Source organism: Salvelinus alpinus, chromosome 10, assembly GCF_045679555.1.
Source record: "Salvelinus alpinus chromosome 10, SLU_Salpinus.1, whole genome shotgun sequence".
Taxonomy (NCBI): domain Eukaryota; kingdom Metazoa; phylum Chordata; class Actinopteri; order Salmoniformes; family Salmonidae; genus Salvelinus; species Salvelinus alpinus.
In genome coordinates this window covers 46816424-46960602 of record NC_092095.1, presented here as the reverse complement: position 1 = coordinate 46960602, position 144179 = coordinate 46816424, and the positions used below count along the sequence as shown (strand labels likewise).

At 42.2% G+C, this 144179-nt stretch overlaps 5 protein-coding genes, 1 long non-coding RNA gene and 1 pseudogene across 12 annotated transcripts in view; 3 read left to right on the top strand and 4 right to left on the bottom strand.

Annotated features, from left to right (window-relative positions):
- Positions 1-48831, bottom strand: part of LOC139532104 (putative nuclease HARBI1) — a 203731-nt gene extending 154900 nt beyond the window's left edge. The window contains exons 1-11 of one of the 3 annotated variants that reach the window (XM_071329260.1): positions 48373-48831; positions 48003-48073; positions 47739-47915; positions 47587-47648; positions 47418-47504; positions 47289-47330; positions 47047-47220; positions 46932-46967; positions 46279-46833; positions 45886-45997; positions 45019-45791 (exon numbers count right to left, since the gene is read on the bottom strand). In XM_071329260.1, coding sequence (XP_071185361.1) covers positions 46932-46967; positions 47047-47220; positions 47289-47330; positions 47418-47504; positions 47587-47648; positions 47739-47915; positions 48003-48073; positions 48373-48530 — 807 coding nt within the window. In that variant the 5' untranslated portion in view covers positions 48531-48831 and the 3' untranslated portion in view covers positions 45019-45791; positions 45886-45997; positions 46279-46833. Of the gene's footprint in view, positions 1-45018; positions 45792-45885; positions 45998-46093; positions 46210-46278; positions 46834-46931; positions 46968-47046; positions 47221-47288; positions 47331-47417; positions 47505-47586; positions 47649-47738; positions 47916-48002; positions 48074-48372 lie in introns of those variants that run through there. The other 2 variants (XM_071329261.1, XM_071329259.1) reach the window with 2 other exon arrangements.
- Positions 31022-49735, bottom strand: LOC139532102 (MAP7 domain-containing protein 2-like). Its single transcript, XM_071329246.1, has 4 exons — positions 49605-49735; positions 36371-36581; positions 32118-33407; positions 31022-31844 (listed from the first exon to the last, which is right to left on the bottom strand). Exons 2-4 carry the CDS (start codon positions 36554-36556, stop codon positions 31131-31133), a joined length of 2190 nt encoding a protein of 729 aa, XP_071185347.1. The 5' UTR covers positions 36557-36581; positions 49605-49735; the 3' UTR covers positions 31022-31130.
- Positions 41156-43181, top strand: LOC139532107 (uncharacterized). The gene is made up of 2 exons (XR_011666497.1): positions 41156-41754; positions 42736-43181. It is a non-coding gene; the product is annotated as an uncharacterized lncRNA (long non-coding RNA).
- On the top strand, positions 49676-60034 carry LOC139532106 (large ribosomal subunit protein mL39-like; annotated as a pseudogene).
- A 3023-nt stretch (positions 60035-63057) lies between these two features.
- On the top strand, positions 63058-76831 carry LOC139532099 (junctional adhesion molecule 2A-like). The gene is made up of 10 exons (XM_071329241.1): positions 63058-63494; positions 70205-70381; positions 70665-70814; positions 70924-71111; positions 72763-72865; positions 74157-74264; positions 74408-74420; positions 74931-75002; positions 75231-75264; positions 75481-76831. Exons 1-10 carry the CDS (start codon positions 63446-63448, stop codon positions 75517-75519), a joined length of 933 nt encoding a protein of 310 aa, XP_071185342.1. The 5' UTR covers positions 63058-63445; the 3' UTR covers positions 75520-76831.
- A 161-nt stretch (positions 76832-76992) lies between these two features.
- Positions 76993-82981, bottom strand: LOC139532100 (ATP synthase-coupling factor 6, mitochondrial-like). Of its 4 annotated transcripts, none has more exons than XM_071329244.1 (4): positions 82838-82981; positions 82217-82387; positions 77772-77899; positions 76993-77408 (listed from the first exon to the last, which is right to left on the bottom strand). In XM_071329244.1, the coding sequence occupies exons 2-4, from the start codon at positions 82384-82386 to the stop codon at positions 77380-77382; spliced, it is 327 nt and encodes a 108-aa protein (XP_071185345.1). In that variant the 5' UTR covers position 82387; positions 82838-82981; the 3' UTR covers positions 76993-77379. The 4 variants fall into 4 exon arrangements, with proteins under 4 accessions (XP_071185345.1, XP_071185343.1, XP_071185344.1 ...); XM_071329242.1 differs by having other exon boundaries at positions 76993-77101; positions 82838-82972; XM_071329243.1 differs by having other exon boundaries at positions 76993-77101; positions 82664-82849.
- Positions 82982-92634: 9653 nt separating this feature from the next.
- LOC139532098 (amyloid-beta A4 protein-like) lies at positions 92635-135646 on the bottom strand. Of its 2 annotated transcripts, XM_071329239.1 has the most exons (16): positions 135457-135646; positions 110662-110829; positions 108087-108216; positions 107675-107787; positions 105866-106050; positions 104989-105278; positions 104444-104611; positions 101544-101677; positions 101203-101277; positions 100881-101039; positions 100452-100580; positions 99929-100028; positions 96617-96841; positions 96198-96343; positions 95360-95506; positions 92635-94670 (listed from the first exon to the last, which is right to left on the bottom strand). In XM_071329239.1, exons 1-16 carry the CDS (start codon positions 135514-135516, stop codon positions 94569-94571), a joined length of 2331 nt encoding a protein of 776 aa, XP_071185340.1. In that variant the 5' UTR covers positions 135517-135646; the 3' UTR covers positions 92635-94568. The 2 variants fall into 2 exon arrangements, with proteins under 2 accessions (XP_071185340.1, XP_071185341.1); XM_071329240.1 differs by lacking the exon at positions 104444-104611.
- Positions 135647-144179: the final 8533 nt, after the last annotated feature.

Genomic DNA, 144179 nt, shown 5'->3' with positions numbered 1-144179 from the left:
TCTAGAGAGGTTAATTTTTAAAATTAGAAGTTCAATCTTTTTGGGTATAAACCTGGAAAGTATGACAGAACTTTGCAGTCTATCTATGCAGTAGATTGCAACTCCTCCCCCTTTGGCAGTTCTATCTTGATGGAAAATGTTATAGTTGGGTATGGAAATCTCAGAATTGTTGGTGGCCTTCCTAAGACAGGATTCAGACATGGCAAGGACATCGGGGTTGGCGGAGTGTGCTAAAGCAGTGAGTAAAACAAACTTAGGGAGGAGGCTTCTGATGTTGACATGCATGAAACCAAGGCTTTTTCGATCCCAGAAGTCAACAAATGAGGGTGCCTGGGGACACGCAGGGCCTGGGTTTACCTCCACATCACCCGAGGAACAGAAGGGGAGTAGGATGAGGGTACGGCTAAAGGCTATAAGAACTGGTCGCCTAGAGCGTTGGGGGACAAAGAATAAAAGGAGCAGATTTCTGGGCGTGGTAGAATAGATTCAGGGCATAATGTGCAGACAGGGGTATGGTGGGGTGCGGGTACAGCGGAGGTAAGCCCAGGCACTGAGTGATGATAAGAGAGGTTATATCTCTGGATATGCTAGTTATAATGGGTGAGGTCACCGCATGTGTGGGAGTGGGACAAAGGAGATATTAGAGGTATAATGAGTGGAACGTGGGGCTCCACTGTAAACTAAAACAATGATAACTAACCTAAACAACAGTATACAAGGCATATTGACATATGAGAGAGACATACAGCGAGGCATAAAGTAATCACAGGTGTTGATTTGGAGAGCTAGCTAAGACAACAACGGGTGAGACAACAGCTAATCAGCTAAAATAACAACAGGTAAAATGGCGATGAATGGGCAGAGAGGGTCAGTTAGGGCTGGGGCCGACTGGGGCCGACAGATAAACAAAAAAATAAACAGAATGGAGTACCGTGATTAATGGACAGTCCAGCAGGCATCAGCTATGTAGCCAAGTGATCATAGGGTCCAGGGGGCAGCAATAGATGGAACAGGGAAGCCGCGGAGTAGGCTAGCACGCTGGCGACACGGCGTTTAAAGTTAGTAGCCCGGGGCTAGTAGAAGCGTCTGCTCCGACGTCCGACGGAGGCCGGTTGAAGGCACAGCGGATGGAGTATTCTTCGGCAGACCAGTCGGGTGAACAACTGAGTAGGCCGGGAGGTGGGCCTCAGGGATAGCTTCGGTACTGGGTAACTCGGTGGGTGCTAGCTAGCTGTGAAGATCAGGAGTAATGGTCCAGGGATTACGGCAGAAATCCGGCGTTGTAGTGGAGAGACAGTCCGTTACTGGTAGGCTGGCGAGTATTATCCAGGCTAAATAAAATAAAATAAAATGTTTTAAAGGGCTGGTACCTGTGCAGAAGGTAAAGGCCGCTAGCAGTGGCTAACAATGACTAAATAGCTTGTAGCTAATTAGCTGGTTAGCTTCTGATGGCTAGGTGGTTCTTGCTATCAGTTCAAAAATTTAAAATAATAGCGGTTCCGTATCACATTGGGTGAGGCAGGTTACCGGAAGGTATAATTGAACTAAAATGGAGAAGAGATTGAAAATAAAATTGAAATATATACAAAAAAGACGAAAAATACAAAAGTACACGAGAGGACGAACAAAACACGTCTGCACTGCTACGCCATCTTGGAAATGGCGACAGCAGACACCCTTGTTTAACTCCACTTGACAGTTCAAAACTCTGAGATGTAGCCGCTATTTAGCATTTTACACCTGGGGTTGCTATACATTACTTTTACACATTGAATAAGAGACTCACCTAAATTGAAAAAAATCCAGACATTTATATAAAAAATCCAGTATTACTTTACCAAAGGCCTTTTCAAAATCTGCTATGAACCGGGTTTGGCCGGGGTAGGCCGTCATTGTAAATATAAATTTGTTCTTAACTGACTTGCCTAGTTAAATAAAGGTTAAATAAAAAATAAATAAAAAATACCAGGCCTGGCTTCATTGATGTTTCATGTTGTTCTATTATTTCTAGTAGTTGTCGTATATTGTCTCAAACGTATCGTCCATGTAAAAAACCTGTCTGATCAGGATGAACAATACCTGGTTAAACCTTTTTAATTCTGAGTGATATTCATTTCACTAGTATTTCTGCATCACAACTTTGAGGATATAAAATATTTAGCTTTCTCTTTTAAAATATTATTTGGAGAATCATGGATGACTCAGTCTTAAGAATTAATCATTCCTGTGTTGAAGATTCAGTAAGAATTTGGTGAATTTTTCTCCATATTCAATCCAGTTTGCGTTATTTTTTGCAATATATTACATTTTTTAATAAGTTCATCCAGTTCTTTTTGTTTTTTCTCTAAATTGTTTTGTACCACTGTAGTACCGTTTTTATTGCTATCTACCTGTATTGTTAATTCCTGTATTTCCCTTGTTAGTCTTGTCTCTTTAGATAGAAACTGCTTTCTTTAACGATGAATATTGAATTGAATGACCTCTGAAGGTACATTTAAAGGTATCCCAAACAATAAGGGGATTTGCTGAACCTGCAGTATATTGTTGTCACTCCCTGATCTGTTTCACCTGTCCTTGTGCTTGTCTCTACCCCCCTCCAGGTGTCGCCCATCTTCCCCATTATCCCCTGGGTACTTATACCTGTATTTTCTGTCTGTCTGTGTGAGTTCATTTTGTTCGTTCAAACCTACCAGCAGTTTCCCTTGCTCCTGTCTTTGCTATAGTCCCTGTTTTCTAGTTTCCCAGTTTTGACCTTTCCTGCCTGCCCTGACCCTGCCTGCCGTCCTGTACTTTTGCCTCTACTCTGGATTAACGACCTCTGCTTGACCTGACCCTGAGCCCGCCTGCTGTTCCAGTGCCTTACTCCCTCTCTGGATTATTTACCCCTGCCTGCCTTGACCTGTCGTTTGCCTGCCCCTGTTTAAAGAATAAACTTTAGTTTCTTCAACACTGTCTGCACCTGGGTCATACCTTAAAATGTGATAATTGTACTAGAAAAATTCAGTTATCAATTATTTTGTTTAGAACAAATTGTCCTCCAGTAAACTTTGATTATATTTCCAATATCCCTGTCCAAGTGGAAATTCTGTAAGAGTTATGTGAAAGCCAATTAGATGATGGTCCGATCTCATTCTGTCCCCTATCCACACTTTTTAAAACTTTGATGCAAAAGAGAAAGAGTCAAGAAAGTAGTCATTACGACTAGCTTGATTAAGTCTCCTCCGTGTATATCTCACTAGGTCAGGATATTTAAGTCTCCACATATCCACTCTTTCTATATAATATATATACTATATAATATTTGTGATCTCCTTAAGGGCACGAGGATGATAGTTAGTACATAGAGTTCCTTTACGGTCCATTAAGGTACTTAACACTGTGTTATAGTCTCCCACCATAATGATTTGATTGGTATAAATATTTTTGAAGAAGTGTGGATCATCCTGATTTGGACTATATAGATTAATGAGCCAAATCTTTCATATTCAAAAGGGTTGTGGATCATTCCTGACTGTTTGCACATTCGGATTGAATGTGAATGCACAACTTGTCGTACCTTGACACGAATGGGGTATGGGAGCCGACGACCTTACAGTTCCACTTCTTTCAGCAAAATACAAGAAACTGCGGTTACAGTGGATTATGAACGAAAACACTGGTAACTGGAGAATTGGAAAAGCATTGTCTGGTCTGATTAATCCCAGTTCCTGCTGTTTTACGCTGATGGGAGGACTAGGGTATGAGTACATGCATCCATCATGCCACGTGTCAACATTGCAAGAACATTTGAATGCCACAGGATATCTGAACATCATTGCCAAGCAGGTGCATCCCTTCATGTCAGGAGTGTATCCAACTGTGAATGGATTTTTACAGCAGGATAATCTACCTATGCCACAAGGCTAGGATTGTCCAGTAATGGTTCAACAAAAATGACAGTGAATTCAGCTTACTGCAGTGGCTTGCCCAGTCACCAGATCTCAATCCAATTGAGCATCTGTGGGATGAGATGGAATGAGCTATTCAGAGTAGAGATCCACTACCAGCCAACTTGACACAACTGTGGGAAGCATTGGAGTCAACATAGGACAGCATCCCTGTGGAAACGCTTTTGACCACTTGTAGAGTCCATGCCCCAATGAATTGAGGCTGTTCTGAGGGTAGAAGGGTGTTCGACTCAATATTAGGAAGGTGTTCCTAATGTTTTGTACACTCTGTGTATATCCTACTACCAGTCGCTGTTTATGTATAAACCTGCATTCCCCACTGCACTTTGAATAAGGTACTGGCCCTGACCTGTATATACTTGCATTATTGTGTTTCTTTAAAGCTGCAATATGTAACTTTTTGGGTGATTCAACCAAATTCACAGACAGGAGCGGTAGAGATACTCTTAATGATCGGCTATGAAAAGCCAACTGACATTTACTCCTGAGGTGCTGACTTGCTGCACCCTCGACAACTACTGTGATTATTAGTATTTGACCATGCTGGTAATTTATGAACATTTGAACATCTTGGCCATGTTCTGTTATAATCACCACCCGGCACAGCCAGAAGAGGACGGGCCACCCCTCATAGCCTGGTTCCTCTCTAGGTTTCTTCCTAGGTTTTGGCCTTTCTAGAGAGTTTTTCCTAGTCACCGTGCTTCTACACCTGCATTGCTTGCTGTTTGGGGTTTTAGGCTGGGTTTCTGTAGAGCACTTTGAGATATCAGCTGATGTACGAAGGGCTATATAAATACATTTGATTTGATTTGATTTGAGCTGTTGAATTGGGACTCCGTCTCTATACTGATGTTTTTCTTGTTTGATTGCCTTATGGTGGGAATAACTACACTATTTGTATTCTGCCAGATTCCTAGTCACCTTGCCATGGTTAAATGAGGTGGTTCGCACTTTCAGTTTTGCGCGAACGCTGCCATCTATCCACGGTTTCTGATTAGGGTATGTTTTAATAGTCACAGTGGGTACAACATTTCCTATACACTTCCTGATAAACTCACCATATCAGTATATTCGTCAATGTTATTCTCAGAGGCTACCGGAAACATATCCCAGTCCATATCCCAGATCAAAACAATCTTGAAGCGTGTATTTCGATTGGTCAGACCAGCGTTGAATAGTCCTTAGCACGGGTACTTCCTGTTTCAGTTTCTGCCTGTAGGAAGGGAGGAGCAAAATGGAGTCGTGATCAGTTTTGCCGAAGGGAGGGCGGGGGACGGCCTTGTAGTCATCCTGGAAGTTGAAGTAGCTGTCACGTCTGCTCCCGCTTTTCCCTCTCCCTGGCGCTTGAGGGCGCCAGGTTGCCCTGCATCACGCACTCCTGCCATCCATCATGCACACCTGCCTTCCCTCGCCATGCGCATCAGCGTTATTGGACTCACCTGGACTCACTTATCACCTGTTCAATTCCTCCCCTATATTTGTCAGTTACCCAGCTCTGTTCCCCGCTGCTGCATTGTATTGTTTTTGTCTTTAATATTAGTTTGCTGACGCTGCTCCTGTCTCATTCTATGTCCGTCTTTATTACCTGCTTCGTCTCTCCAACGTCATCTCATGTGACAGTAGCAGTGGTTGAGTGTTTTAGCAGCGCGAGTACTGCAGTCAATATGTTGATAGAACTTCGGTAGCATTTTCCTCAAATTTTCTTTGTTAAAATCCCCAGCTACAATAAGTGCGGCCTCAGGATATGTGGTTTCCAGTTTGCAAAGAGTCCAGTGAAGTTCTTTGAGGGCCGTCGTGGTATCAGCTTGAAGGGGAATAACCTCTCTAGGGTATGTGGGACGGTAGCGTCCCACCTCGTCAACAGCCAGTGAAACTGCAGGGCACCAAATTCAAAACAACAGAAATCCCATAATTTAAATTCCTCAAGCATACACGTATTTTACACCATTTTTAAGCTACACTTGTTGTAAATCCAGCCAAAGTGTCCGATTTCAAAAAGGTTTTACGACGAAAGCACACCAAACGATTATGTTAGGTATGAGCCAAGTCACAGAAAAAGACAGCCATTTTTCCAGCTAAAGAGAGCATTAACAAAAAGCATAAATAGAGATAAAATGAATCACTAACCTTTGATAATCTTCATCAGATGACACTCATAGGACTTCATGTTACACAATACATGTATTTTTTGTTCGGTAAAGTTCATATTTATATCCAAAAATCTGAGTTTAGGCAAGACGCTACTGTATCACTTGGCAAAAAGCCTGAGAAAATGCAGAGCGCCAAATTAAAATGATTTACTATGAAAATTACTATAAAATCAAACTTTCATTAAATCACACATGAAAGATACCAAATTAAAGCTACACTGGTTGTGAATCCAGCCAACATGTCAGAATTCAAATAGGCTTTTCAGCGAAAGCATACAATGCTATTATCTGAGCATAGCACCATAGTAAACAAAAGAGAGAAAACATTTCAACCCTGCAGGCACGACACAAAACGCAGAAATAAAAATATAATTCATGCCTTACCTTTGACGAGCTTCTGTTGTTGGCACTCCAAAATGTCCCATAAACATCACAAATGGTCCTTTTGTTCGATTTATTCCGTCGATATATATCCAAAATGTCCATTTATTTGGCGCGTTTGATCCAGAAAAACACGGGTTCCAACTTGCTCAAACATGACGACAAAATATCTCAAAGGTTACCTGTAAACTTTGCCAAAAAATGTCAAACTACTTTTGTAATACAACTTTAGGTATTTTTTAACGTTAATAATCGATAAAATTGAAGACGGGATGATATGTGTTCAATACAGGATTAAAACGAAATGTTGCATGCCTTCTGTTTGATTGAAGCGCATGGCCAGGACACCTGGAGTGCCTCGACTTCAAGATGGCCGTATTTCTTCATTACAGAAAGGAATAACCTCAACCTATTTCTCATGACTGTTGACATCTAGTGGAAGCCGTAGGAACTGCAAGCAATTTGCTTAGAAATCTGGTTTCCCAATGAAAACTCATTGAAAAGACAGTGTGTTTTCTATCCAAATCTACTAATAATATGCATATCTTATCTTCTGGGGATGAGTAACTGGCAGTTGAATTTGGGTATGCTTTTCATCCAAATGTGAAAATGCTGCCCCCTACCCTAGAGAAGATATACATGTCTGTGACTATAATCGAACAGAATTCTCTTTGGAGGTAATACGGTCAGCATTTGATTGTGAGGTATTTTAGGTTGGGTGAACAAAAGACTTGAGTTCCTGTATGTTATCACAATCACACCATGAGTAGTTAATCATGAAACATACACCATACAACATACACCCCTGCCCGATATTTATTCCTGTCTGCGCGATGAACTGAGAACCCAACTGGCTGTACGGACTCAGACAGTATATCCCGAGAGAGCCATGTTTCCGTGAAACAGAGTACATTACAATCCCCGATGTCTCTCTGGAAGGAAATCCTTGCCCTCCGCTCGTCAACTTTATATCCAGAGATTGAACATTAGCGAGTAATACACTCCTATCATTAATGTGTTTGACTATTATTTTATCAAATCAATAAACTACATTTAATTATTATGATGATTACATTAATCATGTATCAATTAACTCATTAGTAATCTTGGGGCACCAAAGGAAACGTTTATTCAACGAGTTACTGTCTCCCGACTAAACTCTAAAGAATATCTCTTACATCAGTCACAGTCAATTCATTAATTCTTATTTCCCTCTTCCGTCTCATTCTGAAAGTCGCAAAATTCTTGAATATCTGCATGAACCCTAGCATAAATGATGAATCAGCGATATACAAATTGGCTTAATTATTTATTTACTAACTAAATAATCACACAGAAGTACATAAACACACAAACAGGATAGATTACACACTTATTACTACATAATGCAATGAAAAGTCCCTAGTGGACTAACCCGATATGACGGCATGTTACACAATGAAAAGGGAGGGCATGTAAGAAGGAGCGTGAAAGAAGAGGCAAAGGACTTCACCTATCATACATACAGTTGAAGAATATGCTCATTGTAAATATGGATATTTAACAACCCAACAACCACTCATTCGGATGTAGAAATGCAATGTACATATTTACAATTGTATGTCTTTGTCGTCTCGCTCTGTTGAAATCACTCGATCAGTCTGTGGAGAGTAGTTCATCAGAAGTCTCTGGTTGTCCCCCAGAATTCACAATGTATTTTGTAGCTGTAGCTTCTCTGTCTCTGAGTGTCTGTTGGAAGGTATCTTCCAGAGGAAGTGTTAATTATAATGGATCTTTCAAAGTACCACCCAGTGGTTCTCGGTCGAGTTTACTAGACTAAAGTACTTAAACAGCTGCAGACTGTGTTACGGGATTTTTGTGTTTAATGACTAAAATATGTATACATTTGACTTAGAATTATAACTCATAAATGTTGAATGTTATGTGTTCCTTGTTAGAAAGAATGGGTTTATCTTCAGACAGGCTAGAAGGATGTCTCTACCCAGGGAGGGGAAAGACCTTGGGTTGGTTGTAGATAGTTTAACAGGTGGCAGACAGTAATGAGAACTCGAACTGTATTGCCATTGTATCCGAGAGGAGGTTGGACATTAAAACCTATGACATCATCTTTATTATATAACCTGATGTAAATTGTACTATGATTCAGTACTCTCTAGAATAAACGCTATCGATTGATTGATTTTAAGACTGGTATCTGTCCATTTTATGCTGATAATTATCTTACAAATTCTTATTTATGGGCAGAGTGTTTTAATTGAATTGGTTAATAAACAGGAATTAAAATTCCTTTAACAATTGAATGTTCCTGTGTAGTATTTTTCGAGAGAGAGTTTCAGAGTTTCTAACCATTTCGTACCTTTCAGCTCACGCTGTCAGTCACGCTGGTCTAATGTAGAGTCTAACCATTTTACACGTCTGGCTTACCGTCCGTATACTAGTCTCTATTGTCTAACCATTCGTGACGTCCGGCTTAGCGTCCACCTACTGGTCTGATGTGAATTTCATCACGAGTCCTTTTGTACACTCTGGAAAAAGGGCGTTTCCATCACGTTTGGCATAATGTCTGTGCTCACATGGTCGTGAGTACTGACTGGATAAACTTTATTTGAAAAAAACATTTTCTCATTTAGAAGGCTAAGATCAGATTTCATCTTCTCACAAATAGTTTCATATTTAATCATATAAGTTCCACAACATTTAGATGTAAATTTAATAACTGGGAAATATATACATTCAGAGATACAGTTACGTTGTTCTACTGTCCTTAAAGAACATGATTGTTCCCCACCACCATTTCCGACATTCTTTATATTAGTATTATTGTTTCATTCTCCACTTTTGGATGATGGAGTTTTGGCGGGAAGAATGTCTTTGTTACAAAAGGGTTATTTCCCCTCAATTCTGCAGAGCCCAAAGGCAGAGTTTCTGCAAGATATTTACGACCGTCATAAAACTGTTCAACTCCATCCCTCTCCCCCTCTTCAGGAGAGAGAGGGCGCTGTAGAGCGGACCCACTGTAACCTGATCCTTCAGATCCTCACAGGTGAGTCATGACACTTGGAAGCGGTGGGTGGTCCACTCCGAGTACCTCTTCTAGTTCATTTGCATTTGGGGGTACGAACAAAGGATTAGATCCTGGAAAGTCTTATTCCTGGTCGTAATGCTGGTGAGTTACCGTCGCTCTGATATCCTAAAGTTATTCCCGGCTGTATGTAATAAACATTTTTCTGGCCTAATTATGTAAGAAATAACACATAAAAAAACTAAACTCGGATGCTTTTTCTATGATAACTGCTCTTCACCTAAGGAAACAGCAGGGATATGCTGCTTCTACCTCCTATCTTCCCCATTGATCCTTAACTAGCCTATGTGCAGGTGGTTATGACCTGAGGTTGCTTCAGAAACCTGGGATGGATCTCAATATTCAAGCAAATACTGTATGAGCACGGATTGGAGCAAATAATAAAATCAAACAATGCAGAAGATAAAATAAAACATTTATTGCAGTGAATAAAAATATCCAAGCTTATACCTGTAACAAAAAGTACATTTGGACTGCCATTTGCAATGAATTCAAAGCAAATTATATACATTTCTAATTTCAATGTCTCAATTCGGGATTAACTAAATAACCACAATAAGACTCATAGCTAAATATGTTGTTTTCATCAGGCTTCAGCAAGAGAGAACCAGCTGTGTGTTCATGAAGAGTGACTGGTCTAGGGACCCACCTCTCCAGTTCAGACAAGAAAATCTTCCTACTGAACAAAGGTACAATAAATTATTTTATGCAGAATTATTCCATCATGTATGCTAAAGGTGTAATATGTAGAAATCTCTCCACCATCAGCAGAGTTTCTATGATTTGTTTTAAATGCGGGGCGGGGGGGGGGGACAAAGGTGGCAAATGACCATGGGAAATCAGCGAATTGTATCACAAATAGCGATATTTTTTTGTTGTTGCTTAAACTATGATGCACTGTTCATTTGTATCTGCCCTAATGTATTCGAATACATCAATTTTAACAGGAACAAAGGGAACATATTCAAGTTAGATACATGTTCAGTAATAAGCATATTCCCCCCCCAATAATTTTCAATCCATTGAATGTGCTGGTTAGTTCATAGAATCACGATATCTGCTCTTAGCGGTTGTGACAAACAGCGGTTTCTGTTTTCTACCTACACATTGTGCTGTAACTTTTGAGACATCTTATCCAATTATTTTCTGATATACTGCCTCAAAAACAGCCAGATCGATCTAATCCTGGATTGCAAGAAAGTCATCCAGATCATTTTGATCGAGGTTGAACATTTTGAAAAAATGTGCGTAGGGTGACAAAATCTTAGAAAAACTGTCCAGAAAGGTAACCAATATAAGCAACACTTCTTATGTTCCATTTAACTTATCCAGTGATTTTTTGGGGCTGACATTTCGAAAGTTCACATAGAAGATACACACTGCTACAGTGAGTTCCCATTGAACTGTTTACTGTCGATAAAAACAGCTAGAGGTAATGTCACACCTAAAAAAAAAATCTAATACCTAGTGTCTCTAATAAACATTAAGTGGTTGAAGTGTTCCCATTATCCATTTAGGTATATTGCGCATTAATAAATTGGTGACAGCCTGTATGCATTACCACCTACACTACCTTCAGAAGTATTCACACCCCTTGGCTTTTCCCAAAAAATGTTGTGTTACAGCCTGAATGTAAAATTGATTATTTTTAGATTGTCACTGGCCTACACAAAATACCACATAATGTCAAAGTGGAATTAAGTTTTTAGATTTTCTTTATGGCAAGCCTCAATAAGTTCAGGAGTAAAAATGTTCTTAAGAAGTCACATAATAAGTTGCATGGACTCACTCTGTGTGCAATAATAGTGTTTAACATTATTTTTGAATGACTACCTCATCTCTGTACCCTGCACATACAATTATTTGTAAGGTCTGTCACACCCTGATCTGGTTCACCTGTCCTTGTGATTGTCTCCACCCCCTCCAGGTGTCACTTATTATCCCTGGTGTATATATCCCTGCGTTTCCTGTCTCTCTGTGCCAGTTCGTCTTGTTTGCCAAGGCAACCAGCGGTTTTCCTTGCTCCTACTTTTCCCCAGTCTCTGTTTCTAGTCCTCCTGGTTTCGACCCTTGCCTGTCCTGACTCCAAACCCGCCTGCCTGACCACTCTGCCTGTTCTGACTACCAGCCTGCCTATCCCCTTGTACTGTTTTGGACTCGGATCTGGTTTCTGACCCCTGCCTGGCTTGACCTCGAGACTGCCTATTGCCTGGTACTGTTTGGACTCTGACCTGGTTTATCAACTCTCACCTGTCCCTGACCTGCCTTTGCCTACTCCCGTTATTATAATAAATATCAGAGCTCAACCATCTGCCTCCTGTGTCTGCATTTGGGTCTCGCCTTGTGCCCTGATAGTACGAACTGGCCATGACAGACCCAGCAGACTTGGACCAGCTCCGTCACGTTGTCTCCCTGCAGGGAGCCACCATTGGGAGGCACGAGGAGCTACTTCGGGACCTTTTGGAAGGTCTTCATTCCCTGAAACTATAAAATGTTAGGTCATAGCAACTGGTGTTGAGTAGGAGTGCTGATCTACGATCAAATCCACCCCTGTCCATATAATCTTATTTCAGAGACAACTGATTCAGTATGATCTAGGCAAAGCTGATCCTAGAACAGTATTCCTCTGTACGCATTTATTAAATGTCTCAGGCTAAGAATGCTGAACTGGAATCAGTTACCCTCTTGTCAAAGTAATGTTATTCATTATACTCAAATTCTAAGCAGATCCTAGTTCAGCGCTCCTACTTCAAGCCACCAAGTGAATGTTGGGTCTGGGGTGCTAAATGACTTGAACAATGGTTGAAAAAGTACCCAATTGTCATACTTTAGTAAAAGTAAAGATACCTTCATGGAAAATGACTCAAGTAAAAGTGAAAGTCACCCAGTAAAATACTACATGAGTAAAAGTATTTGGTTTTAAATATTCTTCATTGCTAAAATATACTTAAGTATCAGTGGTGAAAGTATTAACTTATTTGACATTCCTTATATTAAACCAACCAGACAGCATGATTTTCTTGTTTTTTTATTTATTTAAGAAATAGCCATGGGAACACTCCAACACTCAGACATAATTTACAAACAAAGCATGTGTTTAGTGAGTCCGCTAGATCAGAGGCAGTAGGGATGATCAAGGATGTTCCCTTGATAAGTGTGTGAACTGGACCATTTTCCTGTCCGAGTAAGCATTCGAAATGCAAGTACTTTCTCGTGTCAGGGAAATTGTATGGAGTAAAAAATACATAATTTTCTTCAGGAATGAGGTGAAGCAAAAGTAAAAGTTGTAAACAAATAGAAATAGTAAAGTAGAGATACAAAAAAAACTACTTAAGTAGTACTTTCAATTATTTTTACACCAGGTAAATTGTATGGCGAAATAAGCACATACTTTTCTTTAGGAATGTAGTGGAGCCCAAAGGCAAGTAGTTGAGAAGCATTTCCCTCTAGCAATGTGAAAATGTTCATGTACCCATCTGAATGTATTTATATACACACTGTATGAAATTTGATATTGTAAACCATGAAATGTAGATGAAATATTTGTGAAATGAAACCGGCAGAAAAATACAGTGTGTATATATATATATATATATATATATATATATAAACGGAATGTAGTGGAGTACTTTCGATCTTTTTTTGTTAAGTAATTTACACAACTGGACTTGAAAGGAACGTTGTTACAAATGAAAACTTGTTGTGAACCTGGTTTAACAATATTGAACCTGTGCTGACACCTAGTGGACATTAAGAACTACACCACGCACACACACACACAATAACCTTAAAACAGATGGATGCTTTACATACATTGGTCTTTTTTTATTGGACACTACTATATGTCCAATAAAGACATTCAAAGGTCAGAATGTAAAGCACAAACGACTGGAAAGTTCTTCAAAAGCAGCTGTAGTGAGTCAAGCATCTTGAGGTTACCTGAAATAGGTAAAAGCATATCTTTTTTATTTTCTAATTTATTTCATATCTATTTAACTAGGCAGGTTGAACTCAACAACATCGACACAGACACAAATTACCTGCTATATTGGCCAACAGGATTAACACAGAGAGAACCTGTCAAAATACAATGCATGTTTCTGTAGTACGAGTAGGTTGGTATATACAGCATCACCGGTAACAAAAATAAGCCACCTAGCTAATAAAATAATGGAGCTAGCGGTAATTGGTTACATTTCAACCATAGCGATAGCTTAATTGAGGCGCAATAGAGTTCACCGGCGAATGTCGAAACACCGGAAATAATAACTAAACCAACGAACGAGAAATGGTGGAGGCTACCAGAATGAAGAGAGACATTTTTCAGAATAAACGTGGTGGGTGAAAAACTTAGTTACATAGCCCACTCCCTACCCGGTCTCTCATTCTACTGCTATACGACTTTGTATGCGTTGTTTGTTGGCAACCTTGTTATTTACGAAGTTTTTGGAACGTTCCACAAATTACACCCACACCGTTTAATGATTGGAGTAAGGACAGTGGATTTACCATTTATGTTTGGTTTATAATTAATACTTTTGGATTGCTGATTTAAGATGTAGCATATTTAATGCTAACGAAATGTACACTCTCTTTTTCAGAAGAGGGGTTTCATTATCTCGCTTTGGAATGTTTCCATAGACTGTGGTCTTGGGGAGGGCAGGGAGTGAGATTGAGGCCGTAAACTACCAAATGAAATAAGGCCTGACCATTTTTGTTTGTTTTTACCTTAATGTTTGCAAATACCCACACACAACACAGTTATGACTATTTGTTGGTGTTTTTAAAATACTATGTTTGATTTATTGTGAGTGTTCTTTTTCACATGGGTTTAGTGAGTTTTCCATTTGTCTTCGTGCCAAGGTATCTTAAAGGGGCACGCACACACATGGTTTTAATTGAACACACGACAGACACCCTGGTTCGAATCCAGGCTGCATCACAACCGGCTGTGAATGGGATTCCCATAGGATGGCACACAATTGACCCAGCGTCGTACGGGTTTGGCCGGTGTAGGCCGTCATTGTAAATAAGAATTTGTTCTTAACTGACTTGCCTAGTTAAATAAAATAATAATTAAAGGAAGCCTTTTACATAATAAAATATTCTAAGACATGCATCCTGTTTGCAAAAGGCACCAAAGTTAAACTACAAATAATGTGGCAAAGAAATGAACTTTATGTCCTGAATACAAAGTGTTACCTTTGGGGCAAATCCAACACCACTGAGTACCACTTTTCACATTTTCAAGCATGGTGGTGGCTGAATCATATTATGGGTATGCTTGTCATCGGCAAGGACTAGGGAGTTTGTAAGATATAAAAAGAAACTTAAAGCTAAGCACAGGCTAAATCCAAGAGGAAAACCTGGTTCAGTCTGCTTTCTAACCTACACTGGGAGACAAATTCACCCTTTGTATTTGATTTTCAATAAATTTGAAAAAATGTCTAAAATAAACATTCATTATATCGTTGAAAAAAATATATTTAGCAAGCAGTAGGCATTTAGAATTACATGTGGAGTGGAACTTTATATAGTAGACATCACATGCCACGCGTATCTTCAAAATGATCCGGCAATCCTAATTTAAAAAATATAGAAAACACTGTTTGCATCATCATTTGTCGCAATAAAGAAAGTTCAACAAAATAAAATTACACCTGTCGAAACATAAAATTTTGTTAATCTTTACTACGTCTCCTATAGCTGCCGTTTCCATTACATATGTCACAATGTTTTTTGAGACGTTGCTTTTTGTTGAATAAACCTGGGTCAATGGAAACCTGCCTACTGATATGCATAATACTTTATTGCAGTGGTTGACAGTGTCCATTATTTTCAGCATGGAGCACTAACAACTTTGGTTTACTGTTGCAACAACTTAAGATGGGCAACTCTGGCAAAACCAAAGTTCAATGTCCTTCAATGCAGTCTCGATTCAATGGCCTATCAATAATGAAAAACAATCAGCCATATTTATATCTCCCAGTTAGATATACAGAAATTAGTGAAGTTGCTGGAGCTTCATCCTGGAATGAGCGGGTTGCTAAAATGGGCTGCTCACTTAGTCCTTTATGTAACTAAATAGAGAGGTATCATCATCATATGACTCAACTCTGTGAAAGAAGGCATTCATCATCCTGCAAGTAACCCAGTAAACGATACTCAATATTAAATGTTTTCCTTTGCAAACATGATGGGAGATATACTTTAGGACGCTTATACATCCTCAAATCACAGGTGTCAAAATCCATTACTGAAGGTGCCAGTCTGCACTGCAGGTTTGTCTTATTTTCCTTTTAAAAGCTCTGCATTAGACCTGGAAAAACCATGGGTGTGGACTCATGCTTATACCAGTATTTCCCTACTCCTGGGCCCAATGCAGGCTAAAATATTGGCCCCATGTAGGCTGCCCACGTTGGGCCAATACACCTTTGCTCATTGGCTCCACATTGGCCCTAAAGCAGTTGGCCCCAAGGGCACCCCTCTCCATTTGGGCCCCAATATGAGTTTATGGTATTGGCCCTATGTGTATTGCCCACCCTATACTAATCTAACAGTTTTATCTATTATTTATCTACAATTTCTTTATCATTTATTTATTACAATTTAACTAAAATATAAAGTGTACAATTTCCAAGTGTTATAGGTATTTAGTGAACGTGTTAAATTCTATCAGGAAGACAACCAAGCTGTTACTATTGATACAGCCTGGATTTGAACCAGGGACTGGCCTCTTGAACTGGGATGCAGTGCCTTAAACCACTGCGCCACTCGGGAACCCCCAAGATTAACTGCTCCGTTTCTTATTTCACATGTCGCTTGTTTAAAACTATCTTCATTATATACCTTAGAAGTGATCTATGTTTTGTGTGTGTGTGTGTGTGTTATTGCTCAGCTGTATGCCTTGAAGCAGTAGAATTCTAAATATCAAGAGAAGGTCAACCTGTCTAAGGAGCAGCTCAGAGAACCAATAATTCATATACAGTATACACTGATTTCCTTTAAGTATATATTTTTTCGAACAGTAATGTTATCGTCCAACAACAAAATACTTAAACATGTAATTTTGTCCTTGAAACATTTCATTGAAACACTGTAGAATTCCATTCATTCATATGGTGGACTGCTCCTACCGAGGTGTACCAATTTGACCAACCAGTGGCTTCACAGCCTCTCAATGCTCAATACATAACATCAGCAATCCAGGGTTTATACTGTATACATCATTGCAGAGAACTAGGAAATCAGCAGCCTGTGCCGGGAGATGGAGAAGCATCCAGCTGCAGATTATGCTCGCTGACGCTGTGTAGTCTGCTAACCTCAAAGCGCATGTGCGTGATGCTCATATGGTATATTTGCATCTCAAATGGTAGCCTGTGTGCTCGCCTAACCTGTAGATGTTTGTTGGTCTCATGTATCGCTTGTGTCAGTAGCGTTGTTCCAAGGCGTCAGTGTGCTACGCACACACCAGTCGGCACACTAGCTGTGGGTCCGGGCGTTATGTTAACCACTGTTGCTTGTGCAGCTAGCTAGTACACATTATTTTTTACATTGTAGTATTGTGCACATTCTAGTCAGATGGTAGGGGACTTACAACTCAAACACATATTTTGTCTATGTAGAGTAAGATGATGGCAAGGATCTTCAACTAATAGGCATAAACCACCTGAATGTTGATATTCAAGAGATTTTACTTGAAGGTTGGGTGATTGAGAAATGAATAACATTTTCAAACACCCAGTACTTGGGAAACAGATCAGGGGTGACCAACACATCTGGAGAGCAAGCAAGATTTTGTTCCAGCCCTATTTTAAAGAGATGGTTCACCAAAATTACAAAATATAAAATGTTTGTGTCCTTACCTTGAAAGCAGTCTATGGACAAGGAGACTGTAATCTATGATTTGGTTGCCCTATGCCATCAAACATTAATATTAGTATTTCCTGTGCAGAGCACTGGCATAGTGGTAACACTCACCGGTATGTGTCACACACACACACAACTTTTCACCTAAGAACAGTGATCAATCCCTGCTTCCAACCTTACCCCTGTTTCTCCCATTTGCCTGTCTCCCCATTTAATGTAATTACTGTCTGAATAAAGTGTCAAACCACCCACATTTTTTAAATATTAGCATACTTTAAATTTCTTCTCCTAAAAATCTCAATGTCAAAAAGTCATCCAATTTTGAGTGTTGAGCGTTCAAAGCATTCTGAATACACATGACCTGTGATTTCCCCCCCCACCCTGGTCATAGGCCTATCCAACCAATGCTGAGCAAATTTCAGGTCTGCTGAGTGCAAACTTGAACTTTGTGAAAATTCTATGCAACTTCCAGCGCATGTTTACTGTGAACACTGAGGCTGTACCCACTTTAAGTTACCGTTTCAGACAATGGTCAAGTAGGCTGTGTCTATTTGGTCATAATGTAGGTCTGCCAGAGTGGCCTACCATCAAAAACGAAGGAAGAAAATGCATCCTATAACATTAACATAGAAATAGCTGTTCTATCATTCATTAAGCAGTGTCTATAATGCTGGTTTATTTAAATCCAAATCTAGGGCTCTATTCAATCGGTATCACTGAAGCGTTACAGATTGTGCCATAGAAATGCAAAGGTAATTTACGATTGAGCCAATTTATGCAGCGTTTACCAGGAATGCGGTCTCCGCTAATGTGGAAACATTGCCTTTAAATGTCAATCACGCTGTAATCTAGAACACGGATTGAATAGAGCCCCAAGTGTCAAGAAATTATCTCGTTTGGCTTTTCTTGTCAGGCGGCAATGGAAACTCTCCAACAGGTCTGCAATTAAGCATTGATGCTTTCTTGCATCAATTTTCCCTTCATCAACGTGGCATGGCCTGCTTGTGCTCTGTTTTACACGCTCCGTCTGTTAGCGTTCTCTTTTTTTTGCCCAATAATACCTTCAGGTACTTACATGCCTTATTGTTACATAACATTGTATTATTAAATGAATATATAAAATATTGGAAACAGAGGGTATGATGCTTATGAGTTTCTGTACATAACTTTTTGAATGACAAATATCTGTAACAAATATTGAAAATAAATGATTTAAAAACAAGACATTTATGGATGAATCTTTTTTTGTATTATTATGTGTTTCATAACATGTGCAGGAGCTCATGTGAAATTAACCTTTTAAACACATTTCATATTACAGTTGGGGCGGCAGGTAGCCAAGTGGTTAGAGCGTTGGTCCAGTAACCGAAAGGTAGCTTTCGAAACCCCGAGCTAACAAGGTAAAAATCTGTCTTTCTGCCCCTGAACAAGGCCGTTAACCCACTGTTCCCCGGTAGGCTGTCATTGTAATTAAGATTTTGTTCTTAACTGACTTGCCTAGTTAAATAAAGGTTCAATTAAATAAAACATGCTAACAGAAAGGAATGAGGTGGGTAGCTATGGCATAGCTGCTGGAAGATGTTTGGGGATGGGGTTGCTGATCTGAGAGAAAAAAAGTATCCCTGTGCTGCAGCCCTAATACAGGAGTGGTAAAGGCCCAGTGCACTACTTTTGTGAAAAAAATGACAATATAAAATGTATTTTTATTATTTTTTGTTGTCTTTTTTTCACCAAAGTAATGCACTGGGCCTTTACTACTCCTTTTTCGTTTTTTCAGGGGGCACTGCAGTACCCTCAGCACCCCTACTTCCTGTGGCTATGCCCGAAGGGTGTTTTTCATGCCCAGTGACTCTACAAGTGCATAGATAGAGGGTATACTCCACTGCTGGCCTGTGGTACCATCTCCAGGTACCATCTCATGAGGCTCATGAGGCCACAGACTCTGGCCAAACTTGTGTTTTTCTAATGTGAATTCAAAGGCATTTATTAAGGCATTTTCGTTTCATTTGTATTTCATTCTAAGTAGGTCACAGCGTATATGCACAATTTATAGACTATAATGATTTAATACAACAAAATGTTGTTTAAATGACGGGCGCTTAATGTTCCTGCCAGCCTAGTGTCTTGCACTCGCAATGCTTCACAATTTATTTATTTGTAATAATAGGCTAATACAATTGCCTAAATCATTCATTTTTGTTCCAGATCTATTTAGTGTTTATATGCTGTTTAATGCGATATGTAGCCTATTTGACATGATGAGCGGTTCTTACAGTCACCTTTTCATGTTGTTTATTCAAATACTTTTCATTCAAATCATATGGTTTGGTTTCAATACTTCCAAATGTTAGGTCCAGGTAGTTACAAAAATAGACGGGTGTTGGTTAAATTGTGATTTTAATGAATGGAGCGAATTTGGAGCTGCAGTTTTTTTTCCTGTGAGCGAGGAGCTGTTTTTAGTGGAGATGTTGGAAAGGACATGGAGTGATGGAGTGATGAGCGGGATTTTTGACCGCTCAACTCCGCTCACATACTCTGATCTTGGTACTCCTCCACCATTCTAAAAAATATTTTTGAAGCTATAGAAATGCATTATTTAATGTACCACATTTATTCTATTACATAGCCTACACCTCTGTTTTGGAAGATATTGACTATATGGCCAAAATTGACCTTTTCTTGTCAAATTTGGCACTGGAATAAAGGTTTCTGATTAATATCGATGTCACATATGTCATTTTCAACGAGAGAAATCAGTTCTCGAGTTCAGTTCTGCTATAATGTTTCCCATCAATACCTCTGTAACCCACTATACGTGTTTTTAAAGTTTCCCATCAATACCTTCTAGAATCCTAGAAACATTCTACAAACGTGTCAAATTGCACGAGATGCATCTCAGTATTCTTAAATGGATCTTACACTGTCTGTGCTGATCTGAACATACAGGATAAGGGAAGGCAAATGTCAGAATACTTTCACATGTCAAATTCAAATATAAGTATTTGTAAAGGAAAGGATGCTATTTTAGACCAATCATAAGGATAATTTATCTATGAAAGGAATTCTCAATTTACAGTAGCGATACAGAAAAGCACAGCGATATACACACACAACGCCAGATGCCTCACATCTGATCTAATAATAATAATAATAACGCGTTTCATTGGAACGTTGCAAGAACATTCCTGTGTCCATGGACGTTTAAAACACAGGACATTCTGTCATGGTCCCCTGGAGGTTTTTGTCTAGTTGCCGGCTTGTTCCGGGGATGTACCTAAAGACGTTTTTAGGACCTCCACCGATGGTCCTAAAGAATCGTCTCCAAAAACGTTTCATTACACATCACCCCTTGTTACTGTTGCCGAGCCCACCAACGCCCTGATTGGTGAACCACTAATCCATTCACAGCTCTTTGTCTGTTGGTAATGTTAGGGACACCCCCCACACAAACAGCACTTTCAACATACAGCGTTTGTATGTGGGTGGGCCTGGCTGCTAAGTGGGTGAATTTGAGAGTGGGAGATTCTGAGTGAATTTGTGTCAACTTTTTTTCTACCTAGCAAAATAAGTGAGCTAGATTTTTTGTTGTGTGCAACAATATGTCGATAACATTGCTATTGACTAGTAAATATCTAACCTCTCGTGGACAGATTCTTGTGGACAGATGAACCGGCGAGAATCTGTCAAGGCTCACATGGAAAGTATTCAGACCCCTTGACTTTTTCCACATTTTGTTAGGTTACAGCCTTATTCTAAAATGTATTAAATCGTTTTTTTTTCTTCATCAATCGACACACAATACCCCATAATTACAAAGCAAAAACTGGTTTTTAGAAATGTTTGCTAATTTATTAAACATAAAAAACTGAAATATCACATTTACATAAGCACTCAGACCCTTTACTCAGTACTTTGTTGAAGCACCTTTGGCAGCAATTACAGCCTCGAGTCTTCTTGAGTATGACGCTACAAGCCTGGCACACCTGTATTGGGGAGTTTCTCCCATTGTTCACTGAAGATCCTCTCAAGCTCTGTGAGGCCACTCAAGGACATTCAGAGACTTGTCCAAAAGCCACTCCTGTGTTGTCTTGGCTGTCTGCTTAGGGTTGTTGTCCTGTTGGATTGTGAACCTTCACCCCAGTCTGAGGCCCTGAGCGCTCTGAAGCAGGTTTTCTTTAAGGAGCTCTCTGTACTTTGCTCTGTTCATCTTTGCCTCAATCCTGACTAGTCTCCCAGTCCCTGCCACTGAAAAACACCCCCACAGCATGATGCTGCCACCACCATGCTCCACCTTAGGGATGGTGCCAGATTTCCTCCAGACGTGACATTTGGCATTCAGGCCAAAGAGTTCAATATTGGTTTCATCAGACCAGAGAATCTTGTTTCTCATGGTCTGAGATTTTAGGTGCCTTTTAGCAAACTCCAAGCGGGCTGTCATGTTCCTTTTACTGAGGAGTGGCTTCCATCTGGCCACTCTACCATAAAGGCCTGATTGGTGGAGTGCTGCAGATATTGTTGTCCTTCTGATAGGTTCTCCCATCTCCACAGAGGAACTCTGGAGCTCTGTCAGAGTGAACATCAGGTTCTTGCTCACCACCCGAACAAGGCCCTTCTCCCCCGATTGCTCAGTTTGGCTGGGCGGCCAGCTCCAGGGAGAATCTTGGTGGTTCCAAACTTCTTCCATATAAGAAGGATGGAGGCCACTGTGTTCTTGGGGACCTTCAATGATGCAGAAATGTTTTGTTACCCTTCCCCAGATCTGTACCTCGACACAATCCTGTCTCGGAGGTCTATGGACAATTCCTTCGACCTCATGGCTTGGTTTTTGGTCTAACATGCAATGTCAACTGTGGGAACTTATATAGACTGGTGTGTGCCTTTCCAAATCATGTCCAATTAATTGACTTTACCACAGGTGGATTCCAATCAAGTTGTAGAAACATCTCAGGGATGATCAATGGAAACAGGATGCACATGAGCTCAATTTTGAGTCTCATAGCAAAAGGTCTGAATACTTATGTAAATAAGGTATTTCTGTTTTTTATTTTGAATAAATTTGCACAAAAAATTGTAATTCATTTTAGAATAAGGCTGTAAAGTAACAAAATGTGGAAAAAGTCAAGAGGTCAGATTTTTTTCCGAATACACTGTCTGTGATTATGAGCAGCAGTTGTTCCTGGTTTTGGGTTTTCATCATTGATTATTTGAACTAATCAGGATTGGAGCGAATGCATTTCCTTTTGGCCATGATAAACACGCGTGAAATTAGTGGAAGGGAGGGGTTTGGCCTAAAGTTACCGTCAGGGTTGCCAGGTCTAAGCAAAAATGTCTAGCCCAATGACCACTCAAAACCTGCACAAATAGCCTGAAAAGTATCCCCCAAATTATTTTCACAACAAGAGACGAGTTGCCATATTTATACAATAAACCCTTTTTCCATGACGTTATTGAGCAAATTAAGAAGGAATATCGTAGTAACTTGTAACGACGTTAGAAGCTAAATTAGGTTTTCCTAAAAATAATAATTGTGAGCTATGACATGCGTTATCCACTACATGCACAATTCGACCATGAAGGCCTGATTCACGCAGTCTCATCTGAACAGTTGATGTTGAGATGTGTCTGTTACTTGAACTCTGTGAAGCATTTATTTGGGCTGCAATCTGAGGTGCAGTTAACTCTAATGAAATCCTCTGCAGCAGAGGTAACTCTGGGTCTTCCTTTCCTGTGGTGGTCCTCATGAGAGCCAGTTTCATCATATCGCTTGATAGTTTTATGACTGCACTTGAAGAAACTTTCAAAGTTCTTGAAATTTTCTGGATTGACTGAACTTCATGTCTTCAAGTAATGATGCACTGTCGTTTCTCTTTGCTTATTTGAGCTGTTCTTGCCATAATATGGACTTGGTCTTTTACCAAATAGGGCTATCTTCTGTATACCACCCCATAACATTTAACAAGGTACACCTGTTAATTGAAATGCATTCCAGGTGACTACCTCATGAAGCTGGTTGAGAGAATACCAAGAGTGTGCAAAGCTGTCATCAAGGCAAAGGGTAGCTACTTTGAAGAATCCCAAATATAAAATATATTTTGATTTGTTTAACACTTTTGTGGTTACTACATGATTCCATATGTGTTATTTCACAGTTTTGATGTCTTCACTGTTATTCTACAATGTAGAAAATATTTAAAATAAGGAAAAACCCTGGAATGAGTAGGTGTGTCCAAACGTTTGACTGGTACTGTATGTGGCAAGAGAAAATATAATTTGCTCTTATTAAACTCATCAGATAATTTCCATCAACAGATGTCGATTTAACTCGTTTACTGCTCTAATTAAGCAATATGGCACAAGGGGGTAAGGCATATGGTGCCGTTATACTTGGTATATTAGTGAAATGAACACGATGGGAGACAGAGTGCTGGTTTCAAGCGCAATGCGCAGCAGGACCTATATCCATCCCGCCCTGCCTTTCTAAAATCTTCGATAGCCAAGTTAACAAACAGATCAACGACCATTTCGATTCCCATCGTACCTTCTCCGCTACGCAATCTGGTTTCCGAGCTGGTCATGGGTGCACCTCAGCCACGCTCAAGGTCCTAAACGATATTATAACCTCCATCGATAAAAGACTGTGCAGCCATCTTCATCGACCTGGCCAAGGCTTTCGACTTTGTCAATCACCACATTCTTATCGGCAGACTCAATAGCCTTGGTTTCTCAAATGACTGCCTCGCCTGGTTCACCAACTACTTCTCAGATAGAGTTCAGCGTGTCAAATCGGAGGGCCTGTTGTCCGGACCTCTGGCAGTCTCTATGGGGGTGCCAAATGGTTCAACTCTCGGGCAGACTCTTTTCTCTGTACATATCAATGATGTCGCTCTTGCTGAGGGTGATTTTCTGATCCACCTCTACACAGACGACACCATTCTGTATACATCTGGCTCTTCTTTGGACACTGTGTTAACAAACCTAAACTTTCCTACCAGACCCACATTAAGGAACTCCTATCCAAACAAAATCTAGAATTGGCTTCCTATTTTGCAACAATGCCTCCTTCACTCATGCTGCCAAACATACCCTCGTAAAACTGACTATCCTACCGATCCTTGACTTCGGCGATGTCATTTACAAAATAGCCTCCAACACTCTACTCAGGAAATTGGATGTAGTCTATCACAGTGCCATCCGTTTTGTCACCAAAGCCCCATATACTACCCACCACTGCGACCTGTATGCTCTCGTTGGCTGGCCCTCTCTACATATTCATTGCCATACCCACTGGCTCCAGGTCATCTATACGTCTTTGTTAGGTAAAGCCCCGCCTTATTTCAGCTCACTGGTCACCATAGCAACACCCAGCCATAGGACACGCTCCAACCAGGTATATTTCACTGGTCAGCCCCAAAGCCAACACCTTCTTTGGCCGCCCTTCCTTCCAGTTCTCTGCTGCCAATGACTGGAACGAATTGCAAAAATCACTGAAGCTGGAGACTTATATCTCCCTCTCTAACTTTAAGCATCAGCTGTCAGAGCAGCTGACCGATCACTGTACCTATACACAGCCCATCTGTAAATCGCACACCCAACTACCTCACCCCATATTGTTATTTATTTATTTTTGCTCTTTTGCACCCCAGTATCTCTACTTGCACATCATCTTCTGCACATCTATCACTCCAGTGTTAATGCTAAATTGTAGTTATTTCGCCTCTATGGCCTATTTATTGCCTTACCTCCCTAGTCTTACTACATTTGCACACACTGTACCTATATTTTTCTATTGTGTTATTGAGTGTACGTTTCTTTATCCCATGTGTAACTCTGTGTTGTTGTTTTTGTCGCACTGCTTTGCTTTATCTTGGCCCAGCCCAGCCTCACATTCAATTCGCGCATATATGTACAAAATGTATTTCAGCAGATTTCGTGCGTTTTTGTGCATTTTTGGGGTGGTTCAATTCGTTTGAAAATACACTAATTTCTGTGCTACTTAATTCGTGCGAAAAGACACGAATTTAACCAGTAGGCGACACACAAGCCGTTGCAACAACCATAGACGCGATCGCCTGTATTTATTTATTTTACGTTATGAATATATAGATATTTTGTCTTTTTTTAACCATTTAACCATAAGAGGTTATATATATATTGTCTTTATTTAATCCCTATTAAAACATTGTGGTTTTATGCCTATATGTACTGTTTTCGATTTTTCTGAACAGACTTTTCAGGATAGAATGAATGTAAGCAATGCATGATGGTTAATGGTGTTTTATTCGGTTGTAGTTCCATGTATTTCTTAAAAAATAAACGTGTAAACCATTTTTATTGAACAGAATGTAACTGAAAATACAATGGCAGCCTTGCCATTGTCCATCAATAACAAAACATTTTTTTTTCGTATAACATTTGGGGAAATGTATGCAGTCATTGTAGTCTTACATTTTGTTGGCCAACCAAAATTACCAAAACGTTAACCCGTAATAAGGCTAGGGTGGCTGAGTGTAAATACATGGCTCTGAGTGTAAGCACCTTTTCACTAGAAACGTTCTTGTGTTCAAATTACCGTCAGTGCGAAATAGCTAGAAAGCTTTCGTATTTCCACTTGGCTGCACCTACGGTTACGATAATGATAAATCAAGTGCAATACCTGCGTCGACCTGTGTCGAGCAGCAAAACACCGGAAAGCTTCTAGCCTACCGGAAAGTTACAAGAAGAACAAGAATAGTTACCTCATCCGGTCATGTGACACTCTGGATGCCCCCTAAAAGCAATTTAAACCGTTTTGAAAAATGACGCCTGGTAACCCCAGAAAAATACCAGGTGCATGAAAAGTTTGGACTTAGAATATTTTTTGAAAACCTCCATAAATCACTCAGGCCATTGACTCGAGAAGAAAAAACATAAAATATTTTCCAGAAGAAAAAACAGAATATTTTTTGAAAACCTCCATAAATCACTCAGGCCAGCACCCATTGATTTGGGGCGGTAGTATAGCGCTCCCAGAGCGGGTATGGAAGTCTGGATCCCCCCTAAAAGCATTTAAGGCTCTGTGTGTCTTTAAGCACCATACTTTTTCACTCCATCCTTGTTGTGTGTGTGTGTGTGTGTGTGTGTGTGTGTGTGTGTGTGTGTGTGTGTGTGTGTGTGAGAGCTTTTCTTTGACATCTGTTTAGCGAAATTACTGATTTACAGTTCATGAGGGTTGACCGATTCACACATTTAAAGTTTTGGAAAGATCTGACTTTTTTAAACCTTCGAAACAGCACCTATGACCCCATTTTAAGGCACTTCCGGTTGGCACAGGAAGCTATAAGTAAATACATATCCTGATCGGGGTATGCTTTTACAGAATCCTGAGTTTTAAGTCTATACGTTAAGAACTGACTGATTTACACAGGGTTGAATGCACTATATATCACAAACTGCTGGTTGGGTATGGCAAAACACTTTTAGGATGATTTTATCACTTCCGGTTGCTCCAGGAAGCTTAGAATCAACACAGGTAGACCTCATAGTGGCTTGATGGATTGTCATTGAAGACAGGTTCATAAGACATTCATAACCCACATAGGCTTCAGGTTGAATTTAGGGGTGCAGGCAATGTGTTCCTATGGGGTGAGATGTCATTGTAAACTGTTTGATGTAAACACCTTCTTTTAACTGTTAAGGGTTAATGCCACACGGTCAATGTTAGGCTTGCACAGAGACCTTAGGAACGTTCCTGAGGTCAAATTGTGCTTCTAAACCTTAACAGTTCTCTCTCTGTCTCCCAAAAGCAAAATACTTGAAATGTAGGTCAAGGGTCATCTTCTTGTCACTGTCGCTGCGCTCAGACCGAGCAAGCTACGGTCAAGCGGGGCATCTCGTTGAACTCGGCACGGCTATGGTGATGTCATTTTTAGTGGTGATTTCAGAATGCTATTTTGGTGGTTTTTCACTGTTGAAACATATTGCAAATCCACAAAAGTCAACTAGCAAGTCAGTGTCCATCAGCCAATTAGATATTTTCAGACACCAAACTGATACCATCTGACTCCAAACTCACTTTTTCCAACTCGTTTAGAAGCCAACTATCACATATTTCAGAGCAGGCCCAAAATTCACAGCGCCTTCCATTTAAACCATAATAAAACAAATAATACGTAGTTATGTTCTAGCTGCGGGTCCAGTTTTCACATTACGTTTAGCCCTATGTGAGGCGACCTCGAATCCCAAGTTTCGGCTCGATAGGTCATTCGGTGCCCGAGCAAAACCTTAATTGGTGCTGAAATTCCACTTTTTTTCCATGCCTTGCTACGGGGTCCTTGAATGAGCTATCGGACAGAAATGTCGGGGTCCGTCTCTATGGGCCGAGCCGGTTTCAATGCACCTAGTCTTGCAACTCTGGGACTTTTCTAAATGTCACCATTTTGTAATGCTCAAAATGAATTGAAGTCAATGCAAATGCACCGAGGCTTTTTATCGGTCCGAGAACCTTCTAGAGCCACATAACTCACCGTGCTTAATCGACCTGAGCTCTAGAACAGGTTTGTAAAGTTTCAGAACTCTAGGTCTGACGGTTCTTTAAAAGTTCAAACAAAAGTAACTATTGCAGGCACTGTCTGCCTCTAAGCCCCTCAGTGTGTCACTCCATCCTTTCTGTGTGGGTGTGTAAATTTTTCCTTGAAATCTGATGGGATGAATGACTGATTTACAGTTCATGAGGGTTGTCTATTCACATATATTAAGTTTTGGAAAGATTTGACTTTTTTAACCCTTCGAAACAGCCCTTTTGACACCAATTATGGCACTTCCGGTTGGTACAGGAAGCTGAAAGTAAACACATATCCTCATTGGAGTGGGCTTTTACAGAATCCTGAGTTTTAAGTCTATACGTTAAGAACTCACTGATTTACATAGGGTTGAATGCACTATTTCTCTCAAACTGCAGGTTGGGTATGGCAAACACTTTTAGGGTGATTTAAAATCGAATCTTTAGAATCGACACAGGTAGACCTCATAGTGGCCTGATGGATTGTCATCGAAGACAGGTTCATAAGGCATTATTAACCCACATAGGCTTCAGGTTGAATTTAGGGGAGCAGGAAATGTATTCCTATGGGGAGACATGTCATTGTAAACTGTTTGATGTAAACACCTTCTTTTAACTATTAAGGGGTAATGCCACACGGTCAATGTTAGGCTTGCACAGATCGGGAGGACCTTAGGAACGTTCCTGAGGTCAAACCTTAATGGTTCTCTCTCTGTCTCCCAAAAGCAAAAAAATATGAAATTGAGGTCAAAGGGTCATTTGGGTCCTTCTTCTTGTCCCTGTCGCTGCACTCAGACCGAGCTAGCTACGGTCAAGCGGGGCATCTCGTTGAACTCGGCACGGCCTGGAGATAATGGCAATGCCATTTCAGGCTTTGTGTGTCTTTAAGCACCGTACTTTTTCACTCCATCCTTTTATCCCCTTTTCTTCGTGGTATCATATCGCTAGTAATTACTATCTTGTCTCATCGCTACAACTCCCGTATGGGCTCAGGAGAGACGAAGGTCGAAAGCCACGCATCCTCCGAAGCACAACCCAACCAAGCCGCACTGCTTCTTAACACAGCGCGCCTCCAACCCGGAAGCCAGCCGCACCAATGTGTCGGAGGAAACAACGTGCACATGGCCCCCTTGGCTAGCGCGCACTGCCCCCGGCCCGCCACAGGAGTCGCTGGAGCGCGATGAGACAAGGATATCCCTACCGGCCAAACCCTCCCTAACCCGGACGACGCTAGGCCAACGGACCTCCCGGTCGCGGCCGGCTGCGGCAGAGCCTGGGCGCGAACCCAGAGACTCTGGTGGCGCAGCTAGCACTGCGATGCAGTGGCAGAGCTTCGAGACCCACTTAAAAAATGTTCGTCTGAACACACTGCAACTGGATCTGTAACTTTTTTTTTTTTTAACTCCTTTTTGTGAACATGACCAATTTGTCAATGTACGATTTCTCTTAAATTACGATAGATAAATGGCTGGTTCTTTTTTTCCTGACACCGTATGCTTATGTACTTTGACGTGAAGCGGTCAAATTAGCACCCTACTTTACGTTTTTGACCTTTAATCCCAGAAAAATGGCCATAACTCAAAAAGCGTTGAGGCCTCGACGCCATCTTGTTCGGGGCCAACTGTCCATTACGTCTTCTAAATATTTTCCGTTTAGGAGAAAAGGCCACATGCATTTGCAATGTGCTTGTGCATTTGCAATATTATTTATTTTCCCTCTGGTGGGAATTTCCTAGACTGCGGAAAAATGACCAAAATGTGTTATTTTTATAAAACGGAAACCGAACGTCCGAGAGATTTAGTTTGATGACTTCCTGAAAGATCTCTCCCCCGCGCACGGCCCGACGCCGTCCGCGAATTTTAGAAACGTTGCAGGACGTCTAGTAAGGGACCTTACATTTGCAATGTGGCGTTTCTCACTAACCATATGGCGAGTGCTAAAATGTTCCCTTAAGGTATGGAAAGGCCTTGGAAAGGCCATAAGTGTAAGCCAACATAATTCATTATTTTACATTAACATGTAATACATGCATTATGAAGAAAATGGTGTAATTTAGGCTCCACGAAATATGAAATGGGTTATGAAGAAAATCGTGTATGGTTGCCTACATGACAAAAAGGCGTTCTAATTACAAGTGCACCAGTATCCAAAGTATTAAGCGAAATCAAGCACAGAAAACAGCATTGGCATTAATAAAACACTATTTCCCACGAATTAAGTCGCAGGTAAATGTGCGTCTTTTCTCAAAAATTCTGTTCAGCAAGTCTAAAACAGTACATATAGGCATACAACGACACATTTTAAAACATGGTTAAACAAAGACAACATTTCTGTATATTCATGACGTTGAATTAGCCATTAAGAAGAACAAAAATGAAATATAAATTATCGCGTCTATATGGTTGTTGCAAAGGCTTGTGTCGCCTACTGGTTAAATTCGTGTCTTTTCGCACGAATTAAGTAGCACAGAAATTAGTGTATTTTCAAACGAATTTAACCACCCCAAAAATGCACAAAAACGCACGAAATCTGCTGAAATACATTTTGTACATATATGCCCGAATTGAATGTGAGACTGTGTTGCTTGGCCAGGTCGCAGTTGTAAGTGAGAACTTGTTCTCAACTGGCCTACCTGGTTAAAGTGTTGTGTTATCTCTCTTGTTGTGTCTTGTCCTATATTTAAATTTTCTTTATTTTTAATCCCAGCCCCCATCCCAGCAGGAGGCCTTTTGCCGTTTGGTAGGCCATCATTGTAAATAAGAATTTGTTCTGAACTGACTTGCCGAGTTAAATAAAATAAATAAAATATGATATTCCTTCTAACATATTCACTCTATCATATTTCCTCTATCATATTCCTTCTATCATATTTCCTCTATCATATTCCCTCTATCATATTCCTCTCCACCCTCCATCCACTCCCCTCCCTTTTCATCCTCCTCATCTCAGCGCAGCCCCTCTCCAACGGGTCGATTTGGAGTTCAACATTTAAACACTCCCCAGATTTGTGAAAAGTAAACATTGTGTGTTTATACAGTGTTGCACAATATGCCTTAACAAAAATCAAACAGAGTAAACATTTTTTATTTTATTTTTAAATGCTTTGTTTTTTCATTGCATGCAAAAATACAGTATCCCTCCCTGCTCTCTCTCTATAACCCAGTCTACTCATCCATCTTCAAGCTTTCATCCCTTCCCTGCTCTTCTATCACCCTCTCAGTTCCACCTCCAGCTGGCTCCCTCTTTTTCTTCTTCTCCAGTCTCTTCCTCTCCTCATTCCTCATCTTTTCTCTATTCTTCTCCTCTTTTACTTGAATCTTTCTCTCCATCTCCAGGAACTCAGCTTGAGCTTTCTCTCTCTTTTTCAGCTCCTCAGAACACTTCTTCTCTTTCTTAATTCTGTCTTTCATCATGTCATTATGTATCTTCACCAGCCCCTCTAGCCTCTTTTTCTCTGCCTTTTCCTTCTCTTTGCTTTCCTTCTCTCTCTTTTTCTGTTCTAACTTCTCCCTCTCCTTCTCAGCCTTCATGACTTTCTTCTGCTCTTTCTCTCTCTCCTTCATCTCTTTCCTCTCCCTCTTTTTTTGCTCCTCCTCCTTGTCTTTCATCTCCTTTCTCTCTTTCTCGTCATCTTTCAACTTCTTATTCAGTTTCTTATTTTTCTCTTTTTCCTCCATTTTCAAAAACGGGATTTTCTGCATGTGGTTCCTGACCAGAAAGCCCACTCTTCCCAGGATGGTCTCTGCTCTCTCTGATGAAACCGTCCCATTGGAGCACTTGGAATGGGCACAGTCCACCTCACTCTTCAATCCCTCCCTCGGGCTCACCTCCTTGACGCTCCTCTCTTCACTCTCAATTTCAAGGCGTATCCAATAATCCTAACAGGAAGACATTGACTCTAGATGTAAAATTGTTCCAATGTGGCACATTCAATACACAACTGAGTGATCAACACACAATGACGGCCTAATAATCCTAGTGAGGGGTGATGTTTTATACTATGAGCAAAGAGCAGCAGGTTTGGGGTCAATTCCATTTAAATTCCGGTCAATTCAGGAAGTACTCTAAAATTCAATTCTCTTCAACGCATTGAATTGAAATGGAACTAACCACCATCCCTGTAAAGTAGTAAGGTGAAATATGACACCTACCTTTGCATCTTCCAGGGTCCAGGGCCTGGGTTCCTCATCCTCTGACCTGCTTATGGAGGCTCCAACTATAACAGGCGTCTTAGTGACAATGCAGATCAGAGGGGTGGGCCGCTCATCATTGCGGGTTGCCAGAGTTAAGTTAGCATCTGATGCCTCTGCAGCGACTGAGCACTCAGTGGCGCCCTCTATCATCTCCTCTGGCTGCTTATGGTCATTGTCCAAAATGTGTGACAAGATTGGAGGCAGCCTTGGAGCAGGGCTTTTATCCAGGTCCTCTCCCTGGACAATGGATGTGCCTACAGTGATCTTTGTGGCAAGGGAGGACTCGGTGGCATCCTCTTTTTCCTCCTTGGTCAGTTTGTGGTCACAGATACATGGCGAGCTTGGAGGCAGTGCTGCAGGGTCAGGAGGGCTTTGATCGGCTGCCATGTCCTCTTTGAGGTGAGTGGACACATCTTTGGTTGTTTCACTGGCAACTGGACACTTGTTGGTTCCCTCTACTGCCGCCCCTGGCAGTTTGTAGTCAATGTCAAAGACACGTGGCAGACTTGGAGGCAGCATTGGGACAGGACATTTAGCTGCTGATCTGTCCACTCCATCAACAGTAGCTGTTCCTGAAGTGGCCTCTGTAGCAAATGAGACCTCATAGGCATCCTCTACTGTGTGCTCTGGAGGCATGAAGTCATCGTCAATGACTGGTGGCAGGTATGGAGGAAGCACTGAGGGAAGAATTCTAGCTGCCCATCGGTTCTCTCTCTTGACAGTGGCTGTACCTGCAGTGGCCACTTTGGCAACTCGGCACTCCGTGGCTGAAACAGCAGGCTGGGAGGTTTCCGGGACATTGAATGAATTGCCAATGAACCGCTGAGCCAGTGGTGGGAGGGAGAAAGGATAGAATCTGTCCTCTTCCTTGATATTATATATTGCCACTGGAGCAACTGAGACCTCAGTAGTTTCCTCTACTGTCTGCTGTGGTAGAATGGAGTCATTGTTTAAGAAGTGTGGCAGGTATCGATGCAGCATTGAGGAAAGATGTGTATCTGTCGATAAGTCCTCTCTTTTACCAGCAGATACATCTGCAGTGGTCTCTGTGGCAACTGCGCACTCAGCAGGGACAAAGTAGGAAAATACAATGAATCGCTGTGCATCCTGAGTGCGTATGGCCAATGGAGAGGGGGGGTGTAACATGGTTGGTATAGGCCTCCGATTGGTGAAAGCCAGTGGTGGGAGGGAGTCAATACAGGGAGCCATGAACTCAGTGAGTGGACGGTTGGTCACATCTCTCACATTCTGCAGGAGAAAAGAAACAGACATGATGAAAGTGATCACATTCAGCGCATACATACTTTATTATGTACACTATATACTTATACATCACACATACAGCGCCTTCGGAAAGTATTCAGACCCCTTCACTTTTCCACATTTTGTTACCTTACAGCCTTATTCTAAAATGTATTAAATCGTTTTTTTCGCTCATCAATCTACACACAATACCACATATTGACAAAGCAAAAACAGAATCGTTACAAATTCAATTCAAATCAAAATAGTGGAAATTTACATAAATATTCAGTACGTTGTTGAAGCACCTTTGGCAGTGATTACAGCATAGAATCTTCTTGGGTATTACACTACAAGCTTGGCATACTTGTATTTGGGGAGTTTCTCCCATTATTCTCTGCAGATCCTCTCAAGCTCTGTTAGTTTGGATGGGGAGAGTTGCGTCACAGCTATTTTCAGGTCTCTCCAGAGATGTTCGATCCGAATCAAGTCCGGGCTCTGACTGGGCCACTCAACGGCATTCAGAGACTTGTCCCGAAGTCACTCCTGCGTTGTCTTGGCGTTGTGCTTAGGGTCGTTGTTCTGTTGTAAGGTGACCCATTGCTCCCAATCTGAGGTCCTGAGCACTCTGGAGCAGGTTTTCATCGAGGATCTTTCTGTGCTCCGTTCATCTTTGCCTCGATCCTGACTAATCTCCTAGTCCCTTCCACTGAAAAACATCCCCACAGCATGATGCTGCCACCACCGCGCTTCACCGTGCCGTAGGTGCCAGATTTCCTCCAGACGTGACGCTTGGCAATCAGGCCAAAGAGTTCAATCTTGGTTTCATCAGACCAGACCATGTTGTTTCTCATGGTCTGAGAGTCTTTAGGTGCCTTTTGGCAAACTCCAAGTGGGCTGTCATGTGCCTTTTACAGAAGAGTGGCTTCCATCTGGCCACTCTACCATAAAGGCCTGATTGGTGACTGTTACGCACGCCTCTGAGAAGAGGGAACGCAACTCCCTGCTACAACTCAACTCTCTGTGAAGTGCAAGAGGTATGAACTGTAGGTGGGAGAAAGGACGACAAAGGCAGAATTTACCGTTACTAGGATTTATTTCCTACACGGTAATATGGGGAAAAGGGGCTGGACGGAACCAAAGCAAAGAAAGTAAATATCAAAGCTTCCCCTCTCCTATCTAACCTGCCTATCCACTTAACTTACCTAACTTAACACCACCTGGTGCCCTAAACCAAAATACAGGGGGTGGTCCGCCCAGCTCTTACCTAGTGTGCCTAGACAATAAATATACTACGGGTATATGTATGCCCGCGGGCCTCTTGCCTAAGCACTCCCTAAGTGCCTTCCCCTTCCCCCCTGGGAACAAATGAAACAGAATAATTATTAACAATTTCACAAACACTTTACAACAAAACTGAGTAAACTAACTCAGGCCACTAAAGAACAACAAACACAGAACATAGCAAAGCTGCTACCAACAACAACTAACATAGTAAATTAACCCAAAGCCATCAGCCTCCTCTCTTAGCAAATATCTCTCTCACAATCAAACTCTCTGCATTCCTCAGCCTACAATGATCTCTCTCTCTCTCTCTACCACCGAACACTGGCTTTTATAGCTTCAGGTGGCAATGGTGATTAGAGTCAGCTGCTTCTTGACGAGGGGGCGGGGTCAGCTCCAATCATCAATTAGCCTGGGGTCGACCAATCATCTGGTTGGGGAGTACTTCAGGAAGCCATCTCCTGAAACACACACTCAAATACAAACTAAAACACAGAAACTGGGGAACGTAACAGTGACGTGCTGCAGAGATGGTTGTCCTTCTGGAAGGTTCTCCTATCTCCACAGAGGAACTCTAGAGCTCTGTCAGAGTCAACATCGGGTTCTTGGTCACCTCCCTGACCAAGGCCCTTCTCCGAATGCTCAGCTTGGCCGGGGCGCCAGCTCTAGGAAGAGTCTTGGTGGTTCCAAACTTCTTCCATTTAAGAATGATGGAGGCCACTGTGTTCTTGGGGACCTTCAATGCTGCAGAGATTTTTTGGTACCCTTCCTTTGATCTGTTTCTCAACGAAATCCTGTCTTGGAACTCTACGGACGATTCCTTCGATCTCATGGTTTGGTGTTTGCTCTGAAATGCACTGTCAACTGTGGGACCTTATATAGACAGGTGTGTGCCTACCAAATCATGTCCTATCAATTTAATTTACCACATGTCCAATCAAGTTGTCGAAACATCTCAAGGACGATCAATGGAAACAGGATGCACCTGAGCTCAATTTCGAGACTCATAGCAAAGGGTCTGAATACTTATGTAAATAAGGTATTTCTGTTTTTAAGTTTAATACATTTGCACAAAAAAAAGTAAAACCTTTTATTCACTTTGTCATTATAGGGTATTGTGTGTTTTATTTAATCCCTTTTAGAATGAGGATGTAACGTAACAACAGGTGGAAAAAGTAAAGGTGTCTGAATACTTTCCCAAAGGCACTGTAAATATCTAGTGTCCTCTCAGATGCTCTGCACCAGTCTGTACCAACCCTGGGTCTTCCAGCCAACAGGTAAACTAAGTGTAAAAATACATTCCCTACACCCAGCATAACATTTGACATTTTAGACATTTAGCAGAGGCTTTTATCCAGAATGACTTACAGTTAGTGCATTCAACTTAAGGTAGCTAGGTGGGACAACTACATAAAATTTATATGAAAGTCTACGAGAGATCGCTTGATCTTGTTATACATTTTTTTTTTAAAGACAAGGCAACCATAAGAACTGAGGACTATGTACATAACAATACTCAAAGAGAGACATACACGATACAACACAAGAAAAGTCATCAGACAAAATATTGGTAGCTTACATAAAATGGCATATGGCACATTTTGCCTGTATATTGACATATGTTTGCTTTAATCAATATTGTTCAATAGAACTCTAGTCGACTTTGTCAAAGTTGGTCTTGTTACCTCCTCAATCAGGCTTGGCATTTTCCTCGTCTCAAACCAAATCCTCTTTATCTCCTTCTCCTGCTCCCTATGGATCTTCCACACCAGAACCAACCTGGCTCCCAGCTCCATCATGTAATCTGTCTGGATCGTCCTTTCCTTCAACTGACACTCAGCCCTCCTCTGTGTCAGCGTTGAACCCTCCATGTCTTCCTCCTAGCTAACAATAACTCTGGAAAATAAATAACGTTGTAGTAAGTGGCGTGTTGCTAACCAAAGAATAATGCATCTCTTTACTGAGGACTATGTACATAACAATACTCAAAGAGAGACATACACGATACAACACAAGAAAAGTTACTTCCCATTTACTTTCTTCCCATTTACTTACAATTAAGCAAGTGACAATCCCAATCCATGGATGATTACGCAATAGGCCTATCTGAATTACTAGTAGAACATTGGCTACTGTAAAAGTTCAAATGAATCGATTTTGGCTGTTCCTATCATTTTGTGCACAATATCTGTTATGACATCATCATTGTGATGCAAGGCGTTGCCATTGGAGATGACACAAAGCACAACACAGACTATAAAAAGCAAACTTCAGGCTCTCTCTGTACCTTAGTATTGAGCCTTATTCAACCCCCTCATGTAACGCCACTCCATATTGGGCCTGGTTCTCACAAACCACACTAATCACTTATATAATATCATTCAAAAAAGTTTTGGGGGAAGAAAGTGACTCTATATCCATCATGGACCTAACTTGTACAGTTTCATCTATTTTAATCACTCCAGTCTTCTCTTTGAGTGCCTCTGGGTGCAACTCAATTTAAAGAGGTCCATCAATTCAACTATTTGAAATGGATGACCATTCAATCAAGAAAATCAGATTATTTTTTAAGTTAGCAACGACAAGTTAGGTAGGCCTACTTGTTTTTTACACAACCTACCCTTTTGTTACATATTTATAGAGATAATTGATTACAATGTATGTTGGGGATTAACACAGAGATGGGGGTTTCTTTCATCAATAGAATGCATTTGCCATTAGGCTGGCTGACTACAACAACTGTAACATGCCATCTCAGGTGTCAGGATGAACATTTTTCTCACAAAAAAATGGATTCAAGCAAACTGTCTCTCGTCAATAGTTTCACTTGTCACCATGATTGCATGTTAGGCCTACTTAAAAGGTCATGTTAGTACACAAGTCATTTGAAAAGTAGTTATTCTTCAGAAACATAGTTAAACAGTAAGTTATATTACAACCTACCTCTCAAGTAAGCAGCGTGTTCTCTTGCTAATGAAATAGGACATGAAAAATCTGTCAGTGGTTAGTTGAATCAGTCTCTTTGCACTGTTCTGTTTGTCTGTGCAACAGCTAACCTCCCAGAATCAGAATCTTGTGATGTCACAATGAAGGCCCCATTGCCATGATTACCCACAGAAGCTCTCATGTGTAATCAAATGCTGGAACAATTCACTTTTTTTTAAGCTATTGAGCACAGTCATACCTAATATTTACATTGAATCCATGTAACCACATATTTTAGTAAAATAAAATGCTCTACCGCTTATCAAATGATTGACCATTCATAATACAGGTGTTTTGCCTAATTCAAAGTCAATATGTTTCAGATTTCACAACGATCATCCAGGTTTACTTAGGTTACTTGTTTGATCTCAGCCTACCACTAATGTCAGTGTTTCTCATCATACTCTTCATCATTAATAAAATATATAGGCTACCTTACTACAGTAAAACAAGCTGAACCTCGGCAAGACGGAGCTGCTCTTCCTCCCGGGGAAGGACTGCCCGTTCCATGATCTCGCCATCACGGTTGACAACTCCATTGTGTCCTCCTCCCAGAGTGCTAAGAACCTTGGCGTGATCCTGGACAACACCCTGTCGTTCTCAACTAACATCAAGGCGGTGACCCGTTCCTGTAGGTTCATGCTCTACAACATTCGCAGAGTACGACCCTGCCTCACGCAGGAAGCGGCGCAGGTCCTAATCCAGGCACTTGTCATCTCCCGTCTGGATTACTGCAACTCGCTGTTGGCTGGGCTCCCTGCCTGTGCCATTAAACCCCTACAACTCATCCAGAACGCCGCAGCCCGTCTGGTGTTCAACTTTCCCAAGTTCTCTCACGTCACCCCGCTCCTCCGCTCTCTCCACTGGCTTCCAGTTGAAGCTCGCATCCGCTACAAGACCATGGTGCTTGCCTACGGAGCTGTGAGGGGAACGGCACCTCCGTACCTTCAGGCTCTGATCAGGCCCTACACCCAAACAAGGGCACTGCGTTCATCCACCTCTGGCCTGCTCGCCTCCCTACTTCTGAGGAAGTACAGTTCCCGCTCAGCCCAGTCAAAACTGTTCGCTGCTCTGGCACCCCAATGGTGGAACAAACTCCCTCACGACGCCAGGTCAGCGGAGTCAATCACCACCTTCCGGAGACACCTGAAACCCCACCTCTTTAAGGAATACCTAGGATAGGATAAAGTAATCCTTCTAGCCCCCCCCCCCCCCTTAAAAGAGTTAGATGCACTATTGTAAAGTGGTTGTTCCACTGGATATCATAAGGTGAATGCACCAATTTGTAAGTCGCTCTGGATAAGAGCGTCTGCTAAATGACTTAAATGTAAAATGTAAATGTAAAAACAGGTCTTCCATAGACTATGACACCTCAGTAACAAAGTTCCAACAAAGAAATGAGGGCTCAAGAAAACATCTCTCTTCAATGGCCTCAGCTATTAGCCATATAATCAACAAGGTCAAATGCAGCACTAAAACCAAGAATCAGCTCAACCATAAGTTATTTTGGTCAAGTGACCTGAGCCATTGATCGGTTAAATCAACTAGAGCTGTTGCAGTTGTGAACGCTGCGTGTAACACATCCGGTATCAGGATAAATAAAAAGCAAGGTCTGCTAACTTTCTTTAATTATGTTTAATTACCGCAAGCAATGAATGGCAAATGCAATTTTCGTATATACGGGTTCACTGTATCACCACGCAGGGTAAAGCAGGGAACTGTGGAATGTACTCAAATAGCAGTTCTTATACTATGACAGTTTTAGTTCCAACTCGTCCAGTTGGCCTATCATAGTAGAGGCTGAGCACGGTTTAAACTCTTGCTCCGCCTTTGGGGGCACCCGGACTTGTCCAAGCCCCTTGGCGCTTTCCTTTGTCCACATCTGGTTGCTGGGTAGATTAGCTCCGTCTTGTGTCTCCCCCTTGATTCTTCACTCAAACAATTCCTAATATGGTACTGATCAGTCTCCTAACCTCCCTGGTTGGCCTAGAGTGATGCACCCCTCCCCTCTCCAGACTGACCACAGCTTTTATGGCCTGTGTTGGTCAGTCCTTACACACCTACACACACACCCATCTGTATTGTTTGTGTGTGTGTGTAACAAAACAATATTCATCTTCAAACAATATGCTAACAGGCTATAGTGCATAAACATAAATCCTAACACAGTCGAGGGATCTTCACGGTATGCACGCTGGTAGAGAAATAAGATGTGCTGGATGTGCTGGATGTGTAATTATCGTCAGACCCACTGGCTCCAGGTCATCTACAAGGCTATGCTAGGTAAAGTGCCGCCTTATCTCAGTTCACTGGTCACGATGGCTACACCCACCCGCAGCACGCGCTCCAGCAGGTGTATCTCACTGATCATCCCTAAAGCCAAAACCTCATTTGGACGCCTTTCCTTCCAGTTCTCTGCTGCCTGCGACTGGAACGAATTGCAAAAATCTCTGAAGTTGGAGACTTTTATCTCCCTCAACAACTTTAAAAATCTGCTATCCGAGCAGCTAACCGATCGCTGCAGCTGTACATAGTCCATCTGTAAACTACCCACCCAATTTACCTACCTCACCCCCCATACTGCTTTTATTTATTTACTTTTCTGCTCTTTTGCACACCAGTATCTCTTCTTGCACATGATCATCTGATGATTTATCACTCCAGTGTTAATCTGCTAAATTGTAATTATTCGATTTATTGCCTACCTCATGCCTTTTGCACACATTGTATATAGATTCTCTTTTTTTTCTACCATGTTATTGACTTGTTTATTGTTTACTCCATGTGTAACTCTGTGTTGTCTGTTCACACTGCTATGCTTTATCTTGGCCAGGTCGCAGTTGCAAATGAGAACTTGTTCTCAACTAGCCTACCTGGTTAAATAAAGGTGATATAAAAAAATAAAAAAATAAAAAATCTATGCCTAAAACATTTGATTGAAGAGTAGGTGTCCCTGAATGCTTGCATTGTAGTTCAATTTATTATTAAGGAAATCAATATCAGCTGACTATAGAACAGTAGTTTTAGACCTGCCAACAGGGCCAATTGTTTAAAAACCTTTTTGAAATATTTCTTATCCATGTCTATACAGTTGATCTAACCAATCAGACTCAAGAGTATCACACATTCCTCCATTCATTCCCCTCTATCATATTCCTCTATCATATTCTGTGGTGACTCGACATTCAGGGCAGGTGGGGCTTAGCCCCACATTTTTAGCAAAACACTGGCTTTCCTGTTTTGCATGTTATTTTGACATGAATACATTGTAAAAATATATATACAGTACCAGTCAAAAGTTTGGACACACCTACTCATTCAAAGAACAGCTCAAATAAGCAAAGAGAAATGACAGTCCATCATTACCTTAAGACATGAAGGAACATTTCAAGAACTTTGAAAGTTTCTTCAAGTGCAGTCGCTGTAAAGGACTGCACTTGAGGAGAACTCAGCATTGAAATAGATCGGTTTAGTTGCTAGGCTGAAGTAGCAAGGACATGCACATTAAGAGAAGATGACACCCAGGCCATATGACACCCAGGCTATACTCTATTTTTGAAAGAGTACATTAACCAAGACCACACGTACATTTATGACAGCTGGACACTATGGTCAGCAGGATACAGAAAGAAAGATGGAAGCAAGATAACTGATGACTAACACGTAAAACATAAGCATGCAATGCATAGATTATTTTAGGACATGAAGAGGGTTCTGTCATCAATATAACCTAACCAAAAGCAGATATAAGCGTTAGTGGGTGTGAACAAGCAAGCTCTGAGATGAAAAGATAATCATAGAGAAAAGTCAAGGGAAGCTATTTTCATATAGAGGGAGGGGACTCTATACGTTATGCAAAGACAGAATCCTATAAAGACAGGACTCTGTGATATGAGAATTTAGTCTCTTTCCATGGAGGGGCTCGGCTTTGCTACTTTGTATTAAAGTCTTTATTGAATTCACAAGTTCTTGTAAGAGTGTTATATTTCTGAGATGATTCTCCACGACATCGCAAGAACCATCAAGCGCTATGATGAAATTGGCTCTCATGAGGACCGCCTGTAAGGTGCCTCACTAGGACGAGGTAAGTGCAAGAGTCAGGAGCAGGAGAGCACTGAGGTCCAAATAGTAAAATATTTATTTGGAAGTCCAACACACAACAAAACTGGTCAGGAAACAAACCCAACAAAGGCGCCCAACAAAACAGGAATTCGAAGTGACAACAGGAGGGGGAAAAAACTATCTACTCCTAAATAAATCACAACGGCACAGACGACCGTTAGAATAGCCTGTGGCGCAATCTAGCACACGCACCGAACAAACACAGAAATAATCCCGCACAAAATAACAGGTTAATAAACCCACAGAAATTAACTCAATAGAACACTGGTGTAAGAAACAGACAGACACAAAACGAAAAAGAAAAATGGATCGGTGGTAGCTAGTAGGCCGGCGACGACGACCGCCGAGCACCTCCCGAACAGGGTTAGGAGCCACCTTCGGTGGAAGTCGTGACACCGCCACAGGAATGGAAGACCCAGAGTTACCTCTGCTGCAGAGGATAAGTTCATTAGAGTTACCAGCCTCATAAATTGCAGCCCAAATAAATGCTTCACAGAGTTCAAGTAACAGACACATCTCAACATCAACTGTTCAGAGGAGACTGCGTGAATCAGACCTTCATGGTCGAATTTCTGCAAAGAAACCACCACTAAAGGACCAATAATAAGAAGAGACTTGCTTGGGCCAAGAAACACAAGCAATAGTCATTAGACTGGTGGAAATCTGTCCTTTGGTCTGATCAGTCCAAATTTGAGATTTTGCTTCCAACCGCCGTGTCTTTGTGAGATGCCGAGTAGGTGAACGTATGATCTCTGCATATGTAGTTCCCAGCGTGAATCATGGAGGAGGAGGTGTGATGGTATTGGGGTGCTTTGTTGGTGACACTGTCTGTGATTTATTTAGAATTCAAGCACACTTAACCAGTATAGCTACCACAGCATTCTGCAGTGATCCGCCATCCCATGCTGAGCACTTAGTGGAACTAATAATTTGTTTTCAACAGGAGAATGACCCAACACACCTCCAGGCTGTGTAAGGTCTATTTGAATAAGAAGGAGAGTGATGGAGTGCTGCATCAGATGACCTGGCCTCCATAATCACCTGACCTCAACCTAATTGAGATGGTTTGGGATGAGTTGGACTGCAGAGTGAAGGAAAAGCAGCCAACAAGTGCTCAGCATATGTGGGAACTCCTTTAAGACTGTTGGAAAAGCATTCCAGGTGAAGCTGGTTGAGAGAATGCCAAGAGTAGGTGTGTCCAAACTTTTGACTGGTACTGTATATGTATGTGTGTGTGTGATGGGATGTATAGACATTATGGACAGTATGTGGATAGATTATATAGTATATCTGTAGAATACTGATTCCATATGTTATTTCATAGTTTTGATGTCTTCAATATTCTACAATGTAGAAAATAGGAAAAATAAAGAAAAATCCATGAATGAGTAGGTGTGTCCAAACTTTTGACTGGTACTGTATATATACTCCAGGATGGACTCTGATATTGCTTGTCCAACTATTTCTATATATTTCTTTTTTTCAAACCCTCCCCTAACCCGGACGACGCTGGGCTGGCTGCAACAGAGCCTGGACTCGAACCCAGAATCTCTAGTGGCACAGCTAGCACTGCGATGCAGTGCCTTACATGCTGACCAGACCGGACACGTCGCGTGCGCGAGCGTCGCAAAATACATTTTGAAATCCATGTTATTCAATTATTTCACCAACCAAGGGGCTAAAATACTAAAATAGAACTCCTTTCTATTTCTGACGCAGATTGCGCTGAAAGTCCTGCCTCTCCCATCTCCCCATTGGTTTATAGAAGCAGGTACCCACGTGCTATTTCCTCATTGGTTATACCCACATGGGTGATTGAAAGAGGATTTGTTTTGCAACAGCAAGCTAGCTAAATAGGACAAATTAGCTAGCAAGTGCAAGCTAACTAGCTAAATTGCCATACATGTTTAATGCTTTTCGACCTGTCCCAAAATGAATGTCATTGGTTCAGAGTTTGTTTTGATATTTTAACCTGTGTGTCGTGATCGCGCTTGGTGTATGGGGACAAAATAAATGTATGCACGATTTCGCAGCCGGTTTGGGTTCGGTGTTAGACCACTGTGCCACTCGAGATGCCCCCTTTTTCTATATTTCTTAATCCCATTCTTTACATATAGATTCGTGTGTATTGTTGTGTTTTGTTCGATGTCACTGCACTGTTGGAGCTTGGAACACAAGCATTTCACTACACCCGAAACAACATCTACTAAATATGTGTATGCGACCATTAAAATGTGATTAGATTTATTCGACACACGATGGCGCCATTTAACCATGTACCGAATCGAGTGTCCCTGCCTTCTACACCAACCTTTGGAGAATAACTTTAATGTTTATATGACTATGTATCCTCATTCTGTGCAATTGTTGTCCCACCACTGTCTCTGAAAAAATAAATGAAAGAGATGTTAAGGAGTTTGTATTTTATAGGGCCTGCCATAGCATGGGGATATTGTATATGTAAATACAGTAGCGACTATTATAGCGGCTGTCCAGGGGCCTGTTGCACAAAACTAGGATAAGGGATTAAGCCAGGATATCTTGGTGATCCTGGCTCAATTGATCCGTAATCCGGTTGCACTAAAGATGGATAGGGGGCAGGAGGATATGTTATGGTATAAATTACCATGGAGATTTATTCTGTGGAGCTAGCCTGCTCCAGACCAGGCTAAATTCCAGGATCTATTTAATCTCATCCCTAATGTCAGTCAGCAGTCACCACAAATGGAAACCAATAGTTATTTCACTGCTCACTATACATTGTTATCACATATAACTAGACCCACTGTTATTATTTAAACATTTGTGATCATTAATTTCAATGATTTTGGATAAAAAATGATTTTTAGATGATGTTGCTATCATTAGATAATTTACAGTTTCCCATAGACTATAAGGCTATATATAAAATGATAGAATATTAGGGCCACCCACAGAGGGGGAAAAAACACAAGTCATAATATTGTAACCAGTTGTTTTAAAGGAGGACAGTTGTTAAAATGACAGATGTGGGGCATTTCGTGAAATTGTACTTCAGTATGGTTTCATAAACAAAGACATGCTGATGTGCCAGAATATTAAGTATCACATTGTCATAAGTATCAAAACTGTAAAAACAATATGTAGCTTTTCTGCAGAAAGAACCAGCCTCATAAATTTATGACTTTATCCTTTTTCTTCAGTGTGGCCCTAGTACTCTGTCATATAAACAAATACACATTCCATATGAATATAAAAACACAATGTGTAACATTATGTTCCTTTATTGAATAAGGACAAAACAAAGCAGGTAAACCATCAGCTCCTTTCGAAACTGAAGTCACAGTGACTCTACAAGATGGAAAGCACAGAATCCAAGCATATTATACAAAATGATACATACACATTCAAAGGTCTGTATATAACACACCCTGCATGTCTGCACACTAAAATAAATGCAGGACAAATCCATACACATCAACTGAACAGACAAATGAATGGATGCAGTAGCCTCCCTGCAGCCTTGTATTACACACAGTATACCGCACAAACATCATAAGAGGCCAAATTCGTCAAAAAACGAACCCAAAAAAAACCAAATTCCTCTGCCACCGCAGGACATATTTAACCAAAATTGAAAGCACACATACTAACTAAAATAATTCAACACATATTGGTCCCTCAGCAGCCGACCACTGTCGTCATCAGGGAAGATTGCCGGATTGTCCCAGTCCATGGCTGGTGGCACTCTGGGGGCCCTCTCCTTCCTCAGGCAGGCCACATTGTGGAGGACAGCACAAGCCACAGTAATATCACATGCCCTAACAGGGCTGACCCTTAATTTGTGAAGGCAGTGAAAGCGTGCCTTCAGGAGGCCAAAGGTCATTTCAACTCTGGCCCTGGTCCTGGCATGGGCATGGTTGTAGGCCTGCTGTGCTTCCTGGGGGTCTGTGAAAGGTGTCAGGAGAAAAGGCTGGCAGCCATACCCCCTGTCTCCCAGCAACACACCAGAGAATTCACCTGTCAACACAAAATCTCATCATTACTACCTCATAAACACAGTGATATTCTTGACACAGCCATGATGGTTATAAATAGGGGTTGTGTGGCTTACCTTGTGATAGGCACTGATAGATTTCAGAGGCCCGAAAGATTCTGGAGTCATGGACTGAGCCAGGCCATTTTGCCACAACATTGCTGATCACACAGTCAGCATTGCAGACCATCTGAAATCATAAGATGAGGAATATTACACCAATCAATGCACATCACTGGCAATGCAGAGTGTTCGTCAATGGACAATATCAAAAAGTTATGTTCACCTGAACATTAATGCTGTGAAAGGATTTCCTATTCACAAAATCGGCCTCATGGGCACCTGAGGGGGCTTTTATCCTTATGTGTGTGCAGTCCACTGCACCAATGACATTGGGGAAACCTGTCACACAAAGTAATGAGTATCCTACTATGTGTTAACAGTTGTCCTGTAATTTGTAGATCCTCTTACCTGCAATCCTATAGAACTCCTCTTTGATGTCACAGAGTCTTCTGTGGCCAGGGAAGGAGATGAAGACATCTGCTAATGCTTTGATAGCCAGACACACACTCCTTATTGTGCGGCAAATTGTGGCCTTGTTCAGCTGTTCTGCATCCCCCACTGAGTACAGGAAGGCTCCACTAGCAAAAAAGCGCAAGGCCACACAAACCATTTGCTCCACACTCAGTGCATGGCTCCGTGCAGTGCGGTGCTTAATCCTGGGACCCAGTAGTCTGCATAGATACCTGATGCCATCTGCAGAAAACCTGTATCTTTCATATAGATGGTCATCAGGGAAGGCCAGTGGGTCCAACCGGTCCCTGAAGACCCTTTCTCGCCTGAAGGCTCTCCTCAGCACAAGTGCTTCTTCATCCACCACATCTCGCACGAATGGGCATGCCATTGTCAGAGCAGAAAGGAACACACAATTTTGGGCCTTCATATAGGCTAGTGGCCACACCTGGTGCTGGGGGGGTGGGCAAAAGAGGGCGATGCCTTATAACGATGACTTGGTTGTACTGATTGCTGGGAAAATAAAAAAAACCTTAGAAAGATGCCACCGTCCTGTGTGCTCACAATAAGAGCTCATATGTCATGGCTCACTTGACTTTACGAGAATATACCTAATTTTTATTTTGAGCTGTGTCATCTTCTTGGAGCTGGGGGAGGAAAGAAAAATAATGATTAATACATTTGTGTTACAGTTAGCATACAGTGTACATTGAAGGCATATCTCACCTCCCTCTCAAGTTTTTTTATTTCAAGGTCCAGTTTCCTAATTGTCCTCTTTTTTATTTCGGACTCCAGTGCAAGATTTTCCATCTTTTTCTTCTTGTACTGAATGTCTATGTCTGCCAGTTCTATTTGGCGCCGGAGGTGGTTGCCATACAACTTTCTGATAGCTTGTGAGCTCTGTGAACACAATACAATTAGCGCAGCTGGAATTTGGCAGGATGTGGTGTCCTTTTATTAATACGCACTATGTTGCCAGGCTGGTTTTCCCACTGTATAGCATCTGGGTCCTGTAAAAGAAATTAGATTTTTTGATTTTGATGAGGACTCCTCACCATTGTAGAGTAAATAGTACTTTCACAGTCTTAACATGATACCTCATGCCTTCTGGAATCCAGAGAGATGGTCTCCTCCTCATCATCGTCTCCATCATGTGCTGTTGCTGCTGCACTGGGGCCTTCACCCTATCACATTTAATCGGATTCATATTGAAGCTAGTAGACAAGACATGCCAGGCCTACAGTATGCCTTTGATGGAGTACTCACTGGATCAGCATCGTCTGGTGCTTGTGCTGGTGGCTCTAACAGGAACACAGTGCTGCCAGACACTGCAAGGCAATAGGTAAACCAAAGTCAGACAGTCCAAATTGATTCAATATGAATGTGGTTGTATCCCATGTAGAGATGGAAGGACATACCTTGAATGAAGCGGGTGGCATCTTGGGAGGAACCTATGCTCGTCTCTTTCCCCCCAGGGATCCCCTCTAAGACGGGCCTGCCTTTATTTAGCTCCAAGGCCATGTCCTCTGCTGGGGTAAGGTCAGCCTTTGGTGACCCACCACCCGTGCCTTGTCTGTGGGTATTCTTTTTCACTGCTAAAACAGTACAGACAATGTGTGAGCAGGCACCTTCTGGGTACAATATATGCTTGTGCTTTGTTAAATATTAGTCAGGGACCATACCATTCTGCAGAATGTTCTTGTATTTGATTTTGACCTGCTGCCATGTCCGTTTTGGCCCGTTCATGTTTAATCTACACACACACACACACACACACACACACACACACATTTAATGGAGTCACACTGCAAAAAATTACTTGGTATTTTGGTCTTGTTTTCAGTAAAAATATCAAAAAATGTATCATAGCTTTATACAGTGTGATGGAGTTACTTTACACAATTTCACTCATATCTGCAGTGCATTTCAATAAAAAATTTAACCGTTTCATAATTACAGTACAACTGCATTTTTGGAGATGTGAATTAAATATTTGAATTGTAATTGTGATGTTTCAGCGGAGCGGTGAGTGTGTAATTGTGCACTACTTACGCATTCAGGCGGTCTGCAATACTTTGCCACGCTTTTTCTCTTTGCTTTATCACTGTGGCGGTGTTGCCTTTCTTCTTAATTATATCTTTTACCTCCTCGTATGCCTCCATGAGGATGTGTGCTTCCGACGGGGAAAAGTACGCGGCTCTAGTTGCCATGGTAAATCAGTTAATCTGTGATCTGTGGCGGGGTCTATTTGAGTGAGCCGTGAGCGCGCACCTATCCAGGATTGGTTTCACCTGGCTTAATGAATCCGTGTCTGCTCATCCTGGCTTGGTCTTTGTGCAACCAATTAAGCCTGGACGCACATGTTTTGGCTTCATTGAGCTCAGCTGAGTCATTTATCCCGGATGTCTTAATTCTACTTTTGTGCAACAGGCCCCAGGCTAGATATCCCCATGCATTGAGCCTAGGTCAGATGTCAACAATAACATTCTGGTTGGTCAGTGACTCATATCTCTGAACAGACAAAACTAGCAATAACATTGTTCATGCTTTACTGAAACATAGTACAACTACACCTGCTGTCTGTTTTTGGAACATACTGTCCTCTCAAGCGTTTATATGGGAACTACTCAACAACCCAACAATTGATTCTACCCGGACCGAAGTCAACGTTGCTCTTCAAGCAGGCATGGCGTCTAAACGAACTCCAGAGAAAATAGCAGTGTAAAATACACATAATTTAGCCCGGCATTAGTGGCCTACTGTTAAACCAGTACCAGAGATTAATCGCCAAAAGCAACAATGGCGTGTCGTATCGTATGCCAATTTCTACAGCGCTGTAAGTACAGCATATGTCTGACCACACAACCGCTGCCACTCGTATAACATTGGCTAGCTTCCTTGTATACAAAATGACCTTGGGTGGTTGCTAAGTACAGTACTAGAGGATGGGGACATCATTAACAAATGTCCATGTTGTAAACTATGGCAGTGAGAGTTTATATAGCTAATCTGGGTTTCTGCATCGCTAATTTGTGTATAGGATGTGGGATTGTGAAAATCAGTTGCCATATTCTTGCTGTCAGATTGTGGCTGCGGCACTGCAGTTGTACTGCCCAGTACGTAAAGTTTACATTTGTTAAATATACGTTTTTTTCGACAATAGATTTAAGGGTTAGCTAGTTCCCATAACACTATTCCAATGATGACCAAAGAATGGCGAAATCCATTAAATCTTTAAACTAGTTTAGGCATAGGAAATGTGTATTGTAATATCATGTATTCACCATTAATTCATTGACTCAGGGTTGGCGTCCAGTGCTGCGTCTGTGCGTCTCTCGGCTGCTGAGGTGCGTGAAAAGCGCAGCGCTGTGTTTTCCCTGGAGCAGGCTCGCCAGTGTGCCCTGTACCCACGCACAGAGAAGATCGAGGTGACCTTGCAAATACCTGGTCTGCAGGGCACCCTGCTCGTCATGAGCAAGGGAGTGTCCACGCCACACAGCTGTGCACGCCGTGAGTACAGGAACAGTACCTGTGGTTTATCTGTGTGCCGCACAGCAGCATACTTAATACAGCACAGCCAGTGTGTGGAATACGTTTCATACATGGATTGTCTGTATGCTGTTTGATTTTGTCAAGGAAGTCAGAAAAATTCTATAGTATGAATCATATTAAATCTCTCTCTCTCTCTCTGACTTGACAGAGTGGTATGTAACCAGCTCTGCCCTGGCCTTAGTAGACGGAAAGCCCTGGCCCCTGCACCAGCCCCTCACCCAATCCTGCTCCCTCTCCCTGCTCACCTTCAAAGACACAGACCCACTGCTGGTCAACCAGGTACAACACAGCACCACAGATATAGGTATACATGCACTGAGGTATATAGCACCGGTGTAGGGTGAAGTTGCCCTTAGACGCTGATATTGGATCAGTTCCGGTTTTCCACCACTAATGGTCAAGGTTAGGATTGGGAGAAGAGAAGCTGATTCTCAATCTGTACTAAGGGGAAACTACACCCTGGAGCGTACAGAACCACAGATAATAATGAACAGAGGTGTTCACCACGATGGATCTACACTGCAAACATTTAAAATCTTACAGTGCCTTCAAAAGGTATTCACAACCCTTGACTTTTTCCAAGTTTAGTTGGGTTACAAATTGGGTTTCAAATGGATTTAATTGTAAAAGAATATCAACGATCTACACAAAATACTACGTAATGTCAAAGTATAAAAAACAAATGGGTAAATTTACCTCCTGGGTAAATATGTCTTAGAATCACCTTTGGCAGCAATTACACCTGTGAGTCTTTTTTAGGGATGCATGATATATCGGTGAACATATCAGAATCAGTCGATATTAGCTAAAAATGCCAACATCGGTATCGGCCGATGTCTAGTTTAATGCCAATGTGCAAAACCGATGTCAAAGCTGACGTGCATACCTATATAACGTAGGTACATGACGTAATGACGCCACGTAAAATTTTGCTCTACACGTGCAACACTGCATTCCTAACCTAGCCCACAATGTCTGCTCTGTGGCTCGAGCAGTCAACAAGTCGGGCAGTCATTTGAAAGAGTAAGAACATTTCAGCGAGACAACTCAAAAGGTGAAATCCATTAAAGCCAAGATAATGGAATCCATTGCCCTTGACAATCAACCGTTCTCTGTCGTGGGTGATGTTGGCTTTCGCTGACTGGTCGAGCACTGGTACACACTACCAAGTGCGCTATTTTTCAGATGTTGCCCTACCGGATTTACACAGTAATAGCGTCACTGCTATTAGCTTCACGACATACTATGGAACGCCGTTTGGGTCTTTGCGTGTCAAAAAAGACACAGTAGCACTGTCAAAGCTATACAAAAAAGTCTGCAAACACCGGCCACGAACGATGTGTTTACAATACCTCGTTGGTAATAAAGCATAATTTGTTCGACCGCAACTTCTGGGGTAGCTATCTTTAGCTTGATAACTAGCTAGCATCAACACAACCAGCATGAAAACAATGACCAGTAGAAACTGCAGTCATTTTCATTATTCTTAGCAATGATTTAGGAATCATTGTGAGTAAGTATTGTTGTTTGCCTATTGAAATTGAACTTCAGTTCATGAAAATAAATAGCTAGCCAGCTACTTAACCCTGTTGCCCAAAGCTAACATTTATAAGCAGCCAGCTAGCTTCATCTGGCTAGTGCGGCTCGACCGGACCGGGTTACGTGTTGTGAAGGTAGCAACATTAAGGATTAGGCACAACAGTGGAATTTGCGGTTTGCCTTCAAAATAAAAGTATTTCATTGACTGTGATGCAAATTAATACAAATAGTAGAATTATGCCATTCTTTTATTTTGAAGGCTAACCGCAAAGTCCACTATTGTGGCTAATCCGTGTTGTGGCTAGCTTCACATAGATAGGTACGATCACCATTAATCAAATAAGAACAGTCTTATAAATTAGGGTTATTTTAGATGAAACCTAGCTATATAGTTAGTTAGCTAACTATATAGCTACTGAAACAGATTGTGCGTTCATTCAATTTTCATTGAATGCGTTCATTCATTTTTTATTATGTGACGTGCAGTCATATTCATGTCCTGATTGGTCAACAAGATTATTTGACACGTCAAACAGTGTTATTTGACACGCAAAGACCCAAACAGCGTTCCATAGCAAAGACCCAAAAGGCGTTCCATAGAAATCCTGGTTGAGAATGAAATGACTGAACAAATGAACAACGAAACAGCACCACAAGTATGTGAAAGAAATAGGTTTTGATTATGTTTTACTGGTAATGGGGACATACGTAAATGCCAACAAAATAACTTTTTGGTCAGTGTGGTGTGTGTGTAACCTTTTATTTAACTAGGCAAGTCAGTTAAGAACAAACTCTTATTTACAATGAGGTACTACCCCGGCCAAACACGGACGACGCTGGGGCAATTGTGCACTGCACTATGGGACTCCTAATCATGGCTGGATGTGATACAGCTTGGATTCGAACCAGGGACTGTAGTGACGCCTCTTGCACTAAGATGCAGTGCCATAGACTGCTTCGTCCGTGTGTGTGTGTTCACTATTTAACTGTAATAGAATGCTTAAAAGACAGCAAAAAATAATAATATCGGTTATCGGTATTGTTTTTTTTGGCAAGGAAAATGTCAGATTGGTATCGGCCAAAAATGTTATATCGGTGCATCACTAGTCTTTTTGGGTAAGTCTCTAAGAGCTTTGCACACCTGGATTGTACAATATTTGCCCATGTATACTTTAATTCTTCAATCTCTTTCAAGTTGGTTGTTGATCATTGCTAGACAGCCATTTTTAAGTCTAGCCATAGATTTCAAGCCAATTTAAGTCAACTCTAGCTAGGCCACTCAGGAACATTCAATGTCGTCTTGATAAGCAACTCCAGTGTATATTTGGACTTGTTTTAGGTTATTGTCCTACTGGAAGGTGAATTTGTCTCGCAGCGTCTGTTGGAAAGCAGACTGAACCAGGTTTTCTAGGATTTTTTTTTATCTCCCAAAAAACTGTCTAGTTCTTGCCGATGACGAGCATATCCATAACATGATGCAGCCACCACGATGCTTGAAAAAGTGGTACTCAGTGATGTGTTGGATTTACCACAAACATAACTAAAGTTCATTTCTTTGACACATTTGTTTGCAGTAGTACTTTAGTGCCTTATTGCAAACAGGATGCATGTTTAGGAATATTTTATTCTGTACAATCTGTCATTTAGTATAGTGGAGTAACTACAAGGTTGTTGATCCATCCTCAGTTTTCTGTTATCACAGCCATTAAACTCTAACTGTTTTAAAAGAACCATTGGCCTCTTGGTGAAATCCCTGAGCGGTTTCCTTCCTCTCCGGAAACTGAGTTAGAAAGGACGCTTGTATCTTTGTAGTGACTGGGTGTATTGATACACCATCCAAAGTGTGATTTAATACTTTTATTTTTACCCATCTACCAATAGGTAACCACCTTTGCAAGGCATTGAAAAACTCTGTTCTTTGTGGTTGAATCTGTGTTTGAAATTCTGTACTTGATGAGGGACCTTACAATTATCTGTATGTGTGGGGTACAGAGATGGGGTAATCATTCCAAAATATGTTAACACTATTATTGCACACAGTGAGTCCATGCAGCTTATTATGTGACCTGTTAAGCACATTTTTACCTGGACTTTTTACCTGAACTTATTTAGGCTTGACATAACAAAGGGGTTGAATACTTATTTTTTTAAATTCTGTCCTCTCTGACATTTTGGGGTATTGTGTGGATAATTGGTGACACAAAATCTCAATTGAATCCATTTTAAATTCTGGCTGTAACAACACAATTTGGAAAAAGTTAAGGGGTGTGAATAATTTCTGAAGTCACTGTGCTGAGAATTTTAGTGTATTGAGGTAATGAAGTAAAAAAAAAAATATATATATACACACACACATACATACAGTGGGGAGAACAAGTATTTGACACACTGCCAATTTTGCAGGTTTTCCTACTTACAAAGCATGTAGAGGTCTGTAATTTTTATCATAGGTACACTTAGGTACATAATCTAAAACAAAAATCCAGAAAATCACATTGTATGATTTTTAAGTAATTAATTTGCATTCTATTGCATGACATAAGTATTTGATACATCAGAAAAGCAGAACTTAATATTTGGTACAGAAACCTTTGTTTGCAATTACAGAGATCATACGTTTCCTGTAGTTCTTGACCAGGTTTGCACACACTGCAGCAGGGATTTTGGCCCACTCCTCCATACAGACCTTCTCCAGATCCTTCAGGTTTCGGGGCTGTCGCTGGGCAATGCGGACTTTCAGCTCAATCCAAAGATTTTCTATTGGGGTCAGGTCTGGAGACTGGCTAGGCCACTCCAGGACCTTGAGATGCTTCTTACGGAGCCACTCCTTAGTTGCCCTGGCTGTGTGTTTCGGGTCGTTGTCATGCTGGAAGACCCAGCCACGACCCATCTTCAATGCTCTTACTGAGGGAAGGAGGTTGTTGGCCAAGATCTCGCGATACATGGCCCCATCCATCCTCCCCTCAATACGGTGCAGTCGTCCTGTCCCCTTTGCAGAAAAGCATCCCCAAAGAATGATGTTTCCACCTCCATGCTTCACGGTTGGGATGGTGTTCTTGGGGTTGTACTCATCCTTCTTCTTCCTCCAAACACGGCGAGTGAAGTTTAGACCAAAAAGCTCTATTTTTGTCTCATCAGACCACATGACCTTCTCCCATTCCTCCTCTGGATCATCCAGATGGTCATTGGCAAACTTCAGACGGGCCTGGACATGCGCTGGCTTGAGCAGGGGGACCTTGCGTGCGCTGCAGGATTTTAATCCATGACGGCGTAGTGTGTTACTAATGGTTTTCTGTGGACTGTGGTCCCAGCTCTCTTCAGGTCATTGACCAGGTCCTGCCGTGTAGTTCTGGGCTGATCCCTCCCCTTCCTCATGATCATTGATGCCCCACGAGGTGAGATCTTGTATGGAGCCCCAGACCGAGGGTGATTGACCGTCATCTTGAACTTCTTCCATTTTCTAATAATTGCGCCAACAGTTGTTGCCTTCTCACCAAGCTGCTTGCCTATTGTCCTGTAGCCCATCCCAGCCTTGTGCAGGTCTACACTTTTATCCCTGATGTACTTACACAGCTCTCTGGTCTTGGCCATTGTGGAGAGGTTGGAGTCTGTTTGATTGTGTGGACAGGTGTCTTTTATACAGGTAACGAGTTCAAACAGGTGCAGTTAATACAGGTAATGAGTGGAGAACAGGAGGGCTTCTTAAAGAAAAACTAACAGATCTGTGAGAGCCGGAATTCTTACTGGTTGGTAGGTGATCAAATACTTATGTCATGCAATAAAATGCAAATGAATTACTTAAAAAACATACAATGTGATTTTCTGGATTTTTGTTTTAGATTCTGTCTCTCACAGTTGAAGTGTACCTATGATAGAATGCCTCTACATGCTTTGTAAGTAGGAAAATCGGCAGTGTATCAAATACTTGTTCTCCCCACTGTGTATATATATATATATATATATATAATACTTGTTTTGCTTACCCAGAAAATGCAGTCACTTGATTTGGCTCACCCAGAAAATGCATCAAGATAATTGTTCTTGTTTTAAGATATTCTGACTTGTTTCAATACTTTTTTTAGGTTAAAGTAAGCAAAATAATGTACCCCTTTTTTTTAATGTCAAGTCATTGCATTCTAATGTTATGAGATACCGTATCTAGGTAAGATCAACATTTATGTAGTGTACAGGGCCATAGATACTCTATACGGTAAACTTTTGACACCAGACATATTTGCCCCCTAAGTGGTGGTTTTCTGGCAGTGGTGACTGACTGGTCTCAGACTAACGTGACTGTGGTGATTGGCTGATGGTTTATGTTTGTATGTGTGTGGCCTCTTCCTCCTTGGGCATACTGGCGGTCGTGTGCAGCCCTCCTGGGCCAGGTCCTTTAGGATTCCTTTAAAGAGGACTTCTCTGTGGAGCTACTCAGAGTCCCAGAGGTGCTAGGTAAATGCCAGGAAACACTCGTACCCATGTTTTCCCTACCATTTTCATAAAAACACATCAAGAAATGACTGGCATCTAGTTAACAGATTGGAACTGAATCCTATGGGGATTGGGGTGTTTCTTGTGTTTCTACTCAGCAATAGACAGTGCATTCGGGAAAGTGTTCAGACACCTTGACTAGTTGCACATTTTGTTATGTTACAGCTTTATTCTAAAATTGATTAGAATAATCTACACACAATACCCCATAATGACAAAGCGAAAAAACTGAAATAACTTATTACATAAATATTCTGACCCTTTGCTATGAGACTCCTAATTGGGCTCAGGTGCATCCTGTTTCCATTGATCATCCTTCAGATGTTTCTCCGACTTGATTGGAGTTCACCTGTGGTAAATTCAATTGATTGGACATGATTTGAGGAAGGGTAGCAAAAAGCTCCTGTCTAAGGTCCCACAGTTGACGGTGCATGTCAGAGCAAGAACCAAGCCATGAGGTTGACGGAATAGTCCGTAAAGCTCCGAGACAGGATTGTGTCGAGGCACAGATCTGGGAAAGGTTACCAAAAAAATTCTGCAGTATTGAAGGTCCCCAAGAACACAGTGGCCTCCATCATTCTTAAATGGAAGAAGTTTGGAACCACCAAGACTCTTCCTATAGCTGGCCGCCCGGCTAAACTGAGCAATTGGGGGAGAAGGGCCTTGGTCAGGGAGGCTGACAGAGCTCCTGAGTTCAAAAATCAAATCACATTTTGTCACATACACATGTTTAGCAGATGCTGTTGCAGGTGTAGGGAAATGCTTGTAATGCTTCTGTGGAGATGGGAGAACCTTCCAGAAGGACAAACATCTCTGCAGCGCTCCACTAATCAGGCCTTTATGTTAGAGTTGCCAGAAGCCACTCCTCAGTAAAAGGCACATGACAGCCCGCTTGGAGTTTGCCAAAATGCACCGAAAGGACTCTCAGACCATGATAAACAAGATTCTCTGGTCTGATTAAACCAAAATTGAAACCAAGACTGAATGCGTCACATGGCACCATCCCTCCTGTGAAGCGTGGTGGTGGGCAGCATCATGTTGTGGGGATGTTTTTCAGCGGCAGGGACTGGAAGACTAGTCAGGATAGAGAGAAAGATGAACAGAGCAAAGTGCAAAGATCCTTGATGAAAACCTGCTCCAGAGATCTCAGGACCTCAGACTGGGGTGAAGGTTCACCTTCCAACAGGACAGTGACCCGAAGCACACAGCCAAGACGATGCAAGAGTGGCTTCGGGACGAATTGAGGCGGTTCTGAGGGCAAAAGGGGGTGCAACTCAATATTAGGAGGGTGTTCCTAATGTTTTGTGTACACAGTGTATATAATGTATGTAATCTCTCTCTGCAGTAACTTCAGGAGCATTCTGTTGTGATGTGGTGCTGGATCCTCAGTTAGACGCCTGGAACCCTTCAGAGGTCAGTGTGTTTATATTCTGGTGTGTGTGTAAATATGTGTGTTAATCTCTGGTGTGTGCATACGCTTGTTATTCTCTGTTGTGTTCGTGTGCATACAGGGGAGTCCGAAATGATTGACACCCTTGATAAAGAGCAATCATTTGTAAAGAAAGGGAAGTTCAGTTAAGAACAAATTCTTATTTACAATGATGGCCAAACCCAGACCACACTGCACCAATTGTGTTCACCTTATAGGACTCCCAATCACGGCCGGATGTGATACAGCCTGGATTCGAACCAGGGACTGTAGTGACGAGTTTTGCACTGAGATGTAGTGCCTTAGACTGGTGCACCACTCGGGAGCCCGAATAATGACTGTAGAACATAAATAATTCAAATACTGAGCTATATTGTATGCTAAAAGAAACTAATACAATTGCCCAGAGATTTTGTGTCTTAAAAAGGTAGGGCTTAAAATTATTGACACCTCCTAAAGATTTGTATAAATAAAGTAGTCAAAAGTTTAATATTTGATCACGTATTCCTAGCAAGCAATGACTTGTTGGATGCATTTGCAGTTTGTTTTGGTTGTTTCAGATCATTTCTTTCCATTAGAAATGAATGGTAAATAATGTATTATGTAACTTTGGAGTCATATTTATTATAAATAAGAATAGATTGTTTCTAAACACTTCTACATTTAATGTTGAATGCTACCATCATTATGGATAATCTTGAATGAATCGTGAATAATGATGAGTGAGAAAGTTAGAGGGTCATAAAATCATATGCTCAACACATGCTAACCTCTCACCATTGCCAGTAACAGAGGAGGTTAGAATGTCTTTGGGGTATGATCTTTGATCCTCTCAATCATCATTATTCACGATTCATTCAGGAATATCCGTCATCATGGTAGCCATCACATTATTGTAGAAGTGTTTAAAAACATATTCTATTCTCATTAACAAAAAGAGTGACTCCAAAATGAATTATTTACCTATTCATATCTATTGGGCACAGAATAATCTGAAACACAACCAAAACACCAAAACGAACTGCAAATGCATTCAACAAGTTTGTGGAGTCATTGTGTGCTTGGAAAATGGGACCAATTACGTAACTTTGACTACTTTATTCATAAGAATCTTTAGGGGTGTCAATAAGTTTGACACCTACCTTTTTTGAGAGAGAAAAAATTGTATTGGTATAAAATATATATTTTAAATGTTGCATACAATATAGCTCAGTATTTGAATTATTTATTTTATACAGTCATTGTTGCTTATCTTTATCAAGGGTGTCAATCATTTTGGACTCCACGGTACATGCGTGTTGAGCAAAGTGAAATGACCTGAGAGTGTGTGTGTCCCAGGAGTCCCTGCGCTCTGACGCGTGGTGCTCAGCAGCTGATCCATCGGGACTTGCCCTGGGAGCCTCTGGAGGTGGCGTCCCCTGTGGCCCTGGAGGTCTTCTCTCACAGCAGGTACTTTATTTCTATACCCTCTGTTGTTCAATTGTATCATTTTTGGGGGGATAAAATATACAAGACAAACCGAAATAATGCAAAGGTATTGAATTTGGCCATCAGTACCCTCTGTCGGAGGACTGAGAACGTGTAGCAGCTTGTTACGTGCTGTATTTTTTGTTACGTTCTAGCATTTTTCTGGCCTGAAAGCCTATTGGCAAAGCCAGTTTCGAAACCTCTCTTCTCTTGCAATATTTTCCCCTCTATCCCTTTTCCTCCATGTTTTCATAGCTCTTTTTCACTTATTTTACTCTGTTTCGTATTCTCTCTTCCAGTGTTCTAGCTGTGTCTGTGTTTGCAGGTGTAAGCAGGAGGAAATGGAGGAGAAGTCAGCACAAAGTCCTAAAGGCACAGTGATGCTCTACAGGTGAGCTACAGGAACTGTACCGCGGTAGAACTCACTCACACACACTATTGACATCCTTATTGAATACACACTCATCTTCACTGTGTTCTCATACACATATGACACACACACACACACACACACACACACACACTTGTCTCACCTCCTATCTGTCTGTCTCTTAGGTGTGGAGACCATGTTCTGTTGAGTGGGGGCCCCTTGGTGGCCAGGACAGGACTGTGCGCTCAGTATGAGGTCACCGCCATCCACCCTCTAGGAGAGGGCGAGTGGGGTCTCCACCGCCGGGCCCAGGGGCTCTCACTGCCCCTCCAGCTACAGGTACATATGTGCACACGCTTCCCCCTACGCTTCCCCCTTCACATTGCTCCACATTATTTTGAGTGGTTCGGATGAAACACCACCACCTAGGTAAGTCAAAATGAGTTAAAACCCATCCTGATCTCTCTTTTTGATTTTTACTGAAAGGTTTCTACAGTATCTCAAATCTTTTCTGCTGACGTGCACAATTGTTTGGGTCCATATCAACAGTTGACTAATGAACAAAATTCTAAAATATGTTTTGAGTAAAGTGATCCTTTAAAAAGTGAAATATCCCTTTTAAGAATCTCTATCAGTATCTATTCATGCTTAATTATTGAACTGCCGATTTAATCCTATTGGCTCTCCCTCCACAGGTTGAGGTGACCACAGGATCAGCCAATGAAGCCGTTTCAGATACATTGACTCCGCCCTCTGCCCCTGAACAGACTCCTTCCCCTACCGCACAACAATGATCATGACTATAACCTTGTTATTATATATGTCTTTGTAATATTTGTGAAATAAATGTGTACAAAATGTGTAAGGTATGGAAATCATCCCCTCTCCTCTGTATACTAAATGCTTGCTGAAAATTAAGCGGGTTATTGGTTTATGACAGTGTAGCTGATGTGGTCTGGAGTGAAGTTGCTGATCTTGGGTCAGTTTTGCATTTCCCCCACTAATGGTTAAGGTTAAGATTGGGGTAGGTGAAGCTGATCCTAGATCTGTACATAATAGCTGATATGGAATCAAAGTCTTGTTGTGCAGAACGTAACTGGTTTGCGCCCAGTGAGAGACAGGGACAGAACCTACTCGGTTGCCACAGCACAGTTTACTGTTCCTTAATCTTTCATGCTTGCCGGGGATTTGAAACCCAAGTCAAATGAATTGATGACCTGTAGTGTGTGATATAGCCATCTGTCTTCTGTGTGGAATGAAAGCTGTGGTCCGTGCCATGCTCGAGCATGTTAAAGCCTTACACTAACACACCCTTCTGCGGCCTTTAACTGCTCAGCTGATGGTATGTGTGCAAAGTGTGTGTATTGAGTGGTCAGCAGTTTGCTAACACACAAAGACGGGTGTGTGCTGCTCCACCGTCAGGGGCAGAGCAGCTGTTGTGCCTGTTGCTTTGGGACAGGTGTTTGTGTGTGTGTGTGAGAAAGTGGGCATGAGCTGTCACAGATTACCGGATCAGAGTAGTTGACATGGTTTATGTCCCAAATGGCTCCCTATTTAGTGCACTACTTTTGGCCAGGGTGCATTGGGCTCTGGTCAAAAGTAGTGCACTATATAGGGAATAGGGTTCCGTTTGGGATGAAGAAAAGTGTGATCATATACAGCAACTGTAGACAAACAGTACATATCAACAGTTACAGTATATTCCTCAAACTGAAACTGTGATATAGTATAAAAATAAATATAACAATTTATGCATATGTGATGCTGCATAATTCATCTTGATCTATGATGCTCCATGTCTAGAGTCTCAACAATGGTGATGGGACATTTAATATCCACAGTTCCGTGAAGCAGATCGAGAGGTTGCCCATTGCACAGCTGTCGTCCCCGCTCAAACAGCCAGCCCCACACTGACACCCAGCGACAGTATGGGAGACACACCCATGGACAAATTACAGTCCTCTCACCAATTGAGATGTTTGAACCGGTGCCTGGAATTCCATACTACTGTATTCCATGGATATTATCCAGAGAAATGCGTCAAAATGTAGCCTAAATGTTTTTGTCCACAAAAAATGTATTCTTCCTGGGTTATGTAATCCGATATCAATTCAATATTTGAATCAACTAACGATGGGATAGGCCTATATTATTTTGTAAAATATAGCTTAGACTGTTTTCTAAATATGATTTTGTATAGGTCTATGGGAATTAAAAAGAAGCATTCACAATAGATTATTCCACAACCAAACAAAGCTAAAAACTGAGATCCCTAAGGCAGTAGCACTGCGTGGGTAAAATCACTAGGGAAGCCCCCCCCACCCCAAAAAAAAGCCATATCACAGCCTGTGTTATGATAATTGCGTATTTTGCTCTTTAACCTGTAAATTCATATGTCTTGCGAACGTGATATATAGGCCTAAAGGGCCAAGACAAGAAAACGGTGGCAAAATAAATTCAACCATACCTTTTTGTTTTTATCACAAAACCAGATAGCAACCTCTGTCCAGCATATTGCATGTAGTAACAGACAATTACATGACCTACAGCATGGTGAAGCAAGGTAACATATCCAACATTTTCGGATCACTAAACAACTATTGATTTCGAACCACAGAGTTACCACAAGTCGCAAGGAAAGCAGGAGCTGCCTCCACTATTCCAGCACCATTTCAACATCATCAAATCACCTCTGCTTAGTCCAATACAGTGACAACTAAAAGATACCAAAAACAATTTAGTCCAATCAATGTAAGCCAAATATGTGGCTGTCCATGGTTCTGATTTCTTGTGTTCTTGTCTACCTGGCTAAAATGCTTACTCGCTAGCCTAACTTCCATGCATGGGCAACATTAAAACTAGTTAACATTAGCCTTCTACATCTAGCTACATATTGAACTTCCATCCTCTCAGGCCAGGGGCACAAAAATGTATGAATGAATGGTTGGATCATAATCGCCATTATAATCATTGGCCAGTAAAACCACAAGTCCAATTCCCTATCTCCATCCATGGCTAATTAAGGAAAGGGCCAATTTTAGCTAGCTGGCCACCGGAGTACAACAACAACATGCAACAATTCAAGTTTTTATGTCATGTAAGTATGCTCTCAATAGGATTTGATAGGAGTGATAACAAAATCCAAACTGGCTTCCCTTTTACACTTTTTTTTGGTGTGCCACACAGTTGAGTTCGCTCAGTTTAGCTCAACGCTGATTGGCACATTTTGTATACTTTTTTTTTTATCAAGGGAGGCCAGATGCTTCCTGGTTTCCCTTGCCTTCAATCCTACGGGCGGCAACAATGTCATACTCGTTTGGACCAGACAGCATCATATAGCTGACCTACACATAGAGACAGGGGGGCGCTGTTTCGCTCGTTCGGATGTTTTCTCCTGTGAGACATTCAGCCTCTTGCGAATTGAAGGACAATTATGAATCACAGAGAGACGAATGATATACAAACTAATTGTATGCATTTTATTTGTTAAAAAAATTGGAAGCCTGGATTCCCTTGGCAACCATGAATACACGCCACTGCCCTAAGGGACTGCGGAAAGAATGGTAACCACCCTACAATTGTGAATTACTTTGAAGGACGTTATAATGAAATAATTTGCATCATTCATTAAGGGCCAATTTCAACTAATTATAAGGTGCGCTGTTTCTTCCCTCTATCTGAAAACATTGTCCGAGTTCGATAATTGTCCGACAATCACACCTGGCAACAGGTGTCGCTTCCTATACCCTTCGTGGTGGTCCTCTTTTATAGTAATTCATCAAAATGTATCAAAGTAAATAGCATGGCGTTATGCCTGTGGGCAGATAGGATTTAAGTGCTGAGACTATGACACATACTCACAGAAAAAAACTGTCATCAGTGCAGTTGGCCATTGTTGGCGCGTTGCGTACGATGGACAAGTGTAGTGCGCGTCTTGGACACAGCGTTTCGCTCTCTGCATTCCTTCTCAAGGAGCTCCCCACCAACTCGCTTCCTCGCCCCACCAAACCTCCCTCCCTACCACAACAGTAAGATAGCAGAGAGCCCGTCTACAGTGACAGAGGACAGCCTCTCTGTAGCCGTACGCCCTGCGGCTAGTGTAATAGTTTACAGAAAGTCTGAAAGTGCGACTTCCGAACCGCCCGCGCGCAGCCTAACTGCTCAGGAAATACTACGGAGTTTTGGAACATAATTTCCCCAAAGGAGTGACGAGATTCTGGAATTACTGGAGTTGTGAACAGGTTGACGCCGGACAGACTTTTGAACAGCAGGAGTTCAGGATGGAGAAAGCGCAACTGTTTTTGCCCCTTGTCATTCTACTGATGCAATGTAAGTAAACTTGCATTTAGACTACTCTGAATGATAACGAGTAATTCGTGTGTGTTTGTTTGCGTGCTTGCGCGCGTGTGTAATGCATGTTACATGTAGGGTTGAGCTGTATTGGTATTCTTGATCATTAAATTACCATCATCCCTATTGCTTTTGTATGTGTAATGCCATGTCACCTGTTTATGTTCAGAAAAAAATAAGCCATGTTACATAGGAAAATATTGATAAACCACCTAATAAAAAAAAGCATGATTATTGTTATCTTACTATGAACTGCAAGATCACTATGTCATGTTGATGCTTCTAGTCACACACACACACACACACACACACACACACACACACACACACACACACACACACACACACACACACACACACACACACACACACACACACACACACACACACACACACACACACACACACACACACACACACACACACACACAACAAAGGGGCCAGCACTTGATTCGGTTGCAATTGACTTAATTTATTACTTAATCATCTTCGTTTCTGGAGAAACACATGGCCTGTACTAAAGTTTTCCAACGTTGCCGGTCTTTCGTATACAGTAAATGCATCATGTCCTAGACCAAGAGCCCACTCCATACGTGTTGGCTAACGCCTTCCTCGCTGTGTGTGCGTGCGTGTTATTGCGATGATATTGGACTACATGCAACTACAGAAAACAGATATGGACCACTAATGTGGCCTTAAGTTATTGTTGGAAACAGGCCAGTCTAATCGGGATGTGGGCAACCCAAGGGTGGGTACCACCAACTTTGATAACAACAGGCCATCATATGGTTCCATCCCAAATGGCACCCTATTCCCTTTATAGTGCACTACTTTTTAATCAGGGCACATAGTGCTCCGGTCAAAAGTAGTGCCCTACAAAGGGTGCCATTTGGGACGATTCCATGGTGTCAGTGCGATGCCAAACAGCCAGGGGAGGGGCTGCAATCAGGTCTGCCCAACTGTTGATGTCTGCTGATTTATTGTTTGGAACTGTTTGGAATAGTTTGCTTCAGACTTGATTGGGCTGTGTTTTGTCCTGTAGATTAGGTGAGGCTCGTTTTAAGTCTTGAACATTGCGGTGCCATTTCGGATGCAGACATTTTGCAAGCACCGCCACCACCAACCATGACTGGCACAGCTGTTCCTGTCAGAGCAGTGCAGGGTTACACAGATACAGAGGGGCTTTGTTCTTCTAGGAAAACACACACACACTCCCATTCTCTCTGTTTGTCTCTCTAGATCCCTCTCTGTCTGGAAATGGATGTCCTCTTAGATGTCTACCATACGAAATGCTCCTAGCTCAGATTTAGTGCTTTAGTGTAGCTTATAATAATAGGTTTTTAAAACTATCTGCAGTATGAGCTTGTGTGTACGTGTCTGTGCTTGTTTGGTTGGTCATGTGTCTACTTGTGTAGTTTTTGTAGTTTGTGGGGGGGGGGGCTTGCAGGAGAACTGTGTTCGAACCCAGTTGGGCTTGTGTGTGTGTGTGTGTGTGTGTCCGGTTTGGGGTCAATTCCAATTGAAGTCACTCAATTCGTAAGTATTTGCATTTAGATTTTTTTTTTATAGATGTAGGGTCTCATTTTCCGTTTAAAATAAATTCCCATTTTTAAATTCTTGAATTGGAGTTTGTTTTCTTCCTGAATTGACTGACTTCAATTTGAATTGACCCCAACCCTGGTAGGTCCCAGGCACAACAGCTCATAGGGTTCAGAGAGGGACAGGTCACCATTCAGCAGACAGAGAAAGTGTAGGCATTATGTCAGGGTTGTTATCACGTCTGTGTTATCTCAAGGAGACGCTCCTCAAGGTGGCTGGTGTTCGCCACAGCCGAGACTATGACAACAGTTTCTTTAACCCAGGGATGCTAATGATGGATCCTGATAATATAGAATAAAACTCGTTATCTCTCTTGTTCTTTCTCCATCTATTTCTTCCCATCTCCCTCCACATCTCATCCTCTCTGTCTCTCTCCCTTATCCTCTGTCTCTCTCTCTCCCTTTCTCTCTTTGTCCATCCAGCCAGGGAGAGACAATGCTCCTCCTCAGAGAGAAAGAGGGAGTGATGAGGGGCACACAGCTGCAGTGATAACAATGTTACACATACTCACAAAGTAACACAGATAGCAAGCAGGGAGGGACAAAATACACAAGGCTGCACTTTTACCGCCTACTGTACTCAAACATCCTGAAGGACAATGTGAATAGGCAACATGAGCCTGCAGTTTGAATTCATACAATACTTACGCACATCAAACGTAATAGAGCAAGCACTCTGCCACTGATAATGTGTAGGCCTATGTAGACCTAATTGCCTAAATACTCATAACTAAGATTCAGAATGAGAATTCAAAATTAATGGGGGACACATTCCGTTTTTCCGTTTATTTCCTGTGAATCGACTAGATTGAAATGAAATTGAGTATGCTTCATTGTTTGCTTCATTGTTTTTCAGCGAGGAAGTTGCCCCCTCCCCCCCCACCCTCTGGTCCACTAATAGAACCAAAGGAAGTTGTGCAACAAACAGAAGCTAACTAAACAGGAAGCTAGCAGTGAATGGCTCATTTGGTTGTTGACCTCAGTTAAGTACAGTGTAGACCAGGGGTACTTGGTGGTTGATAAGACTCATGAGCGTAGGCTTACTGGTAAAATGCACATTTAATTTAATTTTTTATTTCACCTTTATTTAACCAGGTAGGCTAGTGGAGAACAAATTCTCATTTGCAACTGCGACCTGGCCAAGATAAAGCATAGCAATTCGACACATACAACAACACAGAGTTAAACAAAACATAGTCAATAATACAGTAGAACAAAAAAGAAAACAAAAAGTCTATATACAGTGAGTGCAAATGAGGTAAGATAAGGGAGTTAAGGCAATAAATAGGCCATGGTGGCGAAGTAATTACAATATAGCAATTAAAACACTGGAATGGTAGATGTGCAGAATATGAATGTGCAAGTAGAGATACTGGGGTGCAAAGGAGCAAGATAAATAAATAAATACAGTATGGGGATGAGGCAGGTAGATAGATGGGCTGAGGGGGTACTCCAGGCAGAGCAAAATTCAGTTGGTGGTGCAGTGACCGAAAAAGGTTGGGAACCACTGGTGTAGACTGGGTGCTTTAGGTCGTTTGATTGAGCGGAATATAGTATTAGTAGGTTATGCAGTGATACAGATGTCATTACAGTTATCTAGTTGAGCATGTGTGTGAATAAGTGTGTTATCGGAATACATCTCAGTATTTACTGAAACAATGGAAGGAAAAATCTATGTTGGCCTATACAAACACAACACAAAATAAATGTGTTTGTCTGGGTGTGTTAAATATGTATCTGTGTAAAGCTAGCCGATTAAACTTAACGATTTATGATGGAATTGAGCAGCGACTAGTGTGGACGGTCTGGAGCTCCGACGTCACATAAAATTACGTTTTCATCAGTACCCAAAGGATAGCACGCAGTTACACAGGACATTGTCTCATGTGTGCAACATGGAGTGGCAATTGAATGCAAGCTTCACACGTTTTTTGTTTTATTGTTAAAACATTTCTAGCCGGTCTATCTATGGGTAACAGTTGACATGTTATGCTTGAACCGCTCAGTTTTCCACCACAAAACACCAGAAAATGGCCAAAAAGAGTAAAACCAGCTTACCTGCTTTTACACTAATGTTCAATGTTTATTTTGAAAAAAGTTTAAGTCACATAACACGGTTGACCTTAAAATGAGGGACAGACATAAATGAATCAGTAATGAAAGAAATAATCTTCAGAAATTACTTTGTCAAAGCAACAAAATAACTAGGGCTTTACAATGATGGTGAAATGTTGGGGTTAAGTGGGTTAAACACTTTAGCAGGGCTTTATTCATATAAAAAAACAGTGGTGTAAAGTACTTAGTAAAGTACAGATACCCCCCAAAACTACTTAAGTAGTACTTTTTACTTATTTATATTTTTGACTACTTTTACTTCACTACATTCCTAACGAAAATAATGTACTTTTTACTCCATACATTTTCCCTGACATCCAAAAGTACTAGTTACATTTTAAATGCTTAGCAGGACAGGAAAATGGTCCAATTCACACACCTATCAAGAGAACATCATTGGCCATCTCTACGGCCTCTGATCTGATGGAATCACTAAATATAAAATGCTTTGTTTGTAAATTATGTTGGGGTAAGCCCCTGGCTATCCGTAAATAAATGTAAAAAACAAGAAATTGGTGCTGTCTGGTTTGCTTAATATAAGGAATTTGAAATGATTTATACTTTTACATTGATACTTATGTACATTTGAAGTTGGAAGTTTACATACACTTAGGTTTGAGTCATTAAAACTCGTTTTTCAACCACTCCACAAATGTCTTGTTGACAAACTATAGTTTTTGGCAAGTCGGTTAGGACATCTACTTTGTAGATGACACAAGTAATTTTTCCAACAATTGTTTACAGACAGATTATTTCACTTATAATTCACTGCATCACAGTTCCAGTGGGTCAGAAGTTTACATACACTAAGTTGACTGTGCCTTTAAACAGCTTGGAAAATTCCAGAAAATTATGTCATGGCTTTAGAAGCTTCTGATAGGCTAATTGACATGAGTTAATTGGAGGTGTACCTGTGGATGTATTTCAAGGCCTACCTTCAAACTCAGTGCCTCTTTGCTTGACATCATGGGAAAATCAAAAGAAATCAGCCAAGACCTCAGAAAAAAAATTGTAGACCTCCACATGTCTGGTTCAACCTTGGGAGCAATTTCCAAACGCTTGAAAGCACCACCATGGGACCATGCAGCCGTCATACCGTTCAGGAAGGAGACACGTTCTGTCTCCTAGAGATGAATGTACTTTGGTGCGAAAAGTGAAAATCAATCCCAGAACAACAGCAAAGGACCTTGTGAAGATGCTGGAGGAAACAGGTACCAAAGTATCTATATCCACAGTAAAACAAGTCCTATATCGACATAACCTGAAAGGCCGCTCAGCAAGGATGAAGCCACTGCTTCAAAACCGCCATAAAAAAGCAAGACTACGGTTTGCAACTGCACATGGGGACAAAGATTGTACTTTTTGGAGAAAAATCCTCTGGTCTGATGAAACAAAAATAAAACTGTTTGGCCATAATGACCATTGTTATGTTTGGAGGAAAAAGGGGGAGGCTTGCAAGCCGAAGAACACCATCCCAACCGTGAAGCACGGGGGTGGCAGCATCATGTTGTGGGGGTGCTTTGCTGCAGGAGGGACTGGTGCACTACACAAAATAAATGGCATGAGGAAGAAAAATTATGTGGATATATTGAAGTAACATCTCAAGACATCAGTCAGGAAGTTAAAGCTTGGTCGCAAATGGGTCTTCCAAATGGACAATGACCCCAAGCATACTTCCAAAGTTGTTGCAAAAAGGCTTAAGGACAACAAAGTCAAGGTATTGGAGTGGCCATCACAAAGCCCTGACCTCAATCCCATAGAAAAGTTGTGGGCAGAACTGAAAAAGCATGTGCGAGCAAGGAGGCCCACAAACCTGACTCAGTTACACCAGCTTGGTCAGGAGAAATGGGCCAAAATTCACCCAACTTATTGTGGGAAGCTTGTGGAAGGCTACCCGAAACGTTTGACCCAAGTTAAACAATTTAAAGGCAATGCTAGCAAATACTAATTGAGTGTATGTAGACTTCTGACCCACTGGGAATGTGATGAAAGAAATAAAAGCTGAAATAAATCATTCTCTCTACTATTATTCTGACATTTCACATTCTTAAAATGAAGTGGTGATCCTAACTGACCTAAGACAGGGACTTTCTACTTGGATTAAATGTCAGGAATTGTGAAAAACTGAGTTTAAATGTATTTGGCTAAGGTGTATGTAAACTTCCGACTTCAACTGTATATTTCAAACCAAATACAATTAGACTTTTACTCAAATAGTATTTCACTGTAGGACTTTTACTTGAGTCATTTTCTATTAAGGTATCTTTACTTTTACTCAAGTATGACAATTGGGTACTTTTTCCACCACTGAAAAACCTGATTTTCTCCATGTGGTACAGTATATATTAAAAGGCTCTTCATTTAATATAAAAGGCTTTTAAAATTCAATATTGGTGCACAATTCCTACTTAAAATGTCAAAAGGGACGCGAAAGGCAGTCTTTTCATGGAACGACCCAAATATTCAGTGTGCATGTGTGTGGTACATAACGTTATTGTACCAAACTGTGGTTCAGTTAATCCCCCACACACACACATACATATGCACACGCAACACGCACTCCTCCCTCAATGGATGGGCGTTACCCGAGCGACCTGTGGACAGCAACAGGATGACAAAACAATAATCATGACCCCTACAGCAATCAAACGACAGGAAGGACTGCTCCTATTTCCTGTTTCTGTCAAGATGCACATGTTCAACTGGAGCCCTACAGACACAGACGCACACAGACAGACAGCCAGCCAGCCAGCCAAAAACTGGTTCATAACAGATATAATTGGTTCATACAACATTTACAACTGGTTCATCATAACTGAATATAACTGGTTTATAACAGATTATAAACTTGTTCATAAATCAGCTATAAAGCAATTATAATCAGTTATCACTGCGTTAACTTGTTCATAACTTGTCCTCCATCTTACAACCCTTTCCCCCAACCCCATATGTGGCACCTCTCTCTCTATCCCTCAGGCCTTCCCATTGTCCCTGTTACCGTGTCAACAACCACACCCAAGGTGGAGGTCCGTGAGAGCTCTGATGCGGTTCTGAGCTGTGATTTTCGGACCGAGAAGGAAACGAATCCTCGAATCGAGTGGAAGAAGAAAGGAACAGATGTATCATTTGTTTACTATGAGGGACACTTCAGAGGTGATTGGCTGTCCTTGCACATTGTCTTCCATCGCTCTCTTTCTGTCTGTTTTAACCCCTGTCCAGAGCCCATCTTCAGACTCCAATTTCATTTACTTCCTCCTGAGGGTAATTCATGTTAAGAGCTTCATCAACATAAAGCAGGATGTGATGAACATTACAAAGAAATTTGTACCAGAAGTTACCAGATGGTTGATGTTAGTTTAAGTAGAACATTTGTAATTAAGAAACCACATCTCCACATCCCTCTCTTCTCTGTGTTGACCGGTTTCCACTCTGCCAGGAGACTTTGCGGGGCGTGCAAGGATCAAGGGGGCAACGGTGACCCTACAGAGGGTGACCCAGAAAGACGCGGGTGAATACCGCTGTGAGATCACTGCCCCTCATGACACCATCACCCTGGGGGAGACTAACATTACCCTCACAGTCTTGGGTGGGTACCACACCGTCTGTCTGACTGAGTGTGTCTGTTTGTTGTCTCAGACATGCTGTTTGTGCACCCCCTTAACCCTGCTGACATTGTGGCTGTACCCTCACCACAGTTCCCCCCCACACCCCATCCTGTGAGATCCCCAGCTCGGCCTTGACGGGCTCTATGGTGCAGCTGCGCTGTATGGACCAGCAGAGCATCCCCCCAGCAACCTACTCCTGGTACAAAGACGACAAGCTGGTGACCCCCTCCCGCATGGCCAACGCCACCTACCACCTCAACCCATTCACCGGCATACTGGTGAGATACTTCTTAAGAACAGTGTAGTGTACATACCGTCGTACCATTGATGCTTTGACACGATTTACTCAGTGCATTCAAAGTATTCAGACCCCTTCCTTTTCCCACATTTAGTTGCGGTCCAGCTTTATTCTAAAATGGATTAAATGAATAAACAAATCCTCATCAATCTACACACACTACTACATAATTACAAAGTGAAAGCAGGTTTTTCTAAATGTTTTGCAAATGTATTATAAATAAAATAAAAAAACAGAAATACCTTATTTACACAAGTATTCAGACCCTTTTCTATGAGACTCGAAATTGAGCCCAGGTGCATCCTGTTTCCATTGATCATCCTTGAGATGTTTCTACAACTTGATTGGAGTCCACCTGTGTTAAATTAAATTGATTGGAATTGTTGACAGTGCATGTCAGAGCAAAAACCAAGCCATAGGGTCAAAGGAATTGTCTGTATAGCTCCGAGACAGGATTATGTCGCGGCACAGATCTGGGGAAGGGTACCAAAAATATTCTGCAGCATTGAAGGTCCCCAATAATACAGTGGCCTCCATCATTCTTCAATGGAAGAAGTTTGGAACCACCAAGACACTTCCTGAAGCTGGCCGCCTGGCCAAACTGAGCAAACGGGGGAGAAGGGCCTTGGTCAGGGAGGTGACCAAGAACCCGATGGTCACTCTGACAGAGCTCCAGAGTTCCTCTGACCAAGTACAGAGAGATCCTTGATGAAAACCTACTCCAGAGCGCTCAGGACCTCAGACTGGGGCGAAGGTTCACCTTACAACAGGACAATGACCCTAAGCACACAGCCAAGACAACAGAGGAGTGGCTTCGGGACAAGTCTCTGAATATCCTTGAGTGGCCCAGCCAGAGCCCGGACTTGAACCTGATCAGTGATTATCCCCATACAAATCAAATCAAATGGTATTTGTCACATGCACCAATACAACAGGTGTAGACCTTATATTTAAATGCTTACTTACAAGCACTTAACCAACAATGCAGTTTTAAGAAAAAATAAGTGTTAAGTAAAAAATACAAGTAACAAGTAATTAAAGAGCAGCAGTAAAATAACAATAGCGAGGCTATATACAGGCGGTACCAGTACAGAGTCTATGTTAGTCAAGGTAATTGAAGTAATATGTACATGTAGGTAGAGTTGGTTAACATGTTTAAATGTCTTACTCACATTGGCCACGGAGAAGAAGAGCCCACAGTCCTTGGTAGCGGGCCGTGTCGGTGGCACTGTATTATTCTCAAAGCGGGCAAAGAAGGTGTTTAGTTTGTCTGGAAGCAAGGCGTCGGTGTCCTTGACGTGGCTGGTTTTCTTTTTGTAGTCCGTGATTGTCTGTAGACCCTGCCATATACAGTACGTCTTGTATCTGAGCTGTTGAATTGGAACTCCACTTTGTCTCTATACTGACAATCCAGTGTATTGCCAGCACGAGTGCTGCAATCAATGTGCTGATATAGGTCACTTCCCTTTGGTCAGACATCAACCCATATAGACCCTTAGTTCGGAAGCACACTAGTAAATTCTAGACCAATTGCCAAAAATACTGTACAGGTTCTGTGCATCATATCATCTTCCTTCCTCTTTTTCTTTCTGTTGAGCCCTCCATCTCTCTCTTTCCCTCTCCTCTGGCAGGAGTTTAAGACGGTGGCAAGAGGCGACACGGGACAGTACAGCTGTCTGGCATCAAACAAAGTGGGGCAGTCCAAGATGTGTGAGGCTATACACATGACGATAGGTGGGTGTGCGTGCATGCAAGTGTGTGTGCGTGTGTAATTATAAGAATGATTGTTGTTCATATGAGTGTAGTTTTGTCTTTCCACAAACTAGTGTGACAATCGTGCTTCAAACCACATTGATGGTCAATAACCAACATGGTTACAATACCAGACCTAGTTTTATATCTGGTAAAATCCCAAGAGTAAACAGTACTGTGAGGAGAATGTTTTTCTATACAGGCATTTGTCTATGGAATAGCCTCCCCCTGGAGATCAAGCAAAGAAAAAGTAGAAATAGCTTGAAAAATAAGGAAAAGGTTTATTTGGACAAGGTTGTCTAAGTAAGAGAAACCACTCCACTGCCCCTTGTGCCCCCTACTGCTGGTCAGATGTATTTATTTGAATGATAGGAATGATGTGCAATGAATGTAAAAGGAAAGAAAAAACCCTGTTACGACAAGCATCAAAAACAAAAAATAACTCTTGAATAACCCCCAGAAGGATAACTGAGCCGTGGCTTTTGTGGAGTGATGGGTAACAATGCTTCAAGGGTGACTTGTCGATGTGTTCAGATGGTCCCTGGTTCGAGCCCAGGTTGGGGCGAGGAAAGGGACAGAAGCAACACTTTTCCACAAATATCTGAAAAAGTTATTCTTAAGAAGGTCATACTTTTCTCTCAGTTGTTGAAAGGAGGCAAAGGCCCCCACTTATGGCATGGATCCTAACTTTTCCCCAGCGATCAAAAGGATTGTCTAAGTTGGAAGGGGCAAATGAAGGATTCCTCACTATTGGGAGCAGGAATGACATTGGTCTGAGGTCAAAGTGTACCTTAACCTGTTTCCAAATACAGATGTGCTATGTGCAATGGGTTTGTGTATAGAAAGTGATTTCCCAAGGCATATAAGGGACATCATCACTGCACCAATGGAGTAGGGTAGCAATCCTCATGCTCCACGTCAAGCCAAAAGGATGTGTCATCGAGCCAAAACATGACAGGGTTTTTAGCTTTAAATGGGGAAGAGTACAGTTTTGTAATTTCAATCCCTGGGCAGGTTCATTTTTTGGAGGAAATCTTAAATGGGAGAGGTTTTAACCAAGAAGGGTCCTGCACTCAAACAGGCATTAATTCACTCTTATTCCAATTGATTCTGTAGCCAGAGAAGGAACAAAACAAATTAATCAGATCTCAGATACTGGCTTGAGGGTTGGTTACATAGAGGAGAATGTCATCTGCTTCTAGAGAAATGTTATTTGAGGTGTCCTTAGTATTGAAACCAACTAGTATGACTCTCTCACATTTCACTCTTTCAGAGGATGTAAACATGGCAGGGGTCGTTGCTGCGGTCGTGGTCATCTGTCTGGTCATCGCCATTTGTGGCTTCGGAGGGTACTATGCACACCGTAATGGCTACTTCAGCAGTGAGTCTGTCTGTTCCTTTCTCTGTCTGTCCATGTACATACAATATGTGTCTGTATGTTAGTAAATACAATTTTCTAGTGAAAGGTTTTGTGCTCACTTCCTCTTTGTCTCCACTCTCCTCTTCATTTCTGTCCATCTCCAGGACACAAAGGAAGGTAAGAGCTTGTCTCCTTAATTCCAATAACAATTATTAAAATACAGTGTAGACACCCTGACACTGAATACATCTGCATTGCTGTGTAACTACCACTGACTAATAGAGGTGTGTGCATTTTAATGTGCTGAGTAAGTTCAGTAGTGACAGGTGTGATTGAGCCCAGCGGTGCAAGCCTGTCTCTTCTCACAGAGAGAGACACTAACAGGTGTTTCATGACCCAGTTAGAAACACTAGGTTTGTTATTTTGACTGACTGACTCTAGATTAGGCCAGTTAGATGACTAAGAATACTATGATTATTTTTTATTAATTACAAATAATAATAATCAGTTTATCAAGGGAAGTCACATTGTGATTGACATCTCTTTTTCAAGTGAACCCTGGCTGCTAATAAACTCCCCTCCCGGCTGAATTGTGATTAGCTTACCCCCTCTGTGTGGTCGTGTTAGTAACCCTGAGCATGGTGTGTGAACTTCATCACCCCCTCACTCAACTTTGACCCCCCCCAGGTCCTTTTGGATCCCCCAGTGTCATGGTGTGGCCCACATCAGCAGCCAGAACCTCCACAGAACAGAAGACAAGTGAGTCTGACCCACAGAGTAATGGATTTAAATGTAGATAATGAACAGGACTTTACATAGAAGCACATACTGTGCTTGTGTACTCATGTGTGGACGTGTGTTCCCAGGAGTCCTTTACAGAAAAAGTTGCCCTTTACGCTCCATAGGACTGTGTTTGATGTAGTGGGGTTCTTTGATCGATGCCAAAACTACATCACATTTAGTAAACTCCCTCCCTCTGTTTTCCAGGACTAATGCCAACTACAGCCCTCCGCCCCAAGATGTGAGTTTTTCTCAGATTTTCTGTTGGTGTATTCATGGTTGGGTATTATATTCACAGGAAATGTTTACTTGAGCATTACCACTTACACAACATTTTCTAACCATATGATAATTTCTAGTAAAATTCTCCAAATGTTAAGTACTAATAATGAAGAGAGAAAGAGCTGAACTGCAGTAGTTCTGACCAAATGAAAATATGCTGTTTTTTCTCTCTCAGCCTGCGGACTTCAAACACACCCAGTCTTTCATGCTGTGAGGCTCTCAACAACCCCCTAAGACACCAGCACCATGACAACACTGGAGTAGTTTTATTCGACCCAAATGAATAAATAATTTTTTGGGGGACTGACCAACCCTGATCTCCTCACCCTTGTGGATGGATAGCAAGGAGGGGCAGACAACTCTGCGTAGAGGCCATTTATTCCTCCTGTTTTGCTGTACCTGGGCCCTCAATGCAAGCCTATTATATTAGTCACATGGTACTCTACTCCCCTCTGGTGGCCAAGTTGTTAAACTACTCTGGCAGACCCGTGGAATTATGTTCCACACATGCTCACCTCCCCCTCAACTGGCCAAAACATTAACTACCTAAATCTTATTTTATACCAAAGATTTGAACATGGCATCAGTGTAATATACTGTACATATTTTCTGATGGCTATTGGCTAAGCATTGATGTGAACACAAGGGAGCAATCACATTAGGGCACTGCAAGAGGCGTTACTACAGACCCTGGTTCGAATCCAGGCTGTATCACATCCGGCCATGACTGGGAGTCCCATAGGGCGGCGCACAATTGGCGGCGCTCTATGGGACTGTTAAGAACAAATTCTTATTTACAATGGTCTACCCCGGCCAAACCCTAAAGACGCAGGGCCAATTGTGCGCCGCCCTATGGGACTCCCAATCACAGCCAGTTGTGATACAGCCTGGAATCGAACCAGGGTCTGTAGTGACACCTCTAGCACAGAGATGCTGCACCACTCTGGAGCCCAAAATTACATAGCCTCCGTGTTTGTCTAATTAGAATACAGGTAAAAAAAAAAAATTAAAAACACATCAAAATCCGTCTGTTTTAAGACGGAGAAATTGTTTTTTTGCAGTGTTTGTCAGACCAGGAGACATCCCAAGTCTTATGGATTGCTTCCTCTCCATTTTGAATATTAGCCATCCACTATATTGCTTTCAGAACAGTGCAGGTGAAGGAGACACTTTAAATTGCAATCATAGCACTGAATCGATCCTAAAGGCGATGTTCCTATTTTCGCAGAGACTGCCTTCACGTTAAATGCTGCATATGTTGGCTCAATAGCGCTGAACTTCAGAAACACTCATTTAATTGTGACCTTTGAGATGGACCCCTGCTCACCTGAATATGCCCAGTGCATTTCAAATGTAGTTGTCATATTCTATCTAGAGGCTGTTTTGTTTAAGCTAAAGTATTATTGTGCTACTGCATTTTTTCCTAAAAGAGAGTATGTTTCTTAGGCTATGGATGAATGGGTTGCTGTAAGTGTATTCTTTGTAAGATGTTTACTCTGTATTAAAGATTTATCAATAATTTCTCACCACGTGGTCTTTTCCTACAGCCGCTGGAACAGGGTGGAGCGCCACGAGTCAGGCGAATGAGACTAGTGTAACGTCATATGTTATCATTTAAAATCAGTAAATGATAAATGCAAGCAAGGTTGAACATGATTTGCAAAATCACTCACTTTAACCCCTTGACTGATTTAGCATAAGAAAACAATGTTCTCACATTTATTAAATAGTACATTATAGTGGTGACATGTAGGACAGAGACAGTGTTCACTTGGCCACTTCCTGCAGCTGGGGCTCTGGAGAAGAGAAAAGGGAGATTGTGAGTAATGCTGGGTCGTATTCATTAGTGCATATCGTAGTAACACTTTGCTAAATGAAAAAAAGCATTTATTTTTAGTTTGGTGCCTAATGAATACAACCATGGTTGATGGTCAATGAGTCATTTAAACCACCTGTGTCAAACTCATTCCACGGAGGGACGACTGGCTGGGTTTTCGCTCCTCCCTTGTACTTGATGAATTAAAGGATACTAAATAGCAAAGAACTCCCCTTACTGGTTGTCTAGGTCTTAACACTAGGCCCACCATGGAATGACTGACACCCCTGTTTAAGCATAGAATGAGTAAGATATGTAGGGTGAGATGGTGGTATTACTAGTTTAGTCTGACTGAGCTACCAATAAATGCTACTACTGCAGTAGAGCTGGGCGACATGGACACAATCTATATCACAATAACGAGAAATCAAACAATACATAAAAATAAATTTACACCCGTTACTTTTTATAGTACCCTTTTAAACTACATTACATGTCGTAGCTATCTATTGTCCCCTTAGCAATTGCCCATATTTCAAAAATCACATCTACTGTAGGCAACTTATCATTATTAATGATATCAGTAAAATGGCTGATCATTTTCAGTTTATCGTCCAAGCTCTATACTGCAGTGCATGGCTTTGACGAACCTGTAAATTTGAAGTCAGGGAATTTGGTGAGGTCACCGGTCCCGTATAACCTCTGCAGTTTGGTGATCTCCTCTGAGACACCCTTTTCGTAAGAGGGGCCTGCATCAACAATCCCACCTGCTGCAGCCCTGGAGGAAAGAGAAAGATGAGGAATTAACCTTAAACAACACTGTAGCATAGAATACACTACTCTGAGGGCTGACCCCATTTAGTCGAGTAACATTTTTTGAAAGAATTACACACACACACAGTTGAAGTCGGAAGTTTACATACACCTTAGCCAAATAATTTAAACTCAGTTTTTCACAACCCCTGACATTTAATCATAGTAAAAATTCTCTGTCTTAGGTCAGTTAGGATCACCACTTCATTTTAAGAATGTGAAGTGTCAGAATAGAGAATGATTCATTTCAGCTTTTATTTCTTTCATCACATTCCCAGTGAGTCTGAAGTTTACATACACTCAATTAGTATTTGGTAGCATTGCCTTTAAATTGTTTAACTTGGGTCAAACGTTTTGGGTAGCCTTCCACAAGCTTCCCACAATAAGTTGGGTGAATTTTGGCCCATTTCTCCTGACCAAGTTGGTGTAACTGAGTCAGGTTTGTAGGCCTCCTTGCTTTTTCAGTTCTGCCCACAACTTTTCTATGGGATTGAGGTCAGGGCTTTGTGATGACCACTCCAATACCTTGACTTTGTTGTCCTTAAGCCATTTTGTCACAACTTTGAAAGTATGCTTGGGGTCATTGTCTATTTGGAACACCCATTTGCGACCAAGCTTAATTTCCTGACTGATGTCGCTTCAATATAGCCACAAATTTCCATCCTCTATTTTGTGAAGTGCACCAGTCCCTCCTGCAGCAAAGCACTCCCACAACATGATGCTGCCACCCCCGTGCTTCGCGGTTGGGATGGTGTTCTTCAGCTTGCAAGCCACCCCCTTTTTCCTCCAAACATAACAATGGTCATTATGGCCAAACAGTTCTATTTTTGTAAAAGGTACAATCTTTGTCCCCATGTGCAGTTGCAAACCATAGTCTGGCTTTTTTTTTTTAAATGAAGGTTTTGGAGCAGTGGCTTCTTCCTTGCGGAGCGGCCTTTCAGGTAATGTAGATATAGGACTCGTTTTACTGTGGATATAGATACTTTTATACAGGTTTCCTCCAGCATCTTCACAAGGTCATTTGCTGTTGTTCTGGGATTGATTTGCACTTTTTGCATCAAAGCACACTCATCTCTAGGAGACAGAACGCATCTCCTTCCTGAGCGGTATGACGGCTGCGTGGTCCCATGGTGTTTATACTTGCGTACTATTGTCAGTACAGATGAACGTGGTACCTTCAGGCGTTTGGAAATTGCTCCCAAGGATGCACCAGACTTGTGGAGGTCTACAATGTTTTTCCTGAGGTCTTGGCTGATTTCTTTTGATTTTCCCATTATGTCAAGCAAAGAGGCACTGAGTTTGAAGGTAGGCCTTGAAATACATCCACAGGTACACCTCCAATTGACTCAAATTATGTCAATTAGCCTATCAGAAGCTTCTAAAGCCATGACATCATTTTCTGGAATTTTCCAAGCTGTTTAAAGGCACAGTCAACTTAGTGTATGTAAACTTCTGACCCACTGGAATTGTGATACAGTGAATTGTAAGTGAAATAATCTGTCTAAACAATTGTTGGGAAAATTACTTTTGTCATGCACAAAGTAGATGTCCTAACCGACTTGCCAAAACTATAGTTTGTTAACAAGAAATGTGTGGAGTGGTTGAAAAACAAGTTTTAATGACTCCAACTGTATATATTATTGTGTACAAGACACCCGTCTGATTTGCCCCTGTGAGTGGACTAATCCATCGTGGAGGCCTTGGGGATGGCATAGTCCATCACATGTGCTACTGAAAATGTATATGGTTATATTATAAGAACAATGGTGCAACAATAATATTTTAGAACATTCGCTTTCTCCCACATTGGCTAGTGGTCGCTGTCCGCGGTTCTGAAACACATCAGTGCGCTGTTGAATTGGCACCTTTTCCTAGACCATGTTGCTATATGCATTGTTGGATTCTAAACTTTGAACATTTAGATATTAAAGACATGATAGATCAGTCACATAGTATATAAAGAAGTGAGATCTGTAGAAAGACGCTGTGGAATGTGCTGGGTGGACGGGAGGAGATCCCAGGATTGCTATACGGGAAACAGATGGACATCTGTGGCTTAGGAGGGGTTGAGGTGAGGAGGTCAGATCCCCGAAGGGAGTAATAAGGGTTTATTATCCTGTTACATCTTCTGGTTCCACAGGAAGAGGGTAAGGATTGGAGAGAAGGAGGAGTGTCTAAAGGGGAGTATACCTGCGATGGTGAGAAGACCCGTTCCTGTAGGTTCATGCTCTACAACATTCGCAGAGTACGACCCTGCCTCACGCAGGAAGCGGCGCAGGTCCTAATCCAGGCACTTGTCATCTCCCGTCTGGATTACTGCAACTCGCTGTTGGCTGGGCTCCCTGCCTGTGCCATTAAACCCCTACAACTCATCCAGAACGCCGCAGCCCGTCTGGTGTTCAACTTTCCCAAGTTCTCTCACGTCACCCCGCTCCTCCGCTCTCTCCACTGGCTTCCAGTTGAAGCTCGCATCCGCTACAAGACCATGGTGCTTGCCTACGGAGCTGTGAGGGGAACGGCACCTCCGTACCTTCAGGCTCTGATCAGGCCCTACACCCAAACAAGGGCACTGCGTTCATCCACCTCTGGCCTGCTCGCCTCCCTACCTCTGAGGAAGTACAGTTCCCGCTCAGCCCAGTCAAAACTGTTCGCTGCTCTGGCACCCCAATGGTGGAACAAACTCCCTCACGACGCCAGGTCAGCGGAGTCAATCACCACCTTCCGGAGACACCTGAAACCCCACCTCTTTAAGGAATACCTAGGATAGGATAAAGTAATCCTTCTAACCCCCCCCCCCCCCCTTAAAAGAGTTAGATGCACTATTGTAAAGTGGTTGTTCCACTGGATATCATAAGGTGAATGCACCAATTTGTAAGTCGCTCTGGATAAGAGCGTCTGCTAAATGACTTAAATGTAAATGTAAATCGTTTTTTGTCTGAATACAGCTGTGTCGACCCTTTGGGAATAATTAAACTTGGTTAAGCTTCTCTAGTGTCCGTGAGTTATTTACTCTGAAAAATAAGAACCTAACAGCATAATAGCAAAGTTAACCAGCATATTGGTGTTGAACGATGCAGTGGCGGCAGCAGCAGAATGAGACGAAAAAACAGCCCTTGCCTTATTGTCTAAGAGAAGTGAGGAAACAAACTTAATTAGGTCTAGAAATCAGTAGCCTAACTATTAAATGTGCCTGGCTTTATAAATCATGCACATAGTTGCATTTGGAAAGTATTCAGACCCCTTCACTTTGGAGCTGGTTTTCATCAAGGATCTCTGTACTTTGCCCCGTTCATCTTTCCCTCGATCCTGACTAGTCTCCCAGTCCCTGCCGCTGAAAAACATCCCAGCAGCATGATGCTGCCACCACCATGCTTCACCGTAGGGATGGTGCCAGGTTTCCTCCAGATGTGACACTTGCCATTCAGGCCCAGAGTTCAATCTTGGTTTCATCAGACCAGAGAATCTTGTTTCTCATAGAATACAGTTCTTTAGTGCCTTTTGGAAAACTCCAAGCGGGCTGTCAATTGCCTTTTACTGAGGAGTGGCTTCCGGAGAGACGGAGAGCACGATAAACACTGATGTTCTGTGGTGGTCATTGCAGCAGGGAGGAGAGACAACAGGTGATTGTCAAAGTCACTTACTGTCTTTTTTTGTTGTTGTAACACAGCCCGGCCTAATCAAACAGTGTGATTAAAGCGTCAGACAAGCTCAATGAATACAGTTGATTTGACTAAAACACAGAACAGACAAATCTTGGGGGGGGGACAGCCCTACTGTTGTTGCAATGGGTGAGCTCAAGAAACCACATAACTAGTCAGCCCTATAATTATAATACCCTATAATGAGTCAGACATGTATACCCTATAAACACACCTTCAGCATCCTATGCGTTTCATAAATCTTGCCATCTAGACATATAGGGCCGGGTTCAGAAGGGGCACAACATTGAGGAACGTTCAGATAGAAATATATTATGTAAAATAAACTCTACTCTGACATGTACTGTATAATCAAGAATCAAGTCTGCCAGCTCTGTTCCTGACATTTCTATTTGCAACGTCCCAGAATGTTCACCTACTGAACATATGGCCCAGCCTTCTACAAATAGCTCTGCAGTGCTAAAAGGACGTGCAGACTCCCTGCCACCATCTCTGTCATGACATCACGGGTCATTCCACTTAAGCCGAGCAAACTTTTAGCCTACCAACATGAAGAAACATGTCAATTAGAGTAGGCCAGCAGTGACAGTAGGACAAATAGTGCGGTTATTTATTGCACTCACTTGCTCTTGGTGCTGTAGTCGCGGATCTTATCTAGGAATAGTTTCTGGATAGGGTCCAAGTCCTTGGCCCGGTTGAAGAGAACAGCAGACAGACCGATATTCCTGCGCAGTGTCAATGACACCGCTGAGCGGAACAGCGAGGACAGACGGAATAGTTTATGAAGCGCCATACTGTCAAACAGAGAGAGGGACAAATTACAACAGTTAACTTTGACAGTAACGCTACCAAACTAGTTAAACTGAACATGGAACGTTATATTACCGGCGGAAACTAAACGGTGTATGTACAGTAGCTAGCTGAAGTTAACAGTTCCTAGCTAACTTAGCTACTGTAGATAACGTTAGCTGACGGTGGTAACGTGGCTGTGGAAACCCAACCCTGTGCATATCTTCCATACATGCATCTGAAGCAACAACAAAAAAAATACATGACACTAGCTAACTTACAGTATTTGGTGAAGTTACAGTATTAGTCGATCCTTGATAACGTTCCCTAGCTAGCTAGCACTCGCGTTATCATGTGTCTCTTACCAGCTAGCTATGACTTGTATTAGCATGAACATGTAAGATTTGTCGTTAATACAATGAAAAGTTTAACTCTGCTGGAAAAACACCACTCACCTTGAATTTGACACTCGTTCACAGAGTGATTACCGCAATGTGATAAGCAGCTTTGCATTGTGGGTATTCTTTCAATCGGTCGTGTTCGCGAACATCAACGCGCGTCCTGGCTGCGCATGACTACAGCGATGTTCTTTTCAGCACTACACATTTTTTATCATGGCAATGTGCACAGCTTTCATATCACTGACATAATAATTATGCTTTATTTGCTACCTTATTTGGTATTTTATTTCTGAAATGAAAATCAAACTAGTCTATGCCTTGAAGGTGCATGTCTTTGCCACTGTGGCAAAGCACGAACTGTCACACAAAAAAACATACTTGCTGGATTTACACAACTGATTTCGTCATTCCCTCAACTTTTTTGTACAGTCCTCTAAATGTGTTAAAATCAGTGTTAAAATTTAAAATTTTCTTTAGGCTATTGACATTTGGATGTGCAGTAATCTACTGATTGTATTAATCTCATTAATCTGATTTTAGTGACATTTGGATGTGCAGTAATCTACTGATTGTATTAATCTCATTAATCTGATTTTAGTTGTCTATGATCTCCTGAAATAAAATACATAATTGTAATACTATAATTCATATAATTAATACTATAAATACTATATATATTATTTTTTTTCACCTTTATTTAACCAGGTAGGCCAGTTGAGAACAAGTTCTCATTTACAACTGTGACCTGGCCAAGATAAAGCAAAGCAGTGCGACAAAAACAACAACACAGAGTTACACATAAACAAACGTACAGTCAATAACACAATAGAAAAATCTATGTACAGTGTGTGCAAATGTTGTAAGATTAGGGAGGTAAGGCAATAAATAGGCCATAGAGGCGAAATAATTACAATTTAGCATTAACACTGGAGTGATAGATGTGCAGATGATGATGTGCAAGTAGAGACACAGGTGCAAAAGAGCAAAAATATATATATAATAATATGGGGATGAGGTAGTTGGGTGTGCTATTTACAGATGGGCTGTGTACAGGTACAGTGATCGGTAAGCTGCTCTGACAGCTGATGCTTAAAGTTAGAGAGGGAGATAAGTCTCCAGCTTCTGTGATTTTTGTAATTTGTTCCAGTCATTGGCAACAGAGAACTGGAAGGAAAGGCAGCCAAAGTAGGTGTTGGCTTTGGGGATGACCAGTGAAATATACCTGCTGGAGCGTGTGCTATGGGTGGGTGTTGCTATGGTGACCAGTGAGCTGAGATAAGGCCTAGCAAAGACTTATAGATGACCTGGAGCCAGTGGGTTTGGCAACGAATATGTAGCGAGGGCCCGCCAACGAGAGCATACAGGTCGCAGTGGTGGGTAGTATATGGGGCTTTGGTGACAAAACGGATGGCACTGTGATAGACTACATCCAGTTTGCTGAGTAGAGTGTTGGAAGCTATTTTGTAAATGACATCGCCGAAGTCAAGGATCAGTAGGATAGTCAATTTTACGAGGGTATGTTTGGCAGCATGAGTGAAGGAGGCTTTGTTGCAAAATAAGAAGCCAATTCTAGATTTAATTTTGGATCGGAGATGCTTAATGTGAGACCGGAAGGAGAGTTTACAGTCTAACCAGACACCTAGGTATTTGTAGTTGTTCACATATTCTAAGTCAGAACCTGGCGTTGAAGCTCGTTTGGAGGTTTGTTAACACAGTGTCCAAAGAAGGGCCAGACGTATACAGAATGGTGTCGTCTGCGTAGAGGTGGATCAGAGAATCCCCAGCAGCAAGAGCAACATCATTGATATATACAGAGAAAAGAGTATATACAGAGAAAAAAATTGACTCTGTACTTTACTCTGTTCATCATTCCCTCAATCCTGACTAGTCTACCAATCCCTGCCGTTGAAAAACATCCCCACAGCATGATGCTGCCACCACCATGAGATGGTGCCAGGTTTCCTCCAGAAGTGACGCTTGGCATTCAGGCCCAGAGTTCAATCTTGGTTTCAGCAGACTAGAGAATCGTGTTTCTCATGGTCTGAGAGTCTTTCGGTGTCTTTTTGCAAACTCTAAGCGGTCTGTCATGTGCCTTTTACTGAGGATTGTTTTCTGTCTGGCCACTCTACCATAAAGTCCTGATTGGTGGAGTGCTGCAGAGATGGTTGTCCTTCTGGAAGATTCTCCAAGCTCTATAGAGGGACTCTGAAGCTCCTTCAGAGTGACCATCAAGTTCTTGGTCACCTCCCTGACCAAGGTTCTTCTCTCCCGATTGCACAGTTTGGCCAGGCGGCCAGCTCTAGGAAGAGTCTTGGTGGTTCCAAACTTCTTCCATTTAAGAATGATGGAGGCCATTGTGTTCTTGGGGACCTTCAATGCTAGAGATATTTTTTGGTACCCTTCCCCAGATCTGTGCCTCAACATAATCCTGTCTTGGATCTCTATTGACAATTCCTTCGACCTCATGGCTTAGTTTTTGCTCTGACATGCACTGTCAACTGTGGGACCTTATATAGACAGGTGTGTGCGTTTCCAAATCATGTCCAATCAATTGAATTTACCACAGGTGGACTCTAATCAAGTTGTAGAAACATCTCAGGGATGATCAATGAAAACAGGATGCACCTGAGCTCAATTTCAAGTCTCATAACTACAGAGGTTCTGGATGGCCTGGAGCTCGGCCCCAGTGATGTACTGGGCTGTCCGCAACACCCTCTCTAGCGCTTTGCGATCAAGGGTGGTGTAATTGCCATACCAAGTGGTGATGAAACCAGTCACGATGCTCTTGATTGTGCAGCTGTATAATTTTTTGAGGATCTGAGGGCCCATGCCAAATCTCTTCAGCCTTCTGAGGTGAAAGAGGCGCTGCCGTGCCCTGTTCATGACTGCGTGTGTGTGTGTGGACCATGTTAAGTCCTTAGTGATGTGTACGTGTGAGTTATGTGTTTATATAGGACCTCCTGCACCCACCTACCGTCAACCTATAATGTAAATGCAGAGCTATACAGAGCCCTCTGCATTGTTAATACATTTGGGATGCGCACAGCGATGCGGTAAGGAGCGAGAAGTTAGAGCATTCATACTTCTGGCGCTTCGGGGAGCTATCAAAGGCATCCCCACCACTCGTAGTGATTCAGGGCTAATCTTTATAGCCATCCAGGTAATTACAAGCAATTGGCTAAACAAAAAGACAACGCTTTGCACACTCTTGGCATTCTCTCAACCTGCTTCACCTGGAATGCTTTTCCAGCTGTCTTGAAGGAATTCCCACATATGCTGAGCACTTGTTGGCTGCTTTTTCTATTTGCTATATATTTGTCAACTGTACTCTGATGTTTCACAAAAGTTTAGAACATTTTTTATTCTCATAGATTGTACATATTATAAATTAAAGATAAAATGTTTTGCTAAGAGTATTATTATATTATTAATCGATTGACTATGACTTTTTAAATCACCCAGCAGTGCTATTTGCAGAGTAAGCGCCAGGAAAATGTTGCAATTCTTCAGCCATTCCTGAACTTGCAACCAAAATCAAACTACATATGGACAGTATCAAAACAAATGATCTAATGATTCTGTCTCGTTGCAGCAAGATCTGCAGAGCTGGGATGGTTGTATCACCCATCTATATAACATTCTACTGGTTGCAATAATTTTGTATAATAATTTTAATTGAAAAGCTCTGTTTTGAATCCGGCTTCGTTTTGTGTATCAGTTCCATGTGTCATGGAATAGGTAACATCAAAAATCTCTTCCCAACTATTTTGCAATCTATGTGGCACAGCTGTCAATTTTTTGGTTCCTTAAATGAAACTGGTATACTTTTTTATTTATCACAATTTTCTTTGACCAATTTTGGTCTTTAATGCAGGTCCCGACAGACAAGTTCCTTACTTTCTCCCCCTTCTACTTGCCTCTTCCATTTTTGCGGTAATGCTGCAATTAGTTGGTTGTAATTTTGAGTAGAGCAGACATTTCCATATATTTCCCCGATCTCTAGCCAGGAGTTCAAACTCATTTTCGTGTCTTTGAAATCCCGACAAGGTTTCATAAAGATGTTTTTTATTTGTGAACTTGTTCTGAAAGCCTTTCATCAAAGTACTCCATGTTTGTTGTCAAGGAAGTGAGTTTGTGAATATGAACAGAATATACCGCCCCCACCTACCGTCAACCAATCATGTCAATGTTGAGCTATACGCAGCTATGCGGAGCCCTCCTCATTGTTACAAAATTCGGGTGGCGCACGCCGATGCGGTACAAAGCTTGATTTGGTGTTGCGTCACACCCTCTGTACGGAGCCTTTGGGTTGCATTGCCAGAGCAAGAATAAATGGGCTTTTCCTCAGTCCTCTACTGTTTTTAATGTACATCTGTGATATTTATTACCCCCACCCAAGAGCGGGACAAGTGGCCCAGTTCGCAGCAGATCTCTGTTATTGGGCCTCTATTATTGGGCCTTTTCCCATGCTGGAAAAAAGCTACAGAGGAGCATAACAGAGATCGAGAACTGGGCCAATTTGTGGTGGCTCAAGCTCAACCCCTTGAAGACCCAGTGCTTACTCTTCTCCAGAAACCCCAAAAGAACCAAGCAAGTGCGCCGTAAACTGTATATACAGGCACTCCAGACGACCCCAATAGTTCAGTTCCTTGGGGTCACATTTCAAGAAAACATGTCCGGGAGTGCCCACATAGAATGCCTTGAGAAGGAGTGAAGGAAGCGAATGAACCACCTGAGGGTACTCTGCAGAAGAAAAGGAGGAGCAACGCCCGGAATAGTCATCAGAGAGTACCAGAGATTAGAGGTCGACCGATTAATTGGCATGGACGATTAATTAAGGCAAATTTCAAGTTTTCATAACAATCAGTAATCGGCATTTTTGGACGCCGATTACATTGCAATCCACGGAGAGGATTGGTAGCAGGCTGACCACCTGTTAGGCGAGTGCAGCAAGGAGCCAAGGTAAGTTGCTAGCTAGCATTAAACTTATCTTATCATTTAAAAAAAAAATCTTAACATAATCACTAGTTAACTACACATGGTTGATGATATTACTAGTTTAAAATTAACTAGCTTGTCCTGCGTTGCATATAATCAATGCAGTGCCTGTTAATTTATCATCGAATCACAGCCTACTTCGCCAAACGGGTGATGGTTTAACAAAAGCGCATTCGCGTCAGGGTATATACAGTAGTTCGGGCCGCCTGGCTCGTTGCAAACTGTGTGAAGACCATTTCTTCCTAACAAAGACCGTAATTAATTTGCCAGAATTGTACATAATTATGACATAACATTGAAGGTTGCGCAATGTAACAGCAATATTTAGACTTAGGGTTGCCACCCGTTCGATAAAATACGTAACGGTTCCGTTTTTCACTGAAAGAATAAACGTTTTGTTTTCGAAATGATAGTTTCCGGATTTGACCATATTAATGACCTAAGGCTCATATTTCTGTGTGTTTATTATATTGTAATGACCCGGCTGGGTCATAAAGGGAAAAGAGACGGACTCTAGGTGTGCAGGTCAGAACACAGGTTTATTCATAAACTGGGCTATTGTTCCGGCCACAACCCACGCCGCTAAATGCCGAACGTACACAATGTTACCCTGTCGGGTTAAGAGTCACTCTCATAGGAACAGATCAAGGCCCGAACAGAAGAGAGCGAACCATGAGACAGTAATCCCTATTTATGCATTTCCAAATCCCGCGGTATTACCCATCATACCCCCCCAACCTTTCCATCTGTCCTGACATATTTAACCCCTGCTAGTAGCCATGAGAACCATAACACACCCACAAACACAGAACCCAATACCGGGTCGTTACAATATTATAATTAAGTCTATGATTTGATATCTGATAGAGCAGTCTGACTGAGCGGTGGTAGGCAGCAGCAGGCTCGTATGCATTCATTCAAACAGCACTTTCCTGTGTTTGCCAGCAGCTCTTCGCAATGCTTGAACAGCACAGGGCTGTTTATGATTTACTTCAAGCCTATCAACTCCCGAGATTAGGCTGGCAATACTATAGTGCCTATAAGAACATCCAATAGTCAAAGGTATATGAAATACAAGTATAGAGAGAAAAAGTCCTATAATTCCTATAATAACTACAACCTAAAATTTCTTAACTGGGAATATTGAAGACTCATGTTAAAAGGAAGCACCAACTTTCATATATTCTCATGTGCTGAGCAAAGAACTTAAACGTTAGCATATTACACTTTTCCTTTTTCCTCCAACACTGTTTTTGCATTATTTAAACCAAATTGAACATCTTTCATTATTTATTTGAGACAAAATGTATTTGATTTATGTATTATATAAAGTTAAAATAAAAGTGTATATTCAGTATTGTTGTAATTGTCATTATTACAAATATATATATAAAAATCGTCCGATTAATCGGTATCGGCTTTTTTTGGTCCTCCAATAATCGGTATCAGCGTTGAAAAATCATAATCAGACCATTCAAAACCTTAACATCAAGATTGCAGACAAACTCGCCACGTACACAAACGCACACTAAATACACAAACTTTCAGGATTGAGAACAGTAGAGGAGAGGATGGCTGTTCTGGGGTGCAGGTTTACCCTCAGGTCAGTGGACATTCCATCTCTGAAACCCATGATTCGGCGGAACAAGCTGTCCCGCCCAGATTTGTATCCAGCATTGAGCATATCACCTTTAAACCACTTTAAAACATTTTTTTAGAGTGGATATCTGATGGATTTTATACACTCTTATTCCCACTGATACAGTTGAAGTCAGAAGTTTACATACACCTTAGCCAAATACATTTAAACTCAGTTTTCACAATTCCTGACATTTAATCATAGTAAAAATTCCCTGTCTTAGGTCAGTCAGCATCACCACTTTATTTTAAGAATGTGAAATGTCAGAATAATAGTAGAGAGAATGATTTATTTCAGCTTTTATTTCTTTCATCACATTCCCAGTGGGTCAGAAGTTTACATACACTCAATTAGTATTTGGTAGCATTGCCTTTAAATTGTTTATCTTGGGTCAAACGTTTCGGGTAGCCTTCCACAAGCTTTCCACAATAAATTGGGTGAATTTTTGCCCATTCCTCCTGACAGAGCTGGTGTAACTGAGTTGGGTTTTTAGGCCTCCTTGCTCGCACACACATTTTCTATAGGATTGAGGTCAGGGCTTTGTGATGGCCACTCTAATACCTTGACTTTGTTGTCCTTAAGCCATTTTGCCACAACTTTGGAAGTATGCTTGGGGTCATTGTCCATTTGGAAGACACATTTGCGACCAAGCTTTAACTTCCTGACTAATGCCTTGAGATGTTGCTTCAATATATATAGGTCTTGGCTGATTTTCTTTTGATTTTAACATGATGTCAAGCAAAGAGGCACTGAGTTTGAAGGTAGGAAATACATCCACGGTACACCTCCAATTGACTCATGTGATGTCAATTAGCCTATCAGAAGCTTCTAAAGCCATGACATAATTTTCTGGAATTTTCCAATCTGTTTAAAGGCACAGTCAATTTAGTGTATGTAAACTTCGGACCCACTGGAATTGTGATACAATGAAATAATCTGTCTGTAAACAATTGTTGGAAAAATTACTTGTGTCATGCACAAAGTAGATGTCCATACTGACTTGCCCAAACTATAGTTTGTTAACAAGAAATTTGTGGAGGGGTTGAAAAACGAGTTTTAATGACTCCAACAAAATGTATGTAAACTTTCGACTTCAACTGTAACTTTGTTCAGCACTTTTGAAATGTACAGTGACAGAATTGAGAACATGGGCCGTTCTTACATTATTCTCCCTGTACATCAAGTCAGAACCGTAAGATAAATAAAGGGGGCATAGAAGCAGACAATGAAAGCTCTTACAATATTCAATGATTACATTTCTCTAAAACATGCTCTAGGCTACATGTGCAGAACAGTAGGCTAAGTTATGAGGGGGAAAGGGACCAAATTATTAGGGCGAGGCACAAGGGCTACTAACAGCTTACTACACAACATACACTTAGTATTACTTTCTTAGCTACAGTATACATATCTCCCTGGCATATTACATTATTTATGCAGCAGCATACAATACATTTTTGGACTCAACTTGTTGTGCTGTGCTCACTTAAGGAAGGTAAACTTTGTCATCAATGTCTGGCATTCTCTGGATTTATGGTGCTTTCAAGACAACTGGGAATGACAACAAGGTCGAATCATGACATCAGTGATCTTCAGGTCGGAGCTTTAGAAAGAGGCACGAGTTCACCACTTGGAATTCCGAGTAGTATGACCGAGTTGGAGCTAGTTTTTTTCGGAGTTCCCAGTTGTCTTGAACTGACTGAAGTCTGAGATCACCCAGTTCCGACGTTTCCAGTTGTTTGAACATGGCAGAAGTCGTGCTGGAGTGACAGCAATGCCATTGAAACAATCTTTTCTGTAGCCAATGACCTTGACATGATTTTCGAGCTCTCTCTGTAGATTTTGCTGTGACGTACTGTAGAGTCCCTATGAGTGACAGAACACTGAGCCAATCCCAGCACAACTAGAGAACATTACTAACCCCTATGCTCCGTATTTTCCACTGGCTGCCCCACCACCACAGACAGCACTGAGCTAGGCTGAAACACCTGCATTTTGGAGCTGCCTTACTCAAGAAAGCAAAAAAGTGAACTATTAACTTAATTATAACTTTTTTTGCAAACTGATATGTGACACATTATTTTGGCGTTAATACATGCAAAACAGGCAACAACAAAAAAGTTTATTTTAGCTAAACAGTTGGTGCTCTTCCCCACCTGCCCTGAATGATGGGTCACCACTGGGTATAATATTTGTTTATCTGTAACGTTCTCACTCATCATTACTCACGATTCATTCAGGACTGTCCGTAATTATGGTATTTTGCAGTACATAGGGTGCTTATATACCTTAAAAAGGAGCCAATAGTGTACCACATAGTCCACAGGTATGAAAATGTACACTTTTGCCTTTTTAGGGTACCACCACAGTGATAAAGCCATTTGTTCCTTTTAAGTGGCAAAAATGTACCTCTTCTCTATATCAAGTCCCTCACGTGTACACGCCTCTTTGCTATACCAATTTTGACACCCAACGGAGCAAATTCAGGGAGAAGCCCAGTCCAGGACTCAAACCTGGGCGCTGCAATTGTCAAGCTAATACCCTAACCATTACAACCAAGAGGTCTGTACCTCTTCACAAGGTCGCTCAGTGTTGCGTTATGGTCGCTACAATATTAAATTAGTTAGTTATTGTCACATGCTCTTATGTAAGCCTTTATAAAGACTTCAGAACTGGCACCAGACATGCTCAAACTTTAATATAACAATACACCACTTAAACTGGTACAACACATCCATTCAAGGTTGGTGAAAAACAACTGACTGAAAGCTACACCCCCACTAATCCACACGTCCAGAAGCAGAAATGTACCTTCACATGTGTACCTCTGAAGGTACATTGCGTATATTGATCTTTTGTACCCCAGGGAACAATACTGTACCCTAACCGTGTGTGTAAACAGTGCCTGCCGACATTTGGACTGCAGTGACCAGAATGAATTGAATGTTAAGTGTGTGTGAATGTGAATCCACACACATGGGGAATTAAGGTGTGGTCTTTGTGGATCCACTAGGGGCCAACACTTGTTTTTTCTCCTTTGGTACCTTATGCATCAGTAGAAAACAAAATCTAGATCAGGGAATCATTTGGTCCTGTGCTTAAAAGGAGGTAGTGCATAATTCATAAGAGCACACACTACAATTCTAAATGGGCTTTGACGGCAGTGAAAATATCCCCAACCCCCAAGACTTAGGAGCCATGACTCAGTGAGAGCTGTATGTAGATTCAAAACTTTATTTATGGAATACAGTGTAGAAAGCGTTTTTCCAGTCAAAGCAAATGGCTTGCACAATTACACACAGTGGAAATAAAGCCACAGAGAAATAAAAAGGAAGAAACCCTGCTCTCTCTCATTCCATACTGCCTTATTCTGGCTATAGTGAGGTAATGCATCCTCTGAAAACCCAAGCAAAGGACTGACCCACCTGCAGCAGTGTGTGATGCACACAGCTCTACACACCACCACAACACTGCCTACCTCTAGTACTGTGTCGCAAAATGGCACCCTATCCCCGGCCGATATTTTGCACTACTCCTCACTGAAACTGTAGTCCATCCAATTATTGATGGCCCTGCTACCCCCTAAAAGTTGCCTTATAGGCCATGGTAGAGGTCGTCGTATGGCTGGCTCTAGACAAGTGCTTGAGAGAGGTGAGTAGCATGCCTGAAGTATGGGAAAGACGGGAGGGTGGTTGGAAATCATTTTACAGACTGCCTGTCTGACTATCCATCTGGAACAGCTAGTAATTCCCTCTACCTCTTCCTCAATCCTTCCTTCCTTCTCTCAATCTTTCACATGCACACCCCCCAGGAACTGATCCTGCTCTGTTCTGAGAAAGATGAGCCGAAGGAAGAAAGGAACAGATTGGGAAGAGTAAGTAAGCCCAAAATGGTATTGGGTTGTTCTTGTATATCACAAACAATGTACAGAGAAGAGTGTTGTTCATTTCTGCGGAAACATAGAACCGGAACAAGAACACTAACTAGACTGGAGAACACACAGAATCATCCACCCTCCTCCCTCCATTCTCCCCTTCCCCCGGCTGGAACCGGCCTTCCCGCCACATCTTAAGAAATACAAAAAACACGACAACATGGAATCAAAAAAAGAAATACAAAATTAAATAGGGCTGCAAAACGCAATAGGATGCCAACGCAATAAACTAAAGATAATAATCATAAATCTAATAATAATATACATACGGATCTAGCCAACCCCCCGCAGTTTTAGGAACATAGCATGGTTGAAATAAAAAAGGAAGAAACTTTCAAATCCAAAAATCACAGAACTCTCTTACAGTGTATTTAACATGATATCCAAGCAGAGAGCCCATTCACCGAGATTCATATATATTTTTTTTTATCCAACGTCATTTAAGTCACGTGATCACGAGAAAGATAGTAAATGTACAATCCTGCTAGAATGATAATCTCTATGTGAGAATCTCTCTGGAGACGCAGAAAGATATTTTTTATTTACCAATAATAACCCCGTCGTAATTTGTCATCATGCACTAAATAGGAACAGCTACTTTGTTACATTACACACAATTTTTAAAAAAGACGTTATTTTCTCTTTACATATGATTTTTCTTCTTCTAATTTTCCTTTCTTTTTTGAAAAACAAAACCGGAAACGATAGAATAACTAAAATAAAGAGCTCATTCAGAGTACATCATCATCATTATTATCATTTTAGCCTTGTGTGACCTAACACAGCACAGCTGTCGTATGAACGCACAGAGAAGGAAAGCGGGAGGGAGGAAGGATAGGAGGCGGCTTCATTGACCCATAGACCTCACCTATTCCCCAGTGTAGAGAGAATGCAGTAGTGTAGGGTTGGGGACAGTGTGGCTGGCACTACAGCCAGAGAATGCCCCCTTAAATAACTGGTCTGGAGTCAGATCTCCCTACCCAAGTCCATTCCTCAACTCATTTCAAGTCAAACTAAAAACTGACTCTGGACCAGTGTTGAAGGGGACAGTCTCCATCTACACCAGGAGTGATAGTGGTGTCTGGTTCCAACCTGCACTGCTTGAGGGTAGGATAGGGTTGGTTTGGAGTGGGGATAGCGTTAAGGGCGTAGGGGTGTGGAGGGTTAGAGGGGTTGGGTAGCCGTCAAAGGGGTGAGAGGGGGTTTGTCATTCCTTAGTTCTGCATCTGCTCAAAAAACTTGTAGGTGGGGTTCTCATAGCCGTTCTGCTGCATCTTGGACAGGTGGCGTTCCTCAGGGGTGACTGCTGCATCCACCTGCAGAACAGAGAGAGATGTTTGACACACAAAATATGGTATGTCCTCGAACACCAGGGGTGTCAAAGTCATTCCACTGAGGGCAAAGTGTCTGTGGATTTTTGTTTTTTCAGTTCAATTAAGACTTAGACAACCAGGTGAGGGGAGTTCCTTACTGATTATTGACTGTAATTCATCAATCGTGTACAAGGGTGGAGCGAAATCCCGCAGACAGTCGTCCATCCGTGGAATGAGTTTGACACGTGTCATACACTATTGCCGTTTTTTTGTTGTTGTTGTTGTTGTTAAACGAGTGGGGGCGGTTCCCACTCCTTACATGTTTACTGATGCAGTAGGATGGATTCGTACCCATGCTGACACGGTACATGTGCACTTTTTACCTTCTACACAGACTTTAGATTCAAGTCTCAAACAAACTCATAAACAACAGAAATAGAGACAGGAAACACTGAGCCAAAGTCAAAAACAGTACACGCATGCATAGCATATATTTTACTACCCTTGTGGAGACCTAAAATTGATTTCCATTCAAAATCCTTTTGTCCTAATCACAAACCTAACCCTACCTCCTAACCCTAGCCTTTGTTCTTGTGGGAGAATTGTTTCACTATCCTTGTGGGGACGTTTAGGGGATTTCCGGTACCCACTAGGATAATAATACAAGTCCACACATCTCCTCTACCCCTCACCTCGACGACTCCATGGTGGATGGACGTGTACTGCTTCTTCCTCAGCATCACCAGGGTGATGACGATGACGGTCGCTATGACGATGCCTCCCACCATCAGCCCGATGATGGCGCCCTTGTTAGAGCCGACATCCTCGGCGAAGAACACCTAGAGAGAGGAGAGAAACAGAGGGAGAGTGAGAAAAAGAGAGGGACTGTAAATCACACTGCACAACCAATCACAAATACTGACTGGATTTATGGACAGATCTGGGGTCAGGAGTTCAAGGCATTAAGGTGAAATTAAGTTGGAGAGAGTATGAATAATTTGGGGTTTGGACAGAATACAAAAGACGTGATTAAGGTTCAGAGTTGGGATTAAGGTTCAGAGTTACATTATCAAGGGATTTTAGAGGTAAGCTTAAAGTTATGTTATACAAGATGATTGTTACGTAATTATTTCCCTTATTAAATGAGGAAAATTGTAAATGTATAAGAGATTTAATTGGGCACAAAACTCATTTTTGGAAGTGTGAATGTGTGTGTGTTGCGTTTTCAATTTCTGACAGTGTTCAGCTGAGGACAATTATAAATTAGCGCTGGTGTGAAACTAACATCCTGGCATCGTAGACGCCAGTTACCAACCCTGGTCGCCTTGGTTACCATGCCAATGGTCAGCCAATACATATGAATAGACATATGGATATACCCATATGGGCATGGATACAGTCATGGATATGTCTGGGATAACTCCATGATGCTTGTATCTGCGGCCATTTATGAAAAGAGTGCAAATATACAAAATGGAGTGGTGTGTATGTGTACCAGCTTTGGTGGTATGTGTGTGTGTGTATAGATACCAGTTTCTGGTGGTGCACTTCGAATCCGGTGCTGTGCCTCTCCTCTGCCTCCATCCTGAGCTCAGGGATCTCCTCTGGCTTCAGACCAGACACTGGTCGTGTTGGAAAGCCTCTATCAGGAAAAGGGCGGGCATCCACAGGTTCAACTAGGGAGAGAGCGAAAGTGAAAAGGGAGGATGAGTATTTTCTTAATATAGTTTCACTTTGATCTCATCCCTGTCAAGACCCTGACAGCTGTCTACAATCAGTTATGGATCCGGTACATTTATATATATATATATTTATAACATGGTTCTATGTATAGTACACCTACCCTGGTTCTGTCTATTCCCACCCTGATTATGGGTGTATACCCTGGTAGTCTGTACTATACCTACCCTGATTCTGGGTGTATTGATCATAGCTTAAGGCACACCTACCCTGGTTATCTGTGTTGACCTGGTTGAAGCTCTCGGGGTGGATGAAGCCCAGTCCGTCCAGGCCCATGTCCAGGTCTTCTTCCTGGGGCAGCAGGTCCAGGGAAGCCCTGGTGCTGTCTGGAAGACTGTCGGGCATCAGGGCGTCATTTCCGTAGCTCACCCGCACGTCACTCTGCAGGTTGGACAGCTGCTGGGCCATATCTGCCTGCTCCTTCTGCAACAACTCTGGAGAGGGAAGGAGAGAGGGAGGGGAAGAGGAGACGGAGGAAAAGGAAGAGAATAAGGTGGGAGAAAGAAGAAAATAGAAAAAAGGGGAAGAGGGTGAAAGACAGCAGCAGAGGGAGGATGAAGAGAGAGAGAGAGATAAGAATAGAAAGGGGAGGATGGAAGGTGTAAGAAACAAGGAAAACCAGGGTAGAGAGAAAAGGAGAGAAAACAACGCTGTTGCATTAGAATGGTAAATGACTAACTGAACAATTACGATTATTTATTAGTACATACAAAGACAACAATAAAATAGGATCAATAGAATATGGATAAGTCCCAAATGGCCACCATTTCCTATATACAGTGCATACGGAAAGTATTCAGACCCCTTGACAATTTTCCATGTTTTGTTACGTTATAGCCTCAGGGACTATGGTGGTCTACTTGAAACATGTAGGTATTACAGACTCAGTCAGGGAGAGGTTGAAAATGTCAGTGAAGACACTTGCCAGTTGGTCCGCGCATGCTTTGAGTAGACGTCCTGGTAATCCATCTGGCCCCGCGGCTTTGTTAATGTTGACCTGTTTAAAGGTTTTATTCACATCGGCTACCGAGAGCGTTATCACACAGTCATCCAGAACAGCTGGTGCTCTCAAATGCTTCAGTGTTGCTTGCCTCGAAGTGAGCATAAAAAAGGCATTTAGCTCGTCTGTTTCCCTTTGTAGTCTGTAATAGTTTTCAAGCCCTGCCACATTCGATGAGCATCAGAGCCGGTGTAGTAGGATTCAATCTTAATCCTGTATTGACGCTTTGCTTGTTTGATAGTTTGTCTGAGGGCATAGCGTTATTTCTTATAGGCGTCCAGATTAGTGTCCCACTCCTTGAAAGCGGCAGCTCTAGCCTTTAGCTCGATCCGGATGTTGCCTGTAATCCATGTCTTCTGGTTGGATATGTACGTACGGTCACTATGGGGACGACGTCGTCAATGCACTTATTGATGAAGCCGATGACTGAGGTGGTATACTCCTCAATGCCATTGGATGAATCCCGGGAACATATTCTAGTCTGTGCTAGCAAAACAGTCCGCTCCATCTGACCACTTCCGTATTGAGCAAGTCACTGGTACTTCCTGCTTTAGTTTTTGCTTGTAAGCAGGAATCAGGAGGATAGAATTATGGTCGGTTTTGCCAAATGGAGGGCAGGGAAGAGCTTTGTATGCATCTGTGTGTGTGGAGTAAAGGTGGTCTAGAGTTTTTTTCCCACTGGTTGTGACATGCTGGTAAAAATGTGGTAAAACTGATTTAAGTTTGCCTGCATTAAAGTCCCTGGCCACTAGGAGCGACGCTGCTGGGTGAGCATCTTCTTGTTTGCTTATGGCCTTATAGAGTTGGTTGAGTGCGCACTTAGTGCCAGCATAGGTCTTTGGTGGTAAATAGACGGCTACGAATATTACAGATGATAACTCTCTTGGTAGATAGTGTGGTCTACAGCTTATCATAAGGTACTCTACCTCAGGCAAGCAATACCTCTAGACTTCTTTAATATTGGACATCGTGCACCAGCTGTTATTGACAAAAGGACACCCCCCCCCCTCACCCCTTGTCTTACCAGACGTAGCTTCTCTGTCATAGACTGTTCTCTGCTACCGCACGGAAAACGGTACCGGAGCACCAAGTCCAGCTCTAAAAGGCTTCTTAACAGCTTCTACCCCCAAGCCATAAGACTCCTGAACAGCTAATCAAATGGCTACTCGGACTATTTGCATTATCCCCCCATCCCCATTTTTACGCTGCTGGTAAGCTCTGTTTACTATCCATGCATAGTCAATTTACCTCTACATATTACCTTAATTACATCGACTAACCGGTGTCCCGCACATTGACTCTGTACCGGTACCCCCTGTATATAGCATCTCGCTATTTTATTGTTGCTCCTTACTTATTAGTTATTTTTCTATTTGTCTTATAACTATTTTTTACTTCAGTTTATTTTTTAAAATTGCATTGGTTAAGGGCTTGTAAGTAAACATTTCACTGTAAGGTCTACACCTGTTGTATTCGGTGCATGTGACAAATAACATTTGATTTGAAGACAATGCAGCAGTGGCTTTGAGACAAGTCTCTGAATGTCCTTGAGTGGCCCAGCCAGAGCCCGGACTTGAACCCGATCGAACATCTCTGGAGAGACCTGAAAGATAGCTGTGCAGTGACGCTCCCCATCCAACCTGACAGAGCTTGAGAGGATCTGCAAAGAAGATTGGAAGAAACTCCCCAAATCCAGGTGTGCAAAGCTTGCAGCGTCATACCCAGGAAGACTCAAGGCTGTAATCGCTGCCAAAGGTGCTTCAACAAAGCACTGAGTAAAGGGTCTGATTACTTATGAAATTGTGATATATATATATATATTTTTATACATTTGTAAAAATGTATAAAAACCTGTTTTTGCTTTGTCATTACGGGGTATTGTGTGTAGATTGATGAGGGGGGGGGAAACGATTTAATCCATTTTAGAATAAGGCTGTAACCTAACAGAATGTGGAAAAAGTCAAGGGCTCTGAATACTTTCAGAATGCTCTGTAGGTACATTACGGGCCCTGGTCAAAAGCAGTGCACTATATAGGGACTTCCTCAGGCACTTCACTTGAAACACAATGTCAGGCTCTGTTCTCATTTGTTTTAATGAAAGGAGAAAAGCAAACGAATGTCTGTGTTGCTGGGAGGCGGTGTGTGTGTGCGAGCAGAGGGCAGGGGAGCAGCCTGAGAGGAGGGGAAACTAGACAGAGTCCGAGACTGACTCAGACACAGATGGTTCGGTGACGCACACAACTCAAGACCCAGACAAACACAGAGAGGGAGGGAGTGGGAAGGAGACGTTATAGTTATTGATTTGACGGAGGTGGAGGCGAGAATTGAGAGATGTCATGATGTTATATGATTATCTGTATCACGAATGACAGTGAAAGTGGATGAGGGTTTTGTGGATATAAACTATGGATAGTGGTTGGTGACAGTGTGGTTACTGGTTCATATGAGTTAATGCTTGCACACAGACCCGGTCAACCTTTACCTGGTTAATGAAGGAGAGAAGAGACTGAAAATAACTCACCAACTTGGTCCTGGATATCGTCGGCCACTCCGGGCACCTTGTAGAGCAGACCCAGGGACTGGTTCATCCTCTCCTCAATCACACGCAGGTGGGTCAGTACCTACAAGTACATTTGAATGCTATTTAATAAAAAGCTATCTTCGGTGAGCCGTACACTGTACATGTCAGGAGTTTACCAAAATACTCTTCAGCGGTGTATAGGCGTTTATGCGTGTGAGCACATTTTTTGCATTGGGAGTGGATGCGAACTGTGGTTTCTAGGTTTATTATTTTATTTGGTACAAATGGCAAATATTTTGTTTTTTTCTGCACTGGAGAGGAGTAGAAGGCGCTCAACCAACGTGAGACGAGGTGCGTGCAAGTAATAAGAGAATCAATAAAAATCTTTATTCATCTAATTCGAGTTCAAATCAAATTGTTTCGGCCTTCACTGGCCTTCATGAGAATGACAACAAAATGACTGTCACCATGTAAAACACATTAAAATGTGTTTTTTTAAAAAGGGCCTTAGTGGGCTTATTACCTGGGGTCGGATCTGTGCGGCCTTCTTGGGGTCGACCATGCGGACGTGCTCAAAGTGTTTAAGGGTGTGCTGTCTGTCCTTCTGCTCTGCACGGACATACTTCTTCAATAGGCTGAACACATGACGAGGCTAGAGAGAAAGGGGGGGGGGGGGGTGGAGGGAGAGAGAGGAGGAGAGAAGAAGGAAAAAAGGGAGAGAGAGAGAGATATATATGAGTCAGAACGTCGGTCTGTGTGTGGGGGGTGGGGTGGGGGGGGGGGGAGTAAGAAAATGGGGGGGGGGAGTAAGACAATGGTAGGAGAATCCATATCTACTGTATGTGCGTGTGTCCCTACCCTGAGTGGCTGGGACTGCAGGGCGGTTCGGTGGCTCTACAGGGCCAGGCAACACTGTGTGTTTATACTCTGTTACTATGTACTCTCTACCTACCCTGGGTGGTTCGGCCTGCAGGGAGGTCAGGTAGCTCTCCAGGGCCAGGCGGCGATGGTCATTGAGCAGGGCCTCAACCCGGGCCATGTGAGTCTCAACCAGCTGCTGCCTCTCACTGGCTGCCTCCTGCTCCAGGGCCTCTACCTTCTCCTGGAAACGCTGTGTGATACACACACACACACAAATAAAAATGATAGACAGTAAGAATCCCGAACACCACCACGCTATTATCAAATATTCAGACACACAACACCTATGGACATTGACAGTCACTGATTTAGCATTTATTAATATGTTTGAGTATGCTCTGTGTGTGTCTGACCTGGATGACAGCCTTCTTATCAGCACGAGGTAGACTCTTGGCCTCCCGCTCTGCCTCCTCCCACTCCCTCATCACCTACACACATGCAAGAAGAAAGACAGGTTAATGCTGTATCTAACCCTTTCCTCTCCCTACCCTTCTCTTTCTTTCCTTCCTTTCCATGTATTTTCACCTCGACAGTGTCTTCGCTTCCACCCTTCCCTCTCCCTTCCTCACTCTCGACCCTCCCCAACCTCACCCCTTCTCCCTCCACTCCTCTTCATCTCCCCCCCCCCCCCTTCTTCACCCCACCCTCTACCTTTGCCCTCCCCCCCGTACCCTTCTCGCTCCCTCTATCTTACCTGGGACATCCTCTCGCGGTGTTTGGCCTCCAGGCTCTCCTTGGCCTTGGCGAAGTGGGCGTGTTCGTTGTCATCCCCAGGTGTCTCCAGATAACGGTCCACGGCGTTGGGAGAGCTGGGGGCGGCGGTGGGCACTGGGTGGTGGGGCGGGGGCAGGGTAGATGGACATGGAGGAGAGGGGTAAGGGTGTAATTGAGGAGAGAGATGGAGAGAAATTTAGAAAATGACTCCTGTATTATGGTCTTCAGATATCCCCATCGTTCCTTCACCCCCCCATTTCTTTTTCTGTTTCTTCTTTCATTGCTTTCTTCTTCAAAATCCAGACCTTTTCCAGAGTGACTTACAATAAGTGCCTTCAGATTATTTGATTTGACTTGATTGCAATAAGGAACCGGAGGCAGTAATATAATACCAATAAACAAAGTAAAAACACAGAAGTTCCAAGCTACCAACACTATGTAGCAGCTCCATAACAGCAGACACTAAAGCTAGATAACTAAAATAATACTAGTGTTAGCAACAACAGGTTGGTTAGTGATTCATCGAGCGAGTGAACGAGAGTAAACAATACAGAGTGAAAAAGCAGAGGTGAGCGTTTGGGTGTCTGTGTCCGGGTTGGAGGACTCCAGATTTCATGCTTATTCCCTACTGATTCCGGGAATCTTCCAACTGCGATTTCTGCAAAACCTTTTGGGGTAGTTACCAGAATTTTTTAAAACCTAGTCTCTTCCATTAAATGTGACTGCCATAGACATTCCAAGTCATTTGGATGTTTGATTAAAATCTTCTCTAGAATATAGTTACTTTAGCAATTCCCCCATTTATTCTACTACAGAAGAACCTACTAAAAAGCTGTTATGCCTTAAGGCTGGGATACCTTGCATGACCTGTATCTATCTGTTTGACATTAAAAAGTAAATCGCTTTCATTTATGTAATATCATTCTGAGTGTAACGATGTTGTGAAATACCCTCAGGTTAAAGTATGAGTATGTATGTATGTATGTGGCACATTACGTGACATACCTATCATCATCATCAGTCCTTGATTAAACTGCATAAATGTATTATTTCTAACATTATTACATAAATGAATAAGCAAGTGATGATTTGATACATCGGAACCTATGTGTGTGTGTGTGTGTGTGTGTGTGTGTGTGTGTGTGTGTGTGTGTGTGTGTGTGTAAGCTTGTTTTTTGGTTTTAGTTTGTCTCCCAGAGATTAGCACATGACTTCATTTCACAGACACTCAATAGTCCCAAAACAACCAAGAGCAGTTTGCGATCCGAACAAAGCAGAACCATTAATACAATTCTAACTTGGAAGTCTAAATTGGACTCTGCCCTGTGTTCGCTCTATGTGGCCATGATGTAATTAATGGATACAGTCATACAAGCCAAGCCTAAACAAGGGAGTCCCGTCTTTAGTTCTGAACGCAGTGTGATCCCTTGGCTTTGACCCCGCTGTGAACGCTTGTTGATCATGCAGTGACCGCTCGACGACCATGTGAAAGGTGAGGGTGCGAGGCGCAGAGGGAGTGTGTGAGGGTAGAGGGTTGCTAGTTGGTGGAAACACAAGCTGTAGTCTCGTTCCCATACTATAGAACTGTCTTTCACACCTCCGATATGTTCAACCAAGTGGACATCTCACACGCGCGCGCTCACACACACACAGAATTTCAGACGCTGCTACAGAGAAGGTGAGATGGAGTGAAAAACAGGATTAGTGAAAGATAAGAGACTGTATTGAAAGAGAAAGTAGGAGGAGGAGGCGAGAGTGAACCATCGCTGGTTGGATCATATGTTCTCGTTCACACACACACACTTGACTGTCATGTGACTGCCTCCCACAACACTCAAATCAGCGTGAGAGAGAAACCCCCACACACGCATTGTTCGCTCATACGGAATCAGTGGAAAAACAGGTGAAATCACTTGTTTTCATGTCTTCTAAAACCCACAAACCGGTTAAAAGATAAGTGTGTGAATGTATTCGTCCATGTGTACAGTAAACTAGGGTTGGGCGGTATCTAGATTTTCACAGTCATACCGTTTCTGTACCATACCGGGGTATACAGTATTACTGAATGTACACACAAAACAATTTAGGTAACAAGCTTCATCTTTACATCTAGCCCCTTAGCTAGCAGTTAGCAAACTGGATAACATTTATTTGACACATCTTAGATTTGTTATATACTTAACTTATGGTTATAAGCCGTGGCGTAGCACGCAACCCCGCGAGGCAGGGGTATAGTATAAACACATGTATTATTTTTAACGGTATTGAAAATCATACCGTCTGTATTTCAAAATACCCCGGTATATCGCCTAAGCCTACAGTAAACACACAATGCTTGGCGGTTAGTGAGACCAGAGTGGTTAGCGGCTAGCAGACATGGTTATTGTAGTTAGCACCAAAGTAGCCAGACGGCTAGGGCCAGATACTAGCTAGATGGCTAACCAGAAACTAGCTAGCAGATGTGGACACTAACAGTGCTACACACAGACAGACAATTAGGCAAGAAGCTCTGCTGTCCGTGTGACAGACTTACGGATGATGCTGCAGACAGACAGGCAGTACAACAAGATGTAGTTAAGTGAGACCACAGGTTAGCGAAAACTAGCGAGGTTAACAGCTAGCTAGTCAGAGGTAACTAGCCGGCATGGACACCACACGCAGACAGACAAGTAGTCTGTGTGACTGACTTACTAACAGTGCAGCCGCAGACAGGCAGTACAAGTGGTGGTTAGTGAGACCAGAGGTTAGCATGTAACGTGAAGTAGTATTAGCGTGGTTAGCAGCTAGCTAGCTAGCCAGAGGGCTAACGGCAGAGGCAAGCTTTCAGACGTGGACACGCAGACAGACAGGTAGATAGGATGCTGTCTGTGACTGACTTACTGACGTTGCTGCATACAGACAGGCAGTACTCCTCCGACTCAAAGTTATTGCGGTTGCCACCGCAGCCGCCATAGATGAACTGGGCACAGCGGCCCTCCTCGTGGTCAAAGTACCAGCGTGCAAGCATGGCACGGCATGGGCCCGTCTCCGCATTCGACCAACACACCTCTGGTGGGGGGGGACGAGGAGCCGTCAGCACACACACACACAGTGCGAGTCCCAAATGGCACTCGGCCTATTCCCTACATAGGCCTCTGGTCAAAAGTAGTGCACTATGAGCCTCGGTCAAAAAGCAGGTGGACTATATAGGGAATAAGGTGCCGTTTGGAAAGTATACTTATAATCGTACAGGCATGAGCATACCAATGGTGTGTGAACTTATGGGGGGGATGGGGATTTAGCTGAATTCCTACTGATTTAGTGGTAAGTTTCTAGATTTGCCCCCCCTCCAAATTCCACCCCTGCATACACTCACTCAACCTTTAAATAGAGAAGCAGAGTAAATGATGTACACACACACACATGGCCCTCCCAGTTCCTCTCACCTCTGACCACTTCCTCCACAGACTCAGTGGTAGTAGTTGTTGTGGTAGTCATGGCAATGTTGGTGGTGGGCTCGCTATCGTCGCGCTCGTCAATGACGTCATCATCATCATCCTCCTCGTCCTCATCCCCGTCTCCATCCTGGTCGTTGTCCAGCACCTCCTGCCCCTCCTCCTCATCATCATCTTCCTCTACCATGGCTGGGGCCGTCTCCTCCGTCTCCTCCTCCTCCTCTTCCTCCTGTTGCTGCTGGGTCGTGGATTCAGCTGGCTCTGCTGCCCCCCTTGCCATACTGAGAGAGGGATGGAGGGAGGAAGAGAGGGATGGAGGGAGGAAGAGAGGGATGGAGGGAGGGATGGAGGGAGGTGGAGAGAGGGAGAAAAATAGGAGGGGTGAGAATGTGTGTGAGTAATGTTGTTATGAGTGAGTGTACTGTATGTGTGTGAGTGCTAGTATAAGTAGAATCTCGTTCCCAGACACTTCCGCCCAGACTTTTTGTCTGGTGGACCAGCGTGTCAAACTTGGCCGCTGCTGGCCAATACAGAAAGACCGGTAGAAACTCCTGGCGCATAGGCATTGGCTTAATGTACCAACCAATCATCTTCCACAGCACCTTCCCCCTAGCCCTCCCCTGTATGTGTCTTGCGCACTTCAGTTTACGTTGCCCTGATGTTGCGCCTCGCAGTCGTGTGATTAGCTCAAATTAAATAACAAATACTTTACTCAGTAGGTCACTCCTATAGCATTCTATGGTCTCTCTCACTAAGGCCAACTTTGAATCGTTGATATGGCTGATATGCACTGTGCGCAATAGCCTGGGGATGAGGACAGTATAAGTATGAATGTAAGTGAGTACTGTATGAGCTCCTGTGTGTGTACCTGTTGTCAGTGTAGTCAGTCTCGGCTCCTCCCCACCACACATCCGAGTCATCCTCGTCCTGCTCAGTGCTGTCGGTCTCCCTGTCTGACGGACAGCACACAAACTCCACCCCCCGGAAACGGTCGATGCCGCACGGCAACAGCATCCCGTAGTCGTGGAGATTTAAAGTGCGGTCTCCACAGGACTGGGTGAGAGAGGGATGGGGAAGTTAAATCAAGGGCTGCGTGTATCAAGAGTAGGAGGGCTGATCTAGGATCAGTTCCCCCTGTCCATGCCATTCTATTCATGGTTATGTAAAAGGCAAAACTGATCCTAAATCGGCACTGAGATAATTGATCCATATGGCTCCAGGTTTTGTTAATTATACACTACATGAACAAAAGTATCTGGACACCTGCTTGACAAACATCTCATTCCAAAATCATGGGCATCAATATGGAGTTGGTCCCCCCTTTGCTGCTATAAACAGCCTCCACTCTTATAGGAAGGCTTTCCACTAGATGTCAGAATATTGCAGCGGGGACTTGCTTACATTCAGCCACAAGAGCCTTAGTGAGGTTGGGCACTGACGTTGGGCGATTAGGCCTGGCTTGCAGTCAGCGTTCCAATTCATCCCAAAGGTGTTCGATGGGGTTGAGGTCAGGGCTCTGTGCAGGCCAGTCAAGTTCTTCCACACAGATCTCGACAAACCATTTCTGTATGGCCCTCGCTTTATGCACGGGCCATTGTCATGCTGAAACAGGAAAGGGCCTTCCCCAAACTGTTGCTACAAAGTTGGAAGTACAGAATTGTCTAGAATGTTGTAGCGTTGAAAAACAGCCCCAGACCATTATTCCTCTTCCACCAAACTTTACAGTTGGTACTATGCATTGGGGCATGTAGCGTTCTCCAGGCATCCGCCAAACCCAGATTTGTCCGTTGGGATGCCAGATGGTGAAGCTTGAATCATTACTCCGGAGAACGCGTTTCCACTGCTCCAGAGTCCAATGGCGGCAAGCTTTACACCACTCCAGCCAACACTTGGCATTGCGCATGGTGATCTTAGGCTTGTGTGCGGCTGCTTGGCCACAGAAACCCAATTCATGAAGCTCCCGACAAACAGTTGTTGTGGTGACCTTGCTTCCAGAGGCAGTTAGAAACTCGGTAGTAAGTGTTGCAACCGAGGACAGATGATTTTGACGCGCTACGCACTTCAGCACTCGCGTTACCATTCAGTCAGCTTGTGTGGCCTAACACTTCGTGACTGAGCCGTTGTTGCTCCTAGACGTTTCCACTTCACAATAATAACACTTATAGTTGACCGGGGCAGCTCTAGCAGGGCAGGAACTTTACAAACTGACTTGTTGGAAAGGTGGCATCCTAAGACAGTGCCGCATTGAAAGTCACTGAGCTCTTCATTAAGGCCAATGTTTGTCTAGGGAGATTGCATGGCTGTATACTTGATTTTATACACCTGTCAGCAACGGGTGTGGCAGAAATAGCCGAATCCACTAACTTAAAGGGTCCACATACTTTTGTATATATAGTGTATTACTATACACTAATTTCATAGATGTTTTTGTTTTATGCACTTCAGGGTGGAGTATATGGGGATATTATATGGCCTACATGAACTAGTAAGTACTCTGTATCCAACTAACACAGATAAAGATAAGAATATTTTTTATTATTTTACCCTGTAAGACAAACAAACATACAAACAATCAAGACAGACACAGAGGGTCAACACTTGTGGGTGCTGCCCCTACTGCAGATGGAGTGGCTTTCTGTAAAATGTGTAGCACGTATGTGTGTACACGTGATCTCACCTCTTTGGCCACAGTGTGCCAGTGCAGGTGGCTCTCACACATGTCCATGCGCTCCTGGTGCAGGAACTTGCACTTATCAGGAACCAGCAGGGCATCACTGACAAACTCCCCCACTGCAACATACACAGACAGAGCCAAATATACAGACATAAAAATAAAAAAAATGTAAACTGCCAACAACAAAATAACCCCTTTTTACTAAGGGATGGAACTCAAATAGTACAAACGCACACATAAATCTCAATTTATCCCTCAATCTCGTTCTCACACACACACACACACACACACACACACACACACACACACACACACACACACACACACACACACACACACACACACACACACACACACACACACACACACACACACACACACACACACACACACACACACACACGTGTATTTATACCTAGGCATCGGTACGGCACCACGATGTGCAGGTGACTGCGGCACTGCTTGCGGCCCTTCTTGCACCAGTTCTGGACGCTGACTGGCTGGTTGGCCTCCACCACGTTGGTGATCTGCAGCTCAGGGTATACCTGGGAGAGAAGAAACACGGAGTCTGTATCATTATCTCCCTTCACCCCCCCCCATCCCATTTTCTATCTATGATTGATCTCTCCCTCTCCACCTCCCTCTCTCCCACATCATCACCCATCTGTCCCACCAGCCGTTCACAGGGCGGTGAGCACTCTCTTTCGCTCTCTCCCAATCACTATTCGTCTCCATCCTCCCATCTGTCGCTACCATCCGGTCACAGCCCTCTTTCTTACTTACTACCAATGCCTCTCTCCCCCTCTCCCTCCCACCTCTCTATTATGTATTTCTATGGACATTATAGTTGGTCCTCTGTAGCTTAGTTGGTAGAGCATGGCACTTGCAATGGCAGAATACTGCTACTACTAATAATAAGGTGGGTGCTTACAATTGTCCTATTTCATACGCGTGCAAGTGTGTATTATACGAATGTGTGAATTAGAAATGAGTTTTTTTTGCATATCCCACTCCCCCTGAGATACCCTCGGAGAGTGCCATTACTGACGGTGTCCCTGGAGCAATTAGGGTTAAGTGCTTTGCTCAAGGGCACGTCAACAGATTTTTTTCACAGAGCCGGCTCAGGGATTCGAACCAGCAACCTTTTGGCCCAACACTCTTAAAGGGATACTTTGGGATTTTGCCAACGAGGCCACTTTATCTACTTCTCTAGAGTCAGATGAACTCGTGGGTAACATTATGTCTCTGTGTCCAGTATGAAGGAAGTTATACGTAGTTTCGCAAGCTAATACTGACTAGCGTGTAGCGCAATGACTGGAAGTTTATGGGTATCTGCTAAAATGTATGCACGCTTGACTAAGTCACCTTTGGATAAAAGCGTCTGCGAAATGACAAACATGTTATTATAATTATACACTACCGTTCAAAAGTTTTAGAACACCTACTCATTTCAAGGGTTTTTCATTATTTTTTACATTGTACAATAATAGTGAAGATATCAAAACTATGATGTAACCAAAAAAAGTGTTAAACAAATCTAAAAATATTTTATATTTGAGATTCTTCAAATCGCTACCCTTTGCCTTGATGACAGCTTTGCACACTCTTGTCATTCTCTCAACCAGCTTCATGAGGTAATCACCTGGAATGCATTTCAATTAACAGGTGTGCCTTGGTAAAAGTTAATTTGTGGAATTTCTTTCCTTCTTAATGCGTTTGAGCCAATCACTTGTGTTGTGACAAGGTAGGGGGGATATTCAGAAGATAGCCTTATTTGGTAAAAGACCAAGTCCATATTATGGCAAGAACAGCTCAAATATGCAAAGAGAAACAACAGTCCATCATTACTTTAAGACATGAAGGTCAGTCAATATGGAACATTTCAAGAACATTAAAGTTTCTTCAAGCGCAGTAGCAAAAACCATTAAGCGATATGATGTAACTGGCTCTCATGAGGACTGCCACAGGAAAGGAAGACCCAGAGTTACCGCTGTTGCAGAGGATAAGTTCATTAGAGTTACCAGCCTCATAAATTGCAGCCCAAATAAATGCTACACAGAGTTCAAGTAACTTCTCAACATCAACTGTTCAGAGGAGACTGTGTGAATCAGTTCTTCATGGCCGAATTGCTGCAAAGAAACCACTACTAAAGGACACCAATAAGAAGAGACTTGCTTGGGCCAAGAAACCCGAGCAATGGACATTAGACCAGTGGAAATGTGTCCTTTGGTGTGGAGTCCAAATTTGACATTTTTGGTTCCAACCACCGTGTCTCTGTGAGACGCGGTGTGGGTGAACGGATGATCTCCGCATGTGTAGTTCCCACTGTAAAGCATGGAGGAGGAGGTGTGATGGTGTGGCGGTGCTTTGTTGGTGACACTGTCTGATTTATTTAGAATTCAATGCACACTTAACCAGCATGGCTACCACAGCATTCTGCAGCGATACGCCATCCCATCTGGTTTGCGCTTAGTGGGACTATCACTTGTTTATCAACAGGACAATGACCCAACACACCTCCAGGCTGTGTAAGGACTATTTTACCAAGGAGAGTGATGGAGTACTGCATCAGATGACCTGGCCTCACAATCACCCGATCTCAACCAAATTGAGATGTTTGGGAGGAGTTGGACTGCAGAGTGAAGGAAAAGCAGCCAACAAGTGCTCAGCATATGTGGGAACTCCTGTTGAAAAAGCATTCCAGGTGAAGCTGGTTGAGAGAGTGTGCCAAGAGTGTGCAAAGCTGTCATCAAGGCAAAGGGTGGCTTTTAGAAGAATATAAAATATATTTAGATTTTTTGGTTACTACATGATTCCATGTGTTTTTTCATTGTTTAGATGTCTTCACTATTATTCTACAATGTAGAAAATAGTAAAAATAAAGAAAAACCCTTAAATGATTAAGTGTTCTGAAGTGTTCTACTTTTGACTGGAAGTGTATATTAAGTTATTGTATCGTATCATATTGTATCCAACCCCAATCTCCATACCTCCTGACAGTACTGCAGGATGCCCTCCTTGGTGCCGATACAGCTCTTGGTGCCGGAAGGGTCCGACTCCCACTTCCCACTCTGGACATCCACGTGCATGTTGAGCTTCCCACAGAACATGGCCACCTGGGGCTCCGCCAGAAGGCCCATCCCACCATCTGTCGGCACCTTGAGAGGGAGGGAGGGGAGGGATGGAGGAGAGACAAAAAGAGATATGTTCATTTACTCTCGTTCTGTAGTATTACAATGTGCCAATGGCAGCTATACAGGTGGGCATGTGCGAGAAGTAAGAAACCCAAATGGTCAGCAGAAAATACTTGATACAACATTTTACTAAATAGGTTCCTTTCATTTAACTTTTATTTCTACAGGTTACTGTCATTGTTGTTTGCCAGGGAGACCTGTTCAAGATGGCAGCAGTTTCCAAACACACGCTCCACAAAGAATTGACAATACATGACACGTAGAACGATATAATAAAGGCTTAAAAATACATTTAGAGAAGGGATGGACGGAGGGAATGGAGAGGACAGAGGGATGGAAGATTGGAGAAGAAAAAAATAACTACAAATGTGTAAGGGGAGAGAACGGGGCAATGATTCAAGAAAAAAAAGCGGGAGAGGCAGGAATAAGAGGAGAACAAAGATGGGAAAATAGGGGGAAGATGGCTTGAGGTGTAAGCGGGGGAAAAGACAAAAAGGGTTGAGGGAGGAGATATAGGCCCTTTATTAGTAAACTACTTTTGACCAGGGCCCAATTGAGTGCCCTTTGGGATAGAGGCACAGATTAGAGTTTGGGTGCCGTTTCAGGCATTGACTTGTTACGTCGAGGCTCCGGTGTGAGTTTTCCCCTTAGTACAGGTCTAGGATCAGCTTCCCCTCCCCCAATCCTAACCGTAACGATGTGTGGGAAATGCAATACTGATCCAAGATCAGCGTCCTAGGGGAACATTCACACTACACCCATCAATGGTAAAAGAAGAGGCTACTGTAGACTTTCCTACTGAATTGTGATTGACAAACACATAGCACCACTGCAGACTCTTACGAAACCTTCCCAAACCTATCAAGCTTTTACACACGCACGCAAGCATATTGGACGGCATGCACGCACACTCACTGCACACACACAGACACAAACACACATGCACGTATCCTAGATAACCCACAGGTGGCAGCACTGAGAAAGAACATGTACTGTAGTATGCCAGGCTGCCAAGGGGTTTTCATGCTTGGCTTACGTGTGTGTGCACCTTTGTTGTCCATCCGGTGCCTATTCACGGGTACTAATTATATTATGTAACTGTATTCATGTGTGTACATCCATCTCTGAGAGTATGTGAGTGTGTATGTGTGTCCATCGCTACTGCATAAGGAGGTTTTGTAATGAGGATCCTGTAAGGGAGGTGGGGACAAACGAAAGACTGAAAGACAGCATTGTACTAGAGAACGAGGGAGGAGAAAGAGGGAGAGCGAGAGGAGAGAAAGAGAGACCGATTGCATTGTGTTTTTCTATAATCTTGTTAGTGGTTTGGCAGTAAAACAAATGTTTGTGAAGTAGAGGATGACATACTGTGAATGGACTTGATTCTCTTACGAGCTAATGCACAATGTAATCCTTATCCACACACACACAGTGCACGCACATTCACAGACACACGCATACACACACACTTTCATTACGACACTCGTCCATTCATATGCATGCGCACTCAGTGCACTGTGCATGCACACATTCGGGCATGCGCGTCTACACACAAACAAACTCAGACAGATCAGATTGCAGTGTAGTTCTATGAGGGACGGATGTGTCGCCTAAAGAAGTTAAGTTCAAGTCAACCTGTTAGGCCACATGCCCTAGCGCCATGGAAATCTGTAAATCCCACACACGTTCGCTCATATGGAATCAGTAGAAAAACAGGTGAAATCACTTGTGTTAGTGTCTTCTATCAATCAAATGTATTTATAAAGCCCTTTTTACATCCGCAAAGGTCAAAGTGCTATACAGAAACCCAGCCTAAAACCTCAAACAGCAAGCAATGCAGATGTAGAAGCACGGTGACTAGGAAAAACTACCTAGAAAGGCAGGAACCTAGGAAGAGACCTAGAGAGGAACCAGGCTCTGAGGGGTGGCCAGTCCTCTTCTGGCTGTGCTGGGTAGAGATAAGAGTACATGGCCATTTAAGGCCAGATTGTTATAAAACCGACAAACAGGTTAAAAGATTAGTGTGTGTGTGAATGCATTCGTCCATGTGTACAGTAAACTAGGGTTGGGCGGTATCTAGATTTTCAGTCATACCGTTTCTGTACCATACCGGTGTATACAGTATTACCGAATGTGCACACAAGGGTCGCTATTAAAAAATAAATAAAATGCAATCCACAAAGCAATTTAGGAAACAGGGATCTTGATCCAGGAGGGGATTGAATGTCTCTGCTGTAACCAAGAAGCTTGATCTTGACATCTAGCCCCTTAGCTAGCAAGTTAGCAAACCGGATAACATTTGACACATCTTAGATTTATTGTATTTATACTAAACTTATAGTTCTAAGTAGTGATGTGGCACCCCCCCCCCCAAAAAAAAGTATATACATATATAATTTTTTAACAGTGTTGAAAATCATAGTCTGTATTTCAATAGCCGTCATTTCTCAAAACAAGAATATACCGATGAGTTTCAGAAGAAAGTTCTTTGTTTATGGCCATTTTGAGCCTGTATTCGAACCCCAAAAATGCTGATGCTCCAGATACTCAACTAGTTTAAAGGCCAGTTTATTGCTTCTTTAACTTCACTAGGGTAGGGGGCAGCATTTGGAATTTTGGATGAAAAGCATGCCCAAAGTAAACTGCCTGCTACTCAGGCCCAGTTGCTAATATATGCATATTATTAGTAGATTTGGATAGAAAAAAACTCAAAAGTTTCCTAAACTGTTAAACAGAGTATAACAGAACTCATATGGCAGGCAAAACCCTGAGGAAAACCCATCCAGGAAGTGCTTTTATTTTGAAAGGCTGTTTTTCCATTGAAAGCCTATCCACCATACAAAGACTTATGACCCAGTTCACGATCTCTATGGCTTCTTCTACATGTGGCCAGTCTTTAGGCACTGTTTCAGGCTTTTACTCTGAAAAATGAGGGAGATACTGCACTTTCTGTGAGTGGACCGTGGAAATTTCCAGACATGAGTCCACCGTGTGACCAGGAGCGCGCTTTCTTTGTTCCTCCTTTTCTATTGATGAAGCTTTTGTCCGGTTGAAATATTATTGATTATTTGACAAAAACAACCTGAGGATTGATTTTAAACATCGTTTGACATGTTTCTATGAACTTTTATGGTACTTTTTTAGATTTTTTGTCTGTTTGTTGTGACCGCGCTTTGTTCCAATGGATTGCTGAACAAAACGCACCAACAAAACGGAGGTTTTGACATTATCGAACAAAACTAACATTTATTGTGTAACATGGAGTCTTCGGAGTGCAACCATATGAAGATCATCAAAGATAAGTGATACATTTTATCGCTATTTCTGACTTTAGTTTACTCCTCTTCTTGGCTGCTAACTGTTTGTAATGATTTGTCTGCTGGGCGCTGTTCTCAGATAATCGCATGGTTTGCTTTCACGGTAAAGCATTTTTGAAATCTGACACAGCAGTTGGATTAACAAGAAGTTTATCTTTAAGCTGGTGTATAACATTTGTATCTTTTATGTATGTTTATTATGACAATTTCTGTTTTGTTGAGTTTCACGCTCTGCAATTTCACCCGATGTTGTTTGAGACAGTGGATTATTGAACAAAACGCGCCAACAAAACTGAGGTTTTTGGATATAAACATGGACTTTACCGAACAAAACAAACATTTATTGAGTAAATGGGAGTCTTGTGAGTGCAAACATATGAAGATCAAAGGTAAGTGATTATATTTATCACTATTTCTGACTTGTGTAACTCCTCTACTTGGCTTGTTACTGTTTGTAATGATTTGTCTGTTGGGCGCTGTTCTCAGATAATCGCATGATATGCTTTCGCCGTAAAGCCTTTTTGAAATCTGACACTGTTGTTGGATTAACAAGAAGTTTATCTTTAAACCCATGTGTAACACTTGTATGTTTCATGAATTTTTATAATGAGTATTTCTGTTTTTGAATTTGGCGCTCTGCAATTTCACTGGATGTTGCCCACTGGATGCTAGCGTCCCACACCCCCTGGAGAGGTTAATCAGCACAACAGTTTTCAGCTGTGCTAACATAATTGCAAAAGGGTTTTCTAATGATCAATTAGCCGTTTAAAATGCTAAACTTGGATGAGCTAACACAATGTGCCATTGGAACACAGGAGTGATGGTTGCTGATAACGGGCCTCTGTACGCCTATGTAGATATTCCATAAAACATTTATTTTTAAAATCACCCGTTTCCAGCAACAATAGTCATGTACAACCTAAACAATGTCTACACTGTATTTCTGATCAATTTGATATTATTTTAAATGGACAAAAAAAGTACTTTTCTTTCAAAAACAAGGACATTTCTAAGTGACCCCAAACTTTTGAACGGTAGTGTGTAATATATATATATATATATATATATATATATATATATATATATATATATATATTTTACACACATACATAAAAAAATAAATAATGTATATACATTCATATTTTATACAATGCTGCGAGCTTCAGGCCAGACCCAAGCTGATACAATGTTTCAAGTTCGTTGCAGACAGCCCATGCGTAGCCACTGTGCTGTATAGGATATTATTTTTAAATCAGGATATTTTTTACCTGCAGGATGAAATGTTTTTATTTGTTTGCTTTATGTAGGCTTTTTTTACATAGTTGTCAATGGTAATAGAAGTTACTTTTTAATGTTTGTATCATTTTCATTTCGATATAATTTTGATTAACCACATGACAATGATTGTGAAGACGGTATTATAAATTAAATGAAACTGTTCCACAAAAATATGCATACGAAAATCATAACTGGCATGCAGATCAGTAGAAATGCTAAGATAAATTGGCATTCCACATGCGAAAGGTTGTAGCCTATTACCAGCAACTTTAGGAGATTAACCTCAGAATCTGCGAAAGCCAGCAGGGGGATGGTCGGGTCAGGTTATCTTGATCTCTGGCTCCCTCATAAGTCATTTGTCTTATTTCATCAAACAGTGCGCTTAAAGCATCAGGCAAGCTCAATACATGTAGTTAATTTCATTAAAACACATAGGGGTGTGTCTATGGAAAAATACAAGTTTACATTTTTTCCCCCCAACCAATCTATTACTCGAAAGAACAGACAACTTTTGTTCGGCAAAGCTTTTTTTTTCTCCCAAAAACACTGGTAAGTAAGAAATGTTTAGACACGGTTTTACCCACGTCATATGTATATACTGTATTATGGTCCAGACTTATCCTATATAACTACTGTTGTATCCTTTTCTATTCCTATACTGTCCATGTCTATGCACACCATCATATACATATATATTTATATTCCGGACTCTGACATTGCCCATCTTGATATTTTTTAAATTCCTTTCTTTTAATTTGGGGGATTTGTGTGCATCGTTAGGTATTACCTCACTGCTGGAGCTAGAAACACAAGCATTTTGCTGCACCTACGATAACATCTGCAAAATAAGTGTACGCAACCAATAAAATCTGATCTGGTAAGGTTTGAGGAAAGGGAGACTGACAAACCCACGTTACACAAACTGGTGTAATAACGTTGTTTCCATGTCATTTCAACCAGAAAATGTGATCACTTCGAATTAACGTGGAAATCTGATTGGATTTGCAAAAAGTCATCAACGTAAAAGGTTTTCACTCAACTTTAAAACTAAATCCAATTTCATGGTTAACATTTCTGTCGATTTCACGTTGAACTCAATCAAATGTAAATCAAAACTAGCCGTTGAACTGATGTCTTCGCCCAGTGGGTAGATACGCAGTTAGAGGAAACATCTGCTTGTCAATCATGTCATTTCCTTCTGTATATTTACAGTAGTGAAAACGGTACACCTCCCTTGTGATGTGTGTGCAAGATCAGAGAGTCTTAGTTCTGCTCTACAAGAAATCAATGGTGTAGAACAGGGTTCTCCAACTTTTGACCCAGCCCTACAGTTACTGACAAACTTGATTCAGCTAATTCCGTTCCAGAGAGACAACATTTTATTAGTTTAATATTTGAATAATGTGCATTACTGCAGGGCTGGAACGAAAGTATGCACAACAATGACTGGAGTTGTAGAACCCTGGAGTAGATAGGGTCAGATTTGACATGATGCTCCTATACCCACATTATCGTCCCAATCCAAACCGTATCGCTTGGATATTTTCTTTTCACATGGCTAGGTCCAGCTGCTAAAAGCGAGCCGAGCTGGCCCCATAACATATCTGTTTCCAGCCCAAAGTGAATAGAGGCATAGTTAGCTTGCCATGCCCCACTCAAATCATGCTGGAAAGAAGCAGGCTGGCCATCGTCCCAGTCAGTACTCACTGGAAAGCGAGCCAAAAGAGCACAGTTCAGGTTGACACGAGTGTGAAAAAGGTTATTGTTATAGAAAGACTACGATGACCCAATTCCACTTTGTGACAACTGCTGATGTAAAAAGGACTTTAGAAAAAGTGTTTGAAATTTGACCCAGTTCCATGTCAGCCACCCACCCCCTACTTATCACTTAGACGTGAAGAAATTGGAACGGAGGCCTACGTGGAGCAATCCCCATATTGCTTTTAGACCTACCCGCTGCTCTGATGTGTGAACACTAAAGGGAAATTGCTCTCCCTCCCTCGCACTCGCTCTCACCCACTTTTCCAGTATTCAAAATCACCTCATCTGTTTTTGCCTTGTAAATAATGTCCTTCCTCTATTCCCTCTTCTCCTTCCCCCTCTCTTCTCCATCCTGCTGCAAACAGTTGGGGGGGGGTTGTCCTGGAGAGCAGCCAAATCCCACTGCAGTCTTATAAATCAGACTGTTTGGAATGGAAAGGTTAGAAAGAGAGAAAGCAACAAAGTGAGAGATGAAAGAGGGCGGGATATAAATGGACAACGAGACTTTGTGCGTTGTAAGGTGTATAAACTGTGTATAACACTATGAGCCCCAGTGGAGTAGGGTGAAGTTGCCCCTAATCTTAGTGCAGGAAGTACAAAGCTGACCCAACGTTTAAGGTTAGGATAGGGGGAGGGAAAGCAGATCCTAGATATGTACCTAGGGAAAACTTCACTCTGGAGCACAAACCAGTCGGGAGAGGTTTAACAGTAATGGTTTCCTAGGTGCAGGGTTCAAAACATAAGTGAGAGAGAAAAGAAAGAAAGACGGGAGAGAGAGAAAGCGAGAGTGAGAGAGAAAGAGAACAGAGGAGTAGTGGACATTATGAGAGGAGACAGGGCTTTCCCTGAGCCACCTGCTCCCTCGCTTGCCTCTGCCCACTCTCATCCATCGCCAGCATTGCTATCTCATCTATCGGCTGGCCAGCCTGCCGGCAGTAATCTGGGTGGGGGATTACGCTGAGCTGCCTGGCCGAGATATCCCACAGTGGTCCCAATCCACACTGATACCACCCATGGTACCCTCCTGCTGCTGTCACAACAAGATACTGTTCTCACTACTGCACCATCCAACTAGATATTGCATGTAAAGTACCCCATATAGGACCATATTGGAGGTAACACAGACCTATGTACTGTTGTCGTAAGCACACAGTAAAAGGCTAATACAGTTGATTTAAGTTTAATTTAAAAAAAATCAGGGAAATATGAGAATAACAGTCCCGGCTCGCAACATCAAGAGTTTCCCCCCCCACACAGCCAACAAACAATTTATACCTGCGCAATTAAATGGTCAACCGCGCCACACCAAATGTAAAGTGATAGCACATCAGGTGACTCTCTGGGAGAATTGGGTAGAAAGGCATTCTACATGCGGCCAAGACTACCCAGCACTCCCCAATGTAAATCTACCTTAATCCAAAGCTTGGTACTACTGGTACTAGCCTTACTGGCACAGCACTGGTGGAGAAAGCTTTAATCAATCATGCCTTTGGCCCTGGTGCACTGCATTGGTTAATGATCCCAGTTGCTCACAGATCCACCAGCAAAAAGTTGATGCCATGGAAACTAGAACACATCGTTAAAATAGAGCCGGCCACCGCCTGAAAACAGAGGGAAGTCTTGCCTCATCCTAAAACGTAGGCCATGAAACAGACGGTGTCCGTTTCTGAAAATAAAGTCAGTCAATCCTGAACCCACGTACAATCTTTGGAATGTGCCTAGCCAGCTGGTGCTAGTTGGAACGTACTGTCAACATGCTTACATATCCACCATAACACAGAGAGAAGAAGCCACGTTGATAGTTTTTCTAGGACAGTGTGTAAGGGAAGCAGAAGTGGGTATATTGCATTAACAGAAATTACGGTAACCAAACATTGTAGATTTGAAATGATGGGAATTAAAAATGGTAAATGTACTACTGGTGAGCCATCCCCGCGGCCTCCGCAATGGATTAGTCCACTGAGAAAAGGTGTCAATAAACACGTACCGTAAAAACTTTTATTTTTAACTGCTCGACTAAAAACATTACCAGTCGACAAAATGGGGTCAGCCCTACACAGGACAAATAAAGTTATTTTAATTGAATTGGATCACGGCCGCATTTCAGTCGGGTGACCTCATTCGGTGACCTATATTGAAACCAGACAAACATACCAGGTCTCTATCACACATCTTTAAGCACACATTTTCTTTGCTCCATATTGTATCTAAGAGCCACAGACATTGAGTCAGTATTGACTCGTTTGGTTAAACAGAAAACTTGCCTGGTACCTATTGTCCAGTGAGAATGTGTCTCTGTGTGTGTGTCTGTCTTTATGCTATTATTGGTGGGACACTGACTCTTCCTCTAGCTCTACCAATGGGTATAGGGTGCTTCCCATTGGTTTGCATGGGGATCTTGTGGGTTTTGACCAGGGGTTAATTCTTCTTCTGGCTGGGTCCACCCTCTCCTTTGCCATTCTATTCACATTAGCATGAAGACGCACATGCACACCCGCACTCATATGCATAATGTGCATACACGTGCAGTGTTGTACATACATGCACACACACACCAAAGAACAAGTGTATAATATTGATTTGATTTAATCCTCGGGCCCTGTTCTGTGAACCAGTCCCAAAGTCCCGGGGCAGCATTAATTGTGGCTCTGTTGCGGTGAGCTGTTATTGGAGTGTCCCAGGCCTGCCACTGGGATCTGGGATCAGCTTTCAGACCTAGGGAGACCACCTGGCGGTGCGAGTGTCACCTGAGATAAGCTATTATGTCTGGAGAGTGTCCTCTGCCTGTCTCTACCCACCAGAGACACAGGGTGCGTCTAAAATGGCACCCTATTCCCCATGTAGTGCACTACTAGTACAACACTGTCTAGCTCCCTGGCTGTGTTTGAAATGTGCTCTGGTCAAAAGTGGTGCACTCTAAAAGGGAATAAGATGTCATTGTAGATGCAGCCAGGCCGTATAGAAACAGATCGATAAGAATGACAGACAGATACTGAGTAGACAGACACACAATCAACAATGACTGGGGAGGAAAGAGAAATAGCCAGAGGCCTTGTATAAAAACAGACTTACTTATTAAAAAAAACAAGTCAAAATACTTTGAACTTACTACTTTAGTTATCATTACTATTTATTTTTTAAACTACTTTTACTCCACTACATTCCTAAAGAAAAGATGTACTTTTTACTCCCATATATTTTCCCTGACAACCAAAATAACTTTTTACATTTTGAATGCTCAGGTAGGACAACAATATGGTCCAATTCACGCACCTATCATCTCTACTGCCTCTGATCTGTTGGACACTAAACACAAATATTGCGTATGTAAATTGTGTCTGAGTGTGCCCTGGAGGACAGCCAGTGTGCCCCTGGCTGTCCTTATATCAAAAGGGAAAAATTTTATTTTTTTACATTGTGCCATCTGGTTTGTATTATATAAGGAATTTGATGAATAGCATTTACTTTGAACTTTTACTTAAGTCTGACAATTGGAGTACTTTTTCCACCACTAAACGTAAGTACATTAAAAACCAGATACTTTTACTCAAGTAGTATTTTACTGGTTGACTCACCTTTTAGTTGAGTCATTTTCTATGAAGGTATCTTTACTTTTACTCAAGTATGACAATTTAGTACTTTTTCCACCACTGCCCTGGAGGACAGAGCCTTATTCTGTTTGGAATACCGGTTGGACACCATGGGAAACTAGTTAGGAAGGAAATCAGTCACGACTTAATTAGATAAGGCTGGAGAGGTGACCGAATGACAGCCGGCACATTGACACAGAGAAACGTGAACAGGCAAGCACACGTACACACACATTCACTAATCACTTACCAAGCAGGGCCTGCTGTGACTTAAACCCCTGGCCTGAGCTCATCTTTGAACCCTATCAGTGTGTGTGTGTGTGTGTGTGAGTGAGAGCGACTCCATGCATGAGAGTGTATAAATGGTACATGTGCTTGGTCTTTGGAGTGTGTGGCTGTGTGTGCGCGCGTGTTTGTGTAATGCTATCTGCTAGTCTCTGGGACCGGATCCTCGGGTGGGTTGGGTGTGGGAGTGTGTTACAGTGATTAGAGGGCAGTCAGCCCCTCGTTTCCCTCACGCCCTGCCTGCCAACATTCCAATTACACCCTGCACCCGGGAACGGAAGACTGGTTGCCGTGGCCATCGCCATGACGATGACGTCTATTCCCATCTGGTCGAGATGTGCTACTGTGTCCCTGTGACGACAGTTGACAACCTCATCGGCAAGCAATAAGACTGGCTGTAACGTAACAAAATCTGGAAAAAGTCAGGGGTCTGAATACTTTCCGAATGAACTGTATTTTTCATTTAACTATGAAAGTCAGTTAAGAACAAATTATTTTTACAATGACAGCCTACCCCCTGTACTGTATATATACACAGTACCAGTAAAAAGTTGACACCTACACATTCAAGTTTTTCTCTCTTTTTTACTATTTTCTACATTGTAGAATAATAGTGAAGACATCAAAATGATGAAATAACACATATGGAAACATGTAGTAACCAAAACAAAAGTGTTAAATCAAAATACATCTTAGATTTGAGATTCTTCAAAGTAGCCACCATTTGCCTTGATGACAGCTTTACACGCTCTTGGCATTCTCTCAACCAGCTTCATGAGGTAGTCACCTGGAATGCATTTCAATTAACAGGTGTGCCCAGTTAAATTTATCTGTGGAATTTTTTCCCATCCTAATGCATTTGAGCCAATCAGTTGTGTTGTGACAAGGTAGGGGTGGTACACAAAAGATAGCCCTATTTGGTAAGAGATCAAGTCCATATTATGGCAAGAACAGCTCAAATAAGCAAAGAGAAACGACAGTCCATTACTTTAAGACAATGTGGAAAAACAAAACGGAAAAACCTTCAAGCGCTATGATGAAACTGGCACTCATGAGGGCCGCCACAGGAAAGGAAGACCCGGAGTTACCTTCACTGCAGAGGATAAGTTCATTAGAGTTACCAGCCGCAGATATTGCAGCACAAATAAATGCTTCACAAAGTTCAAGTAACAGACATCTCAACATCAACTGTTCAGAGGAGACTGATTGACATCAGGCCTTTGTGGTCAAATTGCTGCAAAGAAACCACTACTAAAGGACACCAATAATAAGAGACTTGCTTGGGTCAAGAAGCATGAGCAATGGACATTAGACCGGTCGAAATACGTCCTTTGGTCTAATGAGTCTAAATTTGAGATTTCTGGTTCCAACTGCCGTGTCTTTGTGAGACGCAGAGTACGTGAACGGATGATCTCTGCATGTGTGGTCACCACTGTAAAGCATGGAGGAGGAGGTGTGATGGTGTGGCCTTTGCTGGTGACACTGTCTGTGATTTATTTAGAATTCAAGGCATGCTTAACCAGCATGGCTACCACAGCATTCTGCAGCGATACCCTTTCCCATCTGGTTTGCGCTTAATAGTACGATCATTTGTTTTTCAACAGGACAATGACCCAACTCACCTCCAGGCTGTGTAAGGGCTATTTGACCAAGAAGGAGAGTGATGGAGTGCTGCATCAGATGACCTGGCTTCCACAATCACCCGACCTCAACCCAATTGAGATGGTTTGGGATGAGTTAGACCGCAGAGTGAAGAAAAAGCAGCCAACAAGTGGGCATATGTGGGAACTCCACATATGAATGACTGTTGGAAAAGCATTCCAGGTGAAGCTGGTTGAGAGAATGCCAAGAGTGTGCAAAGCTACATGATCCCATGTGGTTTTTCATATAAAAAAAATTAAGAAAAACCCTTGAATGAGTAGATGTGTCCAGACTTTTGACTGGTACTGCATAAATGCGTGTGTATATATACACAGTGCATTCAGAAAGTAAATCAGACCCCTTGACCTTTTCCACACTTTGTTATTTAATCAATTTTAGAACAAGGCTGTAAACAATCTACACACAATACCCCATAATCACAAAGCAAAAACATGTTTTTAGACATTTTTGAAAATACAAAACAGAAATACCTTATGTAAATAAGTATTTAGACCCTTTGTTATGAGACTCAAAATTGAGCTCAGGTGCATCCTGTCTCCATTTTTTCAGAATCTACAGGGAAAGCCAAGCATTTCAAGACCCCTTGGGTGCCGCCATAGATTTAGATTAAAAGTGCCCATCCAAGAAGGCTCAAGAATACCAGCGACAAAATGACACAATCACATTATATCTAACATAGCTTTTTTTTTTATAATATGTTTATTATTTTCCAATAAAAATAAAGTAAAAAAGACAGCAATACAAACAATGACATTCATTGTACTGTTGAATGGGATGGCCAGTTTAGAGGACAAAACAAAAGTTAACTCACACATACACAAAATAAAACAAAATCCTATTAGGTGGTACATGTATAAGAAGACAGCATATAGTCATTACAAGCAGTGTAGTTCAGCCAAAAATAAATATTGAGTGGAGTACAGCACAGAGTAGCAGCAGATCGTCAGCCCAGTTATGAAGCGGGGCTAGACCATTTATCCAGTATCGGCTGCCATATTTTGTAAAACAATGGACTTCTATTGGAGGTGTTGTATCGAATCTTTTCCATATGTATTACATTCCCTAAATCCCGTAACCACATTTCAAAGGTAGGTACAGTCTCCAATTTCCAAAATTGCAATATGAGCCTTTTGGCTAATAGAGTACACAGAGAGACAGCTTTCCCTTCCTGGTTATTCCCATCAACTGTACCAAACAGAGCGATCAATGGGTCTGGGGCTAGAACTCTATCAAAGGCCTTAGATAAGTAATCAAAAATGAGAGCCCAGTAAGCATGTAATTTAGGGCATGTCCAGAATAAGTGGGTCAACGTCCCCTCATCCTGCTTGCACCTCTCACACAGTGGTGAGGTGTCCGGGAATATTTTATGCAGTTTTACTTTTGAGTAGTGTAACCTGTGTATCACCTTAAACTGTACAAGGTTGTGTCTGGCATTCACTGAACTGTGGTTTATATTCCTGAGAGCTTCTATCCAGTCCTCATTTGAGATTTCTGAACCAAGTTCTTGTTCCCAAGCCCTTTTAATGGTGTCTGTGGATACCTCTATGTGGGCCTGTAGCACATCATACAGTCTAGAGACCGACCCTTTTGAATGGGGTTTGACAAGTATCAAGCTATCTAATGTAGGACTATTGGGCTTAATGCCATACTGTGGGATATGTGTCCTTAAGAAATTCCTGATTTGGAGGTATCTGAAAAAATGTGTTGTTGGCATGTTGAACTTTGCCTGTAATTGTTGAAATGAAGCTAACTGACCATCTATGTATAAATTACCAATTGTTGTGAGCCCCTTCTCCCTCCACTGTGAAAACACCACATCATCCAATGCAGGGTGGAAAGCATGATTCAGGCTAATCGGGCTGTCTATGTAAACAGTGGGTATGTTAAGAAAATCCCTAATCTGTTTCCAGATCCTAAGCGTATGACAAATGACTGGATTGGAGTCATAAGTGGGTTTTTTCACATATGATGGGCTATTAACAAGTGCAGGGAGTGAGGAACGTTGACAGGAGGCCTGCTCGATCAAAAGCCATGAAGGCATATCCTTCTGTCTCATCGCAGGTAAACTTTCCCTCCAGAAAGACACAATGTTCAGATTAGCAGCCCAATAATACAGTTTGAAGTGAGGAAGGCCAAAGCCCCCCTCTATCTTGTACTTGCATAAATGCTTCTTTGAAATTCTGGCTGCCTTGTTATCCCATAAAAATGGAGTTACTATTGAATCCAATTTCTTAAAATAGCTTTGTGGTATGAAATTGGGTAGACATTGGAAGAGGTAAAGAAACCTGGGTAGGACAACCATTTTAATAGCGTTTATACGACCAACCAAGGAAATAGGCAGAGTTTTCCAGAAATCTATATTTTGTTTAAGCTGATATATTTTCATGTCCCAATTCACTTTCAATAGCTGGTCAAGGTCTCTTGTCACTACAATGCCAAGGCTTGTGAACTTGTCCCTCACTGTTCTAAACGGGGTAGATTGCAGAAATTGCATATCCACAGGCCGTGATATTGGCATCAACTCACTTTTTTGCCAGTTTATCTTGTAGCCAGAGAAGGAGCCGAATGTGTTTATCAAGTTAAGTAATGGTGGAATAGAAGTTTTAGGCTTAGACAAAAACAAAAGAACATCGTCTGCATATAGGGAAATTTTGTGCTGTGTGTCTTTTATTTTAACAGAAGCTATATCGGCACATGCCCGAATGCGAGTAGCAAGGGGTTCCATGGCTATAGCGAAGAGAGCAGGCGAAATAGGGCACCCCTGTCGGCACCCCTTGAACAGGCGGAATGACTGCGACATTTCCTGATTGGTCACAACGGACGCCATTGGGTGTGCATAAATAATTCTTATCCAATTAATAAATTCCTTTCCAAATCCGAAATGCTCCAGAACCGACATCATATACTTCCACTCAATCTGATCAAACGCCTTCTCTGCATCAAGAGCTATTACCACTGCCTCAACTTTATGATCATGATACATTACGTTGAAAAGGCGTCTCAAATTGTAGTATATATGTCGGCCCGGGATAAAACCTGTCTGGTCAGGGTGTATGATGTCGGAAATATATTTTTTCAATCGGTTTGCCAATATCTTTGTCAACACCTTGTTTTCTATGGGGAGTAACGACACGGGGCGATACGACGACATCTCCATGGAATCTCTATCTTTTTTCAAGATCAGGGCTATTGTAGCCTCATACAGTGTTTGCGGGAGTTTGGTATTTTCTTTGGATTGTTGAAACATTCGCAGCATAAGTGGAGATAGACTAGCGCAGTACTTCTTATAGAATTCTATTACATATCCATCGGGCCCAGGGGCCTTGCTGTTTGGAAATTGTGCTATCGCTGTGTTAATTTCATCTAAGGTTATCCCTGCATCGAGTGCGGCAGCTGCCCCCCTGTCTAGTTTAGGAAGTTCACATTCAGCGAGAAAGCGTTCCATAGTTTGTGGATCAGTAGCATCGCATTTTGATTGGTATAGCTCTGAGTAAAACTGCGCAAAGCATTTATTAATGTCCTGCGGATCTGTTACTATTTTACCCTTCTTGTCTTTTATTTTGTGAATAGCTCTAGATGCTTGTACATGCCTTAGCTGTCTTGCTAATAATTTATGTGGTTTGTCCCCCAGTTCAAAATAACTTTGTTGCGTTCTAGCAAGTAAAGAGCCCACCCGTTTCGAAAGGATGGTATTGTATTCATACTTTAACTTTGTGATCTTCTCAAGGACTGTATACGAGGAATTTGTCCTAAAAACGTTCTCCTGTTCCCCTAACTCTCTTTCAATTTCTCTCAGCCTAGTATTGGCACGTTTCTTCCTCTCTGATGTATAAGAAATAATGTAACCTCTAATCACAGCCTTTAGAGATTCCCAAAGGGTGGAGTCGTCAACATCCCCCGTGTCGTTAGTACTGAGGAAAAAGGCAATCTGCTCCTTCAAATACTGACAAAAAGCCTCATCTTTCAACAGGTATGCGTCTAAGCGCCACGGTCGCCGACCTGTCGACATATTGTCGAGTTTCAGCACCATGGACAGAGGAGAGTGGTCCGTAATTAGAATGGGGTGATAGGTAACCGACTCAGCTGCTGAAATTAGTTTGGAGTCCAACAAAAAATAGTCAATTCTGGAATATGATTTATGAACTGATGAAAAGAAAGAATAATCCCTGTCTGTTGGGTGCGTCAGTCTCCAAATATCGACAATGTTAAGGTTTGTCATCAATGTATTTAGACAGACACTGGCATTTGATTGTTGAAGTGACCTTGATAGCTGTTTATCTAAAAGAGGATCTAACGTACAGTTAAAGTCACCTCCAACAATAACACTTGTATCCGAGATATTTGGTATGGCCTTAAATACCCTTTGAAAAAATAATGGATCATCGAAGTTGGGTCCATATAAATTGACCAAGGTTATTGGTTTTGAATTCAGTGTACCAGCCACAATAATATACCGACCATTAGGATCTGAAATCGAGGTTGAGTAAACAAAAGGAATGTTTTTCCTTATCAGGATTGCTACCCCTCTCGCTTTTGCATCAAAGTTAGACTGGTATATCTGACCGATCCAGCCGACTCGTAGCTTGGCCTGCGCGGAGCGTTTAATATGAGTTTCTTGAAGAAGCACTATGTCAGCACCCAGTGATTTAAGATGAGAAAAAACCTTAGCTCGTTTCACGACATGCCCTAATCCATTACAGTTCCAGCTGACTATCTTTATTCCACCTGGTCTACTCTGTGCTCGGTCACTATGTGGCATTTCTTATTTTAAAGCAAATTGCTGCTGTCAAACAAAACCCTGAAGAAAAACGTCCCGCCGTGCGGGAGCTTGTCATGCCACCTGTACTAATAAACGTGAACATAAAACACAGACCCCATCCCCCCTCCCGTCCCTCCACCCGTCCCTTTACTGAGTGACTTCCCCAAACGAAGCGCTCCTTGACTAACACACAAACCTTAGGGTGTCTAGACATAAAGCTTGAACTAACTCGTCGTCTATAGATGCTCCGCATATAAACTAATATTAAATAACACTTAACTTAACTCTCACGTTAGGGGGTGAGTGGCGTTAAAACATGACATGCCAAACAATGCTATATTAGCCACAACATCTCACCTATCATATAAGTCCCAATTTCTGATCTTCTGATCGAAAAGACATAGGCCGGAAATTCAATTCACACACATTCCTGGCCTGTATTTGGCCATTTAGCCTGCTGGCACAGCCGTTCTGTATCCTCAGCCGGGGAGCTTGCTTGTCAAGAACAGATCGGCCTCTTTTGCGTTGTCAAACGTACGTGTTGATCCCTCGACTGTCACCTTAAACCGGGCTGGGAAGAGGAATCCATATCGGATGTTGGCCGCCCTGCATTTGTTGCGTACCTCATCATACTCTTTCCGTTGGTTCCTCACCTCCAAGGTAAGATCTGGGTAGAAAGACACCCTGGCTCCGTTGTAGTTAAGGGGGAACTTTTGACTAGCCAGCTTGAGGATGAGATCCCTGGTGTGGGGATAGTGCAGCCTTACAATGAATGGCCTTGGTGGCCCGCCCTTGGCCGGCTTCGTTGCCTGTGCTCTGTGTGCGCGGTCGATCAGGATGGCCGTTTTGAAGTGTTCACTCCCCAGCAATGCCGGTATCAGCTCCGAGACAAATTCAGTGGGTTTCCCTTTCTCAGTGTCCTCCTGGATCCCACATATTCGGATGTTCTGGCGTCTTGAATGCGACTCGAGCATTTCCAGTCGGGCCTTCAGGGTTTTGTTGTCATTTTTGAACGTTGCGCACTGTTTCTCTATGTCCTGTAGCCTGGCCTCGTGATCGATTGTCGTCTGCTCAACCTCGTGCACCCTTCCCTTAGTTGCCTTCACAGTTTCGGCCAAAGTCCCAATACTCTTTGAGATATCAGCCAACCTTGTGTCCACCTTCTTGCTTAGTGCGTTTATGGCAGCCAGTATGTCACTTTGAGTAGGATCTGTGGGGAACTCTTGGAAGCTAGCCTCTTCAGCTAGCTCCTCGTGGGTCGGCGACGTTGAAATTGGTTCGTTGTCTATCTCATTCCAATTATCTTGTTTAGCGCCCCCTTTTTTGTTGCCTTTTCCTTTTGTCATATTTGTTTGAAGTTATAGGTTGTGAGAGGTTAAGATAAATATTAATTTGTTTCAAAATTGAGCGGAGCTCTAGCAATGCACGTCTACTCCATAGCACGCTCTCTAGCGCCCCCTCATATCTAACATAGCTTTGATTGGACTGATCATGTCAACATTAAAAAGTTTCAAAATCTTAGCTAGCAAGCAGTCATCATGAATCACATCGACAATCTACTGTCAAATTCTTTTCAATCCCTGTCAAATGAAGAGAAATTATAGATAAAAACGTATCGGTGCTCATCAGCCAATGGTCATAAACATTACACAAAAACTTGGATCTCACAAATTCAACAATGAGTGGTTTGGAAAGAATCAGTGGCTAACTGCAAGCGTTGCAAAGCAAACCCTACTTTGCTTCCCTGCCTGCTATTCAGTAGAGAGGGTGTGTAGTCCAAGTCTGAGTTTAAGGATTTAAATCTGTCTTCGGAAAGTATTCAGACCCCTTGACTTTATCCACATTTTGTTACGCTACAGCCTTATTCTAAAATGAATGAAATTGTTCCCCCCCCAATCAATCTACACACACTACCCCATAATGCTAATTTATAAAATATCACATTTACATAAGTATTCAGACCCTTTACTATTTTCATAGTTGGCAATAATAGTTACTATAAAATAAAAGTGTACCCCTCCCCCCCCCCCAATTTCATGATATCCAATTGGTAGTTACAGTCTTGTCCACATATGTGTTTGCGCGCATGCAAGTGAATGTTCACATATGTGTGTGTGTGTGTACACAAGCTAGGCTTGGGCGGTATACAGTGTACCGGGGTATTTGGAAAAAGCCACGGGATGGATTTTCAACACAGTCAAAACTATTTCTTTGACAACTTTTAATAAATATTTGTAGCTACTTAAGTAAATACCTGCAGTCAACATATGCAATATGCTACGAGATGAAGAACATTGCGCTCTTCATTTCACCAGTCACATTATTATGAATCTTACAGTAGTCCCCAGTCACGTGTCACCTGGTGTTTGTTTACAAGCACACAACGACAAGAGACCGGAGCCTTTTGAATCACTCACTTTTGCGCATCCTATGCCAGGTGATCTAATTACAGTATGCAATTCATAACTAAATATCTTATAACAATTGTCAACTGTCTAGTAGCTAGTAGCTAGTTAGCTATCTAGGTACTGTAAGTGGTTAGCTTCTTTCAAAATCAAGCATTCGCTTTTTTAATTTAACTAGGCAAGTCAGTTAATGAACAAATTATTATTTACAATGAGGGCCTACCCTGGCCAAACCATCCCCTAACCATCCCCTAACCCGGATGACGCTAGGCCAAATGGGACTCCCCATCACAGCCGGTAGTGTTACAGCCCGGGATCAAACCAGGGTCTGTAGTGACGCCTCTAGCACTGAGATGCAGTGCCTTAGACCACTGCCCCACTCGGGAGGCTTGGTAACAGCAGAGAAACCCCTTTTGGATCAGGAGAGTTTGCAAAATGCAAAATTGCAAAATGTTTGCAATGCGAGCTCTATTGGATTTTACATGTACTTGTTAGCATCGCTAACCTTCGGATTAAAGAGTATCAGAGGGGTTTGAAAACAGCACCCCTTGTGTTCAGTGTCGGAATGAAGGTATAACATTCTGGATACCGCCCAAGCCTAGGGCAAGTGCTCTACCAACTGAGCCACAATGGAACAAGTCTACTATGTGAAGTCTCAATGTATGAGAGTATGATATATGTTTACATGTTTCCAAGAACTAGCTCCCCATACTGAGAATTAAGGTAATGCATGGGATCAGCAGCATACCCTTGCAGTGATGCTTTGCTTACCAGTCCCACATATCTTAGTGGGGCACTGAACAAACACACACAAATTAATCAAGTAAAATTAAAATGCACACCCACACACACACGGGAGAGATACACAAACAAAACGAATCAAGTGCGAGACAAATACGCCCGCACACAAATTCAAATGTACACACACACCCATGTTCCATTACTGTCACGCACACAGTAGGCTATATGTCTCCTCACGCGTCACACAAATACAGGAAACCCATCCCAGGTAATGGTTGGGCCAAGGAAACGGGAAGTGGGAATAGCAGGGCACAGCCAAGAATATCCCACTCCTTCTTGACGCCACACACACAATGCTACTCACAGTTCAGCTAAGTCATTTAGTCCATGAAACAAAGAGGACCTTTTAGAGATATTTGATATTTTAAAAACGGCAGACTATAATCAACAATGCAATTTTGAGCGACCGCATTAAATCGATGCTCAAATCGACATTTAGACCAGCACTGATTTGATTCTGCAAATGTCAGGTCATAGTTGATTGAAACTGTTGTAAAGTGATACGCATATAATAACTCCCTTCACAGTACATGTAGCAATACATATACATAAGGCCAATATACAGAGGGACACTGTCCTGGGTTGAGCGAAGGGAAGCGTTGGCCTGTCTTGGAGAAAAAGGCAGTAAAAAGAGAAATAAGGTGGGAATGAAAGGGAGGAATGGGAGCAAGAGCAGATATTGAACGAGGGAAGACTTAGGTCTGCTCGTTCTGAAGAAAAAGGCAGTGAAAACAGAAGAAGACATAAATAAAAAGGAAGGACTGAAAGGAAGAAAGCATGAGAGAGCAGAGACAGGAATATCTCTGGGAGGCGGCGCTCTAACTGTAGCACGGGTGGCAGGCGACCGGGGAGGGCACTGCCGCCACCAAAACACAGGAGAAGGAGGGAAGAGGGGGATTAGGAGGGAGGAGAGGAGGTGGGCAGGGAGGGTAGCTCAATCATTTCAAAAAGGGACCCAACAACATGGGAGAAGGAGGGATAATTGATGAGGGAAGGAATAGCCCCCTGCTCCCTATCCACTCCTGTCGATCTGAGAGGATTGGATGGTTAGATCGGTGGAATCAATATGGGGATATTTACACCCTAGCTAAATTAAAGGTAAAAGTAAGCTATTACCAATACCTACCAGATTATTTCAGAAACAGTCAGATCTACAGGAGTGTCTAGGTGTGTAGCCTGTACACGGTAGGGGCCAAGGGTCGATTTGAAATTCAGAAAATACATGTTTTAGAGTATTTATTTGATTGCTTTGGGAGACATTTGGTCAAGTAGGACAAATCAATCAAGAATAAAGGAGGCTGACTGAAGAACAAGTGGCCATTTTGTAGTCAGAGGGACAAGTGTGCAGCATAATTCCTAAGACACATGCTGCTGTGTTTGTGTGATTGTCTAACTGTCTGTGTGTATGTCAGGAGCATTTTGCCATTGGATGTATTATTAATTAATATATCCACGTGCGCTCAATCAACGGGTCACACAGATCACTGTCCCATACATCGATATACATCATATTGACCTTTCTGCCCTCCCTATTTTTTTCTCTCCATCTCGCTCTTACTCTCTGCGGCTATATGTTAACGGTGGACTATGTCTACGTCCCAAATGGCACTGTACTCCTTATGTAGCGCGCTACTTTTGGCCAGAGCACTATTGGAAAGGCGACATAAGGAATAGGGTGCCATTTGGGACTCAATCGATAAAACTATAAGCCACAGTGAGTCAGCCCCCTAAAAACAGAAATCACCACGAACAACCATCACAGCTTGATTAGTTTCCACCAGGCTCTTTGACTGCGCTTGGTCACTCAGATTATCAAGTTCCAGGTTTGTATGTGCGGACGTGAAGGTCACACACACGACACGGGCCACTTCAGTCACGCAGCGGCCATGACGGTGACACTGACAGTTAAGACGTGATCCACTGGCCTATACAGGGCAGTGGTGGGGTTGCCATAGCAGCAGGGCTATAGGGCGCGTTCCAGGTCATCCAGGTCGTCATTATTGCAGATGATCAGAACTCACAAAGCCTGGAGAAGTGTTTAACGATTCAGGAGTTCCTTTATTATGATATGTGCAGCGTGACTGCAAAAAGACGACCTGGAACACACCCATTCTCTCCTGGTTGGAGGTGGGGTCCCTGATAACTCATCCAGGTTTCATTGGGGAGCATTGGAATGGAACAGCACCTGCCCAGAACCCCTGATCTGTATAGATGAGGGATTGTGAAGAGTGGGGCTTGAGTCGCTTCTCAATCGAGCCCATCCTGATGTTGTGAGAGCCTCTGACCAGACACTGCTGCACATTTCATATCAGATGATATCATGATATATTTGCTCTGTGAAGCTCTTCAGTGTTGTGTTCATTAGGGGACACCGTCGCAAAAGGTTTTGCAACGTAAAACAAACATCTCTTATTGGACAAGTACAGGTAGTCACTCCCTGTTTCACTCCATTTCATGCCAACTGAACACAGCCCAGGGATAGCAAGAAAGAGATAACCAGCCATGGATGCTATCTGAAAGGCCAGGTTACAGCACACAACTGAGATCAGCTCCCCTGAAAACCTTCCATGCCATTAAAGGGATAGGTGACTTGACCGTTTCAGACAAACACATTACTTAAAGGTGAGGATGTCCAGTGTGGCTACATGGGAGATAGAGGGTCCAAAATACAACAAATCCTGAAAGGGGAGGAACATCCCAACGTGGGGAGAACACAACAGCCCCATAACAACATAACAAACGTAACATGACAACACCATAAAGGGCCAAGGAATTTCTGTCTGGCAGGCAGAAAGAGGCACCGCCACCAAAACATAAAAAGGGGCTTAAGATGATGGTTGGCATGGCATGAGAAACATCCCAAAACAGAGACAATGATTGGCACACAACAACTAACCATTACAAGGGTAGGAATTGTAGAGACTGCAACAGAGCTAATTGTCCCTTTAAAGCACTATTGGAAACTGGCGCTTTAAATGGATGGTTGGACGAAGCTGCAACATGAGCAGTGGATGCCAAAGGGAGACAATGGTTATAATGTACGCTAATGGGCGTGAGGCTGTGTTGCTTTGGGCTTGAATGACTGCAGTGCATTGACAGCCTGCCTGGGTTGTCAATGGGAAACTGGACTCCAGTCTGTATAGAGGCCTTAGACTGTTCAATGTGTGGCTTATACATGTGTAGACCAAGCAATAAAGCATTATAATCTAAGTCAGCTTTCTTTTCCCAAAAAAATTCATGAAATGAATTGTCAATTATTGACAACCCACAATATGGGAAATACCAACTAACTGTTTACTTCTGTATTGGGAGGTTTGAACATCAACTTTGTAGCCTATTTGGCATTTAATTGATTTAAAGTATCTTAATATGTTCAAATATCACCAACACCCTTTGGCTATACTGAACTAAGATTAAGAACAATTGATACATATAGTCAGAAACACTTGAGGTTATACATACAACAACTAGCTATGTAAGCTGTCTGGAGGTGAAAAGGCCTAGTAAAACCTGAGTGACATTGACATCTTGAACTTGAGGTGTGTGAAGAGTATTGTGTGGTTAGCCTAGCTAGCCCACAGACCCGCATCGACCTGTTACAAGTATCACCCAGATCAAGTGTATCCGCTGCAATAATTTGTTAAAATTCAAACCGCAGTTCCCACACTCAGACATACCAAATGTAGCAACTCAGCCGCAATTGCAGTGTACCGTTTGTGTAAGACTGTCGTAAGAGAACAATTGTGGTCTCTCTCTTTACAAGGCCAAATTCACACCGACATGGCATATCGCCTGAGAGAGACGGATGATCAGTGATTATGTGCAAAATCTCTGCCTGTGTTCATGGAATGCTGCAGTGCACCGCCGCCATCTTACTTCTGTCTCACAACATTATCTTTATTCTCTAGCTTACATGAAACAGGTTGACGTAGGGAAAACAGGCGATTTTTACCCTTATCCAAGGACGCAATGTGCAGAATTAATTGGTCATAGGTCTACTCTTTGGCTCTTTTTTTGGGAGTAATTTATGTCTTTAGGCTACAGAAAGCTCAATCTAAGGGAAAGAATAACCCACTATAGATGTTTATTTCCACGCCCACCACCTCAAATATATATTCGAGCCATGAAGAACAAAAAAATAAATACTACACAAGTGTCTACAAAATGGTGATCACATTACCCATAAACTCCGAATACAATAATCAATATTGCCACTACAGAAACCTGTTTGGACTAGGATGTGTTGAAGTGCAATTATGCACAGAAACAAATCACGTTCGTTTACATAGGCTACACAGGAATCTCAGCCGTAGCCTACAGATTGGCAAGCTTCATCAGGTCTTACTTTGTGTAAAATAAATGTAATGATTTCTCATCTTGAATTATTAAAAAGTAAAACTTATCCAAAGGCTATAAAACTAGATTTCAATTCAAGCAATGACAGAGTAGTTTATAACAGCACTGAGCAAAAAGAACAAGGGATCTGAACGCTGGCTATTCTACTATCATTTCGAGTCAGACTAAATTAGATAAAAAGCTGTCCAACATGTATTCAGGCGTGGAATATGTTCACAGTCTTGCTGGATGTCTGGTTTCATTTTGTTCTATTCATGAGTAATTAGCCCCCATGGGTTGGAATCACCCGGCTGGTCCCTCCATCAATAGCAGCGGAAGAGAAGAAGAATAGGCATGGAGCTCAGCCTTTTCCCCTCTTTCTTTCCCCGGTTTCTTACCTCAACTGCTAGCGCCGTGGTCGCAACAACCAGCAGCAACAAAGCCATACGGTCCCCCATGGCGTATTATTGTCACAACGCGTCCTATGTATGGTTTATTCTATGTACCGTCGGTATGTATTCAGAGCTCGTCTCCGTGGCTGTGCGGCTGACTGTGTTGGTTTAATGGAGAACGATACTGAGGCTGCACAGCTGCTCGAGTGCCCGGTCACCTGACCGGGGGGTGTATGTATGTTCGTGTATGTGCAGGGGCGCCATGCACCCAAAGAATCTGAGGGGCACAAAGTACCTGAGGATGGTTCGGGGCTGGTCCCGAGGGGGTCTGTGTCCTGAATTTAGCATTTTTCAAACACCTGAAACAGTTTTTTTTTACTGCAATCTGGAGTAAAACCATAAAACCATAATGATTATGCTTAATTCTATGTAAAATATATATATACAGTACCAGTCAAAAGTTTGGACACATCTACTCATTCAAGGGTTTTTCTTTATTTGTACTATTTTCTACATTGTAGAATAATAGTGAAGACATCAAAACTATGAAATAACACATATGGAATCATGTAGTAACCAGTGTTAAACAAATAAAAATATATTTTGATGACAGCTTTGCACACTCTTGGCAAGCTCTTAACCAGCTTCACCTGGACTGCTTTTCCAACAGTCTTGAAGGAGTTCCAAGTGCTGAGCACTTGTTGGCTGCTTTTCCTTCACTCAGCGGTCCAACTCATCCCAAACCATCTCAATTGGGTTGAGGTCGGGTGATTGTGGAGGCCAGGTCATCTGATGCAGCACTCCATCACTCTCCTTCTTGGTCAAATAGCCCTTACACAGCCTGGAGGTGTGTTGGGTCATTGTCCTGTTGATAAAAAAATGAATGTTCCACTATGCGCAAACCAGATGGGATGGAGTATCGCTGCAGAAAACTGTGGTAGCAATGCTGGTTAAGTGTGTCTTGAACACTAAATAAATCACAGACAGTGTCACCAGCAAAGCACCCCCACACCATCACACCACACATAAGGAGATCATCCGTTCACTTACTCTGTGTCTCACAAAGACACGGCGGTTGGAACCAAAAATGTCAAATTTGGACTCATCAGACCAAAGGACCGATTTCCACCGGTCTAATGTCCATTGCTCGTGTTTCTTGGCCCAAGCAAGTCTCTTCTTCTTACTTCTTCCCCCACATACTGAAATTGCATTTTTGTCCCCCCCAGTTTTATCATTGGAATGTGATGCGGACGCCTCCGATCGGTAGGGTAGGTTATTTGGAGTGTTTTATCTGACTGGATAAACACTCCACTTCAACTGGATATTCCCCCCCACACTTCTAAAACCAACGTTACACCCCTGATCATTATATTAATTCACAGTAATCTGTTAAGTGCTTTTTCAGTCCTTCCTCTTGTGTTAGTAGTGTGGAAAGGTACAGAAAAAAACGTGTGTGGGAGTTTTCCTGTGTGTGGGAGTGGTGTATCCAGGGAGATAACTAATCTTCTAAAATTTCATTCATTGTCTTTATGCTGCCATCTATTGGAATAATTTATTAATTGCAGTAATACAGAATAGGTGTATATCCTTACTAATGTCATAATTACCAAAAATTACAAAATATAAAATGCTGTAGTTCATTTTATCAGTTAAAAACATTAAATAACCATTTATAGCATAACAATAAACAATGAAACTGACAAACCAAAAACACATACATTTAGTTAATTATTTAAAAAAGACTGCTCTTAGAACTTTCAGACTGCCATTGTTTTGGGGAAATAAGGAAATGTCTGTCTATTTCGCCAAGTTTCTCACAATGTGTATATTTATCTTTTTTTCAAGTCGGACACCATTTTAATAATGAGAATCTCCTCTTTGTAATGATGTAAGGCTGGGCTACGTACTCCGTTGTCATGAAATGCTAGCCCCAGAAATAGTCAGAAGTTGCCTTTTTTTCTCTCTACCTCTTTGTTATGCCGACATAAGCACACTTGGCACCATAAAGGTGAGGATGTTTACTTTCTACACAAATTGTTATTTTTCAGTTTAATCCTAAAAACAGATTGTAGTTGTAAAATAAAAGGTAGACATTTATTGGTGCCATTTAGGGAAAATGGAATTCTAAGGATCACTCCAGTCAGTAGAGGCTCAGCGATGGTTTGTTTCAATTAATTTGATATGGCCTCGCGCTGGTGTTGCAGCTCAACCAACGTTCTTTGGCCATTTTTAAGCCTTGGGTGAGTTTTGCCTCGTTCTATTGTCCAGCCTACTAGGACACAAATAAATATTGGATGCAGCTATCGTGTTAATAGCTAACTCATGTCTGACTACAACACTGTACTAACTGGCAGCAACAAACTGAAACCAACCCATGGCCATAGCAAAACATGTCACAGTTGGTTGCATAGTGTAACGGTGTCACCGGCCTAAATCTAATCCAATCTAGAACCAGTCAGTCTTCATCTGTAAAGCATAGAATTAGCTTCCAAATGAGATTGTTATTTCTCTAGCTATATTTATAATTGAGGGATGATGACAATTGTTGACCCTGTTTTTCTGTTGGATGCCAGACTTAAATAAAGGTAAATTTTTTATTTTTTTTTAACTAGGCAAATCAGTTAAGAACAAATTCTTATTTACAATGACGGCCTACCCCGGCCAAACCCTAACCCGGATGACGCTGGGCCAATTGTCCGCCCTCCTATGGGACTCCCAATCACGGTCAGTTGTGATACAGCCTGGAATTGAACCAGAGTCTGTAGTGACGCCTCTAGCACTGAGATGCAGTGCCTTAGACCGCTGTGCCACTTGAGAGCAAAATTGATTGAGCCGACATATGCAGCGTTTATCATAAACGCAGTCTCCGCTAAAGCCGGAACATTACCTTTAAATTTCAATCACACTTAGCTGAACTTCTGCAATGTCGATTTAATAAAGCCCAAAGTTTCCTCTGGAATCTCACCATACATCTGCCTGTAGAACTCAACATACAGGAGATTTGTTTGTTGTGACTGAGTGGGGGGAAAAAGCTGCAGGCAAGGTTCTGACTGATGAGTGTGTCTTGGAGGTGGCAAGAACACACCCAAGAAACACCCACATCAAACCACATCCCCAAGTCAACTCACGTTTGGTTTCTGTCATGGCCGGGAGCATTTCTTGAGGAGCAAGCCAAAAAAAGAGGCCAAATCAGCAGGTGCAGTTCCCCTTTAAGGCTGAAATGTTTGAGAGCACATGGCAAATGAACTTAGTGCTTTATGACTAAGTTTTTGAGAAGAAATGGCCACCTGCCTTCTGGCTGCTTCGCTTCCTGCGCCCCTTTGTTTCTTTGGTTTAGTTTGTATGTTTTTCTAATGATTATAAGTAGCATGGTTATTAAGTTAAAAGTAAAGAGGAAATGGTATATGGAAATTAAGCATTCTAACTGAATTGTGAAAATGTTATTAGAATGTTAACTTGATTGAAAACCAAGCCTTATGAAAATAAATGTTGAAAACTGTCCTGTTAGTTGTTTGCCTCTGCTTCACTCTGCTTGCTCAACCCAGTCCCTATAAAACCTGTCACTTTTCTACCTTCTGACACTTGGCGTAACAAGTGCAGGGTCTGGGCCATTGAATGGGCAGTTGTGGACCAGTTTTGTTTTGCTTTTACTGTCTTGTGTTTCTATGTCCTCCCAGGTTCTGCAGTCTCTCCCGTGGTGGTCTGGGCGCAGCTGGGACAAAAGAGGAAGCCACCCCTGCTGGTCTATGAGACTTTGTGTGACCTAACTGGCCTTGCGTGTTAAGGTGCCCTATAAGTGAAGACTGAGGTAGCTCTGTGGACATGGCTGAAGGATGTGTGTGGTCTGATGAAGCTGAGGGGGAAGTTCCAGCTAAGAGGACAGGATAACACTGCCATGGGGGCCTGCAGAGAGCTGGATGGAATGGTCCACTCAAAGTGGGTGAGCGATGGGGCTGAAGCGACCAAGATGGGGCCACCTGATGCCCCAGGTCTACCAGGAGAGAGGAAACAGTGGATGGAGACGACAACAAGAATGGCCCTGGCTGCCCTAGGACACCATGTGGGAGAGCTGCTAGCTAGAAGGTATTGGAGACCTTTATGTTCAAGGGGACTTTGTTGTTTGTTTTGAGTAAATATGGGGGGTTTATTTAAAAAAGTGCTTTTGCTAACCTGTGTGTGAAACATAATATTGCACTTGTGTCATTTTGCAGTGTTTTCACTCACTCTGCGAGGAAACACTCATTTTAAAGTGGGTGAGAATGTCACAGGAGTCACTACTTTACATGTGTAACAGTCAAGCATTCTTATTGGATGGTTAACGTATCAAGTGATTGAATTGTGTATGTAGTCCAGAGGCATGGTGGATCCTTGTTGCAACAGAGCTTATGACCTGCCATTGGCATTAAACAAAGCCTGTGTGTACATGCATGCTGATGATTCAACCATATACGTGTCAGCAACCCCAGCTGATGAAGTCACTGAAATTCTTAACAAGTAGTTGCAGTCAGTTTTGGAATGGGTGGCCAGTAATAAACTGGTCCTGAACATCCCTAAAACTAAGAGCATTGTATTTGGTACAAATCATTCCCTAAGTTCTAGACCTCAACTGAATCTGGTAATGAATGGTGTGGCTGTTGAACAAGTTGAGGAGACTAAATTACTTGGTGTTACCTTAGATTGTAAACTGTCATGGTCAATGCATATAGATTCAATGGTTGTAAAGATGGAGAGAGGTTTGTCCATACTAAAGAGATGCTCTGCTTTTTTGACACCACACTCAAAAAAGCAAGTCCTGCAGGCTCTAGTTTTGGCTTATCTTGATTAATGTCCAGTCATGTGGTCAAGTGCTGCAAAGAAAGACCTAGTTGAGCTGCAGCTGGCCCAGAACATAGTGGCATGTTTTTTTTATTTAACTAGGCAAGTCAGTTAAGAACAAATTCTTATTTACAATGCCAGCCAGCCATCTGTGCACCACCCTATGGGACTCCCAAACACCACTGGTTGTGTTACAGCCTGGATTGGAACCAGGGTATCTGCAGTGATGCCTCCAGCATTGAGATGCGGTGCCTTAGACCACTGCGCCACTCGGGAGCCCAATATTAGAAGAGTTAATTCCCATACCGGGAGTCGAACCTGTGCCGCCTGGGAGAAAACCAGGAATCCTAACCGCTAGACCATATGGGAACCAATCATGTCTTTCTCTTCATTGTAATTAGAGGGCTAATATAAATACTATGCATACCAGTCTCTATTGGCTAAGAGTTGAGGAGAGACTGTGTCACTTCTTCTTTTTATAAGAAACGTGAAAATTGTTTGCATAGTCAACTTACACACAGCTCTGACACACACATTTACCCCACCAGACACGCCACCAGGGGTCTTTTCACAGTCCCCAAATCCAGAACAAATTCAAGAAAGCGTACTGTATTATATAAAGCCGTTATTGTATGGAACTCCCTTCCATCTCATATTGCTCAAATGAACAGCAAACCTAGTTTAAAAAAACTGATAAAGCAATTCCTCTACCCCTTTTGACCTAGAAATTGTGTGTATGTATTGATATATAGGCTATGTGTGCCGTTTTTAAATGTATGTAGTTCTGTCGTTGAGCTGTTTTTGTCAATCAATGTTCTGTATTATGCTCTGTTTTGTGTGGACCCCAGGAAGAGTATATGCTGCTTTCACAGCAGGTAATGGGGATCCTAATAATCCTAAATGCCAAATTAAGGCTGAAATGTTCGATGAGAGCACATGGCAAATGGACTTTGTGCTGTATCAGGCACGGCTCCACTAGGGGGCTTAGCCCCCTAAGTTGAAACTTGTGTTTTAGTTTTATGTCCCCATATAAAAATAGCAGAAATGTTCAAATGATTGAGTGACAGGTTGGCGCGTAGTTTGAATCAGCGCAGCACAAAATCAGCACCATGGACAGGGCGTGCTGCGGAGTGTGTATTTTGGGGCGGCAGGTAGCCTAGTGGTTAGAGCATTGGGCCAGTAACAAAAAGTTGCTGGATCAAATCCCCGAGCTGACAAGGTAAAGATCTGTTGTTCTACCCCTGAACAAGGCAGTTAACCCACTGTTCCCTGGTAGGCTGTCATTGTAAATAAGAATTTGTTCTTAACTGACTTGCCTGGTTATATAACATTTAAAAAAATGATGTGTAGGGGCGCTATGGAAAGCCACTGGGCAGTTAGATATGACTCTTTGGGTTTCCATAGAAAGTGTGAAAAAAACGCTGCTTAGTGAATAATGTGGTAGGCTATGTGAATAACGAGATAAGCCTCAGCCTGTCATATTCTTTTTTTTATTTAAAAGGACGGGGTCAAGTTTAGAGTTGAATCAGCTTCAATCAACTCTGCCTCACGCCCCACCACTACAGAGTTAGCTTCTTAGTTAGCTGTAAAAGGTGTTAGTGTTATTAGCCTATTTAGCGCTAACCAGCTAATCTGCCACTGCCACGAAGCCCAGCAGCAATGATGGTGCTGAGCTCCATATGCTGAGCTCCGGAGCCCCCCCCCCCATTCACATATGCCGCCAGGATAATGGCTTCACAGTCCACTCCACCCCTGACTGTTTCCTGATGATCTTGGAAGAGAGGAGCCAGCCCAGGTTAGCCTAGAATCCTACCATAACCGCATGTTTTCTGTCCAAAAACATTAATTTAATATCAACTGCTTCATAGGAGGAGGGTGGCTGGAATACTCAGTTACTGCAGATGCTGTATTTTGGTTCCAATGTCGAAAGTTCTGTATTGGGGCCATTGCTAATGCAGACAAGGCCTTCACCCAAAGCGGGTATTCTAACTAGAAGCATGCTTTTGATGAAACCAAAGGATTCGCTAGGCACGCATCAAGCATGGAGCATTTGAAATGCACTGCACTGTGGAAAGAAAAACGAATTGTATTCGGTTGCATTCACATAGGCTGTTTGTAATAGGTGATTTACCCCATCTATCTTGTAGCCTATATTCATTGCCAAATAGGCCTTGCTTTACTGTGTCCATTCTGCTGATACAGTGCAGCGGAGATGGGTTTATAGATTTCGCGCTAACCTGTCACTTCAAAAGCACTCAATGGTCTCAGAGTTTTGGCATTTTAACTTTGTTTGTGGTATAGCGTGATATAATCAGAATTCAATATATTTCCAATGCAAGAACCCCCCCAAAAGTGTCCCCTCACCGATTTCAACTGTCCCCTTAGTCACTTCACCTTGCCGCAGGGTCTGTGCTGTATGACTGGGAGAATCTCAATGCCCTTTCCTGAAATAGATTTAGATAGTTGTGAAAGACATTTTATAGATAAATGGATCATTAGCCCATTTTTTTTTAAATGGTTGCATGCTTTTCTACTTCGAGTAAACAATAGCTGATTCAAAAAGGGTGTAAAAGATTTCCAAACTCTTCTGCGAAGGACTCAGGTTGTGCTTCCTCGCCAAAAGCAGGCTATTGAGGAGGGGACCGTCTTCCGTTTTTCCACTAATGAACTGAAACATTCCTCGACCACTTATCGGTTTCCGTCTCACTGAGGAGGACAGAGTTTGCCCAAAGGAGAACTCCAATTGCATACTCCTCATGTCCTCTCTCCTCACCTCCTTCTCAAAGAGAGAAATGGTATACAGAAATGAAGCATTCTAAGTGAATTGTGAAAACGAGTTGAGAATGTGTTGAAACTTGATTTCAGAAACGAAACCATGTCTGATGAAAATAAATGTTGAAAACTGTCCTGTTTGTTGTCTGCCTCTGCTTCACTCTCCCTGCTCAACCCAGACCAACCCTAGAACCTATTACATTTCCAGGCCTAGCAAAGGCAGATGGTAACCAAATGGTAGCCTAGCCTACATTTGGTGACTAGCTGTGTACATTGCCTTGTTATCCAATTTAATTGATCGTTCATTATCTCCTCTCTGAGAGAAATTTGAAAAAGGTAGGGGTCGGCTACCTACCATGAAACAAGGACAGAACTTTTTTTAAAGACCTATCTTTAGGGTTTATACAACTTCATATATATGTGATATAGATACTAGTTTATACGTATTGAATCATTATTTCTTATTACGGATTTACAAATGATCTGTAAACTAACTATTTACACAGGTATTCCCATTGTTATTTTCAGTACCTAAATGCGTATGAGTTAGGGACGGATCAAAATGTACAGAATGGTTACCTGGAGGAAAATGGGGGATGGTCATGCTTTTTAAATGTCAGTCAAGGGGAGGGTTTATTATGTTTAAAATCTAGTCCAGGGGAGGGTCATGTGATTTATAATTGATTAAATGTCAATATTTCTCAGTGTTTTAGAATGAGTTGCTTATTAGGCTATATATCGATGTGTGTCTCATCTCTGATTCTCCATTGGGCGTGCAATATCAATTGCGCCTATAGGCTATTTAGTGTGGTTTCAATCCAATGATCCATAGCATATAGTCTATAGGCCAGGACGTGCATGCTCGGAGAAGCACAGAGCAAAGTTATATTTCTAAGATAGATGCCGGGATGGTGTAAACAAACCGTGGCTGCATTACAAACTGCTTAACCACTACGTTGACAGTTCAAGAGTCAAAGGCTTCTTCCGAAAATAATTTTTGATTAGGCCTATACATTTGTTTTTTAACTATCTTTTGTCAGGACTAGCCTATGTTTAGTTTGAGGAGAGCGCGAAGATGAGAATGAGAACCGGAGGTCCACTTTGATAGTTTGCTACTACCATAATTGAATTTAATAAAAAAT

Coding starts and splice junctions, on each gene's coding strand:
- LOC139532099 (XM_071329241.1), top strand. CDS start 63,446: ATGGAGAAAGCGCAACTGTTTTTGCCCCTTGTCATTCTACTGATGCAA. Junction 72,866..74,156: donor GGCTATACACATGACGATAG/GTGGGTGTGCGT, acceptor TCACTCTTTCAG/AGGATGTAAACATGGCAGGG. Junction 75,003..75,230: donor CTCCACAGAACAGAAGACAA/GTGAGTCTGACC, acceptor TCTGTTTTCCAG/GACTAATGCCAACTACAGCC.
- LOC139532098 (XM_071329239.1), bottom strand. CDS start 135,516: ATGGGGGACCGTATGGCTTTGTTGCTGCTGGTTGTTGCGACCACGGCG. Junction 107,788..108,086: donor GGTGCCGTACCGATGCCTAG/GTATAAATACAC, acceptor TGTATGTTGCAG/TGGGGGAGTTTGTCAGTGAT. Junction 101,278..101,543: donor ACCGCGAGAGGATGTCCCAG/GTAAGATAGAGG, acceptor GCATGTGTGTAG/GTGATGAGGGAGTGGGAGGA.
- LOC139532100 (XM_071329244.1), bottom strand. CDS start 82,386: ATGGCGCTTCATAAACTATTCCGTCTGTCCTCGCTGTTCCGCTCAGCG. Junction 77,900..82,216: donor GACTACAGCACCAAGAGCAA/GTGAGTGCAATA, acceptor TCTTTCCTCCAG/GGCTGCAGCAGGTGGGATTG. Junction 77,409..77,771: donor CCCTGACTTCAAATTTACAG/GTTCGTCAAAGC, acceptor ATGCTTAAACAG/GGGTGTCAGTCATTCCATGG.
- LOC139532102 (XM_071329246.1), bottom strand. CDS start 36,556: ATGGAGGGTTCAACGCTGACACAGAGGAGGGCTGAGTGTCAGTTGAAG. Junction 33,408..36,370: donor TGCCAAGCCTGATTGAGGAG/GTAACAAGACCA, acceptor TTTCTCCTGCAG/AATGTGAGAGATGTGACCAA. Junction 31,845..32,117: donor GGACCCTGGAAGATGCAAAG/GTAGGTGTCATA, acceptor TCTTCCTGTTAG/GATTATTGGATACGCCTTGA.